At 33.3% G+C, this 144179-nt stretch overlaps 14 protein-coding genes, 1 long non-coding RNA gene and 1 other non-coding gene across 18 annotated transcripts in view; 8 read left to right on the top strand and 8 right to left on the bottom strand.

The window, feature by feature from the left end:
• The window catches only part of LOC140887088 (uncharacterized), a 4790-nt gene extending 1431 nt beyond the window's left edge, over positions 1-3359 (top strand). For both annotated transcript variants that reach the window (XM_073294117.1, XM_073294118.1), the window contains 5 exons: positions 1-212; positions 928-1112; positions 1216-1386; positions 2158-2610; positions 2731-3359. The exon at positions 1-212 is cut by the window's left edge. In XM_073294117.1, the coding sequence (XP_073150218.1) occupies positions 1-212; positions 928-1112; positions 1216-1386; positions 2158-2610; positions 2731-3183 (1474 nt within the window). In that variant the 3' untranslated portion in view covers positions 3184-3359. The remainder of the gene's footprint in view (positions 213-927; positions 1113-1215; positions 1387-2157; positions 2611-2730) is intronic.
• A 1046-nt stretch (positions 3360-4405) lies between these two features.
• Positions 4406-5848, top strand: LOC140892910 (stress enhanced protein 2, chloroplastic). The gene is made up of 2 exons (XM_073301955.1): positions 4406-4748; positions 5248-5848. Exons 1-2 carry the CDS (start codon positions 4449-4451, stop codon positions 5515-5517), a joined length of 570 nt encoding a protein of 189 aa, XP_073158056.1. The 5' UTR covers positions 4406-4448; the 3' UTR covers positions 5518-5848.
• A 692-nt stretch (positions 5849-6540) lies between these two features.
• Positions 6541-14638, top strand: LOC140887089 (4-alpha-glucanotransferase, chloroplastic/amyloplastic). 2 transcript variants are annotated; one of them, XM_073294120.1, is made up of 17 exons: positions 6541-6915; positions 7591-7641; positions 7752-7840; positions 7930-7990; positions 9151-9229; positions 10454-10590; positions 10683-10841; positions 10928-11004; positions 11803-11942; positions 12022-12053; positions 12136-12210; positions 12664-12736; positions 12836-12924; positions 13183-13227; positions 13341-13493; positions 13955-14080; positions 14375-14638. In XM_073294120.1, the coding sequence occupies exons 1-16, from the start codon at positions 6592-6594 to the stop codon at positions 14057-14059; spliced, it is 1689 nt and encodes a 562-aa protein (XP_073150221.1). In that variant the 5' UTR covers positions 6541-6591; the 3' UTR covers positions 14060-14080; positions 14375-14638. The 2 variants fall into 2 exon arrangements, with proteins under 2 accessions (XP_073150221.1, XP_073150220.1); XM_073294119.1 differs by having other exon boundaries at positions 13955-14076; positions 14375-14637.
• Positions 14639-17168: 2530 nt separating this feature from the next.
• Positions 17169-17480, bottom strand: LOC140890227 (monothiol glutaredoxin-S6-like). The gene has a single exon (XM_073297986.1). The coding sequence runs from the start codon at positions 17478-17480 to the stop codon at positions 17169-17171; it is 312 nt and encodes a 103-aa protein (XP_073154087.1).
• Positions 17481-20460: 2980 nt separating this feature from the next.
• Positions 20461-20772, bottom strand: LOC140890226 (monothiol glutaredoxin-S1-like). Its single transcript, XM_073297985.1, has one exon. The coding sequence runs from the start codon at positions 20770-20772 to the stop codon at positions 20461-20463; it is 312 nt and encodes a 103-aa protein (XP_073154086.1).
• A 9839-nt stretch (positions 20773-30611) lies between these two features.
• On the bottom strand, positions 30612-30923 carry LOC140890225 (monothiol glutaredoxin-S1-like). Its single transcript, XM_073297984.1, has one exon. It carries the CDS (start codon positions 30921-30923, stop codon positions 30612-30614), a length of 312 nt encoding a protein of 103 aa, XP_073154085.1.
• A 4644-nt stretch (positions 30924-35567) lies between these two features.
• Positions 35568-38718, bottom strand: LOC140890520 (uncharacterized). Its single transcript, XM_073298368.1, has 3 exons — positions 38418-38718; positions 36694-36918; positions 35568-35867 (listed from the first exon to the last, which is right to left on the bottom strand). Exons 1-3 carry the CDS (start codon positions 38433-38435, stop codon positions 35820-35822), a joined length of 291 nt encoding a protein of 96 aa, XP_073154469.1. The 5' UTR covers positions 38436-38718; the 3' UTR covers positions 35568-35819.
• Positions 38719-39259: 541 nt separating this feature from the next.
• LOC140891584 (probable 20S rRNA accumulation protein 4) lies at positions 39260-42734 on the bottom strand. Its single transcript, XM_073300159.1, is given in 10 exon segments — positions 39260-39573; positions 39773-39925; positions 40216-40293; positions 40295-40424; positions 40729-40963; positions 41135-41445; positions 41537-41628; positions 41711-41794; positions 41882-41983; positions 42612-42734. Coding segments are annotated over 8 exon segments (1104 nt in total). The 5' UTR covers positions 41975-41983; positions 42612-42734; the 3' UTR covers positions 39260-39573; positions 39773-39844.
• A 3466-nt stretch (positions 42735-46200) lies between these two features.
• On the top strand, positions 46201-48401 carry LOC140893295 (uncharacterized). The gene is made up of 4 exons (XR_012153089.1): positions 46201-46494; positions 46952-47025; positions 47159-47223; positions 48192-48401. It is a non-coding gene; the product is annotated as an uncharacterized lncRNA (long non-coding RNA).
• A 14698-nt stretch (positions 48402-63099) lies between these two features.
• Positions 63100-64626, bottom strand: LOC140893264 (alkane hydroxylase MAH1-like). Its single transcript, XM_073302330.1, has one exon. The coding sequence runs from the start codon at positions 64624-64626 to the stop codon at positions 63100-63102; it is 1527 nt and encodes a 508-aa protein (XP_073158431.1).
• A 12415-nt stretch (positions 64627-77041) lies between these two features.
• Positions 77042-79197, top strand: LOC140891267 (ras-related protein Rab7-like). Its single transcript, XM_073299680.1, has 8 exons — positions 77042-77128; positions 77254-77280; positions 77425-77524; positions 77657-77803; positions 78058-78141; positions 78235-78380; positions 78675-78707; positions 79134-79197. The coding sequence occupies exons 1-8, from the start codon at positions 77076-77078 to the stop codon at positions 79195-79197; spliced, it is 654 nt and encodes a 217-aa protein (XP_073155781.1). The 5' UTR covers positions 77042-77075.
• Positions 79198-79753: 556 nt separating this feature from the next.
• TRNAG-GCC (transfer RNA glycine (anticodon GCC)) lies at positions 79754-79824 on the top strand. Its single transcript has one exon. It is a non-coding gene; the product is annotated as a tRNA-Gly (tRNA).
• Positions 79825-81563: 1739 nt separating this feature from the next.
• On the top strand, positions 81564-88245 carry LOC140886592 (S-adenosylmethionine carrier 1, chloroplastic/mitochondrial). The gene is made up of 13 exons (XM_073293253.1): positions 81564-81682; positions 81823-81887; positions 82536-82643; positions 82988-83070; positions 83531-83607; positions 84054-84144; positions 85605-85658; positions 85776-85871; positions 86949-87038; positions 87296-87347; positions 87466-87527; positions 87679-87759; positions 87883-88245. The coding sequence occupies exons 2-13, from the start codon at positions 81833-81835 to the stop codon at positions 88015-88017; spliced, it is 984 nt and encodes a 327-aa protein (XP_073149354.1). The 5' UTR covers positions 81564-81682; positions 81823-81832; the 3' UTR covers positions 88018-88245.
• Positions 88246-88558: 313 nt separating this feature from the next.
• On the bottom strand, positions 88559-109783 carry LOC140890469 (uncharacterized). The gene is made up of 26 exons (XM_073298265.1): positions 109563-109783; positions 108895-109081; positions 106703-108811; positions 105734-105809; positions 105417-105539; positions 102708-102963; positions 102126-102629; positions 101864-102049; positions 101460-101750; positions 99162-99809; positions 98620-99013; positions 98373-98515; positions 98005-98175; positions 97531-97728; positions 95877-96431; positions 95714-95773; positions 95265-95587; positions 94616-95039; positions 93456-93923; positions 92895-93011; positions 92430-92551; positions 91599-92322; positions 90992-91246; positions 90633-90815; positions 89954-90295; positions 88559-89814 (listed from the first exon to the last, which is right to left on the bottom strand). The coding sequence occupies exons 2-26, from the start codon at positions 109073-109075 to the stop codon at positions 89068-89070; spliced, it is 9600 nt and encodes a 3199-aa protein (XP_073154366.1). The 5' UTR covers positions 109076-109081; positions 109563-109783; the 3' UTR covers positions 88559-89067.
• Positions 109784-128467: 18684 nt separating this feature from the next.
• Positions 128468-130962, top strand: LOC140892997 (probable WRKY transcription factor 24). The gene is made up of 3 exons (XM_073302063.1): positions 128468-128847; positions 129101-129328; positions 130656-130962. Exons 1-3 carry the CDS (start codon positions 128549-128551, stop codon positions 130831-130833), a joined length of 705 nt encoding a protein of 234 aa, XP_073158164.1. The 5' UTR covers positions 128468-128548; the 3' UTR covers positions 130834-130962.
• A 451-nt stretch (positions 130963-131413) lies between these two features.
• On the bottom strand, positions 131414-135109 carry LOC140891277 (4-hydroxy-tetrahydrodipicolinate reductase 2, chloroplastic-like). The gene is made up of 8 exons (XM_073299691.1): positions 134663-135109; positions 134342-134579; positions 133856-133989; positions 133705-133779; positions 133197-133298; positions 132414-132523; positions 132182-132269; positions 131414-131753 (listed from the first exon to the last, which is right to left on the bottom strand). Exons 1-8 carry the CDS (start codon positions 134879-134881, stop codon positions 131685-131687), a joined length of 1035 nt encoding a protein of 344 aa, XP_073155792.1. The 5' UTR covers positions 134882-135109; the 3' UTR covers positions 131414-131684.
• Positions 135110-144179: the final 9070 nt, after the last annotated feature.

Below are 144179 nucleotides of genomic sequence, written 5' to 3'. Positions count from 1 at the left end.
ATTTGCTAAGTTGTACGAGAGCCACCGAGATGTTGCTAATGCCCGGGTGATTTTTGACAAGGCAGTACAGGTCAATTTTAAGGCTGTGGACCACCTGGCCAGTATTTGGTGTGAATGGGCAGAGATGGAGCTCAGGCACAAAAATTTTAAGGGTGCACTAGATTTGATGCGTCGAGCTACTGCAGAGCCATCAGTTGAGGTCAAGAGAAGAGGTAATATCTCCCAGCTGTCTGCGATTTTCTGTTTTGCTTGTTTACTTTTTAGTAATAGGGATAATTATCTCTGTTATTTTGATTTGGGGTATATTTATTTCTTAAAAGTGGTTGTTAGATTATGCTATATAGTTGTGAAGTTACATATATCTATCATATTTTTTCAAACTTCCGAGGGCAGCTGCATTGTGTTCTTTCAGTTAGTTGTACTCAGTGATATTTCTTCTAGGATACGAGGAAATTACCTTGTCATAACTACTTGTTGCAAAAGTTGAGAGAATAATTACAATGTACAAGTACCACACTTATGAACTTCAATTTTTTTTTTATAAGAAGAGATAAACTGATAAAGGATTGTGAAACTGATGAAGCTGGTGAAATGTGCGATTATGTAAAGAATGCAAGGCGGCATATCTAACTGTAAGGGAGCACCGAGTATCGGGTTGCACTTTGTAATACCTAGACTAAGAACTCAAAAAGCCTCTACTAGGTATCCAATTGGATTATCAATCTGTTTTTTTTATTTTTGGGGTCAAAAGGATAACTTATTTCTCTGTTGTAAATTATATTTTTATTAACAAATTTCAATTCTTACCAGCATAAATTAAATAGCAAAATATACAGGATGTTTTTTTTTTTTGCATTAGCACTCCCATCTATGTTGGCCTCTTGTTCTATCAATGCAACTTGAATATTTGTTCTCTCGTTTATGCAGTGGCTGCTGATGGCAACAAACCAGTGCAAATTATGCTTCACAAGTCTCTTAAGCTTTGGACGTTCTATGTGGATTTGGAGGAAAGCTTGGGCAGTCTGGAGTCAACTCGTGCAGTTTACGAAAGAATATTGGATTTGAGAATAGCCACACCCCAAATTATTATAAACTATTCAATGCTCCTAGAAGTAAGTTAGGGATTCTGTTGTGGTATTGCTTCCTTTCTTCACTACCTTCCCCTTCAAATTATGGTTTGTCTGACGATTTTATTTTCACGTGAGCTTTTCCCAGGATAACAAATACTTTGAAGATGCTTTTAAGGTTTATGAGAGAGGTGTGAAGATTTTCAAATATCCCCATGTGAAAGATATCTGGGTCACTTACCTTTCAAAGTTTGTCAAGAGATATGGGAAATCAAAGCTGGAACGAGCACGAGAGTTATTTGAGCATGCTGTTGAAATGGTATGTCCATTTAATTATTTTCTTCAATCATGATAATTTTATGTGTACTGGTGAGTGGTGTTTTGCATTTCTTTTAACAGAACTTTTTATAATCAGTGAAAATGTGAGCCAGAGGATTCAGGGTGAAGTTTCGTGGGTATTTGGCATTCTTTTATTTTTATTGAAATTTGTATTAGAACCTTGTTACCATAGACATAGTGACCATCACAATTCAGATATCCGGCCGCTGGATTGGACATTTCAGTGTAAAACTGACACAAATTTAAACTTTAAAGTAGAAGTCTTTCAAAATTCCTGGGAGTGTAAATGTATTTTGTAACTTTGCTGGAGATTAGTCTAAGCTAAAACTTATCAGGGGAGTTTTGCAGATTTGATTTTGTTTTATTTTATAAAGAACTGATGTATCATGAAAAGATCTATTTGAACGATCTGGAATTCAGTCATATGCTGCTTGCAGCGTCTTTCTACTAGATAGATGTTAATAATTCATGAAATTTTGAGGGTGCTGGAGCAACATTTATTGATGATTTTGCTGGTGGTTATATTTTATTGATGTCCTTGCGCTTGCAAATTACTGTATCTAGCCGTGTTGAATCATTTCCCTAATTAAATCATTGATATATGGTTGTTGTGTCTATTTATTACTTTGCAGGAAACTTTTAATCGTAAATGAACCTTACTACTTGTTTTCCTTTACTAGTGCCATAGCCTATAGTGCTTGGCATATTTCTGTATAAAATTATACATGCTAAGTATGTTCCACATAACCAGGCACCTGCTGAAGCAGTGAAACCTCTGTATCTTCAATATGCAAAGTTAGAAGAAGATTTTGGTCTGGCTAAAAGAGCAATGAGAGTATACAGTCAGGCAACAAAAGCTGTCCCTGCTAATGAGAAAATGGGCATGTATGAAATATACATAGCCCGTGCCGCTGAAATATTTGGCGTACCAAAAACGAGAGAGATTTATGAGCAAGCAATCGAATCTGGCCTCCCTGACAAAGATGTCAAGGTCATGTGTTTGAAGTATGCGGAGCTTGAGAGAAGCCTCGGAGAAATTGACCGCAGTCGTGCATTATATAAACACGCATCACAGTTTGCTGACCCTAGATCAGACCCTGACTTCTGGAATAAGTGGCATGAGTTTGAAGTGCAGCATGGTAATGAAGATACTTTCCGGGAGATGCTCCGAGTTAAAAGAAGTGTTTCTGCAAGCTATAGCCAGGTAAGAATTTTGCCAACATGGCTATTATATTTTTCAATTTTTTTGTTTTTGTTTTTTGTTTCTCTGCACCTCGGGACTTTTTTCGAGCGGAATCCCTAATTCTTCTAGTTCCCATTCCAGACACACTTTATCCTTCCAGAGTATTTGATGCAAAAGGATCAGATGCAGACCCTTGATGAGGCAAAGGACGTACTAAAGAAAGCTGGTGTCGATGATGACGAAATGGCCGCCCTCGAAAGGCAGTTAGTCCCTACTCTCAATGACGCCAAAGTTAAAGATAGTGGTAGACGAGTAGGCTTTGTCAGCGGGGGGATGCAAAATGAAGGCGAGTCTGTATCAAACAGGGAGGATATAGAACTTCCAGAAGGAAGTGATTCTGAAGATGATGATGATAAGGTTGAGATAGCGCAGAAAGATGTTCCAACAGCTGTATTCGGAGATCTGGTGCGGAAAAGAGAAGAACTGGATAAAGACGGGGAAGCAACTGATGCAACTATTTCTGAAAGCAAAGATGATGATAATACCCATCTTGGTGCCTTGGAGAGAATAAAGAGGATGAGGCGAGGCGCATAGATACATGTTCGGTCTTTATATTTGTCATGTTTAATTCAGGTGAGTTCGATCACTAAATTTCAACCACACTTGTCGATGAGTTTATGTTTGTAATGTTTGATTCAGGTGATTACTGTATTTAAACCATAAAAATGTGGGTCAATTAAAATATATCAAGGCGGCACAAGGAACTTTAATTACCATAAGAAAAATGTTGATTGAACCAAATGGTGCAATTAAATTAAATTTTATCATGGTTATATTTTAAAATTAACCAAATTTTTATTAATTAAAATGAAAATTGTAGTCATCGACGAGACATCATTACTTGAATTGATTAAAATCAAGCAATATAAAGTTATTGATCAAGTCACTAGAAACACACATATATGTTTGTCTTAACCTTCTTGTTCAAAGCAATGCATTCTAGAATATATGTATTAAAAACTAAGAAATTATTCAAAAAAGAAAAAAGAAAAAAGAAAAAAGAAAAAAGAAGTTATTAACCTATTCCAATAATAACAAGAGACATGATAGAATTGCAAAAATATCAATTATCACCAATCATAATAACAAAAATAAATAATTAAATAAATAACCTTGTCCTTAACACAAACAAATATCAATAAAACTGAAAAATGAAAAATGGAGAACTCAAAGTTGAAGAATAATATATTGACTAATATCTAGTACAATAGCAAAACAATTAAAATAGGTAGCTAGGAACAACAAAAAACAACCGTTGACAAAACGTAATTATAGAATGAATGTATAATAATCTAATAAAAATAATTGATATAAATCAAAGCCAACCAACTACCACAGACGTCCATTCAACCACAACATTCTCCAGCTACCCAAAGCCATTTACAACTCTCGATTGAAACGTTTACTAATTGCGCAGGCTCCACGCCCCTCAAGTTCAACCCAATGAAATAAATAGGTGAAATCAATCAATATAGTATAAAAATTAACATACTAATCATAAAAATAATTCGTCTCACAAAATTAACTTTTAAACAACATTTATATCCAAACTTTGTGAATTCGAGATGAAAGGTGTATATTTTGTGATTGATGAATCATACATATTTATTTATTTAGTGTAATTAGTGTAATATATATATTTTTGGGCCGAAAAGACATTAAACTTTTCGTAGACGTGGACCCTTCAGTGTCCACCAAACAAGAGCACAGTCAACAAGTAGCTAGAATATTCATTTGCACTGCCATATTACAAGAATCTAGCAACTTCCCGGGGAAAAACCCAGAATACTTGGAATCCCATGGCCCTGTCTACGCGAACGGCTTTGTTCCAGCTGAGGGCGGAGAAGCCGGCGGCGGAGATTCATTATAAGGCGAAGGTGGTGGAGGCGCCGCCGCAGTTTTCGGAGAATTATGGGAAGATCGTGCTTCAGCCCAGGCTGTGCACGCTGAGGTCTTTCGCGGGCGAACGTGGTGGGGTGATGAAGCAGGCCAAGAATCCAAACGTCGACGTTTCGAGGTTCTTCGTAACATTGTCGGATTACATCGACAGCTCCAAGAAGAGCCAGGACTTTGAAATCATCTCTGGTCGTCTCGCCATGGTAACAAAATGTTATAACTTTTTTGCTTGTACGAGATCCATTTCATAAAATTAATCATTGACTCGCTCAGTTCATTTTATTTTGTCGGTAAATTCACTTTGTGACACGTTATAGTATTTTTTGAGATAAAAAATAATATATTGACCCGAATACAAGATCCGTGATACAAAATTAATCGGTCTTTGTTGTTTGAGTTGAGTGCTGAAGTTGCTTTTGGATCGACACGAATGAAATCTTGAAATATCCAATCAAGTATTTTAAAATTTATTTACTTGGAACTATTTGGATGTTTTCAAAATGGGGGTTTAAAATTTGTTTCAGTAAACTTCAAATCATTAGTGTTATAAAGTTAGTGTTTGCAATCTATTGATAAGTGATTATAGATTTTTTTTAAACAAATAAAAATTCATAATGATTGCAAACAATGCCAAAGTGATCTTGCTAGATAGTGGTGATTATAAGAATTAAGAGCCAGTTAATAATTTGTGTATGTTTGCAGATTGTGTTTGCCGCGACACTTAGCATAGAAGTGGTGACTGGGAATTCGGTATTTCGGAAGCTGGATGTGCAAGGGATCTCGGAAGCTGCCTGCGTTTGCTTGGCGGCTGTGACGGGTGCCGCACTATTTGCTTGGTTTTCGAGTGCTCGAAACAGAGTCGGCCCGATCTTTACATCGAGCTGCAACACCTTCATCGACTCACTCATTGATCAGATCATAGATGGGCTCTTCTATGAATCTGATATCCATGATGGGTGCGATGATATTTAATCGACGGGGAAAATTATACAAACGACGACGAGTGGACGTCGCCTTTGAGCTATCAATCTCCGTTGGTCTGTCTCGAATGCGGTCGTTGAGGTCGTTGAGGCATGAATGGTTAAGATGAAATATCTGTAAATAGGTATACCGTGTGAAGTGAATGAATATAAGATGTGTATTAGTGAAAGAAGATGAAATGTAAGGCTGCTGGCATTAGAAATTGTTGGCTATATGAAAAACCATGAAGGGGTTATTATAGATTTCATCATACAACGAGACATTAGAAGCTAGTATTTTGAAAGTGATCTCATATTCAAATTATATATATAAATTATAATTATGAGATATTAGTATTTGGTCATGGCATCCGTGGGGTTATCCTCTGTTTTGATGTTTTTTCAGTTTCACTTCTCTTTGGATATTATAATTTATATGGATCTTTCACAAAGTAAGATTTGACGCATTCATTTTATTGCATTCAATATAAAAACAAATGTGTGTGTCACATTGAATGCTAAAATAGTTGCTAGAGAATTGAAATAGAAGAAAGGTAATGTAAAAGGATTTTAGTGTAAACAAATGCTAAGAATCATATAAACAAATGTTTGGAAAATATAATAATACTTGTGTGTATATCTATATCTTTACTATTTATTAAATTTAAGTACTATATAAAAACCGTGGTGTTTTGGATTATTATTTATTTTCCCAAAATTGTCCACTAACCTACCTGCTTTTTGCTAGCATATATATAATTATCTAATATGATCCTTAAAGAAAAATATTATCCATAAGCTTATCTATAAATAAAAAAAAACTTAATGTGAGAGAATTTTAGTGCAAGAACCCCCCATAAACAAATGCTTAGAAAAGTTTACTTTTTTGCCTATATATATATATATACATATAATTATATCTATATTGATCCTTTCGAAAAAAAAATTATCTATAACTTTTTTTATTTATTATTATATTTGTTCAAGCCATAAAATTATGTAGTAATATGTTTCCACACATCCACACTGTAGACTGCCGTCTCTCTGTTTCCAAATTGGGTGCAGTCGTATCATATTCCATATTTCCATGGCTTTTCCCATTCCTTCCTCTCTGTCAGTCGTCCCTCCTTCTCTATCCGCCTCTTCGAGGCCTTCCGCACCTTCCCGTAACGCGAAGCTATCGTCGCAACTTCACTTTCAGAACGGCGGCGCATTAACCGTCTCTGTCGGCGAGGATTTGCCGCTCGACTACGACACCTGGCTTCCCAAACAAGACCCCAAGAGTCGGAGGAGGGCGGGGGTCCTCCTTCATCCCACGTCTTTTCCCGGACCTTATGGCATTGGCGATCTCGGGCCCCAGGCCTTCCGCTTCCTCGACTGGCTTCACGACGCTGGCTGTTCACTTTGGCAGGTCATTGAAATCACTGATTCTCTTCGTAGGTTTTTTGGAAGGTTTTGTTTAGCTTATTGTTCTAAAAGCTCCTCCAAATGGGATATTTTTGTGGCGAAGCCAACCCTTACAGCAAAGCTCGTAACTTGACCGTGAATGGGTGCTTTTGGGTTCCTCGAGTGAAACACGTGCTATGAATACTCAATTGTGGATTATGTATTTGCCATTTTACTGACTAATATTTGTTTCATTTTCATTCAATGTTCTGTAAAACACCATTTTGGATGTTACCAAAGGCCAAGATTTCTTCATTCATCCATGTGCTAATACAATATGCCGTAGTATGCATTGATTAGATAAGGTGTGCCTCTCATGCGAGTAGGTTCTGTGGCTTCCATCGACCTTAGTGCGCCTTTTTATCATTATGCTTCTCGTTATATTCTTGTGTTTTACTTGTTTTTATGTTATGACTTTCGAGTGCAATGTCCATAGCAACTTGCTTACGACTACTAGTTATGTGATATCAAAGTCATTAAACTATTAGAGCAATATCACAAGTTGTCCTGACTGAAGAGCTTTGCTTATTCCTTTTCCTTCTTTGGTGTCTCTGCACGCAATTGTGCATGCTTGATGAAACATATAAAATTAATGTTATTTCTTGTAGGCAAATTTTCTAAATGGTTTGTCGTTTTACAGGTGCTACCTCTTGTTCCACCAGATGAAGTGGGATCCCCTTACTCTGGACAGGTGATATTATTCTTTTTCATTTTGTTTTCTTGACGATTAAAGTGCATTTCAACATTTTACACCATCAATCTGCATAATCTGAAATATTATTTGATGGCCTTCGATTTCAGGATGCTAATTGCTGCAACACCCTTTTGATTTCCCTTGAGGAACTTGTAGATGATGGTTTACTTGAAAAAGAAGAGCTTCCAAAACCTTTGTGAGATTACCTGTGTTTGCTTGCATTAGGCTGCATGAGGTCATATTTTTTGTTACATTCCTTGTAATTTCTGTGGCTCATATGTGCAGAGACATGGATCATGTGAATTTCTCAGCCATTGGTAGCATTAAGAAACCGTTGTTGGCTAAGGTAAAATATGAACTGGTCCTTGCAGTTATTGATATGAACAAGTTCTTAAAATCAGTCCTCTACGTGCCTATTCACCTGAATCCATTTCGGTTTACTCTAGAAACATGGGAAAGGTTAAATTTTGGGCCTGCAATTTGCATTTTTAACACTTTTTGTCCTGATAACAATGCATTTGCATCTCTAGTTCTGTAACTTGCATTTCTTTTTTATTTTTAATCTTGTTACGGTGAATTTTTATTTAGTAGTTCTGTAACTTGCATCATTTTCACTTTTAGTCCTATTCTCACCCGAGTTCAATCGTGTTTGTCGGTCAAAAAAATGACCAAAAATGAATAAAACAAACAAGTTGAGGACAAAAAATTAAAAAAAAGTTATACTAAGTTACCAGATTAAAAATGAAAATTCATCATAACAGGACAAAAAAAAAACATGCAAGATACAAGACTAAAATTGCAATTCATTAATAGGACTAAGGATAGAAAAAAAAACGCAAATTATAGGAACAAAAGTGTGATTTTCCCATGAATGTGCAACTGAAAAGTTTGACCATCATATGGCTTTCTAGTAAAGAATTGTGAAGATAAATTAAATACGTATCCTATTTCAATGGTCTCAGATAAAACATATCATGAGATCTTTAGGCTTATAGTAGCTTGTAACTATTCATATGAAACAAGATTCTATGACTTAGACAATCCTAGCAGATTTTTGTTTCTTTGATAAGATAGAAGAGATATTATTTATTACATGTTAAGTAATATGATTTTTTGAGCTATGGGATAATCTGATATGTCAATGAAGCATTTGTTTCATGTGATTGAGAGAGAAATAGTTTGACTTTTACTGGAATTGATAATTTAACCGCTTAATACATGTGGTTTGATAGTACATCCTACCATGACCAAGAGATGAATATTCATCCTATAACGATATTTGATACTGGACCCCAAGATTAAAGATGCAGTTTTTATCAAAGCACTTGGTAGTCCAGGAGTCCTCGGTCATTTTAATGAAGAATCCATGCCCTTCAACATGATATTGCGGTGAATAAAGACATTGAATCTTATGTCTGTGAACTTGTTAAAATACAATGATATGTTTTGGTAATTGAAGATTGATCCATTCTTGTTAGTAATTCCTGGTTTGAATTGCTGATTTAGGCAGCAAAGAGGCTTATTTATAGCAAAGGGGAGTTGCGGAATCAACTCGAGGAGTTCCGTAAAGATCCAAATTTTGCAGGTGATAGACAGAATTCCTTTTATCTAGTTTCTGCTACTATAATATAAACACAATGTTTCCTCTAGTTTCAGTTACTATAATCATGATGTTTAAAATAAGCACTCATTCTGAATGAAGTTAAAAGTCATTTTTCAAATGGGTATCTATCCAATGCTGCTGCTGCTGCTGCTTTCGATTTAGTTGTTTATACAACTCCAAGAACAGGTTGAGTAAAAAATGTCATTATTAGTGATAATTCAGTGTTGCTCTACTGTGGAAGTACTCTTATGGGTGTTCTCACCGTAGGAAACACAGTTGTGGCCTGCTTTGTCATATATAGACATATGAATTGATACAATGGACTTGGAGCATTCATGTAAAATGCCCTTAGAGATTATTCTAGGAATCTTGTCACGATATTGTGTATGCTGTTATCTGTCCCTGCCCTTGGGGGGGGGGGGGGGGGGTGAGTCAGTTTAATGTCTTTTGTGAGAAAAAAAACATTATTCTCAAAAAAATTTCCAAATTTGGAAAAATAATTTAATTGAAGAACGGTGATAGTGATCTTGACCCCTCTATTAATGTTTTGAGTGATACCTGGATACAAGCCTTGGAAATGACGATTTGTATTCCATAAGTATATAATGTAAACAATGTTCTAAATGGCGGGTGCCTAGGCAGGAGGCGGCCATCGACCGCACCACCTTTGCCTCAGGCGGTAACAGATGAACAGGGGCGGGGGAGGCAATCATAGTCGACAAAATTTTAAAAACCCTAATTGTAATATTCTCGTACACTTTTTATTACAAAACATAATAGCTGCACCGACCCAGTCGCCCGACGCCACCACCTTCAACCTTGAACCGCCCACCACCGCCACCGTCATCTGTATTAATTATTTTGTTAGTTAAATTTACGTATTTATTTGCCCTTTGTATAAATTGTATACTATTATATGAAGTTTATTTATGCTTAAATATCATTTAATTACATATATTATATAAATAATTATGACTACTTGTAATTGCAATGCATGATTATATATAATTATGTATAAAAAATAGTAAAAAGTATTCAATCGCCTAGACACTACCTAGGCGGCCAAGGCAGTAGGCGGTCACTAACCGCCCTGCCGCCGCCATTTACAACGCTGAAAATAAAACATTATATTCTTTTTCACGATGTTTGCGTCCTTTTTCCATAATCAGTGCCTATCAAGTTCTATTAAGTGTCATAATCATGCAGGTTGGCTGGAAGATGCAGCTTACTTTGCTGCCATTGACAATTCTTTGAATGCATCTAGTTGGTATTATTGGCCCGCATCATTGAAAAATCGCCATCTTGCTGCTCTGGAAGAAATTTATCAAAGGGAAAAGGAATTTGTAAAATCTTTCCGACACCTTTTGAACTTCTTGTTCTCTGCCCTGCTTTAATTATGGAAGACCTGACTTGAAAATCTCCTTCAATTGCACAGATAGATATATTCATTGCTCAGCAATATCTGTTTCAAAGGCAATGGCAAAAAATTCGTGACTATGCTCGGATGAAGGGAATCAGCATAATGGGAGATATGGCTATATATGTTGGTTACCATAGTGCAGATGTGTGGGCTAATAAGAAACAATTTTTGCTGGTTAGCTGTTGTTTATTACCTCTTTGATTTCTTTTCTATGCCCCTAAGATCATTTTTACTTAACCTTCCACTTTCATACCCTCCAGGACAGTGGTGGCTTCCCTCTTCTAGTTAGTGGTGTTCCCCCCGATGCCTTTAGTATAACTGGTCAACTTTGGAACAGGTAAAAACATTTCTATTGATTTGAATTATTTTTGCATCTAATACTTCGTTCTCAATTACCAGTGAGAGTTTTCTGCACCACAATGCTTTAGAGCCAGATAAATTTCAACTTGCTGATAAGGCGGAAATAGCAAATATCCTAAGAAAGAAGAGAAATAGCTAGATGCATATGAAGAGATTTTCACGCTATAGTTTTTGTGATATAATATCTCGAGCATGCCATTTCCCCTGATTCTTGTTATTTGAGAAATTATTTTGAGTTTATGCTTTCAAGCACTTTTCTCTCATCTGCCATTGTTTTATTTCAAACTATTTTTATCTAGCAAATTCTCAGCAGATTGTGTTGAACTTTTTTTCTTGCTGATTTTGTGCTTCAATACAGTCGACTTTATAATTGGAACAAAATAACATATTTGTATAGAGTGGCCCTGATAATGATTTCTCATCTGCATCACTAAACATGGTAAGACCTGGATGCTGCATGACAGTTCACTATCACGGTTCATCTTTAACCATGAAGTTGTGTTGATATTGTTTGCTTTAGTTCTATACAAAACCTCCTTTGTACGCGTCTGTTCAAAATCTGACTCATGCTGGGTCTTGAAAGATTTGCATGGTCCCCCTTTACCATGCATGCAAAGAACATTAAGAATGATTGATATATGTGGTTTATTTTTTTTATTTCTATCATGTGCTTTGATGTGACAGATGATTTTGGTTGATGGTAAAACCTTGTATTTGACTTCATCTTGTTGCTCACCTTTTCTATTTCTGACTGAGCCCTTCTCTTGTAAAAAAGCCCTCTGTATGATTGGAAGGCCATGGAAAAAGATGGATTTACATGGTGGATGCGACGTATAAAACGTGCACAGAATTTATTTGATGAATTCCGGATTGATCATTTCAGAGGCTTTGCTGGCTTTTGGGCCGTTCCTTCTGGTGAGACAACCTCAATTAAAAAAGATTACGCGAGACAACTGTTATAAGGAGCAATGATGTTTTATCCTTTTAACTATAGAGGCAAAAGTTGCGACGGTGGGACGTTGGAAGGTCAGACTACTCTTTTATCACTTTGAAAGTTTTACGATCAATATATATAAAAAATTCTCTAATGATCTCTTTGCGACAGTAGGTGGGACCTGGAAAGTCTTTGTTCGATGCCATTTTTGGAGCTGTTGGAGACATTAATATCATAGCAGAAGACTTGGTATGCTATTTCAAATAATGTTTCTATTCTTGTTATTTTTCTTACAAAACGTGGTGGATGTTTTTTATTTTTCATGCTTTGGTGTGAACTAAATCCTTGGAAATTTGAAGCAGTGCCCCATCCCCCAAATTAGATCTTAGTTGTCTGATTTTTTCAGGCATAATCTCTCTGAATTTTTCACTCTTTTTTCCATTTTTACTCCTTTCCATATTCACCTTTTAAGGTGCTGAGCTGTACATCACTCCTAAAGAGAAATGCGAGATAGTAAAACGTACACGTTTGCTTAGATCCTTCTGTGGCTTTACTTTTACTTGGTCCTATGTGTTCATTGGTGGCCTTAGCACAAAATCCTGGCAGATACCTATTGGTCCTTTTCCTTCATCTCAGTTTCTTGCATTCCGTTAAATCAGTTTATTTCAGCTAAAAGTTCATTTTATTTATACTATATGACAGGGTGTAATCACTGAAGATGTAGTGCAGCTTAGGAAATATATTGGAGCACCTGGAATGGCCGTCCTTCAGTTTGGTAGTTTGTTTCTCTGTTTTATCTTCTGTTATATTTATTACCATTTTGAATGATTTCTTCCATTGACTGATTAACGTTCCTTTTGGTTCTCATATCCAGGATTTGGAAGTGATTCTGAAAATCCACATTTACCTCATAATCATGAAAATAACCAAGTGGTTTACACTGGCACTCATGATAATGACACGGTATGAGCACCGAGTTGTTCACCAACTTCTCATGATTTACCTGGATAAATATTTTTTGTTCTCGGTGGGAAGTATTATGGCACAGCATCATTATATGATGTCTAGTCCTAATTTTGATTTCCATGGTATCATATGCCTGCTTTAGTTCCCACATGAAGGAACTTTTGAGTTTCTCTACTTTTCTGGCGCCTTGTGGATTATTTCTTGAAGAAACCATTAAATTAACACTTTTGAAAATTTTGATTTGTATGTGTTCAGATCCGAGGGTGGTGGGATGTCTTGCCCCAAGAAGAGAAATCTAATGTGAGTGCGACTTCTTTCTCTCTCAAATGAAAGCTCATGCATGTGGCCAGACAAAAGTTAAATGTTGTTCAACTTGAATTATTGTATTTTTATACAATATATATCTGTTTCAGGTGATAAAATATCTTGGTAATATTGGTGAAGAGGATGTTTCATGGGGGATAATTCAAGCTGCACTTTCTTCGGTTGCTCAAACTGCAATAATACCCATGCAAGATATACTGGGGTTGGGAAGTTCAGCTAGAATGAACATCCCAGCGACCGTGGTAATTGATTTTGCACCCAAATGCATCATCACCTCTGTGCCTATGCACCCCTTTGTCACTTCACATAAGTTTGAAAACTATTACATGAACTTTAATTATCTTATATCCTATTTGTGATTATATTATGGATGCAAACTATTACATCTAATATGTGAGTGCATGTGTTCTTGAAAGGATCCAATTTTTGTTTACGGATAGGATTCATGTAATATTGCTAGTCAGCTGGCTATTTATCGCCTTGATACTTGGCGCAATAGCTCACTGTCCTCGATGTCTTGGTATATTTCACGATCTTCAAGACCACATAGTCATATATTAGTTCAGGTTCCTATTTGTTTGATTCAGAAAAATCAATTTCTTTCTTGTGCTTATGTTTTGTAAACGGGCAACTGAAACCAATTTACCATTTGATAGTGAAAATCATTCTTGAAAAAAATTGGATTATAATTTACCATTTGCAGCAAGGAAACTGGAGCTGGAGACTACCAAAGTCCAAGAGCTTCGATAGGTTGACAGCGGAAGCAAAGAGACTACGAGATATGCTCATCATGTATGGGCGGGCGTAGCATCCAACTCCTGACCTGTAAGTGAATTCTTATTTTGCGTTCCAACTGATCTTTTGCACAGTTATGTTACTCATCTCCAATTCTATGCATTTGTATAAAATATTTGCCCATCATGTCATTTTACATATTTGCACCATTAGACCCCATAAACGAAACATGATATGAATCTCTATTTGGAATAAAAAAAATTTGTTTGACGACAATCATATGATTTGAAATCCTATTTTGTGGCCAACCATGAGCTGAATGGTGGTAGGGGTGGAAGCGAACAACAGAGAAACTGATTGCACCTCTTGTCTTGCATTGTTTTTCCAGGTTCTGGATTATATTATCATGGCAGAAAATATATAAAACAAACAAGGGATAAGTTGGTTCTTTTGTCTCGACATCGTGGACAGGAATAATGGATATCAAATAGTATGGAATGATACAATAATTAATTTCCCAATTTTCCTCCCAAGTCCCAAAGCTTCGACTCAATATTTGCGGAGAAAAATCGAACGCCTTTCTCGTTTTGATTAAATTAGTTTATTGCTTTATTTCCCTTAATTTTATTCGTCTAACTTCTGAATCGATTGAGAAGTTTGTGACTCCGTTTGGACATATATTAATAAAATGTTTTTATAAAATAAAAAAAATGTAAAAAAATAATTTAACAATTATTCTATAAAACGTTTTGAAAATGAAAAAATAATACGTATGATTTCTCTCATTGTCATTGTACATTTAATTCTAAAAAACAATAAAAACCACATCTCACTGAAACAATAACAGAAATCTACAATGTTAAGATTGAAAAATGAAGCATAACCCTATGATTTTTTCTATCGTAACGGGATGAAACTCTAAATCAAATCATTCCATCCAAATACAAAACAAAATATTCATTTTCGAGAAGAGTTTGGATAGAGATATTTGATGCGAGTGATGGTTGATAAAGGAATCTTTAATTTGATCGTGTATAATAACCCATGTGTGTGGGTTGCGAAAATTATGCTTTGTTGCTTTGGTCATTTGATGATGGTGGCAAATTTATGTCATTAGTATGTCGCAAGTTGTGTTGGAATATATATGCACATGCTAGAATAAGATGGTGATTTACATGATTTTCACGTTTTACATGTATGGCGTTAACATGAAAGTTTGAAAATCATTGTCTCGAGCATAATTTTATGTCAAAGATGAATGTACGGGAAAGCGTTCATGGGTCCATATAAAAAGGCCTCAAAATAAAATTAAAATCCAGTTTTTATTTACTTATATCATCTTCGATGGGGCATGTAAAAAAATCTTCGATGGATACCTTCGGAAGTTTAAACGAAGAGCGTAAATAAAATTATTATGGTCAAGTTTCTAAACAACACGAAGCACACGTCGAAGTGTAATTAGAGTCAAGTTTCAAATTTTTTAAGTTTTAGCGAGACTAATACGAGTTTAAGCGTAAAATATTATTCATAATTTAAACTATAAATTATTTAAAACAAATTGACGGAGTAATTAATGTACAAAAATAATAAATTTAACTGTAGTTATAAAATGACAAAATATTATAAAAGTTTGTGGCAGTAGATGAAAGAAGCAGAGTATATTTGGAATACTTATATTTTATTATTCATTGCAATATTCTATAATTAATACTTTATATATAGAGTTGAAAAACATAACAGAAACCAAATTTTCCTAATATCAATTCAAAATAATTCAAAAACTAATTCCTAAAGACTTGGTCAATTAACCAATTGTTCTGCAAATCTTTAATAACATTACTAGTCATTTTATTAACCGTAGTGCTTTTATTTTTTGTCAGATTCTAATTTAATTTATTCTATCATTTATTTCATCTCATGTGTCATCAAATACAAACTCAATTTAATTAGACTAATTAAAAACGTTAGCATTAATATCCATCTGTATATTCTGCATACTCATCATCTCTCTACTTAATTATCTACAGTATAATTTTATATTTTCGATATTGCTAGCATCACTTACTAATTAAATCGTTAATTTGTGTTTTTTATTTGTTTTATTAATCAATTTTGGTTTTAATTAAAAAGTCGCACTTAAACATATTTAATAACACTTAATATTATTAACATTTACGATTGATTTTTTTTTTTTACCAAAGCGAAGTGTTTTGAAGAAGCTTCAAGTTTATGTTTTGGAGAAGCTTCAAGTTTATGCGAGACTTATTCAGGTATTTTAGAACACAGATATAACATATTGAGCTCTAACGCCATTATTTTCATCGATTACATCACGGATTTTTTTTTTCTTATAATTCAAATTTTAGCATTAAGTTTGTGAGTAGTTTTCATGTTTCGATTTTTTAAAAGAAATTGTGTTTAAATAGCAATGAATACTATATGATAATTTTTTAAAAAAAGAAATTACGTTTAAGTAGCAATGAATACTATATGATAATTATGAATATGGACTTAACTGATCAACCTTAAAAACCAACAAAACTATTTCCTTGACTTTTGCCATTGTGACCTTTATTGGTCACCCACAATATATATAACACATTTTTCCCAAGCATACTATTTTTTTTTTTTTTTTTTTTTTACGTAACCCAAGCATACTATTTTACCAACACAAGATATATACATCTAAAACGCTTTTGAAATTATAATGTTTAATGTAAGGCATATGTAGAATTATTTGATTTACTTGTTGACGGTCGGCGTACAAAAACTATACTAATAACTTCGATTTTTTCCCCTTTTTTGTCAAAATAAGCCATCACTGTTAATGGCTCCTACGACAAAATAAACTCTATTTTATGAATTGTAATAAGAAAATTCATTAATTTGTATGATGATTTTCATTGAGAACACGAGGATCGAAACTTATAACTCAATTAACTATCTGATAATATATATAGATCACATTGGAAAAAAGATGTTTCAAAAAACCCTTACACCAGTACAACAAGAAAGGCCTCCACATATATATATATAATTAAATCCAGTTTTTTTCTTTTTTTTTCTTTTTTTTTTTTGGGGGTTACAACCTCAATATTAAACTCAAGTAGGTTCAAAAAGACATGGGAAAAAAAATAGAACTCAACCATGTAATATATGCTTTGTTAGCTTAATTAATTAAATTAGATCCATATGGCATTGGCTCTGATTAACAACGGCTTGAGCTTGCCCTGAATATTGAGGCTCATGATTTCATTAGAACCACCCACAAACTCTCGGCCAATGAACACAGCCGGCACGCTCGGATTACACCCCAGTGCTGTTGTTAACACCTTCTCAATTTGCTTCCCGTTCGGAAGCTTATCGACCTCGTATATCGTCGGATTCGCCCCGAAACTACTTATCAACGTTTTGATCGAATGAGACATGCAGCAGCCGCTTTTGGTGAATATCACCACTGAATTTGCAGCCCCCAACATCATCAGCACGTCCATTGCAACCGGCTTCGAGTTTGGCGAAAACTTTGAAGTTAATCACTATGAGAAAGAATGGAGGTATATATGTAAGAGATGTTATGGGAATTTTGAAGCTGAGATTTGAGAAAGAAACGTTTGAAAGATGGTATATTTATATCAGCAAAAAGTAAGGTTGCTTTGCATGTAAATGATCTAGAATATTGTGATTGTGGGAATAATATGTCATTAGTTAATTACTATATATGTATATGACAAGTTGGATTGGAATTAACGAATGAATAAGACCTTTGTGATACATATATTCCGGAATAATTTTTTTTTGGCTTGAGAATGTTGAATATCAATGTGACTAATTAAAATTTTAAGACTATTGTAAAAAAAAAAAAAACTATTTTGACAATGTTTTAAAAAAGGAAAATATGTTTTTATTTTAATCTGTGCTTGCTTTATTTGCTATTTAGTCTTCAGCTAGCGTTTAAAAGACACCAAATTCGATTATTGAGAGGGAAAAAATTTAAACTATATGTATGCGAAAAAATGATCATTTATTCCGACAAGTGTCAAATGAAATTAGAGAATATATGAAACTACCACATGTATGTCCGTGCGTACTATTAAAAAAAAATATATATATATATAGGCATATTCTCCATCACTGGTAGACTGGTATAGTAACATAAAAAAGTTACAAAAGTCTCCACAGAAATCACACGTGAAAGTTGAAATATAAACTGTGAAGGCACTAGGTTTTTTTTTTTTTTTTTTAAATAATTATTTTTGAAGTGATTCTCTTGACTATTCCATCCTTACGTCTTACTTATTTATACTACATTTTCTTTTTCATCCGTCTAAAATATATAGTTTAGTTTTCATATTTAATATTATATCTCATATTCTTTTATCAATTTACCTCTATCAAATTAATATAATTAAGTATTTATACAATTATTTTATTATATTAAAATCTTTATTAAATAAGGGTAAAATGAGAAATTATTTTATAAAATTTACTTTCTCAAACACTTTCTTAATATGTATGAAACCACACACTTATCTATTAACATGAGATGGATCGGAAGGAGTACCTAGTAAATGCTTGTTTGTGCAAAATGGACAAACTCTTTTGGGTAGATGCGTGCTGAGCTAATAAATTTAGGGAAAAAATAATAATATTCTTAGAAAATTGCATGGGAATTTTGAGTTTTAATTTCTTTAATTAAAAAAAAACATAGAGAGGGTGCATGGGCTAGCTGCCTAGCTTATTAGTCATCCTGATCTCCAGAGAATTTATATATATATATATATATATATATATATATATATATATATATATATATATATATATATATATATATATATATATATAATTGACGTCTCTTGCAGTCAATTGCACGTGATTATGTTAAAGCATGTGTGGGGTATGAAATCCACCAATTTTTGTTGGAATTTGTTTCCTTGTACAATATATGTTGCGATTAGATTGTAGCATATTTGATTTATCAAAACATATAATATCGGGTATTTAATTAGAAAAATTTTATTTAAAAAGGCGATGGTCTAAAATAGTTAATTGATAATACTTGTGGAAAATCCATCATAGTTCGTTGAAATAATGCATTCAGGTTGTGATTCGATATAAGGTCTTGATTTAGATGAATGATGAAACAAAAGAACGCGTGGATCTAAAATGACAACACACATCTAGGGTCTTTTTTTAATTTCATTTGTATTTACGTAAATTAGGTAGTTTTGCAATCACTAAAAATAGGTTATTAATGTTGATTTTTTATTTACAAATAAATGAGTGGATTTGAAATTCTGCTAATCAAATTCATTTGAAATCTAGGACTTTGACGAATTTTAATATGTTATATATGACTAACACTCTTGTGAGACGATCTCATCCGTGAGACGGATTAATCCTACTCATATTTATAATAATAAGTAATACTTTTGTCATAAAATGTAATATTTTTTAATTGATAGCACATATAAGAGACCTGCCTTAAAACAATAACTCTTGAGACCATCTCATAGTTTTTATCGTTATATATATACTTTTTTTTTAGAAATATATATATATACTTTGGTATTATAAGAAAACAATGTTTTACGGCATGATCGGCATGTTTTTAGAAGCCAAGTAGTTAATTAATATATATGTGTGTCTCAAATTTTATAATGTATATATTATATATTAGTGAAAGATTGACTTCTCAAATTAAATATTTTTCAAATGGTTACAATTTCATATTAAGTGATGCTCTATATATATATATATATATATATCGTTGGTCACCAAATTAGGAGAATAAATTTTACTGATATTTAAAATCTCTCTTACTTTTTGAACGAAGGATTTTTATTTTGGATGCATGTTAATTGGGATTAATTTGTATCGTGATTAATACTATTAATTTCTTGACTTGTATATTGAGTCTCTCTGTGTTAATAATGGTAGTACAGATAAACAAAAAAACTAAAGAAATGAAATTAGATGAAAAAAGCCTCAACTTATATATAATCAACCTATTTAACATGCGGGTACACCATCAACATTTAAAGTAATTCCAATACTAAAATGTGCCATATATATTTATTAGCGAAAATAAGTTTTTTAGTCCAGTAACTTTACTCCCTTTGGGTTTTGGTCCATTAACGTTTTCGATGTGGGTTTTGGTACACTAACTTTGTATTTTCAATGTTTTTTGATCCAACTTCATACGTGCCAGCTTTTTATTGGTACACGTCATTATTTTGGACCAATCAAAAGTTGACACGTATGCAGTTGGACCAAAAAACACTGAAAATGCAAAGTTAGTGTACCAAAACCCACATTGGAAAAGTTAATGGACCAAAACCAAAACATGAACAAGTTAATGGATCAAAAAACTTATTTTTCCTATTTATTATATATGCAAAATTAAAAACCATGGGATAAATTAATTAGAACTCAAACCATGCATGCATTTTTTAAATCTATTTTAGCTTAAATTAATTAGATCCATATGGCATTGGCCTGGATGAGCAATGTCTTGAGCTTGCCCTGAATATTGAGGCTCATGATCTCTTTAGAACCACCCACGAACTCACCGCCAATGAACACCGCGGGCACGCTCGGATTGCACCCCAATGCTGTTGTTATCGCCTTCTCGATTTGCTTCCCATTCGGAAGCTTATCGATCTCGTACGTCGTAGGGTTCGCCCCGAAACTGCGTATCAACGTGTTGATTGAATGAGACATGCAGCAACTGGTTTTGGTGAATATCACCACTGAGTTCGCTGCCCCCAACATCATCAGCACGTCCATTGTAATCGGCTCGAAATTTGTCGAAAACACGAGGCGAATGATATATATTTATATATATATAAAGAGATGTACGTTATGGGGAAAAATTTTGAAGCTCGATGGGCCTTGAGAATGAAGCGTTTTCAAGATGGTGTATTTATATTGTAACGATCGAGGATGTTTTTTTTGCATGTACGGTCATGAGATCGAATGGATGATGTAAATATTAAAATATGCTTTGATCATCATAGGATGATTGTGGGAATGATACGTCAGCTAGCTATTGCTATATTATTGCTAGTTGGCTTGAAATTCAATAAATCACCCCTTATGATATATTCCGGAATATATATATATATATATATATATATATATATTTATCTTCAATACCAATGTGACTAATTAAATTTTGTAGAATAAATACTTTATTTTTATCAATATATGGTCCTCCAAAAGTTCCTCATATCCCATTATTATAAATGACTGTATCGGTCTGACCCAACCTATCAAATTACATATAAAATTGATTAAGTATGTTGAGTTAATTAGACCATATATCCTGCCACTTAAAATAGATAAATAAGTTGAGTTGTGTTGGTGTTTTTTCAAACAAAAAAAAAAACGTGTTGCTAGCCAGTTGAAACAACTCTACTCATATAAATTGTACATCTAGTATTTTTCTTATTTGAGACTCTTCCATTATACTTACGCATGCCAAGGAGGAATGAAAATTTGTGGTGAGAGTAAAGTAAAAAAAGTTTCTTTTTTTGAGAAATGATGGTGATATATATATATATATATGAACAAAATTTACTATTATTTATTTGTTATTTAATAATATAATGGATTTTACTTTACTGTTTTTTTTTCCTCAATGATGATAATTGATACCATACAGTTTTTATCAATTACGTGTCACATGCATTTGGATCTTGAATATTTTTAAGCTGACTCGAGATATATTGCTATGTCCCAATGATATTTGAAACGATTATTTTAGAAGATATCAAGTGACGGTAAAATTTCATACCCTAGCTAATTCCGGATCTGTCGATACTATCTTTTTTGACAACGTCTTAAATGAGATTTACTCAATTTTTACACGCGACATCTTTGCGTAAACATCTCCCCCTGCCAAAAAAAAAAAAAAGAGTCGTTATATCTAGCATATATGGACGATATATAAGCATAAACAGAATCCCTAATTTCTCTCCCACAAAAGGACAATTCTTTTTATTTTACTCTTATTGATCCAATTTTTACTTATTTTACTCAGTTTATAATTAGCCCATAAAAAAGTAAAAAAATTCAAAACCAAAATAAGAACACGAACAATTTTAACGTGTTTTGGTCTAACCAATGGACCATACTCAACATCAAATAAATTCATTAAGAAAACCAGTATTACAACCAACAATGGACTTCTACAATTAACAAAGATTTCCTCTTTGTTCTCGTTTTCAATTCGTTCTCCAAAAGCCCTTCAATGCACGAACAATTCTTTCCCAAGTACTCACATTATATTCCTGTATCGAGAAATATTGAATAAAAGAACTTTATGATCCATATACCAAAAATACACTCTCTTTCTAAAACTCATATTTTTCATTCAAACAATGTCTAAATGAATGTAATGCATAACAACAATATTATGTTCACTCTAAAATATTTGACATTAAAAGCGATTTGGTGTCCTTTGACCACACATGGTCACATCCGACAATCTTCTGAAAAACTAATTTATATAATCGTACATTTTTCTGGTTAATATCCAAATCATGCATCCAATGATTCGTATTTTTGCATATAAACATAATTAATGATTTATTGTTGACGTGACAAATCATGGAACATTAGCGCATGAATGAGAGAGCTCAATCTCAATCAAAATCGAACCGAATCCCGAAATTGTTTCAAAATAAATCACAAAATTTTGTTCAAAAGAGAGAAAAAAAAGATTATAATTTATTCTGACAAGTGAAATGAAATTCGAGAATATGAAACTACCAACTTACCGTACATGATGAAAGCAAGTAAGCAACTGTTCAAAAAACTTAAGCATATTCTCCATACATCCAAAGTAATGACCGAAAGCTAATTAAAATATAATAATAACAATTCTTAGATAATCTCTCTACAGAAATGACTCGTGAAAATTGTAAGACATACACTAGTTTTTTAACATATTCTCCATAAATCACGAGATTCTCTTATCTACGTATTTTATGCTTACGGGGCCCGAACAATATCATGGATTCCACTTGCAAGATAGTTGTCATCAATTCCGCACAAAGGCCCTAGCGGGGTACTACGTTAATCTATAATATTTATACTATATATATACGATGTCATAATACATGGGAAAATTTTTTCTTTTAACTATTTGAGATCATGGTATAATTTTTTTATATTATAAAATTATTTAATATTTATTTAATTTTAAAAAATGATAAAAATATATTTTATAAATTTAGAGTTTATCTTTCAACAACAAAAATGATCATTAACAGTTGAAAGACAACGCTTTTTTTAAAAAGCGTTGTAAAAGAAATAAGTTTTGAATTCCTCTTTATTTATATATACATATATATATATATATGTTATATATATACATATATAGTTTTGAATTTTTAAATGATCATCCTATTACAACGTATAATTTTAATCTCAAATGTAATCAATCAACTAAACATAATAGTATTTTTTTCATAATAACTCTATATACTATTAAATTATTTTAATAATCACTCTCTAATCTATTTTTAAACAATCTCATCCTTCAAAATAAACTTAACTTAGCCTAAGTCACTAGGATAAAATTATTATTATTATTTAAATGATCTATGGGGGAGGTATATATAACAAGGTACGGCCCAACGAACACATGTCCAATGGACTTAACTAGATAAATGGCTTTAGTTAGTGTTTGTGTAGGATAAATTAAGAAGTGTTTCCTAAAAATTCTCTCGTACACGATCTAAATCAAGTTAAGGCGATCGAGTACTCGTTCGGTCAAGGCCATGAGGAAGCTCGGAGCTCGCAATCGTGTCATGCATATATACAAAAAAGGTGAGCTCCGATAGGGACGGTGTTATAAGGGTGTACTTCGAATTCTGAAAACGTGTACAACAACAGCAGTAACGGCAACAACAACTAGTCGAGGCGAGAGAATCTCTCTATCCACAAGACGAAATTGTCCGTTAACAGTGCTCAACGTTGGCGGCAATCGTCTCTAAGATACAACGACTAACGATCGTGATATAGCAGCACTACAAATATCACGAACTTCAGCGAACGAAAATAAGTTTTTCAACTTTTCTTTGAGAAAGTGAGGGAGAGATATTTCAGAAATCAGAAATCTGATGTATACGTTATCAGATGTTTCTGTATCTATTTTTTGTGTTATAATTATCGTATATATAGGCTTATACACAGAAAAAGCCCAGAAAGAGACGCAACTTTTCAGACTGTAGAAGGCGTGCTCGGTCGGTTATTTTTGATCAATCGAGCGCCCCTCTTCTGACATACCTACTGTCTCGCTCAAACTATGGTGCGCTCGATCGGTTAAATTTAGCGGACCGAGCGCCCAACTTTTATGAAACATTTTGTCTCGGCAGAGGAGGGCCGCGCTTGGTCGGTTGTTTTTAACCGATCGATCGCACTCACAAAAATAATAAAATATTATTCTTGAACCAAATTTTATCCAAAAAGGATAATCGGATCAGAAGACCTCGCCTCGCCGAGCCGGCCTGCCACGCGCGCGTGTGTTAGTTGCATCAATTAGCGTCTTGCCTCTTTACAAAACATCGGTGCCCTAAGGACCCAATCCCATAGTCCAAAAATGGACTATATAATTTGAACAATACATTGGAAATCTTCCAATGTGGGATATTGTTTCCCTCCAAATTATTCACCACAATTCAAATTTTTGGGACAAGCAATTCAAACTTTTGAGACAAGCTTTCAAGCTCATTTCTCATTTCTTACAAACTTTTGGTACAAGGTTTTCAAGTCCATTTATTCATTCAATAATTTTCAACAATCCCCCACATGAATGAATTTCACGTACATTATCATTCTCACTAGAAAGTCTTTATGAGATATTGTTACATCAGGATAGGTAGCTTGTGGCTTTGAACCTACCTTAGTAAAATACTATCGGATTTACTAGTTGCATAGTGACGCGATGTCTTGAACTAATCAACCGTTTATGTAAACCAAGACAATAGTACTTACATAACAATACTTTTACTTATTTTGTTCTCACGTTGTGTCCATTTCGGCCCTGGACCGTATCTTAGATTCATAAGTGTTGCAATCAAAGCGGCCAATACTTTGCACTTATATAGGTGATCTCCTATCAAGAGTATCATGCGTTACTCCACCTCATAGGTATAGGAATCATTAAAAGAAAACTTAACCTCACCACATTTTGCAGGTCATTTATACTTGGATATTACAGGAATGAGTGAGTAATTATTCCAAGTACTCAAACTAACATTTATAACTTAGTTGTCCCATTGAACCAAGGTCTTGGGATCTTCAATTTTCAAGGTTGGGTTACCGCTATAAATATTTTAATTTGTGGATTTTAAACCCATTCCTCCAAGTAGTTTGTACATTTGATCTCTATTTATACTTTTTGTAAGCGGATCCACAAGATTTTCCTTTGACTTCACATAGTCAACCGAAATAACCCCATTCGAGATCAATTGTCTTATGGTATTATGTCTCCGACGAATATGTCGAGATTTACCATTGTACATACTACTTTGTGCTCTTCCTATTGCTGACTGACTGTCACAATGAATCGTAATGGAAGACACCGGTTTATTCCAACATGGAATATCTTCTAGAAAGTTACGAAGCCATTCGGCTTCTTCTCCAGCTTTATCTAGAGCAATGAACTTGGACACCATAGTCGACCGAGCTATACAAGTTTGTTTAGAGGATCTCCATGACACCGCTCCTCCACCGATTGTGAACACATATCCACTCGTAGACTTGGAGTCTTTCGTGTCAGAAATCCAATTTGCATCACAATATCCTTCTAGGACTGCAGGATATTTTGTATACACTATTCCATAACTCGAAGTGTATTTCAAATATCCAAGCACTCTCATTAATGCTTTCCAATGATCCTCACTTGGATTACTTTTGAACCGACTCAGTTTGTTTACAGTATATGCAAGATCAGGACGTGTACAGTTAGTTAAGTACATTAAACTTCCTATCACCCTTGCATATTCCACTTGTGAAACAGGTTCTCCTCTATTTTTGGCTAAATGTGTACCCAATTCCATAGGTGTTCTAGCCGGAGGACGATTTGTGGCATTAAATCGTTCAAGAAACTTTTCTACATAATGAGTTTGGGATAACATAATTCCAGCAGGAAGTCTAGAGACTTTAATCCCTAGAATTATATCACACAATCCCAAATCCTTCATATCAAAATGTTGTCTCAACATTTTCTTGGTTTTCACAATCAATTCATGGTTACTACCCATGATTAACATGTCATCGACATAAAGGCAAACAATTACATATGCATTTGTAGTACCTTTAATATAGACACATTTGTCACATTAATTTATTGTGAAACCATTTGACAACATTGCAGTGTCAAACTTTTGATGCCACTGTTTAGGTGCTTGTTTGAGTCCATACAACGACTTGACAAGTTTACACACATTTCTTTCTTTTCCGGGTACAATAAACCCTTCTGGTTGTTTTATATATATTTTTTCATCCAACTCTCCATTCAAAAACGCTATTTTAACATCCATTTGATGTATCTCAAGATCATGCAAAGCTGCAATAGCTATGAGAACACGAATGGATGTTATTCTAAAAACCGAGGAGTAGGTATCGAAGAAATCATATCCCTCCTTTTGTCTAAAACCTTGAACCACGAGTCGAGCTTTATATTTATCTATAGATCCATCTTCTTTGTATTTCCTTTTAAGAATCCACTTGGATCCTAAAGATTTACATCCCGGAGGGAGATCAACCAACTCCCACGTATGATTATGCATGGTGGAATCTATTTCATTTTGTATGGCTTCCTTCCAAAAAGGAGCCTCATGATTTGATAAAGCCTCTTGAAGAGTTCTTGGTTCATTATCTAACATGTATGTTAGAAAATCAGGACCAAACGATTTTTCAACTCTTACACGCTTGCTACGTCGTGGTTCCTCGTTGTTTTGTGGAGTTTCAGTTGTGTTTTCATGAGTTCGCTTGTTCGAACTACTTTCTTTCCTTTCTTTACATGGAAATATATTTTTAAAGAATACAGCATTCCTTGACTCCATAATTGTGCCTTCATGTACATCAGGAATCGTTGACTTATGTACTAAAAATCGATATGCATTACTATTGTATGCATAACCAATAAATATACAGTCAACCGTTTTAGGCCCAATTTTTATTTGTTTTGGCTTAGGTACTTCTACTTTTAGCCAAACACCCCCACACTTTGAGGTATTGGTAAGAATGTTTACGACCTTTCCACTGTTTATATGGTGTTTCATCTTTTTCTTTGATTGGAATCCGGTTTAGAATGTGAGTTGCTGAGAGAATCGCTTCACCCCACATATTTTGAGGTAAGCCAGAATTTATTAACAACACATTCATCATTTCCTTTAATGTTCGATTTTTGCGTTCTGCAACGCCATTGGATTGAGGTGAGTAAAGGGCTGTCGTTTGATGAATGATGCCCGAAGTTGAGCAAAATTCTTCAAAAGGAGCTACATACACTCCACCTCGATCACTTCGAATCATTTTAATCTTTGAACTTCGTTGATTTTCAATCTCAGTCTTATATTTCTTGAAAGCTTCAATTGCTTCATCTTTGCTTTTCAATAAATATACGTAACAAAATCTGGTGCAATCATCAATGAATGTTATAAAGTACTTATTTCCACCTCGTGTTTGTGCCATTTTTAAATCACATACATCAGTATGTATTAATTCAAGTGGTGTAGTACTTCTCGTGACATTATGAAATGGAGCTTTAACCATTTTTGCTTCAACACAAATCTCACACTTGTTTTGTGAATTTCTTTTAAACGTATGTATTAAATTTAAATTTGCAAGTCGTTGCAACGTATTGAAGTTAACATGTCCTAATCGTTCATGCCATAATTCATAACTTTCAGTCAAGTAAGCAGAACTAATAACTTTATTCTTCGCCTCAAGGCGGAAAACATTCATTACATTCAGTTTAAAGAGACCACTATCTTGGTACCATTTGCCAACAAATACACCAGATTTAGTTAATACAAATTTATCAGATTCAAATACCATTCTAAATCCAGCCTTGCTCAAAAGAGAACCCGAAACTAAGTTCTTTCGAATGTCTGGCACATGCAGCACATTCTTGAGCGTCACTCTTTGTCCGAGGTCATCTTCAACACCACGTTTTCTACTCCCACAACTTCAGATGTTGCGGAGTTTCCCATGAACAACTTTCGATCTCCAACGGTGGCATAGGTGGAATACATATCTTTATCGGCACAAATGTGACTCGTAGAGCCGGTATCAATCCACCATCCTCTCGGATCATCCACCATGTTGGTCTCACAAATAACGGCACTTAAATCAATATCAGAAATTGCTAAAGGTACATACCTTTGTTCAACCAAGTTTGATTGATTTCATTTTTGATTTGTGTTGTTTTTCTTTGGAATTCGGCAATCCCTTGCCATGTGATTTGGTTTGCCACAGTTGTAGCAACTTCCTTGGAATTTCTTCGCCTTCCCTTTTTGTTTCCCATCATGGGGGCGCTTCCTTTTTTGACTCGTACTAGACTCCGCCAGATTTGCTTTGACCTCGGTTTCCATTTTTTTATGTGACTTGGCCTCGGTATTTCTGTTGTCCTCCTCAATGCGAAGTCGCACTATAAGATCTTCAAGTTTCAACTCCTTACGTTTGTGCTTAAGGTAATTTTTGAAGTCTTTTCACATTGGAGGCAACTTCTCAATGATAGACGCGACTTGGAATGGTTCATTGATTTCCATCCTTTCGGCCAATAAGTCATGCAAGATGATTTGTATCTCTTGCACTTGACTCATTACAGTTTTTGAGTTTATCATCTTGAAGTCCAGAAATTTGCCAACCACGAACTTATTTATACCTGCGTCTTCCGTTTTTTATTTCTTCTCCAAGGAATCCCAGAGTTCCTTGGCCGTCTTGACAGAGGAGTAGACACTATAGAGAGTGTCATCAAGGTCATTCAGAATATAGTTTCTGCACAGAAAATCGTTGTGGTTCCATGCATCAACTGTGGTCCTCCTTTGGGTGTCAGAATCGCCATCAATGACGACACGGGGATCCTCCTTCAAGAATCTAGACAAATTGAGTGTTGTCAGATAGAACAGCATTTTCTGCTGCCAACGTTTGAAGTCGGCACCAGAAAACTTAGGTGGCTTTTCTCCATGTGCGGGGGCGGAAGCGAGCGGAGTGAATGAAACAGTAGACATCTTCAGAATCCGATAAATACAAAAATTTCGTCTTGCGATTGTTATTAGGGTGTACTTCAAATTCTGAAAACGTGTACAACAACAGCAGCAACGACAACAACAACTAGTCGAGGCGAGAGAATCTCTCTATCCGCAAGACGAAATTGCCCGTTAACAGTGCTCAACGTTGGCGGTAATCGTCTCTAAGATACAACGACTAACGATCGTGATATAGCAGCACTACAAATATCACGAATTTCAGCGAACGAAAATAAGTTTTTCAACTTTTCTTTGAGAAAGTGAGGGAGAGATATTTCAGAAATCAAAAATTTGATGTATACGTTATCAGATATTTCTGTATCTATTTTTTGTGTTATAATTATCGTATATATAGGCTTATGTACGAAACAACACGTTTTAAGGCGTAAGGATGCAACTCATGACAGAAAAAGCCCAGAAAGAGACGCAGCTTTTCAGACTGTAGAAGGCGCGCTCGGTCGGTTTTTTTTGACCGATCGAGTGCCCCTCTTTTGACATACCTACTGTCTCACTCAAACTATGGTGCGCTCGGTCGGTTAAATTTAGCGGACCGAGCGCTCAACTTTTATGAAACATTCTGTCTCGGCAGAGGAGGGCCGCGCTCGGTCGGTTGTTTTTAACCGATCGATCGCACTCACAAAAATAATAAAATATTATTCTTGAACCAAATTTTATCCAAAAAGGATAATCGGATCAGAAGACCTCGCCTCGCCGAGCCGGCCGTGCGCGTGTGTTAGTTGCATCAATTAGCGTCTTGCCCCTTTACAAAACATCGGTGCCCTAAGGGCCCAATCCCATAGTTCAAAGTTGGACTATATAATGTGAACAATACATTGGAAATCTTCCAATGTGGGATATTGTTTCCCTCCAAATTATTCACCACAATTCAAATTTTTGGGACAAGCAATTCAAACTTTTGAGACAAGCTTTCAAGCTCATTTTTCATTTCTTACAAACTTTTGATACAAGGTTTTCAAGCCCATTTATTCATTCAATAATTTTCCCAGGGTCGGTTACATAGCCATGCAAGATCTGTGACTGCTACGATAGACAAAATGACATTGTTATTTATGTTAGCCTTTATATAGATCTTTAATTTTACTGTTTTGTAAGTGTCAAAAAACCAAACCAAAATTCAAAATTAAAAGTACTAGATGTTCAAACACATATGGTAGTAGTACAAAATGGAAAAATTAAAGCCTCAATTCATAATTACGTACCCTATATCTCGGGTACGTAAACCTCAACATTCAAACTTACAATAGTAAATGTGCTATAATTAGCATCATATATATTATATATGTTATATATGCCAAAAACCAATAGAACTCAACCGTGCATGCATGTAATTTTTAAGCTTTGTTAGATCCATATGGCATTGGCCTTGATGAGTAACGGCTTGAGCTTGCCCTGAATATTAAGGCTCATGATTTCATTAGAACCACCCACAAACTCCTTGCCGATGAACACCGCCGGCACGCTCGGATTGCACCCCAATGCAGTCGTCAACGCCTTCTCGATCTGCTTCCCATTCGGAAGCCTATCGATCTCGTAAATTGTAGGGTTCGCGCCGAAACTGCGTATCAGCTTGTTGATGGAGTAAGACATGCAGCAACTGGTTTTGGTGAAGATCACCACCGAATTCGCGGACCCTAACATCATCAACACGTCCATTTGTACGTAATTAGTATTAATTATGAGAGATTAATTTGAAGCTGGGGCTAATTGAGAAAGCAACGTTTCCAAGATGGTGTATTTATATGAGCAACAAAGTGTAATGGCGCAAGATATGCTCTCATGAGCATAAGATCGATGATTGTGGGAATGATATGTCAATTAATTAATTAGTACATGGCAAGTTGCGTCGGAATTCAACGAATATGACCTTTGAAGTACATATATTCCGGAATATTTTTATGGCTTGAGAATGTTGAAATACAAATGTGACTAAATTTTCTAGAACGGAAACCTTTTTTTGATTAATTATTTTATTTATTATCATTGCTTTTTAACTTTAATAATAATAGCTAGTAATAAGTTATATTTCTGGAATTGCTAAGAAATGAAAATTATTTCCCGATGGTAAAAGCGAGCTAATTAAATGGGTCGTCATAGTAATTACCTCTCAAAATTACACAAATTTTTTATGCTCGTAATTTTCCAAAAAGATTATATTTTTTCCATGAATTTGATTTTTTTTTTTGTTCGCCATAAAATAGATTATTTTGAGGTGTCTATTTGACATTTTGGTGGATGAAAACTTCATCAATATGTCCATAGTAATTTATAACTTATAAGTATGCCTCAGAAAAAGCAGTGCATATATATTATTATTTTTTTAACCAATCTATATATTATTTTATATAGTAGTTTTCATGCCTTAATAAATTAGTATATTTATAAATAATTGAAATCGGGAACATTCTCCATACTTTTGAAGTAAATGGAACTTAAAAGGTTTACGGTCTCTCTACGTACAGAAAGAGCACATGAAAGTTGTGACTTGTGATATATATACCGTGAAATATCGTTACTTTTTAACCTGATGTAATTAATTGATTCCCTACCTGCTTTATGCATATATAACATCATAGATTCCCTTGCTTAATTAAGATTTTATTAAACACAAAAACTCATATGAAATCTTCTAATATCCAACTCAATTCATGAGAAAATATTATTTTTTGTGTAAATATATTACTTTTCATTACAAATATCGATCGATTATATTAATTGAAAGATGGATTGAGCTGATTAGCTAAAAAACCGAATCATGTGTATCAGTCACTGAGTTAGCAACTGAAAATCCATAATTCCGTTGCTAAATTCTAATATATCCGGTTGCTAAATTTTTACAGCCACGAAAACAAGAACGTTCTTTTTCGTTTTCTGACCCTAATTCATCTCTGTATGTAATGGCGGAGCCAAGATCTGAAATACACTCGGGCTAGAATTTTTAACGAGAAATAAAAAATAATGTATAAGAATTAAAACGCTGAATAAGATACTTGTTCATTGTAGTCTTAAAAATTTTTTCATTAATAAAATCTTATATAATTTTTTATGGAATCGTATTTAATTAAGATTTAAATTTTTTTGACTAATATCACAATTCAAATTTGTTTTCAATATGACATCATATCAGCAATATATGATCAGCGCGATGCATAATGTAATATAAATAGAAACTTGAACCGAACAAACCATTAAACTTTTTTATGAAATCAAAAATTGTAATTATAAAAAAATTCTTTTACTGCAATGCAGTCAATTTTAAAATAAAGCAATATCACAAAGCATAAAAAAATTACTCAGCAAAAAGAAATCTACATTATAGAAGTGAAAATATTATTTAAAAAACGAAAATTGACATAGATGAAAGTTAAATTTAATCAAATCTAATCAAGATGACAAAGACGAAAAATCCCAATTTTGATACATATGGGTTATTTAATATTTTTTAAGTGGGCTACATGTGGACTATTTAATTTTTTAAATTTGTCTATCCAGGCTAATATAACATTGGTCCAAAAATAATAAAAAAATATTTCAAAAAATATATATAATACATTAAAAAAAAATTTGAAAATGGGCCACCCGGGCTTTAAGCATGGCTCCGCCCTTGCCTGTATGAAGTTGTAAAATCATTCGGTCACTAAATCAGGTTAAATATTGTTTCTCATTCTATATATATATATGTATTGGAACGATCCATCTCATAATATATAGACTTGTCCATTTTGATTTGATCAATGGTTCCACACAAACGTTTCCCAAAAAATTTGTTATTTTTTTTCTAATTTTTTTTAAATAATTTATATTTACATTTATTTTGCAATATTCAATTATATACAAAATAAAAAAAAAACCAATTGAATCCCTGATTTCTTAGGAATTTTTATGGTACGGTTAACGATTGGATACGTGATCTAAGAGAGATATTGTTCCACCTAGAAGAAGGCATCTTTGATATATCATATATGAAATCTCATATCTCAATCGGGTATCATAAGATTTTAAGAAATAAATATTATCCCTAATTAAAATCATGCATGCACTTTTTTACATCATCAATTCCAGTGGGCGGTTTTAGTAAAATACTAAAATCTTGTGAGTAACTAATTAATTAATGAAGGGCTCATTTTTGGACTTCGATCATTGATTTAAGTGGTAAAATTTGGATAATATTGGTCATGTAACTTATGTTTTTTAGTTATATTTCGTTAGAGTATGATTAACACGTTGCTGGAAAAAACTGAAGTAACACCTAAAGATGATGACGTGTTCGACAAAAGTACTGTTCCAATGACATGAACAAACTCTAAAAGGACTTATTAGACCAAAGGTCCATGACTCAATTTTGACTTCTTAGAAGACCAAAATCCAAAATAAGTAACTTAAAGGACTAATTAGAAATTTTCATTAAAAAAAAAAGTAGAGCGTCAAGATATTGTGTTTGGACAGCGTTCTTGTTTTATTTTGAAGCTAGTGACAAATACATTTTTAAAAAATACCTTCCGAAGTTTACATCTAACAATTTTAAACAGTTGCAAAAATTTATTGATAATTATTTTTTGCGTAATTTGTGTATCCAATGGCAGTAAATAATTGGGTGAATAAAGTCTGGCCAAGTTTGATTTCGATATGTTCAACTCTTAATATACTTTTCCTAGCTAGTGCAAAATCGAGTCTTGGCATCCTAATATATATGTAGAGTTTTCTATGTTTTTTTAAACTGCAAATTGCGAACACCAACATGTGGAAAGAACAAAAGACAAAGCAAAAAGGAAGACATAAAAGATTCTCGTACATATCATCTCTCAACCGTAAAATTTGACCCCAATACGTACACACACGCTCAAAAAGATATTATCTCAGATCAACCACTTTCGGTTTTCCTAAAATAAGCCTTTATTTTTCGCTCATTTTTCCAAGTAATGTCCCGAAATTATATGAGGTTGAGAAACACTTAAAATAAGCTCTTGCAAACACAACTTAAGTAAGAAATGTATTGAGATATTGATTTAAGGGAAAATTGTTTTTTTGTCATTTATGTTTGTCATTTTGCGATTTTAGTCCTTTATATTTTCAGATTTCAGTTTTAGTCCGCTATCTTTATTTTTTTGGCAATTTTAGTCTTTTTTCCGACGTGGCGGTGACGTGACACCAATTCAGTGCTGATGTGGAGCTGACGTGTACAGTGCCACGTAGCATTTTTGAATAAAAAGGACCGAAATTGCTAAAAATCTAAACATGCAGGACTAAAACTGAAATGTAAAAACATAGAGGACCAAAATCGCAAAGTGGCAAATATACATGACTAAATTTGCAATTTTTCCTTGATTTAATTTGTTGCATATACAATTTTAGACTTCTATCTATTGTTTGTGTGTACAATGTGTATTGAAGTGCTACCGCTAATTATGAACATATGTATGTACGCATGAATTTTCATGTATATTAGTAAGTTATTACTTATGATTAAAAAAACATTTAGTTATTTTTTAAATTTAGTAAAATAGGCTTTTAAAATAATTTTTATTGAATTAAAAAAATGATAATTTTCTCCATCTATTAAAATGATCAAGTTAGTTACTTAAGATGCTGATATATTATCATATAGTATAGAAATATAGATATATTGTCTTTGTAACATATATATATATATATATATGTATATATATATGTGTGTGTGTGCGCATTTGCGTGTGCGTGCAATGTGGAGTCGTGGAGGGTGAGGGGCAGTACGACAACCTACGTAGTACGTACAATTATTTCAATTTCATATACTATATATATATATATATATATATATATATATATATATATATATATATATATGTGTGTGTGTGTGTGTGTGCGCATTTGCGTGTGCGTGCAATGTGGAGTCGTGGAGGGTGAGGGGACAGTACGACAACCTACGTAGTACGTACAATTATTTCAATTTCATATACTATAGATATATAGTTTGCCTCTTATATATAATATTTAGGCTCCATTCTTTGCATATGCATATGTTTATATGCTCAAGGTGAAATAGAACGTGAACAAAAATCTAGGTGCCTCTGGCCAGTCGAGTCAACCAATCATCTCATTCTCATTTGATTTTAAAATCTATTTAATTTATTTTTTTTTTATCTTCATTCCACCGGATCAAGGATAACCTTAGAAGATAGATGTATGTAAAACTCTAAATTTAAGCACTTTTGTTAAATCATGATCCATTAAGAAATTATAATAACTTATTTTCTATAATTTATTGAGATTATAACAATGTAACGCGATAATCGTGACAATCCAAGAGTTGGGTGTAGTACATATATCAACGACGCTGATGCGAATAAATCATCACAAATAAATAAACATGAATTCATATGTCACGAGTTCATCGAAAAACAAATAAATTTTACAAGATCAAGTCAAACAAAATAAATTTCTAGCATTAATATGCTCACTTTCACTTCCGAAATTCTGCAAGAACTAGCAGAGGCCGTTAGAAGAGGTACGCCAGGAACGATGCTTAGTCGTTTGTAGAACTCGAAAGATTGCACCAAATTGCTTAAACCAAGTTTAGGCCTTTGTACAACAGTTGAAGCAACTGAAGAAACTCCTCCTTGCCTGTGAAAGAGAGAGCATGGTTACACTTACACACACATTGCAAGATGGAAATGTCAACTTCAAAACTTGTTTTTTCAGTACATGAAACTCAAGGGGGTAATACTCTGAATGACAGATCCAGAAATTTTAGTTTTGTGGGCGAGGCGATGGAGAGGGGAATATGGTCATCCCGACTGGTCAAACCACATACATCGGGTAAGAAAAAAACCAACGTAAGTTGCATTTATTTCCACAGTTAAAGTCCTTATGAATTCATTGCCTTGGTGCAAACCATTTCACCAGTAGGGTTCTTCTGCTGAAAGATAATAACTTTATAGGAGCAAATCATTGCTTTCTTAACTGATGATAAGCATATTTCCATTCTCTGGAACTATTTCCAATATTTTGGAGCCGTAGTACTTAAAAAATGATGATAAACTCCCATTTTTTCTGTTATGACCAGTAAGTCAAAGATCAATAACGGCAAGTGTCAGAAAATCTCAGAACAAATATATATAGAGAAGTATATTATAAGTTAATTAACCTGGTTTACAAGAATATAATGGTTACCAAACCTACCAGCATGAGTTCAGGCCAACAAACAAGAAGGGGAGGAGAATGCTTTATTACAACCTTATTGGTCCCCCCCCAGTCCCCACTCCACCCAATTTTCCACCATTTAATTTAAAGTAGCAAGAAACTTGTGTAATGGCGTGTATGAATTCATTACTCATCCAGATCTTTAAGGTGATAACTAAAAACAACTCATATCTAAACTCAACGTGACAAGTAAAAGCAGGTGATAAAAATAAATAGTTGTAAAGGTACACGTGATCGAAGAGCGTACTGTTGGAGAGTGACTGCTATGATAATCTTGATTATGTTGGGCGCTGTTCGAATTTTTAGTGGTCGAAGAGACAAGTTCTTCCTCGTTTCCAAGACTAGCTCTTGATGGCTCCCTCTTATTCTGCTTCCTCATTTCTCTTATTTTCGTGAAATCCATTGAGTAGTCGGGCAACTCTCCCTTGTGGTCCCAGTCCCCAAATTGTGGCACAGAGAGCCATGGTGCATTCTTCACACAACAAAGAAATTAGCATATACATGATTGAACTTAAGTAATGAACTCTTCTCCTTTGTTGATACTTACTGATATTGTCATCATTTAAACGAATAATCTATTTCAATTACAAATACATAATAGATATCACAGCTTCAAATCAAGTTTGAGGTACCAGCTCTTACATAAATTAAATCATAAATCTATTGTTGGGCAAATTATATGTCTGTCTATCAAAAGCCACAGCTAACTAATGGTGTAACTTAACCTTTTTAACTATACATCAACTCGAACAGAAATAGCTAATTAATGGTGTGACATAACCTTGTACATTATACCGCAACCCAATCACCAAATTTTATCATTTTGTCATGGTTGCAGAACCAACGGGAGGGGGTCCCCACTTTCGAGTTTGCAGTACATGTGTTTTGTTTATGCATAATGATCATAGGCTTCTGTAGTAATTCTAATTCGAATTAGAAAACCCCATATATATGCACCATTTCTAACTCAGCCACAAGTTGTTGCAGAGAGAGTCACATAGAACATAACACCATTTAATTGCCCCGACTTGAAACTAAGGAGAATCGAACATGTGTCGTATATGAATTGTAGGAGAAGTGCTAGAGTGCAACTCAAATATTTCAAACCTAACGAATGAACCATTTTCCAAATCTTTATTTCGCATTGACAGACACATGCAAATCAATAATTTGCTTACCCAAATATGAAAAAGAAGAACAGTTAAATTTGGAATACAGCTGTTGAAAATGATTGCTCGAGGACTAATTCTTGTTTGAAAATTATGCCATTCAAGCCCCAAAACATGACCGACTAATGACTATTATCATATACTGTCGCCATCGGTTAACTGACTTTTGCAAATCCAATGTATGTATGTGCAGAAGTGGAAGCTCAAGAGACGAGCATTTCAAACAAATTAACTCGTATTCAATAACACATTAAAACTAAAACTTCAAAAATTAAATACTTTGAAGTTGAGACCTCTCAGCCTATAACTACGGGTAAATTAATATTTTCTCTCTTTTTCCCCTCGTATATTTGTTCCAAAACCATGGACAAAGGAATTCAATATTTTGACCATAATTCAACAGCCTTGCATCATAGATTCAAAAATAGTAATAACAAAACGACAATCCCAAAACGAAAACTTAACAAAATCAAGGACCAAATTTATACAGCACATCTCCAAGCAAACATTAAACAGACATGTACATTAAAACTCCAAATTCAAAAAATTTTTACATCTAAGCTATTGATTGTCACTCCAAAACCACAGCTAAATTATTTAAAAACCCGCCATGATTATGCATATCTAGAACTGGAAAAATACTCCTAATATGCTGTGATCATACAAAATTTGATCTTGGATTTAATTTACAATAAAAGCTCAAATATACATCAAGTGATCAAGAAAAAGCTCCAAAACCATAGAATACACCAAAGAAACATAAATTTTCTGAAACGAAATACTCAGCTGGAGAATTCTTTACCTCTTTGCGATCTTCCATAGCTTAACAGCAAACTCCTGGGCTTTCTTGAAAGTAGAGATGCCCTTTTTATTAAAGAGAAAGTGACTTCACAGAAAAGAACTTTTTTAAAAAAGTATAAAAAATATTTTTTGCAACTTCAATGATAAATTTTCACAGCGAGAAAAGAGAAAAAGAAGGAAAATATTTAAACTTAGAAGTTGTCTAATAACGGCAGATTTTTGTGGGCAAAAACTCTCTACTTGTAGATCACAGAGGCTGATGGTTATCAACTTTTCTTGTTTTTGTTTCTTGCGTTTGTCGTCCTATCTTTTTTTTTTTTTTTGGGAAAAGATTTGTTCCCATTTTTATTTTATTATATTATATATATTATATTTATGAGTCAAAACTTTATTTTAGTCTGTCAAAAAAAAAACTTTATTTTAGATTTTAAATATGAAGTCGCCAATGAAATTTTCCACACGTAACAACGGTGTAGCCTACGTGGGCAAAGCTAATAGATCCAAATTTTTAAAAATTATATATTTTAGCTATACGTGTCATTTTATTGTAAAAATTTGAAACTAATAACCCAATTAAAAAAAATTTATATTGCGTCTACTGAAAACATTAGTACCATGGTCGCACGAAAGTAATCTTAATCCACCGGTATTTACTTTACAAAAATAAAAAAAATTTGTTAAACCCAAAGGCTCATAAATAATTGAATATGGCATGATTTTTAATTCTTAATTCCAGTGAAGATGAATAATATATGATTCTATGGTTTACTAAATGAAAAAAAAAATTAGAAAACTCCAAATACCTCCTTCCTTCCCTTTCCTTACATCATAGTTAATCAACCAAATTAAACATATTATTATTTATCCATAATCATTATACATATATATCCAATTATTTTAATAATCACACTATAAATTATCTCTACACAATCGTATCACCCATTGATTATTTTTTCTACTAGACAATGACTATGAGAAAGGGATGATACAATTAGCAAATATATGAAACTTAATTAGTTCGATAATCGATTCATGTAGTATCATCATTTTTTCCCGAACCATGCGAATCGTCTTCACATGGTTGTATCTTTCATTGGAATGAAATCCAGCTGCAGTTTGTGAACCAGCAGCGACTTTAGCTTCGAGATGATGCCATCCTACAAATAATACAGTCAAACAGACGACTTAATATATCTTAATACAACAATCAATCATTTATAGAATCATGAAAGAGAATTGAAGATTTTTCCATTGATTGAAGGGAGAATCGGTCTTCTATGCATATCTGTCACATCTTGGGACCTACCAAAGCATTATTCTGTACTAAAATTTCAAGTCTTCTGGAAGAAAAATTACCTTCAGGAAATTATAAGCACACTAGACTTCCAATTGGTTGGCATTACATGGTCAGCCATCATGTATACAGTGCTACTCGTATTGAACAACTACTTCCTCTTCGGCTATGGTCCAATCCTCACAACCACCAGAGTATGAAGAGATCGAGCAGCTCTAAAATAGTAAAGAGATGCATGTGTTATAAACTTTAACAGTGAGTCAGTGACCATGCAGCAGCAGTAGACTAAAAGTTGTGAAAGAGCAGAATCTCTTTGTCTTGCAGTAAATAACAGTAAGGTGCAATGGAGTAGAAGGGAGGTGTATTCATGTAGCATAATTTTCAAGCCAAAATATATAGGTAATACATGCTTAATTCTAGCATGTAAATAGCCACCTCTTATATGTTGTGTCCAAATATCACAGCTTCGGAAATATTTCTGGCATAAAACAAAAAGGGCACTTGCCTTGGAACATGTAAAGACTAACAAAGTCATCCAATCGAATTTTTCCAATGATGTTCTTCTTCCTGGATCATTCAGTTGCTTCCTGCAAGAAGTATATCAATGGGGGCATCAGCTGCATTTCATAGTGTCTTAATTCACCACAGAATCTGCAGATCCCAGGATCGACAGCCCCTCCAGAAGCCAACAAGGGCTTCCCCCCATATGAATACCTGGGTGTGGGTGCACAAACGCATTTATATAAATATGTATAGAAATAAAATCACAACCACGAAGCCTAAGATAGCACTGTGAAAAAGAACCACCAGATACTTCAAACAATCATTCAATGACACAACATATAACAACGTAACGACAGAGTGATATTAAGAAACTACATAATTTGATCACAACGAAAAATCTTAACTCAATATCCAAAGAAAAATTTCAGGGCTGAAAGACACACAATCATATATAAACGCCATAAAATGAAAAAGAAGAAAAAGAAGGGTATACAATGAGTTTAAAAGACATTACCTGAAGCACTGCTCTCAGTATTCATCCACTCGTTTCTTAAACTTAAGGTAAGTCCTATCAGCATGCAAGGCTCTATCATATTCATAATTCTCTTCTTCATACGTTACATCATTTGAGTGATCTTCAGAGTTATCTTCATACACTTTGATGGATGGTAAAGGATACTTCGAATTTTCAGAAGCAACTATTTTCAAAAATTTCTCTTCCTGGGTGTATATATAAAAACAAGGCACAACTGCAATTGAATAAACATAAACATGAACTTCTAGTCAGTAAAAATTTGTGATCATCACATTTTATACACATCGGCGTCAAAAACTAAAACAATAAAATGATGGCGTCATTCACTAAACCTGGGTATCTTCACTTACAGTGTCTCACATATTCACTAAAATGCAAATGTTACCTAGTATTTTAGAATCAATGGCTTGCTGATCTGTGGGTAGAGACTTTCTACTGGATTCATTATCGTTACTCTGCCTTTTGCTGGTAGAAGCAACATGTGCAGCTTCAAAGAGTGCCCTGCCCAACTCCTCCAGATCTATGCCATCATCGATTTCATCACCATGCTCTTCTCTAGGCTGGAGTGACCATAAATCATCATGCCAATTAGTTTCTGAAATAGAAAGAGATGATACTGTTGTTTGGTCCACGTCATCTCAAGAAGGTAATGAATCCTCTAAGCTAGAAATCTTCTGAACTTGAAGTGCACGCCACCTTCACCAGTAAATGTGAATGAAACGGTAGTAAATTTACCCAAAGACAAATTAAGTGCAGAATTCATAAAATGGTTCAAAAAAGAACTTACAGATCGCTGTCACATTGTGGAACCATACAACCAAAAATATAGATTATTCGCTCTTCTACATTTAAATCTTTACTAGAAATTGGAGCATAAACCTGGAAGCATGTGAAAAAAGTGAGGTGAAATTATTTTCTCACATGATTGTTGAGGATGATAAAGATAAGCTGAGAATTAGACCTGCAAAATAAGACTAAGATTTCTTCCACATGTATTGCATTGAAGCAAAGTTTGTACTACAGTAATTATCAGAAAAGGCCAATCCTGTTACACGAAAAAGAGAAACCTATAATTTGAGGTAACAAAAATATTCCAAAACCAATTACTATCAGATGAAATGAAATTGCATACAGGAAGTCCTCCAATTTTCGTAGAGTAATGATCAGCCGGTTCATAATTACTATCAGCCCAAGGACCTGGCAAGCCTAAAGTGACTCCAACCATCTTTGCTTTCTTGTAAAAGAAAAAATTAACTCATGTGGTAAATAACAAAAGGAAAAATTTGCGAGCAATGGTAGTAACTAGTAAATTTGTATGAAGAAGATGGAAGCTACCATAGATAAGAGAAAGGAAAATTGCTCCAAATAATGTTAAAATATATTCCAAACTAAACATGCAAGATTCACATTTAAGCAATTATCCCAGCCTTTTCCATGCTCAAACCATTCAAAAATTCGTTAATTCTAAAATCTCCATATTTGGGGCTCTAATACCCAAATCAAGTACACCATAACTGAGTCGATACATAGATTGCAAAAAAAAAATTAATTTTAAACTCTTGATTATCCAAAAATAAAACCATGTTCAACATGAGTAAGAATTCATCTGACAGAAAGAATGATATTGCACATGCTATTTTCTTGATCTATCATGCTCAAGATAAAATATCAACATTAACTTTTATCTTCATTAATGAAAAATTACGTGTTATTACAGTCCCATTAACATAAAATTAGGGGAAAAAATATCAAAAAAAAAAGACACTGCAAAATAAAGAATTAAAGGCCAGAGAAAATTAATCTCTCTTCAGGAACAATATGCATAAAAATGGGTTACTAACTCTTCGGTGTCGATTTCTCACCTTCTGTTAGTTAGTAGTCGCAGCTACAGACAGATAAAAGAGAAGGATTCAAAGCCGGACGAAAGATTCCGCCGACAACATTCGACTTGCCGTTGGTTCTCAAACAAGATTAGAGGAGGCGATATGTGAAAAGAAATTGCACTAGGCTTTTAAGTGGGTCACAGATTTTTGTTACGACCAGTGGGCCACAAAAAAAGCCCAATATAAGCATAAAAAAAAACTAAAGCCCAATCCAACGATTATAAAAAAAATTACATGTAACAAATAATTAATCTTTTATTTTTAAAGATTGTAAATATTATTTAAATATATTTAGATAGAATATTAGCGTAAGTTGTACTTGGATGGAAGTCGAAACCATTCTATCGCTTTTCATAGTTTTAATTAAGACTTAATATTCAAGTTGTATTTGGGACTAGGGGTGGAATAGGGCCGGGATCCGTCCCGTAACCTTCCTATCCAATTTTCATATCGAAAAAGATTGGGATTGAATATTCGGGATACCGAATGTTCGTGATCCCTTCGGGTAAGGAGAAAAAATCCCGAAGTTTTTTTTTCATTTTCAAAATTTCGTACAAAAAACCAAAAAAATGTGATTATTTTATTTTTAAAAAATACTATTTAAAATTTTATATTTTTAAATAAAAATAAATATTCAACTTAAAACATATAATATTAAAATAATTCGGACAATGTTTCAAAGTTTTGTAAAAAAAAGAGCATCATAATATGCATCGAATAATTATTAATAAAAAGTTCGGATATAAATTACTAGATAAATTTTGTTAAATAGATTGTCAAATTACATCTCTTATATAATTATATAAATATGAATTAATTAAATTTTTTTTAAAAATACACAAAATATATGATTTCGTTATTCTACTATTTGATTTTTTCAACAATAAATTATGTCGATTAAATCGACAATTAATTATTTTATGGGTAGAAACACAATAATATTTATTTTAATCTATTAATAAAATTATTAATACAATATATTATACTATTATTTTGGGACGGGTCGGGAATCCCGTCGAGATAAGGTTTTATTCTCGATCTCTTTTCCGATATTAATCGAGACGGAAAAAATCCCAAAAATTCGGGTAAGGAAAATGTCGGGTATGGATTTTTTCGGGACGGAAATGAGATGAGATTCGGGAAAGGTCGAGATTTCGGGAATTTTTACCACCCCTAACAACGACCATCATACAACAAAAATAAATTATAATTAAGATTTCTTTAATGCAATATATATATATATTTAATCGGATATTCGGGTCGGGATTGGGTATGATGTTACTACATCCCCAAATCCGGAATCCCCATACTCAATTACAATTAATTTAATGGGTCCAAAAAATGCTTCCATATCTTCCTCCATTCGGATCGGCTATCGGATTCTCCAATGGGTACAGAGGAAATTGTCATCCTTAAAATTTCAATTGATGACCGCCATGCGTTGTTGATTTTTGGGTGCCTCAAGATCCAAGGAGATGACCAATAGGATGATTTTGTCATTGTCAAGAATAGTTACGGGCTTAACTTTGGTTTCTTTGGTGTGATGTCGTTCGTTTCGTTATGAAAATTTTTTGAATCATTTTGGACACATATTGGTAATACTTTGAATCACTGTAACTTTAACTTGGTGAAATTTGTGGTACAATCACAAATGAAGATGAAGTGAAACCTTGTTCCTCTTGGATTGCAAGTTATGTTCGATCTAAAAAACGTTCAACATATCAGTTGCATCACTTTCCATTCATGTGCATATTGCTCAACCATCGAGACCGTCGAGAAAATTTTTAGAATAGATGATATTCACATCAACAATTCAAAAGTCGGGAAAATAAGTTTTTTGGTTTATTAACTTGTCCATGTTTTTGTATTGGTCCATTAACTTTTCCGATGTGGTTTTTGGTACACTAACTTTTAGTGATTTTTGGTCCAACTACATACGTGTCAATTTTTTATTAGTCTAAAATAATGATGTGGACCAATCAAAAGCTGAAATGTATGCAATTGGACCAAAAATAACTGAAAATGAAAAGTTAGTGTACCAAAACCCACATCGAAAAATTTAATGGACCAAAATCCAAAAGAGATAAAGTTACTGGACCAAGAAAAGTATTTTCCCTTCAAAAGTCTATTGTTTTGATGTTTGGATCTCTACGACCATGTGTATAGGGATGCTTGCACTAGTAGAATTTCTGCATATTACTTCGCTATTTTTTACTTCGTCGATTATTATTGCCGAAGTAATACATAGTTTTTTACTGCGATTTTAAAATCAACGAAGTAAAATGTACATTAGACTTCATCAATTAAAAAAACGGGATTCACTTAAATTTTTAAGTGAGTTTTTACTTCATCAAATTAAATTTGATGAAGTAAAAAGATAAAAATAAAATTTTTAATTTCTATTTGATGAAGTAATAGGTTATCCGTTTACAATTCTCTATTTTTATTTTTCACCTTGTTTCGTCTCGCCCTTAATTTCTCTCGATCTGAGATCGATCCATTTAGGGCTTCCCCATTCTCTCCCCTACAGATCGATGTCCGTCGACTGCCATCACTTTCGCCTGCTCTAGGGATTCCCCATTCTCACCATTAATCTATGTAAGAATCTTTATTTTCCCATTCTTGCCATTACCGATTTGGAGATGGCCAAGTTCAACGAAGTGCAAAAGCGTCGCCGCTCTGCCGTTGCCCTGTGGAAGAGAAAGCCTCAACTTTTTCCCCCAATTTTTTGTTATTTTCCCTCTTATCCAATTTCAATATATGTTCTTTGATGCAGTTGTGGAAATCCCATTTTGTACCAAATCAGTTGAAGAATAAATTTTGATGCTTCATGAGAAAGTCGACTGATTAAAGAAGTGTGGTTTGTTGTATAAGAATAGTTAATCTTGTTGGGTTTCATTTCTCGGAGTTTTGAATAAGGTTTGGTTGGATTTTGTCATTTTCCTGCAATTTCATTTTATTTAAGTGACTTGGTATTCTTGATTAATTACTTCTTGATAGTGAAAGAATTGGAACTTTAGGTGTCATGTGTGTTGTCTCGTACATTTCAATTTTGAAATAGTAGTCCAATATAAATTTGCAAAATCTGATCCCGAAGGTCCTTAGTGCACTTTTACTTGTTTTTATCTTTGTAGTGCACCTCGTTTCTTGAATTTCACGGTCTGAGTTGGCTTTGGAACTAAGACACATCAAATATATTGATTTGTTATCTCCACTTGCCATTACTGAAGAGATTATGGAATATATGACTCCTTCAGTTGTAGTTGCACTTAATTAGTTTAAGTAATCCTGTGTGTGAAAATTTGGAGATCTCAAACAAAATATAAATCAAACGAATTTCTTTTCAAAGCAGATTTTCCTTCATTTTATCTTTCGGTATTAGATTGTATTATTTTTGTTTCAATCTTAGAAAGTAGCTTAAATAATTTCTTTTTTTGAGAACTTACTCTGCCACATCGTGTTATTCTGAATTTCACCTGCATATTTGATTCACTTGGCCTCACTTATTTCCTTGTCACTTTGGGTGTGTTTCGAACCTTGTTTTTTAGTTTGTTTAGAACCTGTTTCGGCGAGTTTTCTGAAGAAATTCATCTGATTTCCAGTTCAACTTACTTTAAATTTGACTTGGGACATATTTCTTAGTATGAATTTCCAGCTTTGTTTTCGATCTTGTATAGGTTGCCCAAGTATGAGATTTTATTCTTTCGGTATTAATTTGATTTCATCACATTAGTCGCACTTCACGTGTAGGTTTTATTTTTTTTGGTCGATTTTTTGGGTGTTTAATTTTCATATGGTTTTTGTTATATTATATGTTGCAGCTTGCAAGGCTAGGGGATCCAATATTAGAGTTCAATTAAAGGTACTTTACATGTTAATTTTATTACGTGTTTGATGTCTTTACTTGACTGTCTCGTGTTTTTCATTGGTTGTTCATTTGTTTTATTTCACATAATTCGAATACTACTCATTGAGGAAAGCAGGGGATTTATTGACATTTTTTATCTGTCAACATTTTGCTTATAAATTCCCTCTTGTTTGATTTAATTTGTTCAGAAAATGATGCTACACTCAGGCTCATAGAAAATGAACTATAAAGTTTGATTCTTTACTTAACATGTCCATGTGCACTGATTAATACTATAAATATCTAGGTCTTATGGGAATTTTCACATTTTTTATGCTTCATACTGCCCAAACATCTCATTAGAAGTAATATATTTTTTTAATTTTTTTTATATATGTTATGTTTTTTAATATATTTGTTTTCTAACGTCATGATTCTTCTTGGAATTCTGTAAGACTGACAATGTTAACAGTTCTTAAGTTTCATAGATGTGAAGGTGTAACATCATATTCAGTGGATGCTATATCTGATTGCCATATGCTAGAGGTTTGACTTAAAACTTGTCTTGCACATTTCATCATTTGTTATTCATGTTTTTTGAGTAAATTAATCATATATTAGCATGTATTTCGATAAGATTTATATATCCGTTTTAGGTTCTTGAACTTGATAACTGTAGTTATTGACATCGGTATCTTTGGATCTTCAGCGGTTGCAAACCATAAGGCTCGTACATTGTCACAAGTATGCCCTCTTGCACTCTGAATATGAATATACTTTCTTCCGAAAATTAAAATTTACTTGCCTTCGTGCAAACTTGTTGATTTAAATTTGGGTTCTTCCTATATATTTGTTTTTTCCCATCACGATCGTAAATTCTCCTGAGCTTATCTTATGTTTTTCTCCAGTGGTTAAAAAATCATGTATAGTTGGTATGAATAATTTCATATTGAATTGAATATGATGGTGTGTTTGTTTTGGAGGAGTCCCAGATGGTTTATGTTGCAGAATTTAATTTGAAGCGGGCCCTTTGTATCTTGTTTTCTTAATCAGTTACAGTAAAAATACTCTTCCTGCTGTCAACCCTCTATTTATTTCACTACAAAGTATATATTAATTTCATGTCAACCTTTTTGTCCGCACAAGGCTTGCGAGGCTATTGTTGGAATAGATTTAGTGTTAGAATGTATTCAACAAAAAATAAAGGATCAAGTAAAGTGTTTTTTTTTTTTTTTGGAATAGCTTTTCTATTTAAATCCATGTTTATATGTAGAATTGATTTATTCGAACTACATGGTAAACTTTATGCTATAAATTTTGTTAAATGAAGTTTGTTGTGCCCGTTAAATTTGAGATATTAATTGTGCCTGCTTTGGAGTGCCCACAATTCTATAAATTCTGTAAATGCTGGAAATTTTGTAGATTTTTCTGTAACATGAAGTTTGTGTGCCTGCTTTGGAGTACCCAAAATTTGAGATATTAATTTCAAACTACATGAAAAACACTATGCTGGAAATTCTGTATTTGGCACATTTGATTATATATTATGGTCTTATGTGTGGGGCTTGAAACATACAAAATAATAATTACATTTACTTTTACAAAACGTAAAAGCATTTGTATTTTTTTTAGCAAAGTTGTGTCGTATGCAATATGGTGTTATGTCTTTTGAACTTGACATTGTTTTTTTTTTTTTGAATTTCAGTTTACAGGATCCATCAATAACCAATATTAAAGCCAAGGTCAATTTTGATGAAGTTAGAAGTGAATAGAGGGAAATCGTCTACTCCTATGTAGGTGCCTAAATTGGTCGTGCACATTGGGATAAATCTTTGTTTTGTCTTTGTGGATTATTGAATATATTTGTTAAGACACTTTTAGTTTTGTGAAAATACTTGTGGATACATGCATTTTCGGGTTAGTCGTGGATTTTGGATGCATAATTGTGGATTGGTAAATATACGGATGTTCTTAATTTTTGGATGGATAATTTATGAATCTAATTAGTGAATTTTAATTTTAGAAATTAGAAATATATATATATATATATATATATATATATATTTATTGTGGTACTACTTCATTCGTCAATGTAAATATCGAAGTCATATATATTCTATTACTTCGTCACTTAACGAAACCGCTGAAGTAAAATTTATGCTTTTACTTCATTACAATACATAACATGTGAAGTTAAATAAAACAATTACTTCATCATTCAATGTAAATGCCGAAGTCATTTATATTTTATTACTTCGGCAAATAACAAAATCGCTGAAGTAAAAGACATTATTTTACTTCAGAAATGGTCCAATCTTGAACCGGTTTTGGTTTTGGAATCAACCAAAGAGTTCGGTAATTTCCTATCTAAGACTTCGGTTATTAACGAAGTAAAAAAGTACCCTATTACTTCACGTGACACTACTTCGGTAATTAAGTTCCTACGACTTCGGTTATTAACCGAATTCTTACGCGATTTTTCTACTAGTGTTGGATAGAGACGAGACTGAAATGATAAGGACAAATTTCATGGATAATTAAAGAAATAAGGTATCAACTGTCATGTCATTCATCATCCATTACGGGTTGAACGCAATATCATTGTGCACGAATCTGCGCCCGAGAAATCTACATGCAATATTTTATAGACAGGTAACATATAAATGTAATTCAGTTATATATAGTCATTAGTTAAAATCAATTATTTTTGTTTATATGGGAGAAATATAGGATTAACGCATATCGAGATGCCACATCTTCTGAAGTGATTGAGTAAGTGTTGGCCCGTAGTCACCATTTTTATTCCTTATGACATCATAAACTATTTAGATGATGTAAATTGTTTACATGCATTATATTTTTTTATTAATGTTTAATAATAATAATAAAAATCACATTTAACTTCATTAATCATGTTTAGCCTCTTTATAATCACCCGATTGAGGATGAAATAGCCATTAAAGATTCAAATTAAGGATGACAATGGGTCAATTCAGGTATGATTATTTATCGAATTTTTATAAAAAATAATAATAATGATATGAAATATTAAAAAAAATTAGCAAACTAAACATAATATAAAAAAATAACAAAATATTTTATATAATTTATCCCAACACCATTATTTTACAAAATAATGTTATATTAATAATTTTCTATATTTCATCTTACGGGCAACGACCATCATTCAACAAAAATACATTATAATTAAGATTTCTTTAATATAAATATGTACATATATATATATATACATATATTTAATCGTGTGTTCGGGTCGGAGATAGGTAGGATGTTACTACATCCTCCTCCATCCCCAAATCCGAAATCCCCATGCCCAATTATCCATTTATTTAATGGGGGTCCAAAAAGGTCTTCACACCCTCCTCATTCGGGTCGGGGTATCGGATTCTCCAACGGGTACAGAGCAAATTGTAATCCCTAAAATTTCTATTGATGTCCGCCATGCGTTGTTGATTATTGGATGTCTCAAGATCCAAAGATGATCAATATGATGATTTTGTCATTGTTAAGAATAGTTACAGACTTAACTTTGATTTCTTTGGTGTGTAGTCGTTCGTTTCGATTATGAAAATATTTTTGAATCATTTTGGACACATATTGGTAATACTTTGAATTACTGTAACTTTGACTTGGTGAAATTTGTGGTACAATCACAATTGAAGATGAAGTAAAACATGTTGCCCTTGGAATGCAAGTTATGTTCGATCTAAAAAACATTCAACATATTAGGTGCATTACTTTCCATTCATTTGCATACTGTTCAACCAACAAGGCCATCGAGATAATTTTTAGAATTAATTATATTCACATCAACAATTCGAAAGTTTATTGTTTTGATGTATTTGATCTCTACGACCATTTGTATATGACATGCTTGGATAGAGATTAGATTGAAATGATAAGGACAAATTTCATGGATAATTCAAGAACTGAGGTATCAACCGTCATGTCATTCATCATCCATTACAGGTTGAACGCGATATCATTGTGCATTAATCTGTGCCCAAGAAATCTAAATTAAATATTTGGTAAACATGTAAGATATAAATGCAATTAAGTTATATATAGTCATTAGCTAAAATCAATTATTTTGTTTATAAGGGAGAAATTATATGATTAACTCATATTGAGAAGTCACACCTTCTAACGTGATTGAGTATGTCAAGTATTGGTCTGTTGTCGTCATTTTTATTCCTTATAACATCATAAGATATTTAACTAGATGAGGTAAATTGTTTACATGCATTAGATTTTGATTAATGTTTAATAATAATAATAATAATAATAATAATAATAATAATAATAATAATAATAATAATAATAATAATAATAATAATCACATTTAACTTGATTAATCATTTTCAAATTCTTTATAATGACCCGATTGAGGATAAAATAACCATTATAGATTCAATTTAAGGATGACAATTGGTCAGGTTCAAGTAGGATTTCATACATCCGTCCTGATCTGCATTTATTATATTTACCCTCATACTCATCTCTATCCACGTCGGGTATTAAGCTTTCATCCTCATATCCATCGGAGGATGGATCTCTTAGTTTACCCTACCCTAATATCCTATTACCACATACAATTTCATTTTTTTCAAATTTGATTGTTTAGATAAAACTATGAGTATTACCAAATTTTTATAAGAACAATAAGAAAAAGATGTAATATTAAAAAAAATAGCAAACTAAACATAAAATAAAAAATAAAAAAAATTATATATAATTTATCCCAACACCATTATTTTACAAAATAACGTTATACTAATAATTTTATCTGTTCTATCCAACGACCATCATTCAACAAAAATAAATTATAATTAAATTTTTTTTATTATAAATATATATATATATATATATATATAATCGGGTATTCGGGTCGAAAATGGATAGGATGTTACTACATCTCCTCCATACTCAAATCCAAAATCCTTATAATCAATTACCCATTTATTTAATGGGGTTCAAAAAATGTCTTCATACTCTCATCCATTCGGGTATCGGATTCTCCATCGGATACGGAGGAAATTGTCATCCTTAATATTTCAATTGATTACCGTCACGCGTTGTTGATTGTTGGATGCCTCAAGATCCATGGAGATGACCAATTGGATGATTTTGTCATTGTCAAGTATAATTACGGGCTTAAGTTTGGTTTCTTTGGTGTGCTGTCGTTCGTTTTGATTCTGAAAATCATTTTGAATCATTTTGGACACATATTGGTAATACTTTGAATCACATGTTCTATTTAATTATATGTCACCAATTATTCTTGAGGATGAATGTTACTCAATCTCTTCTCAATTATGAATATGGATCAGATTCAATGCCTATTTGAACTCAACAACCATATCAGTCGCCACAATCGAAACGTGCGACTAAGAAGAGATTGAGTAACATTCATGCTGCTAGTTGACTATAATAATGACATCTTCAATAGGGATAACAATGATTCGGATTTGGATAGAGTATCATACCTCCGTCCCCATCCTCATTTATTATATCCACCATCATACCCATACTTATCCCCATCGCCATCCCCATCCCCATACCCGTCGGGTATTCAATTTTCATACTCATCCTCATACCTATCGGATAATGGATATCCGCATCCTACCCAAATATGATATTATCACGTACAATTGCATTTCTTTCAAATATGATTATTTTGATAAAACTATGATTATTCACCAAATTTTTCTAAGAACAATAAGAAAAATATGAAAGATAAAAAAATTAACAAACTAAACATAATATATATATATATATATATATAATTTATCCCAATAGTATTATTCTTAAAAATATCGTTGCTTTATACTAATTATTTTTTATGTTCCATCCAACTACCATCATTCAAAAAATTAAATTAGAATTAATATATCTTTAATATAATAAATAAATGAATAAATAACTTCAAAAAAATTTTCTTCGGATCCATCTATGAACTCTTTTATTTTCACGTCCAAGATCTTTCTGAAATCTGCATACATGATGTTTGAAGGCTTCTTGTGGGAAATAAAATCATTCATCGCAAGATTCATCTTCAGGCCGAGTCTGTCCTGAAGGTCCGCCTCCTCCAGAACGGATGTCCAAGCATCGAAAAACAAAGGAATGTAAGGATACATTTTTTTAGTTGTAGCATGCACCAGGTTTTTGGCGAAAATGGCACTATTATGACTCTTCTTTGTAGCAATCACTTTAACCAACAATGGATCTGATATGGAAAAGCATTCTTCGAGTGCATCTTTCCGAACATCTTCTTCATCACCGAGATCGGACGTAGCCGCCATGATTGGACGTTGCAGCTTTGATTTGTCACCGTGTGTGAAGGGAGAACATGTCGTGCGGAGGAAAGAAATTGTGAGAAGATGGGGATGGAGAGAGGGGCTGGGGGAGGCATGGTGGAGTGAAACAGAGAGAGAGAGAATCATCATTGCTTCGTTTTTCCTTGACCTGAGGTGTGGATTGTAAATGAAAATGTTGAAACATCGTTAACCATTTATATAGAAATAATATTATTTATATTCAATTAATTGGTTTCGCCTGCATGCGACAAGTCTAATCAACCATTATTTTGAAAATATAAGATTGTGAATTCATAATTATAGATACACATATATTTAATTTTAAAATGATTTTTTAGATAATTAATAATTATTTCATTATTCATAATTTTTTTTCAAACATTAATGTAGGAACTTAATAGTTAAAAAAACAAAAAAAAAACAAGAAGAGTATAGTGGAGATCAATATATATGTAATTGTCATAAATAAAACAGGATATTAATTAGTTTATCAAATCCCAACCCATTATTTGTGAAGTGTTTATAATGATGCTATTTTCGTGCCTAAAAAAATATGATGCAATTCCAAAAAATTAAAAATAAAAATAAATAAAAAATAAATCATGTACTTAAAGTTGCATGCATGGTATACATACAAGGATGACATTAACATGGATATACATCATACAAATTAATTAAATAGGACACGTGGCTCATACATATAACACATGATTAAATAGGACACGTGATTCAAAGTATTTAAAAATCGGTGTCTATACAATTTATGAATTTAAAGTCTTACGTGACCGAAAATGGATTCGGTTCACCAATTTCAATGGTTAACTGATGTCACTTGTCACGTTCATGGTATTCATACCTCTGTCCTCATCCTCATTTATTATTATCTACACTCATACTCATCTCTATCCACGTCGGATATTCAACTTTCATCTGCATCCTCATATCCATCGGAGGATGGATCTCTTATCCTACCCTACCCAAATACTCTATTACAACATACAATTGCATTTTTTTAATTTGATTTTTTAGATAAAACTATTATTTTTACCAAATTTTTTAAAAACAATAAGAAAAAGTTGAAATATTAAAAAACAATTAGCAAACTAAACATAATATAAAAAAAATAAATATTATATATAATTTATCCCAACACCATTATTCTAGAAAATAATGTTATACTAATAATTTTATATATTTCATCCTACGGGCAACGACCATCATTCAACAAAAATAAATTATAATTAAAATTTACTTAATATATATATATATATATATATATATATATATATATATATATATATTTAATCGTGTTTTCGGGCCGGGAGTGGGTAGGATGTTCCTACATCCTCCTTCATCCCCAAATCCAAAATTCTCAATCTCAATTATCAATTTATTTAATGGGGTCCAAAAAATATCTCCATACCCTCCTCCATTCGGGTTAGGTATCTGATTCTCCAATGGGTATGGATGAAATTATAATTTCTAAAATTTATATTGATGACCGCAATGCGTTGTTGATTGTTTAATGTCTCAAGATCCAAGGAGATGATCAATATGATGATTTTGTCATTGTCAAGAATAGTTACAAGCTTAAATATGGTTTTTTTGGTGTGCTGTCGTCCGTTTCGATTTTGAAAATATTTTTGAATCATTTTGAATACATATTAGTAGGGGTGGCAAAAATTCCCAAAATCCCGACCCTTCCCGAATCCCATTCCATTCCCGTCCCGAAAAAATCCCAACCCGAAATTTTCCCGACCCGAACTTTCGGGATTTTTTCCATCCCGATTAATATCGGGAGCGGGATCGGGAATAAAACTTTATCCCGACGGGATTCCCGACCCGTCCCGAAATAATATAACAATATATTTTATTAATATTATTAATATAATAAGCTAAATATTATTAGCTTTCAACTAATATAACACTTAATTGTGAACTTAATTCACATAATTTTTATTGTTTGGACCATCAAATTATAAAATCACGAAATGCCATTTTATTTTTGTGTAAGTTTTTAAAAAATTAAATTAATAATTTAATTAATTCAAATTTATAATTATCTAATTAGACCAAAAATGTAGAACAAGACTCAAAAGATTAATTTGACAATCTATTTACCAAAATTTATTTAGTAATTGTATCCGAACATTTTATTAATAATTATCCGATACATTTTTTCTCTTAACAAAACTTTGAAACATTATCCAAAATATTTTAATAGTATATGTTTTAAGTTGAATTTTTATTTTTATTTATAAATATAAGTTTCTAAATAGTATATTTAATGAAATTATCACAATTTTTTTTTTATTTTTTGAACGAAATCTTGAATATGAAAAAAAATTCAGGATTTTCTCTCCCTACCCGATGGGATCCCGAACATTCGGGATCCCGAATAGTCGGGTCCCGAAATGTGTCGGATACGGGATCTGGAAGAAAAAAAGTTTCCCGATTCTTTTCGGGACGGGAGTTGGGTAGGGGGTTTACGGGACGGGTTCCGACCCTATTCCACCCCTACATATTGGTAATACTTTGAATCATTGTAACTTTGACTTTGTGAAATTTGTGTACAATCACAAATGAAGATGAAGTGAAACATGTTGCTCCTTGGAATGCAAGTTATGTTCGATCTAAAAAACATTCAACATATTAGGCGCATCACTTTTCATTCATGTGCATACTGTTCAACCATTGAGGTCATTGACATAATTTTTAAAATGAATTAAATAAACAATTCGAAAGTCTATTGTTTTGATGTATTTGATCTCTACGACCATTTGTATATGACATATTTGGATAAAGACGAGATTGAAATGATAAGTACAAATTTCATGGGTAATTCAAGAACCGAGGTTTCAACTGTCATGTCATTCATCATCCATTACGGGTTGAACGCGATATCATTGTGCACAAATATGCGCTCGAGAAATCTACATGAAATATTTGATAAACATGTAACATATAAATGCAATTAATTTATATATAGTCATTTGTTAAAATCAATTATTTTTGTTTACAGGGGAGAAATTATAAGATTAACTAATATCGAGAATTCATATCTTTTGGCGTGATTGAGTATGTGAAGTATATATTGGCCCGTTGTCGCCAATTTTATTCATTATGACATCATAAGATAGTTAATTAGATGAGGTAAATTATTTACATGCATTAGATTTTGATTAATGTTTAATAATAATAATAATAATAATAATAATAATAATAATAATAATAATAATCACATTTAACCTGATTAATCATTTTTAGACTCTTTATAATGGCCCGATTGAGAATGAAATAGCCAATAAAAATTCAATTTAAGGATGACAATGAGTTTGGTTCAAGTAGGATTTCATATCTCCGTACCCATTCGTATTTATTATATCTACCCCCATATTCATTTCTATCCACGTCGGGTATTCAACTTTAATCCTCATCCCCATATTCATCGGAGGATGGATCCCTTAGACCCTACCCAAATACCTTATTATCACATACAATTGCATTTTTTTCAAATTTGATTGTTTAGATAAAACTATGATTATTTACCAAAATTTTATAAAAAACAATAAAAAAAGATGAATTAGTAAAAAAAAATATCAAACTAAACATAATATAAGTAATTAAAAATATTATATATAATTTATTCCAACACCATTATATTACAAAATAACGTTATACTAATAATTTTCTCTTTTCCATCCAACGACCATCATTCAACAAAAATAAATTAAAATTAAATTTTTTTAATATAAATAAATATATATATATAATCGGATATTCGGGTCGAGTATGGGTAAGATGTTACTACATCTCCTCCATCCCCAAATCCGAAATCCCCATACTCAATTACTCATTTATTTAATGATGTCCAAAAAATATCTTCATACTCTCCTCCATTCGGGTATCGGATTCTCCATCAGGTACGGAGGAAATTTTCATCACTAAAATTTCAATTGATAACCGTAATGCGTTGTTGATTGTTGGATGCCTCAAGATTCATGGAGATAAACAACTTGATGATTTTGTTATTGTCAAGAATAGTTACAGGATTAACTTTGGTTTCTTTAGTGTGTTGTCGTTCGTTTCGATTTTGAAAATCCTTTTGAATCATTTTGGACACATATATATTGGCAATATTTTGAATTACTGTAACTTTGACTTGATGAAATTTGTGTTACAATCACAAATTAAGATGAAGTGAAATCTGTTGCCCCTTGTAATGCAAGTTATGTTTGATTTCAAAAACGTTCAACATATCAGGTGCATAAATTTCCATTCATGTTGCATATTATTCAATCATAGAGGCCGTCGAGATAATTTTTAGAATAGATGATATTCATATCAACAATTCGAATGTCTATTGTTTTGATTTATTTGATCTCTACGACCATTTTCATATGACATGCTTGGATAGAGACGAGGCTGAAATGATAAGGACACATTTCATGGCTAATTCAAGAACTAAGGTATCAATTGTCATGTCATTGATCATCCATTACAGCTTGAACTTGATATCATTGTGCACGAATCTGCGCTCGAGAAATCTAAATGAAATATTTGATAAACATGTACCATATAAATTCAATTCAGTTATATATAGTCATTAGTTAAAATCGATTATTTTTGTTTATAGGAGAGAAATTATAGGATTAACTCATATCGAAAAGAGAAGTCACACCTTCTGAAGTGATTGAGTATGTGAAGTATTGGCCAGGTTTCGGCATTTTTATTTCTTATGACTTTATAAACTATTTAGATGAGGTAAATTTTTTACATGCATTAGATTTTGATTAATGTTTAATAATAATAATACAAATCACATTTAACTTTATTAATCATGTTTATCCTCTTTATAATGGCCCGATTGAGGATGAAATAGTCATTAATGATTCAATTTAAGGATGAAAATGAGTCAAGTTCCGGTAGGATTTCATACATCCGTCCTCATCCACATTTATTATATCTACCCCATATCCATCCCTATCCACGTCGGGTTAATTTTTAATTCTCATCTCCATCCCCATATCTATGGGATGATGAATCTCTTACCCTACCCTATCCAAATATCATATTATCATATACAAATGTATTTTTTTTCAAATTTGATTGTTTAGATTAGATAAAACTATGATTATTTTCCAAATTTTTATAAGAATAATAAGAAAATGATGTAATATTAAAAAAAATACCAAACTAAACATAATATAAGAAATAAAAAAAATATTATATATAATTTATCTCAACACCGTTATTCTACAAAATAAAGTTATACTGATAATATTTTATGTTCCATCCACGACTATCATTTAACAAAAATAAATTATAATTAAGATTTCTTTAATATATATATATATATATATATATATATATATATAATCGGGTATTCGGGTCGGGGATGAGTTGGATGCTACATTATCCTCAATCTCCAAATCCGAAATCCTACCCAATTATCCATTTATTTAATGGGGTCCAAAAAAATGCCTCCATACCCTCCTACATTCGGGTCGGTTATCGAATTCTCCATGAGATACGGAGGAAATTGTTATCCCTAAAATTTAAATTGATGACTATCATGCATTGTTGACTGTTGGATGCCTCAAAATCCAAGGAGATGACCAATATGATGATTTTTTCATTGTCAAGAATAGTTACAGGCTTAACTTTGGTTTCTTTGATGTGCTGTCTTTCGTTTCGATTGTGAAAATCTTTTTGAATCATTTTGGACACATATTGGTAATATTTTGAATCACTGTAACTTTGACTTGGTGAAATTTGTGGTACAATCACAAATGAAGATGAAGTGAAACTCGTTGCCCCTTGGAATGCAAATTATGTTTGATCTATAAAACGTCCCACATATCAAGTGCATCACTTTCCATTCATGTAAAATCACTATATATTTTTATCACATTTGACTGAAATCACAAATGAAGATGAAGTGAAACATGTTGCCTCTTGGAATACAAGTTATGTTCGATCTAAAAAACGTTCAACATATCGGGTGCATCACTTTTCATTCATGTGCATACTGTTAAAAAATCGAGGTCGTCAAGATAATTTTTAGAATGGATAATCTTCACATCAATAGTTCAAAAGTCTATTGTTTTGATGTATTTGATCTCTATGATCATGTGTATAGGGATGCTTTGATAGAGACAAGACTGAAATGATAAGGACAAATTTCATGGGTAATTAAATAAATAAGGTATCAACTGTCATCTTATTCATCATCCATTACGGGTTGAACACAATATCATTGTGCACGAATCTGCGCCCGAGAAATCTACATGCAATATTTTATAGACAAGTAACATATAAATGCAATTCAGTTATATATAGTCATTAGTTAAAATCAATTATTTTTTGTTTATAGGGGAGAAATTATAGGGTTAACTCATATGGAGAAGTCACACCTTCTGAACGGATTGAGTATGTGAAGTATTGACCCGTTTTCGCCATTTTTTATTACTTATGACATCTTAATCTATTTAGATGAGGTAAATTGTTTACATCTATTAGATTTGATTAATGTTTAATAATAATAACAAAAATCACATTTTACTTGATTAATCATGTTTAGCCTCTTTATAACGGCCCGATTAAGGATGAAATAGCCATAAAAGATTCAATTTAAGGATGACAATGAGTCAGATTCAGGTAGGATTTCATACCTCCGTCTCCATCCGCATTTATTATATCTTACCCCATACTCATCTCTATATCCGTCGGGTATTCAACTTTCATCCTCATCCTCATATCTATCGAAGGATGGATCTCTTACTCTACCCTACCCAAATACCCTATTATCATATACAATTGCATTTTTTTTTCAAATCTGATTGTTTAGATAAAACTATTATTATTTACCATTTTTTTATAAAAACAATAAGAAAAAGATGAAATATTAAAAAAAATCAAACTAAACATAAAATAAGAAATAAAAAAATTATATATAATTTATTCGAACACCATTATTCTACAAAATAATATTATACCAATAATTTTCTATGTTCCATCAAATGACCATCATTCAACAAAAATAAATTGTAATTAAGATTTTTTAATATAAATATAAATATATATATATATATATAATTTGGTATTTGGGTTGGGGATGAGTATGATGTTACTACATCCTCCTCCATCCCCAAATCTGAAATCTCCATACTCAATATTTATCCATTTTTTTAATGGGGTCCAAAAAATGTCTCAATACCCTCCTCCATTCGGGTCGGATATTGGATTCTCTAATGTGTACGAAGGAAATTGACATCCCTAAAATTTCAATTGATTAACGTCATGCGTTGTTGATTGTTGGATGCCTCAAGATCCAAGGAGATGAGCAATATGATGATTTTTTCATTGTCAAGAATAGTTACGAGCTTAACTTTGGTTTGTTGTCGTTCGTTTCGATTGTGAAAATATTTTTGAATCATTTTGTACACATATTGTTAATATGTTGAATCACTGTAACTTTGACTTGGTAAAATTTGTGGTACAATCACAAATGAATATGAAGTGAAACCTTGTTCCCATTGGGATGCAAGTTATGTTCGATCTAAAAAACGTTTAACATATCAGGTGGAACACTTTCCATTCATGTGCATACTGTTCAACCATCGTCGAGATAATTTTTAGAATGAATAATATTCTCATCAACAATTCGAAAGTCTATTGTTTTGATGTATTTGATATCTACGACCATTTGTATATGGCATGCTTGAATAGAGAAGAGACTTAAATGATAAGGACAAATTTCATGGATAATTCAATAACTGAGGTATCAACTGTCATGTCATTCATCATCCATTACGGGTTGAACGTGATATCATTGTCACGAATCTGCGCCCGAGAAATCTACATGAAATATTTGATAAACAGGTAACATATAAATGCAATTAAGTTTTATATAGTCATCATGTTTAGAATCTTTATAACGGCCTGATTGAAGATGAAATAGCTATTAAAGATTCAATTTAAGGATGACAATGAGTTAGGTTCGGATAGGATTTCATACCTCCGTCCTCATCCACATTTATTATATCTACCCCATACTCATCCCTATCCACGTCGGGTATTTAACTTTAATCCCCACACTCATATTCATCGGAGGATGGATTTCTTATCCTACCCTATACAAAAATACCCGATTACCACATACAATTGCATTTTTTCAAATTTGATTGTTGAGATAAAACTTTGATTATTTACCAAATTTTTATAAAAACAATAAGAAAAAAATGAAATATTAAAAAAAATTAACAAACTAAAACTAATATAAAAAATAAAAAAATATTATATATAATTTATCCCAACACCATTATTCTACAAAATAATATTATACTAATAATTTTTTATGTTTATCCAACGAGTTGGGACAGTTAAAGTTTAATTTCTTATATAATTTAATTAATACTATATATAAACGCGTGCATTCACCTGGATATGATATATCTATATATTAAGATTGTTGAATTTCGCTCCATTTTGAATTATTGGACTAAGTAATTGTATTGTTTTTGGACTTTTGGTGCACCCAGCCCACGATGGCCAAGAGGAGCTAGGACCTTTGCATGGGTGTGAATTAAAAGGTTAAACTATGTGATTTTAAATATTTAAAAACTTGGGTTTATGTTATTATGTACCATATTAGAATTTATAAAAACGTACGATGCTAAGAAAAATATAGCTCATTTCTATTCGAATATTATTATTATTATTTATTTGAGGAATGCTAATATTCGTTCTGCTAGGCACCAGTTTGTGTCACATTCCTAATAAATATTAATTTCGGAAAATAACAATAGGAAAATAACGTAACATTTTTCTCCACTAATTTTCTTGTTAAATTTTGATTTGTACTCAAATAACTAGTTAAAATTTGATTTTTAGTGCATTAAATTTTATTTTCGAGTATTTTGGTTCAACTGTCAATGTGATATTGGACAAATAGATAATTTCCGTTATCAAATTAGCAATTCTTATTGACACATCATCATTTTCGACAACTCGTTGATATTTTTTTTGTGTTATGTCATTCGAGCAAAACATGACTAAAACAAAAGAAATAAATAAATAAATAACTTGATCCTACTTCTGAAATAACTTTTCCGAAATTATATAAGGTTGAGCTTGGATTGAAGTATTTCAAATCCATGGATTTCAAATGCAATTTTGTTGTTTAGAAAAGAAATACCATAAACATCAAATCCACTTCTTTTATGTTTGTATGATTATTCATGATAGTTATGATGGATTTTAAATTCATCCAATAAAGTGATGATTTGGAATCCATTTTACTTCATCTAAGTAGTGTGTAAATAATTAAGTTATGAATTTAAAATTTCTCTATGTTTCATTGTTAACATTAAAATAATAATCGAAATCTATGGATTTGAAATACTTCTATCCAAGCACAACCTAAGACACAAAATGTTGCTAGTAGTTTTTGTCAATTTATAACAATAATAGCTTGCAAATAAATTAAAATGATCTATAGTTCAAATATCTCACATGTTTATAAGAAGAATTTGGTTTCGGCACAATCTGAATTTAGTTCGATATCACATGCACATGCATGTATGCATGTTAGAAGAATTTGGTTTTGGCACAATGTCTGTAGCTCTAATATGCTCCGAACCCAAGCCCACATAAACCTGATTATGCATAGATTCAGCTACCAACTATTGCATATCGATTCTCCTCATATAAAAACGGAAAATTGATATTTTTTCCAATTGTACAATTTCGGATTTTGGTATATTTTGGTACATTAATTCTTTATTTTTGAATATTTTAGTCTAAATAATAACATACGACAATCAACAATTTCTAATGTTAATTTTTTATGTCATCAACTCGTTGACAAAAATAGCATATATATATATATATATAAATTTTCAGTTGCCCAACCATTCCTGCTCACTTCGTCCCCGACTGAGTTTTAGTTGTTTTTTTTTTAAATTTTCGTATCACTAAAACACAGTACCGGGTTTTAGTTGTTGGGAACGAGTTGGACAGCATTGGTTAGACAACTAAAAATTTATATATATATATATATATATATATATATATATATATATATATATATAAGGTTCCTACTATATTTTCCTTTCTTGAAACACGAGAAAACAAACTTACCAAGAGAAGAAATATATAACATGCAAGAAACAAGAACCGACAACGTTAATTTTATGATTCCATATTTTGATCTGTGCCCTTAGGCATATATAACAAGCACTGAATTTCCATAATGATAACTCGATCTCTCTCTCAAGTACTAGCTAGACCATCTTTTGCAAACCCTAACCTTGAATCCATCCCTCATGTATAGAATGATGGAGCAATTAGGCGACACGTCGTGGCCCTCCGCCACCCGAACCTCGTAGTTATGTATCACGGTGGCAGCCACAGCCTTCATTTGAGTGAAAGCGACCTCCTTCCCTAAACAAGTCCTGGGACCTGCATTGAAAGCCAAGAACTTGTAAGACGGCTCGTGCTTGATCGTTCCACGCTCTGTAATCCATCTCTCGGGCTTGAATTCGAGGCAATCTTTGCCCCAAATGGATTCCATCCTCCCCATTGCGTACAAAGAGAACATGATTTTCATCTTTGGATGCACATAATGGCCACTTGGAAGGATATCTTTCTGTAGAGGCTCCTTGTGTTGGAAAGGGACCGGTGGATATAGCCTTAGGGCTTCACATAATGCTCCATGCATGTAAACCAATTTGTTTATTTCTTCAACCTTGAAAACTCGCCATTTTTCGCCTTCTTCCTGGGGCGAAACCGACCCTAGTTCATCCCTAATTCTATCTTCCACTTTTGGATGTGTTGAAACAAGCCACATGAACCAAGTTAGAGCCGAGCTCGTGGTGTCACGCCCCGCGATCATTAGATTCAATATGGTATCCCTCAAGAACTTGGCATCACATTTGAAGTCTTGGTTTCGAGTTTCTAATTCGACTCCATTCATATAAAATGTCAATAAATCAGCGTCGTTGCTCTCGCCATCCTCCGAATGCGCTCCTTTTCTCATGATTTCTTCCTGTTTCATGGCTATATACTTGCCTATGACGCTGTCCAAGACGCTCCGAGCTCGAATCATTTTCCGCTCCGATCCAACGCGGAGCCATCTCTGCAGCTTCCATAACCATTCAGGCAAAACATGGCGAAGAAAAATCGCTTCTTCGGCGTCGTCCATTGCTTTAGAAAACGGGACATGTGGCAAATCCAAAGACAAGCACCCTGGATCGTATCCTGTTACCAAAGCACAAGTAGTGTCGAAAGTAAATCTCTGGAACAAATCTTGCAAATCCACCACTTTATTTTCCCCACACACCATCTCAAGAACTGGAATCAGGCCTGTTTCCAACTTCTCTCGGCTTACCTTCACCAAATATTTATAGAACCTCTGGTGACTGATCAGGGCTCTAGCGATTTTCCGCTGATACTTCCAAGAATCTGAGTCGGAATTGAAAATCCCTTCTCCCAAAACATCAAACATCTCTTTGAATTTCGGGCCTTTGGGGAAATTCTGAAAGCTTGCGCTCATGATGTAGTGCACATTGGCTGGATCCACAGTTCCAAGCATCTCCATGCTCGCAAACCAGGGCCCTTTGAAACGAAAAGTCCCTCGCCTGGATCTTCCAAGAATCTCAGTGCAAATCTCGTGGATGCGCCCGACGTTGAGGAGAAGCGACGGTAACATTCCGAACAGCGGCCAATTCCAGCTCAAAGTTTTGCGATTCCGCCATGCCCACAAAACAAGAAACCACAGAAAAGCCAAGAGAATTTCCAGATGCATTATTTCGGCTCTTTCTAGGAATGTAATATTATGTTGTAGCCAGCTTCATGCAAAGCAGAGGGTATCGAGTATCATGTATATATTAATATTTCTTAGAGGGGTACTGGACCCGCCAACGGTTTTATAAAATAATATCACATTAATTACGTGATATATTACAACATGCAACTATATATATATATATAATGTACATGTAATTCAATGTGTACATGTAGTATTTTGAAAAATACATAACATATATATAATGTACATGTAATTCAATGTGTACATGTAGTATTTTGAAAAATACATAACATATATATAATGTACATGTAATTCAATGTGTACATGTAGCATTTTGAAAAATGCATAACATAAATTTTCCATATATAGAAGTATAGTTCGTGTACAAGACAAGCAAAAACAGATGTATATATATCTTGTCGCTGACAAATAATTTATTGCAATTTATTATTCCTTTACAAGAATAATTTTATATTATTTTTCTTTTCTATATAATTTATGAATTTTCTTTCAAAATATTAAACTTGTGAATTTTGATTCGATATTATCCTATGCCAAGTTCATTATCATAAATATTATCATAAATGAATCGATATATTCATCTTAAACTTGTAGTCTGAAAATCGCCAAGTTTTTTTTTTTAAAGCTGAGGGGTCAAGCTGCATGTGACCTCCCATCCCCCATGCATGCAAGTGTGTTTCCGATCCGCACGTACGTTTATAAATGGAAATGGACATGATTTGACAATTAAGTACGAAGAGAATATTGATGAAGATTATTCAAATGTTGGGTTTCATTACAGAATTAAGTACTCTATATGATTAATTTGTAATCAAATCGGCATCGAAATTCGACGATGGATTCGATAAGCATCCCCATCGGCAACCACCACCAAACTAGCTGTTAGCTGGTCATTTTTGGCCTTGTAATATTCATAATGGATTTTTGGTGGTAGGTGATCACTAGCTAGTGAGATAATTCCGACTTGCATTAAAATTTGTATGTATTAAAATTTGTATGTATTCGTACACGTAACCTTCCCTCCATTAACGTTTGCTTATTTTAGCAAGAGAGATGAAGCTGTTGCCGACGATTATGCTCATGCACGTACGTAGTTTGCTTTTACTCTATATATTATAAAGCATTTGACAAGAAAAGCTTGTGTTTTCTGGTTACGATCGCTGAAAAATATTTTACTCATTATAATTTATCTGATTAACATAATTTGTAGCTAAAACTATTGCGTTAATCTGAATATTTATTCAGCACGAATAGATGAATAATAGCTGTAAATTACAAAGTATAAAATAGCAAAACACAAAACAAAACAAAACAAAGGGGTCGGGTTTTTCTCGATAATAAGTTGAAGTTGGATGCGTCATCTAGTTGGGAATTGTTGCAAAAGTCTGATGACTCTCATGAATAATTGCATCATCTTTTCGTCTCTATCCACCAAAGAAATCGAACTAATTCTTCCATCCTTTTAACTAATGTATTTAACAAAAGCTACCTCAAATTTTTATTTTCTAGGGAGTGCTTTGGAAAGGGAAAAAAATCACCTGTTAACAAATTGGTGTAACATTGTCCGTTTGAGAATAGAACTTTAAAGTTAATACAAGCTAAAATTTGAGTGTTTGGAGAATAATTGTTTTCAAACTTGATTTTTAGTTAAATGAAAATCATACATTTAAAACTACATAAAATTGATTTCTTTTAATTATTTAAATTTAAATTAAATTTTGATACTCACACCATCAAAAATGTATTTATATTATGAATACTGTATTAAAATTAATTTTTTATAACATGAATGCTTGAAAAATATATAAGATTAATAAAAATAAAATATTAAAAATGAAAATATATATAGTTTTGATATATTGATCATCCACCATAGACATTTATATAAGCATGGATTTAGATGATGTCTACATCTAATAGGTGGTAGTCACCTAGCTGCAGAAAAAATTTGGAACTTAGCCGGACGAGTTGCTACCATTTTGGACGAGTACTATAGTGCAGAAGCAATTTGGTGTGATTTTTATTTCAGATTTGTGTAACATTTTCTTCTACAATTCAAGCTAAGTGTCATTTATAAGGATGAAATCTAGATATTAACTCTTCATTTCAGTTGCTTACGGACAGCTTTGCTAGCTAGCTGTCAGCTTGACTACACATGCACCTGTTTTATATATTTTCAAAATTTTTTGAGTTGAACTGTTTAGATATGATTATGATTTCTTGAACATTTTTCACTTGATTTTGGTTACGATGTCAACTTTAATTATTTCTTTAAATTTCCAAAGCTTATGTTGAAGTTTCTTACTTATTCTCAAAAATCGTGGTAAGGTTCCTTAAAAAGAAATGGTGGTGAGGTCTTTCAAAGGTACTCCAATTTATGGTCAACTTAATTAATTAGTACGACAAAACCATATTAATAAGTACTAATTAATCGTCATAACACATGCACGATCAATAAACCCTAAAAATTTAACAACATTCAGTGACAAGTCAATATCATCAAGTTGAGTGGTACAACATTCTAAAAAGGCAGTTAGGAAAATGCTACATGTACAAGGAGACGTATACGTTGGGTTACACATGACATTTAAAATAAAATGATTATTCCTCAACTTGATTTGAAAAAAAAAATCTTTCAAAAATTACATGTAGGATAATCATGTAATTTTAAGTGTCATGTGTAACCCAACGTGTAAGACTCATGTATATGTAGCTAGCATTACTCATTTTCGAATATTTCATAGATTAATGCAGATTAAGGCAATTAATTCATAGCTAATTTTTTCATGGAGTACCTTGAATGCATGCAGAAACACGTTTCTGGCACGTTTTTTTGCTTCTATTTCAACTTTTATTGAAAAATAAAAAACAAATATATGATTTCAACATTATCTTATGCATTTTTTAATATATAAATCATGAGGCTTATTTAAGCAATTTTTTTGCTACAATTTCTATATCCAAACTTATCATAAAATCTAAGGTATTACTAGGAAAAGTGTAGATTGTACATAGAAAAGTGAGGGCGGCTGAACTCATGATGCATGGTTGTGTGCTCCATGGTAGGTTGTTATCACATAATTTGGGTCATCCTTTTCCCTTTCTACCCTTTTCTTCACACTGCAGCTCTCAATTGAACATTTGAAATAGTTCCTGCATTTATATATATAAATTATTAATTATTACGTACACAAATTTATTTTTCAGTCCTCCACATATAAAAGCATTTTCACTTTATTTTCAATTTTTCTGAAAAGTATATATAGATCGATTTACCAATATATATAGTGGGAGAGTCATATAAATATGTTACATTTCCGTCAGATATATACCAATCAAAATACAATTTACACAAAATTGCAATTTTTTTTGTATCTTCTATGCCTCTTTACAATTTGTCATCTATGTCGTTAAAAATTGGATCTTGATCTTGTATTTTTCTTTTCAAAATTTTGGCAACTTTATGTGATTTTTCATCGAGAATATTGATATGACACTATATACATGAACATTGGCATCAGGTGAACAGCACCACCAAATTAAAAATAAAAAAACTGTAAATATAAAAAAAAATAAATACAAATATAACGAAATAAAAATGACGACGCAGTATCACAACTAAAATTTTAATAAAATATTTAAAAAACCAAAATCACAATTCCCCTACCATCTAATAACTTTTAATCAAACAAAATTATATGCTTGGGTTGTGAGGTGAGGCTTGTAAAGTTGCGTATGTAATTAAGCTTTCTTTATTATGGTATTGAAAATAGTCAAGGGATGCTATCATTACTAAAAACAATAGAAAGTCGTCGAGTCAAGCATAGGGTCATTCATTCATTAACACTACCCGCTTGTGTTAGGAATTTAGGATTCCATATATAGCCAGTTGACGACTTTTCAATAAATAAATATTCTTGAGTTTTAAATTAAAAATCAAATACAAGAATTTATTATTCTTATATATGAGCTAAAATATTTAACTTTTTCATGTTTGTGCGATTAAATATTCAAATAACTTTTGATATCACTAATTGTATGTGATTTATCAAGCATCTAGAAGAATTAATAATTAACATGTATTATAGTAAACAGGGAAAGAGTCTATGCTAGCACATGAGCACTGTCTATATGCTGCATCCAACGGTTCTTTTTATTTGTATTTCAGATGTTCATATGAACATCTGAAATGCAAAAAAAAAAAAACAAAAGGACCGTTGGATCCCCACATGGGCAGTGCCCATGTGGTAGCATAGACTAGGGGTGAGTTTTTGGTATACCGTAACAAAAATATATATCGGTATGAAAAAAATTCACACCGGTACCAATACCAAAATTCTGAAATTTAGGTATGGAAAAAATCCATATGAAAATCGTATAGATATCGGAAAAAAATTTGTTAAACCGAAAAAATGTCTATATATCAAAAAAAATCGGTACGGTATACCGAAATTTCGATATTTCTGTTTGGTATCCCAGCCCTAGCTGGGCTAGTATAGACTCTCCCGTAAACGGGGGCAAGGGCGGAGGTATGTAGGGGCAAAGGTGGGCTCTTGCCCAGCAGAAATTTTTGGCTCAAGTGTTTTGTAATTAAAGCTCAATACTAAAGAATTCTAATTATTTACAATTTTTGTCAAATAAATCAACTTAATTCCTTGATTTTTTTTTTATATAAATGAAAGGTGCTCAACTCTCTGACCCAACAATTCTTTCTTCCCAATCTTCTTGTATTTATTTCGATTTAACCACTATTTGTTGCTTGTGTTTTTAATATACAAAAATAAAATTTTTTGTCTCACTATATTTTGTGATATAAATTTTAAGTGAAGTTGTCGAACGAAGAGCCAATATTTGAATTGTGATTGTTTTGAATAAATTATGTATTGTATTTCATATCCAAAATAAATTTATCATCTTTTATTTTTACTATTTATTTAAATTATAAATTTAAAATTTATAAGTATTAAAATGGATTTGGATTTATTTACCTGACAAAAATATAATATAAGATGTCATAACCTCAAATCTTATATGCATGAAAAAATCTTTATATTTTACTAAAATCATGTTATTTAGTATTTTTATATTTATTGACCATATTCAAATGTAATGTGTTGCATTTTATTTATTTTTTTTGCATTTATACATATGTTATGAAAAACAAATTGCCCACCAGATTAAAATTTTCTAGCTACGCCCCTGAACGGGGGTGGGGAGCATGATATCCTTATAGGAAATGATTATATTAATTATATACAATACACAAGATGCAATTAATCATTATCAACACTTTAAGACTTAGTAAAGCAAATTAATTAAAGAGAATAAACTAAAACAAGCTAGAGCTTAAAAATATTTAATTTAATACCTCGGATTAGGGTTGTTCTTGATAAGCTTTTTCCCATATTTTCTCCAGTGGTACCCATCATCCATAATTTCAATATTTGATTTGGTTCTAAATATGAACGTAAACTCGCCACGTGCTTTGTCTATTTTCTTCATTTTTCTTCTGCACTTTCTAGGGAAAAAGAAAAGAAAGAAAGAAAGAAAGAAAGAAAGAAAATAACTTAATGATATTCGAGCATACACAAATATAATATAATACTAAATATAAAAAATTAGAAAGAACAAAAAATATATATTGGGATAAGATGCTAGGCAGAACTTGCATGTTACAAGACAATGGAATCGTGTGTAAAGATCCATCGAGCTGATCGTGAACATTTTCGTTTTCGGATTCAATGCTATTCTGAAAGAAAAAATTTCCCTGCGAGCCTCCCTCGGGTACGAGATACTCGGAAATGTCGAAATCCATCGAGTCGTGGATGATTTGATCAGTATTGAATGTGACTTGATGATCATTATAAGGGTAAGGATCTGGGTATTTTGGACATCCAAAACTAGCATTTGTTGAGGAATTGAAGTGGAGCATGTCCGTATAGAGTAATTTGTGGAACATGATCGATCCCCACGACTACTTTAGCCTTTTATAAATATATAAATAAATAATTTTTTTCCTTTTTATATTTTGTTCTCATATTGAAGTTTCCTACACCCCTTCCGGAGGTGCACCGAGAAACTACTATATTTAATTAAATAGACGGTGTGTGGCCACATCAAATTTGAAGACCACGTGCACTATATATGTATCAAGAATATCTAGTTTTTTTCCCAAAAACTTATTATTTTTTGGTTTTATTTCATTAACTTTTCAAAGTTTTTTTTTGGCACACTAAGTTTTAATTTTTAACTATTTTGGTCCAACTATTGACGTGACACCGAAAAATGCTGGTGTGACATCGAAAAATTATGAAAAGTTGTCAGGTCATCAATTGGACCAAAATCACCGAAAATTAAAAATTATTGTACCAAAACCAAACTTTGAAAAGTTAATGGATCAAAACAAAAATTAAACAAGTTAATGTACAAAAGAAAAACATTTTCCCGATATATAAAACTTTGGCTCAGATGGCATGTTGTATCTCAATATACTACGGCAGTATTTGAAAGAGCTTTTTTGAAGCACTTTTCAGTTTTTCTTTAACAAAATTTTGAAATTTTACAAAATTTTGTTATTGAAAAGTTGAAAAGTGCTTCTTATAAATTCTCCCAAATACTATCGAAGACGTTTCGAATTGAATTGAGACTTGCACGACCCTCATTTGTAATATTAAAAAAAATGTTATTTAGATTGAACCTCTTCAAGTCGACTTATCTTACATGGAACTCTAATTTAAATCAGATGATAATTTATACTGCTCCATTCAGAATTTTCAGTGTATTTTTATTTAACTATATTTTACAATTAAAATTAGCCGTATATTCAAATTATAATTCTTATACGAATGCGTATATATCCTTAATTTTCTCCCCCTACATTACACAATATAACAGTATGCCTGGCAGAGTAGTATCATCTAAATTATATATTCACGAAGGCCTCGTTTGGTTTCAAAAGCCAGGCCAAAAAAACACTTTTTTAAGTGTTTTTTATTTAATAAAGTGTTTCGTTGACCAGAAAAGTGCTTAAATAAGCACTTTTTTAAGTTAAAATTAGAGCTTTTTCAAAAGCCAAAAATTATAGCTTAAAAAGTGTTTTTTTAAAAAAAATATCTACCAAATCCAAACGGGGCCGAAGTCTGCACTTTTAATTAAATACCGCGTTTAAACTTTAAAACATAGCATAAAACTTCTCACTACTTAACAAAAAATTGCCCATTTGTGATCGCAAATTTTAAACTTAAACGTGGTTTTTCGTATAGCGATACTTGTGATCTAGGGTTTATCGTTTTAATTCCATGGCTAATATAAGGATTTTTAAAGTGTAGTTAAATATAAGGATTTTTAAAGTGTAGTTAAACTCATGCACGTTTCTTTTTAAGTGTCTCTTTTGATTTTTATGTTTTGAAGCGGACAAAATTATCGTATTCCGAAAGCAAACATCAAATTGTGAACGCAATTAATTAAATCATTATATTTTTATATTAGACTTTAAGTAAGTCGTCGCGCGCGATTAATTTCTTTCTTGGATCGATAAAAATTAGCTTTGGGCGTCTGAAGATTATTACACTCATCTCAATCATTAATTATGAAAAGCGAAAATTTCATAAAAATTCAGATCCCACAATTTAGTTCTACTTTCGGTCAAACATTTGGGAATATATATAAATGTTTTGTAAGACAAATTTTTTATCTATCAAATGAAAAAATATTATTTTTTATGTCAAAATATTATTTTTTATTCTATATATGTGGGTCACAACGATCCGTTGCATGGATTAACATTCTTGAAACCATCTAACAAGAGATCTACACAATTCAAATATAGATAACTTAATGACATTAAAATCTAATCATTTGTATAGATTGTTTAAATAAAATATAAGATGAAACAAAAAAGTGTAATCAATTCGTACATTATCCTTCACATGCACCAAACGTTACATATCAATATAAATTACCTAGATTTTTATTCGATTTCTATGTATATGGAAAGGTTGTTTGGCAAATGATTTATTTATTTCAATTTTGATGGTGGAATGGACTTTTCGGGCCCGACCATTTGACATAAATAAAGTTAACTCATCAGAGTCTTCGTCCAAATGTTTCAAACGTACGTGTTCCCTTAAGGAAACTTCCCCAATGAAACTATTGGACCTAAAAATGTTTTTGACTTTTCCTCGTTTTAAGTCATCCGACGTTCCTAACAAAGAATTGCAAATTTCATTTTCAATAAAATTATATTATAAATTTTAAGTATTTAATGTGAAATATTAAAAATATTTGACGAAGAATATTGATGAAAATTTTAATTAAAGAAATTTGAAGAGTCGAATTTTTTTTTAAAAAAAAAAACTAAGTACGGTTTTTATTTTGAAAAATGAAAAACTAAATTCTAGGCTTTGAATAAATAAAATTCCTGGTTTGATTATAGCTCAAAAAATTTTGAATAAAAAACAAGAATGAAAATGCAATATTTAATTAAAGGGGTTATAAGGTGACAGCTATCAATGGGTCTCAATTTTACGTTAAATAATATTTGAAATTTTGTAAAAAAAAAAAAAGAAAAAAAAAAGTCAATGGTCAATAATATTAAATTGTAATATCTAGCTAAGCTGGGATCAAATCAATCTGGATCTAGCTAGCTTGATTTTGTCAGCTACCATTAATATTGAGTCATCGACACTAATAAATGGAAATTGAATTGATGATTAAAATGATTTTTTCCCCGAAAGTAGTGCAAAATTAACTTTAAGACAATTTTTTTTAAAAAAAAATCTTGTATTTTTTAAATTAATTATCATCCGTATATATATCAAGACAAATAACATAATTCAATGGTGTTTCACAGAGCTTATAAGATCTTAAAAACAACTTATAATTTGTTTCAAAACTTATAAGATCTTTAAATTAGTTTGACAGTTTTTTTAAATGGTTTATAAACTGTTAAAATAAGTTGTTTATCAGCTTATAAGTTATTTGACCAAACCCGCTATGCCGAAGTGAATATATATATATATATATATATATATATATATATATAGTTTTTTTATGTCGCTCACCTATCATGTCCACCTAATGTGCCCAACATGAGGTGGTATTCAATCATTGGACGTGATGAATTGTGAATCCAATGTATATCCAATAGTTGAGTGTCACATCACATTAGGTGGACATGATAGGCGGGCAGCATAACAAAACTTATATATATATATATATATATATATATATATATATAGAGTTTCTTTCAAGTGCCCACTATCATACCCACCAATGATGTGTCACTATTCTATTGGATGTGATAAAGATGTGATAAATTGTAGGTCCAATAGAATAGTGTCACATCATTGGTGGGCATGATAGGTGTGCACTTGAAAGAAACTCTATATATATATATATATAATTATTTTTTTATACTAAATAATTAATATTTTATCCATAATTTGATTTTATAATATTTTCGAATTGAAATAAATTTATTTTATTATGATATGTTTAGTATGAAAATACAACATTATATTTTTTTTGTTAATAATTATTTATTAAATATAATTTTATAAATTTTAACTTGTGAGAATATTATTATTTTTTAAATATTATCAATATAAATCTGAAATTAAATTTAATGATTTTTGTTAATTTATCAACTTTTAATTTTTTTATTTAATAAATTTAAAATTATATAATTTTTGATGAGTCCAGCAGGTCTGACCTGTATCCGGACCGGCCGAGCTCACGAGACTGGGCAAGTCAAAAGGGAGGTGGGGCGGGTTTAGCGTGGCTCATTGCCATCCTTACTCGGAAATAAGGGTGTGCATTCAGGCCGAACTGCTCGAATCGAAATCGAAACTCCAAACCAAAAATCGAATCAAATTAAATGGTTTGGTTCGATTTTTAACCGAAATTATTTCGATTTTTCGGTTAAAAAAAACTAAATATTTTTAGTTATTATGTTAATGAAAATTTTTTCAAGAAAAATTAACAATTGATTCAATCAAATATTTGTTATTTATTGTGTCAAAAAATATATTTGAAAATAATTAAAGTAAGAACAAATTGCTAATTTTTCAAATTCTAATAATAATAATTTATGATCATTTATAAAGAAAAATGTAATATATAATGCAAATATGTGTACATATAATATAATACAATAACTTCATTAATTTTTAAATTTTTTTATTTGAAAAATCAATATTCTTTAAATTTATATACATTTTTCAAGTTGAATTCACAGTTCGAGTCATGCATGTTTGACTAATTGGATGAGTAATTAAACCAACTATGCCTTTTTTTACGAACGAATGATGGTTTTTGCTCTTTCAGTTTTCCCACGCAATTAATTTTCTGAGCATACACTGATCCAAATATTAATTGATTAATAAAGAAATTCAAATACAAAAAAAAAAAAAAGATTTCTCGGTTCGGTTAAGTTAACTTCAGGGAAAAACTGAACCGAACCGAAAATTCAAAATTCCAAAAACACGAAAACCGAATCGATAATTCGGTTCGGTTTTCGGTTCAAATCAAGTTTTTAATTTTAGTTCAGTTCGGGCAGTTATTCGAACCGTGAATACCCCAGTTCGAAAACATGTTCTCATTTTTAATTTCACTTTAAAAAATAATAACAAAAAAAATACCTTCGCCACCACGGATATATTAATGTTTGGGAACTGGTATATGGCTAGAAATACAATTGAATAATTGATTTGTTATAGCCCAAATTAATACATCTCAGTGCATTCGGGCCTGATTTTTAATTACTTAATAAAGTTCATTATTTATTGGGATTGTTAAATAAGTCGTGCCCGACCACGATCAGAAGTCAAAAGCAACGACAAAAATCCTACTAGACTAGTGAACCTATAAATGTGTCTCATCTTCTCATTTAAATGACAAATTCTCGTTTGGCTATTCAAGCTCTTTAATTTATTTTGGACAGCCTTGATCTGAGCGTTAAAGGGTTTTTATCTTCATCGGAAATTTGTTAATGCCTACATCGATATTAATTCATGATGCAAGTAAAATTATTATTATAAATCAGTATGCATTTTATGTTTGAAAAAATCAAATAAGAATATAACTGTATTTTGGGCTTCCATTGAGCTCAATGTGACGTTTCTAAATTTTTAGTTTAGTTTTTACAAATTTTGACCTTTATATTATTATTATTATTATTATTATTATTATTATTATTATTATTATTATAATAATAATAATATTTTGATGTTGGTCCAATTTATTTCTTACCCATTTTTGGCGATAGTAGCTATTTTTTTATTAGAAACTAGTTATTGACGCACACGCATTGTGTGTGTATAATAAATAAAAAAATTAACATTAATCTATTTATTTAATACTTATAAAGATGATGAGACATAATGTTGTAGTGGTTTTCTTTTTTCTTTCAAAAATTTTCAAATATAGAAGTTTTACAAACAGTGCACAATGAATTCTCAATTGAAAAAATTTGTAGAAGAGAAGGGCAAATTGGAAAATAAATTTTGGAGTGTCCAAGCCATAGCAAAAACAATTTTTCTAATACCCTCAACTATTATAAAATAGTAAATAATAAATAAATAGTAAAGATATTGATGCGCCATCATTCACGTGACCACTATATTAGCATATCAAAGCGTCGAAAAAAGGACCAAAATTATAGAAAAAATACCAAAATATTGAACAAAAACTGAAATTTGATAATATATAAAACCAAGATCACAAATAGACAAACATATATTGCAATTATCCCTTTTATAATTATGATGGTATGCTATTATATATTACTGTAATTTTGAAGAAAGAAAGATCGTATTCTCTGAAATCTATATATATTTATTTGATCACAAAAAATTTAATTTTGATAAATCACTCCCCTATCTTAATATACTTTTGATAAGCCCATGAAACTTTTTACAGGTACAAAATAGCTAGAATTTTCTAAATTAATCTTGACTGTGTGTTGAGCTATTGATTCTTAGCACGAGTCTTTACCTTGAATCTTTACTTTCCAGCCTTTTCAACAAGCCCTCGAGAACTTGTCACGATAAAGGTATATAATTATTATCTTTCTCTCATTCAATGTAATAAGAAAAAAACAATCATAGATCCATCAATATTATATTTATTATTTTATTTTAACAAGATAAAATAACAAATTAATAATTTGATACCTCTATATTTATAATCTCCAACATTACCAGCTGATACGAATTACGTGTTCCCTTATTAACTTAGAAATGGGATGCACGATTCCTCAACAAATGATCAAATAGGAATTTTGTCTTCTCATTAAAATAGAAAAAAAGAAGAAGAATATCATATATACATAATGATAATCAAATAGAAAAATATAGTGAAAGAACACAAATATATATACTCAAACTTTTCTTTCCTTTGGTATATTTTCTGCTGGAAGAAACAATATGACCACGCCAAAAAGAAGGCTGCTCAAGATCATTCTCCTTGGTGACAGTGGGTAAGGTTTTTAAACTTCACTTTATTTTTCAATATTAATAATATATATTTTTTCTGTGTTTTTCTTTTTTAAAAGAGTAATATATTATATATAGATTTTTTCATGATATATAATTTTAATTTCAGGGTGGGAAAGACATCTCTGATGAATCAGTATCCTTGATCATAATCATATATATATATAGCTTGCCAATCCATCGAAAATCGACGTGGACTTAATTAGATTACTTGATTTTCAAAGATGGCTCCGAATATTTTTGTTTTTTTTGGTTGTCTTTTAACCATTATGTGCATCAGATATGTATCGAAAAAGTTCAGTCCATACTACAAAGCAACAATTGGTGCTGATTTCGTCACCAAAGAGCTGACTATCAATGAAAAGTTTGTCACGTTGCAAGTACGTAAACAAACCTCGAATTCGATCGCTGTAAATGTGTGTGTGTGTATATATATATATATAATAAGATTTTGAAATTTGATTTATAATAAGATCAGTACTAATGAGGTTAATTTAGTACATCCGAAACAGATATGGGACACGGCGGGACAAGAGCGTTTCAATAGCTTGGGTGTTTCATTCTACAGAGGAGCAGATTGCTGTATACTTGTGTACGATGTTAATGTGCTCAAGACATTTGAGACACTTCAAAATTGGTACCAAGAATTTCTCAAACAGGTAACCGCTACTATTAATGTCTTCAATCTAATACTTTCTATGTATCGATTATGTCCATAGATACATATATACGTAGCCGTTTTATTATTTTATACACGAGATAATGAGTCATTATCTGCCATGTGCATTTTTATACAAGATGTTCATATGAATGCGATGTGACATAGATCAAACCCCGGATAAATAATAATGCATGCGTGTATATAGTTTTTAATTGTGTGTTATAAACGTAAGCTTGGAAAATATTCATGCAGATTAATGGTCCAGCAACCCCTGAGACATTCCCCTTCGTGCTAATCGGGAACAAAGTTGACATAGACGGTGGAAACAGCCGTGTTGTAAGTGTGGATTTCTGAGTCAAATTAAAACTTGTATTTATATGCTCCCAGCTGGTAGTACTGCATGTGTATGAATATAAATATATACCACAGGTCTCTGAGAAAACAGCTAGAGAATGGTGCATTTCCAAAGGGAACATACCATATTTCGAGACTTCGGCCAAGGAAGATTACAACGTAGATGCTGCGTTCACAAGTGTAGCCAATGCTGCTCTTGCTAATGATCCACTTATGAATATGTAAGTCAACAAGAATTCACGTAAAAAAGTAAATTTTTTATTTAAAAACTTTCCACGTTTTGTTCCACTATCCCCATTATCCCAACCAATATCACATTATCCTAACATTTAAACAAAAATTATAATTAATTTATTCAAGTTTATAAAATAATATTTAATTTCAAATAATATATATTTTATGCACATGCAACGAATGTACTACGTGTATTAGTATATATAATATATATCCATATTAATTACAGCTTGTTTGATCTTATCATCGATATTTTTTTGCTCTGAATTTTTTCGTCTCAGATGGGAACTTGACGAAGAGATCCCATCCCATTGGTGAGTATATATATAAGCAATTGAATGTTCATTTTTAATTTCACTAATTTTTTTTAAAAAAATTATAGGTTCATGCAGTAAGGGATTATTTTTTATGATCAGGATTAGAGGTTTCTCCTATATATATGAAATTCAATTAATGTTCAATTTGACCAATTAAGTTAAATTTCAAAAATCAACTTTGCACCACCACAACACCACCAAAGTTCAAACATATTTTTTGTTCATCACATTAAGTACCACCTCATTGGTGAGCACGAAAATTGCCACAATGAGTGTTTAGCATATCAAATATAATAAATATATATATATATGCATAAATTAATTTTATCTCACGTGTAATTAATTATCCTAGGATAAGATTTCATTTATATAAATATTATAAGCTACAAATGATCCTTTTTATATATATATATATTTTTGTAGTGATTTGCAGCGAATCCCAGAATCAGTTTCTGGAACAGAGCAAAGAGGAGGATGTGCGTGTTGATTATACATCAAATACTATTGGATGTGTTATTTACATTAGTAAATAATGCATAAGCGTTGTGTGCGTGTGTACAATAATAATCATAACATGAGTTCATATGGGATGTTCATCAAAATATTTATATATTTCATACTGAAATGAATTGTACGATATAAAAACATAATTAAAAAAATAACTAATTAAAAGAAAAAAAACATGAGGAAAATTATTCAACATGTGAAAAAAATATGAAAAAAGGATAAAATGAGAAAGAAAAGTTGGTGTACTCAAACAAACGGTTTTTCTAACCCTATCAATATATATATATATTATAATATAGTAGAGATACCTAATTCTTATATGTACTCGTCATTTTTTTCATGGTTTTTGTTTAACAAAATCAATAATATTGGATTTCCCCAATTTTCTTTTCTTCGATATATTGTATCGAATGAATTTTTTTTTTTTCAAATACAAGTTTATAACTTAGAACATATTGATTACGAGTGTTAGATGTGATCAAATATGAGTTAAGCTCAAAATATACTATTAAATTATATTTCATTTCCTCAAGAGAGCACCAGTGGTCTAGTGGTAGAATAGTACCCTGCCACGGTACAGACCCGGGTTCGATTCCCGGCTGGTGCATTCTCATTTTTTTTTCTTTTCTTTTTTTTTTTCCTCCAAAAGAAGTCCCCCTTTATTTCTTGCCACGATCAAAATGTGTGAAGCATCCAAAACAGTCTATGCTCGACCCTTCTTTAAAATTTATATATGGAGACAAATAATAAATCCAACATACCATAACATTTATTTTTACAAAGTACACAAAAAAAGTAAAATATATACAATATATTTTTTAATCAAATTATTTTAGTCATACTGTATTTCAGTCAAAATCTTATTTCACTCAAATATAATTTAATATGTGCATTAGTTTATTTATGTAAATTAAATTAATTTTTTGAGCAAATTTCAATTATTACTAATGCATATTGCATACCCATAATTTGATCGATATTAGTTGGGGTGTTCAAATTTCGGATAAAATCGAAAAAACTGTAAATTTAAATCGAAAAAATCAAACACCGAACCGAATCGAAAATCGAAATTTAAAATTCGGATATAAAATTTAAAACCGAAATTTATTTGGTTCGGTTTCGGATTCTATATCTCAAAACCGAATCGACCGAAAAAACAAAATTTTATTAAATTAATAATTTTATTTATATATATATATTTATATTATATATTTTATAAGATGATATCTAGTGAATAAATAATTATTTTTAATAATTTTTAGTTTATTGTTGTTTATTTAAGTCATATAGACTTTGAATTTAAAAGTTTTACAAAAAAAATCATTTAAAAGATAATTAACATATTATATTTTAAAATATATTTATAATATTAATTACATAATTATATCAAAACTCAAATAACCGATCGAAATAATCGAACCGAAAAAAAACGATTCGGATATCGAATTATACATTTATTGATTAACTTCCCTGGATATTAGAATGAAATTATTGTTCAAAAAATATAAATCACACTCCTCCCCGCGCCCCTGAAAATTAGTGACAAGTACCTAATTCTTTGAACAACTTAGCCATGTAAAGCGAATGCATAACCCTTTTCGTTAGTTTTTAATTTTAAATTGTGTTGAAATGAAAAATAACTAAAACTTATTGATGGTAGAATTTATTTTTTGGCATGCTGCAATATAAAATTCAAAAGAATTCTGGACCAAAATGATAGAAATATAAATTATGACAGCGAATGAATTATAATGTTTTTTTTGTTTTACACAATTACTGCTAAGTGCTAACTGCTAATTATAATATGGGAAATGTTACATGTACATATTAATTTACATATTGGGTTACACACTACACATAAAATTACAAAATTATCCTTCCACTTGATTTGAAAAAAATCTTTTCAAAATACATTAAGGTTGCGCTTGGATTGAAGGATTTGAAATCAATGGATTTCGATTATAATTTTAGTGTTAACAATAAAACATAGAAAAATCTCAAATTCATAGCTTAATTATTTACACATTACTTAGATGGAGTAAAAAGGATTTTAAATCACCACTTTATTGGATGAACTTGAAATCCATCACAACTATCATGAATTACTATATAAACATAAAAAAAGTGGATTTGATATTTGTGGTGCTACTTCTCTAAACAACAAAAATGCATTTGAAATCCATTGATTTGAAATACTTCAATCCAAGCGGAGCCTAAAGATATTTATATAATTTTAAGTGCAACGTCTAACCCAACGTGTAACTCACCATGTACACGTGACATCAACCAATATGATATTTGGTAAACCCACGAAAGTTCGATTCTATAATTAATTTAGCTTTAAATAAAACCTAACGCTGTAACGCAGGGGCCTTTAAATACAGAACGCCGTATCTCTATGCATTTGGATAACTGGAATCTACAGGTTCTCATACCTCTCCTACGAGCTCTACGCTCCTTGCTAGGTACTCCATTTCGCTCTATTTTTCTGTATGTTATTGTGTATATATGCGCGTGTGCAGCGTACATTTGTGGGAGTTGTGCTTTTGGTGGGTTTAAATTCATGAATTTATTTCTTCCTTTTTAATTGTAACAATGTTAAAAGGTTGGTGTTGATGGGGCCGTTTACATTAGCTGTTGATGCGAAGAGCTCTTCTGGATTTTCGTCTGGTAAGTTGAATAATTTAATCTGCTTGAATGGAAATTTGTATCTTGAAATTTTGTAACTTTTCAGTTGCATAAGATGCTACAGAACTTGTTTTGATTTGGCTGTAAGTTACAGGAATCTGTTGCGACTTGCGACGATTCAATATCCTGGCTCAGAAATCCACTTATGATTTTTCCAGTAGTTAAGCTAATGTAAAATTCCCTGTATTTTACACAAGGAAAGAAATTTGTTTTTTTTTTGAATTTATAAGGAGATACCTTTTTAATTGCATTTCCCACGTATGTTTGAATGCAGGTTTTCAACAGCCGATGGTAAAAAAGGATAAGTTTACATTTTCATGTAGAGCAAAATCAATTTTTACTTTGAAAACGTTCCACATGTGGATGGTTGTAATGAAAAAAACAAAAGTAGCAGTAGAAGTATCGTTTTCAATGATAAGACGCCACAATGATTCTTAATGACATTGCTTTTGTTTTCCCGTGATAACCATATGAGGAAAAATGGTTGCTTAGTGTTTGTAATTATATTTGTAATTCAAACTAAGTGTTATTGAAAGGTGCGTAAAAAAATAAATTTAAACGTCAATATTTATTGCCTTTTTTATTTGGGATTTTATAGGATTTTGTTGACAATTTGATCCGGTTTTGCAGATGCATCCAATAAGAAAATGAAAAATCTTCAGTTGCAATCGGAAAGGTTTTTTGCCTCTGTCAGCGTGAGAGAAGAAAAGCCATTCGATTTTTTACGGACATTATTTGGTATTAGTCAAATGAATTCCTCCATTTTTAATATATCTTTTACCTGAAGTTGTATGCCAAGTCTAACTTGTGGACAACAAATAGATTGGCGACAACTAAAAGCATTTTCTATTTTAACACCTTTGATATTTTGTGTATGCTTCCATTTTTAATCTGTCCTCGAGATATTTTGACATAAGGAATCTGGATTTAGAGGCAGTTTATGGCATATTGAATGGGAAATTCCTAAATTCATAGATGTAGTGAAATAGATAATGTATTCTCATGCTTGGATTCCCATGTGAATCTCCATCGACATTGTACATTAATTAGCTGCATTAATATTTATGAAATGACTCTTGTAGATGGTATAATAGCTGGTGGCACAGCTGGTGTTGTAGTGGAAACAGCTTTATATCCTATTGATACGATAAAGACACGACTGCAGGTCAGTTTCTTTTGTTATTCTTTCAGAGCATAAGGTCCAAATGGTTTGAATGCTAGATTATTAGTTTGCTCAGTGTTCGTAGCTACTCATGATTCTCATGGTTATAACCTTCTATTTTAATGAACTATATTGTCCAGTCTATCACTTGTTCCAAAACTGCTCAGATGTGTATTTTGTGTTTCACTCGAGAAGGAAAAGAAAGGGAAAGAGAAAGTTAGTGAGGTCGATGGTGCACTTGCATGGAAGTTCAAGTTTAATTTCTTGCACGAATATTGCTTTTGATGCATGTAATTGCTTATAAACGGATAAATGTTAATAAAATTTTAGAATCATCCTTCGGTTCTTCCCTTCCTCATAAAATAAGAAAAAATGGATGTCTTTTATTAATTATCAAAGCACTGTCTGCTGACTAATTTCGCTGACATTATATGTTTTTCTTAGCATTTAATTTACTTTGTAGGCAGCACATGGAGGGGGGAAAATAGTTCTTAAAGGATTATATTCTGGACTGGCTGGAAATCTTGCTGGGGTCTTACCGTGAGTGCATATTCAAATCCATCTGTTGCGCATTTCCTGAACTTCGAATTGTTAATCTACTCCAGGAAACAATGTCAAGCATATATCACATTATTTAATATGTTTTCCACAAAAACTTTCTTTATCATCCAACTGCACACCTGTTTCACTCCCTTGGGATTTGCCAAAAAGAGAAGTTATTTTGGCTTGCTTCTGCTATAAAATTGCTTAGTAGTTTAACCGTTTTTGGATTTGTTGTAAATCAATCAGCTTGGTCTTCGGTAGTCCGTAGCGGACTCCACAGGTTCAACACTGTCAAGTTCCACCAATTACTTGAGACAAACAATTTACATTCAATCCGTCTGTCTCTATGTCAAAGAAGATCGTTTTTAGAACAGACGTTTAAATTATAACTATTCGGTTTAGAAATAATGAGTGAGTTGATTGATAAATTTTTTTAATGACAGGGCATCTGCTATTTTTCTTGGTGTCTATGAACCTGCCAAGCAAAAACTTCTAAGAAGCCTTCCAGAAAATCTTAGTGCCGTAGCTCATCTGGTTAGATGATTTCTACTCACCATATTATCGACTTATAACTTTATAATCTGATTAGGTTTTAGCTGGTGTTTTATTTGTTGAAAGCCATAAAATTATTGCCAAATCCCCTCGGTATGAACAGCAGAAGGAAATGCATTACAGAATAGACATGGAGCTAGAGTTTTAGACATTACCTTGGGCTTCTCATCTGTCACCCTTTATTACTTGCTCAATTACCCAGGTTCTGGGGTGCTTTGGACTTGCCTTTGCCTTTTTCCCTGTGCATTGGAGTCTCTTTTGGCAAATAACTCCTTGCAAACGCAGTTCGTAGTTAAGTCACGTTAAGAGCTGTTAAGTGTCTAGTATCCCTATTTTTTTTCTAACTTACAATTTCGTGTTATGTATCATTAGGCCTGAAGAATTGTTTGCTTGTGACTTGTGAGAGCCGTAGAAGATATATATATGAGTTAGAATTTGACTGTAGCCAAATTTGACATTGAGTTATGTATGACTTCCTGTCCCCTGGGTATAATGAGCTGATAAATTTAATACACAAATGGTGTATTTGGTTGGTTTTGTCAGACCATAATGATTCCTCTTTATCAATTGTCGACTGACATATTCTGCACCTTCACAGAATCACTATTACTTGATACTATGATGCATTTTCTTGTGACAAATCAATGAAATCATCTTACCTCATCTCACTTGTGAGCTGAGATGCTTTATTACCTATGTACGGTTTTATGTATTATGTTAGTAGTTAGTACTGTGAATCCTCCCTAAAGGCTAAAATTAATTCTTAAAATTGGTCCAACTCCATGAATATGGAGATAATTGCTTCAATTCAATGGATGTTGAAATTCATTATGGATGAGGCACATGGTTTAGACGAGCTTGTTACTAGGCCATCAAACTTACAAAATGGATAGACTCCACATGGAAATTCATGTCGATGTGTCAGAAGGACAAAGACACAAGCAAAACCTGAAACCCCTTAAATGGAGCAGTATCCCAGCCCTCGTGACCATCAATGTATCCTGGTTCTGCACCCTTCCTATAAGTCACACACAAACATGGGATTGGGTAGTGGAGGTGGAGGTCGATGAGAGTCTTGATTTACGATTGGGTTAAAGATGTCTGAGGTTTTAGTCATGATTTGGGTGTGATTGTAGAAGACAGGTGGGGTGTGATTCTGATGCTGCTAGGAAAATGGAGAATTCGAAATAAAAACTTTAAAAAAATTGTCACTGAAAAATGAAGAAAATGACCTATTAGTCAGTTCATATTATAACTTAAATGTAATCTCATGTTGAATAATCATCTTATAATCCACCATTTACCCGATCATATCTTATGCTTAATTACTCAACCAAATGACCAATCAAACACTTCATTATCCAACAAAGCCTACCAAATGCGACACAAAAATTTATTACTGTTTTCTTGTTCCTTCATATGGGTATCTGATTTATAAGTAGACTGCAGGTGCCCTTGGAGGCCTTGCTGCTTCCTTTGTTCGTGTTCCTACGGAGGTAAATATATTTCACCCTCTTTGCTTTAATTTGTTCCCTTGTTGTGAATCGGCCTGTTTGTTTTACTACTTAATGGCTTTAATTTTTCTGTACTATTCATTATTCTTGATATATTAGGTAGTTAAGCAAAGGATGCAAACTGGGCAATTTGGTTCTGCCCCTGAAGCCGTGAGGCTCATTGTCTCCAGAGAAGGCTTTAAAGGTCTTTTTGTGGTATACCATCTTTCCTTAGTGTCATTTGTTTAAAACTGATTTGTTCCGTTTTTGTCAGAGAATTACTTAAAGAATTGTGAAAATACCCTTAATTTTTAAAAAATCGTACGCATAAATTATTATTATTAAAACTCGTTCAAACCTTTGTACCATTAACCAGCAACCCATGTTTGAAGAGTGACAAGAAATTTTTTTCTTCATTATTACTTTAATTCATCTTTGTTGGTACTCCGACGAAAGTCTTCATCAATCAATCGAATAGAAGATGAATATTTGAATGATAGTTTATTTAAAAGAGTTATATTTGAATGATAATTTAATTAAAAGGGTTATATTTTGTATCATGTCAAATATAGTTAGTACTAATTACTTTCAGAAAATTTCAAGTCGTAAGAAACGTTAGTTAGATCTGGAATTATAAAATATTATTTATATTTCGTTATTATATTTTACTTTTTGTTATCGATGATTATATATATATATAGAACTTTTCAGCTGCCCAACAATATTTTCCCACCTCTTCCCCGATCACTAAAACCCGGTACCGGGTTTTAGTTGTTTTTATTTTTTATTTTTCGCATAACTAAAACACGGTACCGGGTTTTAGTGGTCGGGGACGAGTTGAGCATATATAGAGAAATTTTCAGCTGCCCAACCAATGATGCCCAACTCGTCCCTGACCACTAAAACCCAGTACCGTGTTTTAGTTATGCGAAAAATTAAAAAAAAACAACTAAAACCCGGTCGGGGACGAGGTGGGAAAATATTGTTGGGCAACTGAAAAGTCCTCTATAATTATATATATGTGTGTATATATATGTACATATACATGTGTGTTCTCCTTTGGATTTTTGCCCCCCTCGATAAAATTACTAAATCCGCTCCTGTTTTCTTACCACCTGTCCTTCTCGACTGTGTTACTGTTGACATTATGATTTTTGAATGCTTTCTGTGGAAGGAAATTAATTATTTGTTGTCATCAACCATAAAAATTTGTTGAAAACAATGTTGTTGATCTTTTCAATGACTACAACACAGCACCATAAAACAATCTTTTAACAACTTTTTATTTTTCAGGGATATGGATCATTTTTGTTGAGAGATTTGCCATTTGATGCGATTCAATTCTGCATCTATGAACAACTTCGAATAGGTTATAAATTGGCTGTAAGTTCCCTTTTGTAAGCATTGCATGATGGTCATTGTTTAAATGACCTGATGAATGTCAATGGTGAATAAATGTATTGGATAGAATAGATGATGTTTTTGAACTGGATAATTATGTTCACGTCCTGTGGGAAACTTTACCAGTCCATGTTTTATTGTTCTTCCCAACATTACTCTATTAGTATTCTTGCTTTATTAATTAATGCTAAGATGATTAGGATGATAATAGGATCATCATCATCATTTTTTCTTACCAGGCAAAGAGAGATCTGAATGATCCTGAAAATGCTATAGTTGGTGCTTTTGCAGGTAAGTAATTTGATTTTATAATGCATCCAATGATCTTTCACGCTTATGTTTCTCCGTGTGAAATGAAGTGGAGTTTACTCAATTCATTTAAATCTACATTTGATTTCCGTTGTCTCAGGTGCTCTGACGGGAGCCATAACAACTCCTCTTGATGTTATCAAGACTAGGTTGATGGTTCAGGTATAATCGAACCCTCTTCTTCCGCTCACACATGTTTTTGCATGTAATGTGCAGTGAAGAGTGATAATATATACATATATATACATACATCAAACGTATGCATGTTTTCAGCATTTTGGCTGGTGAACTTAAATGTCATGTTTCCGTACAGGGATCAACAAACCAATATAAAGGCATTGTTGACTGTGTCCAAACAATTGTAAAAGAAGAAGGCGCACCCGCTCTACTCAAGGTATATATTCAATCCCCCATCGGTCTTATTTATAACTCCAAAAACATTACTGAATTCAGGCCTTCAATCATTAAGACAAATGTTTATGCAAAGAAAGCTGTGTAAAAATTGGTTTCATCACAGGGAATTGGGCCGAGAGTACTGTGGATAGGCATAGGAGGTTCTATATTCTTCGGTGTTCTCGAGAGCACGAAGCGATTTCTTGCAGAGAGGCATCCCAAGAATCAGCAAAATTCGAAATTCGAAGCAGAATTATAAGATTCTGGGTTAAATTGGACTAGTTAAATGCATACGAGCGCCAAACTTGTTGGATGAAAAAGTCGAGAAGTTGAGCCATCAATAATATTTTCTTAAATGCTTATTTATTTGAAGTTTCTGGAAACATATGTAACCTTAGAACTGGGATTATGACTGCAATTATGCATTCTTTTGGCTAAACTTTAAATGCATTCAAAAGCATTGAAATTCTAAAGAAAATAAACTAAATGGTCATGAAGTGGCTGCATTGAGCAGTGAGCAAAGAATTAGTTCTTGGAAATTAGTTTTTGTGCACGCCAGTAAACTACAATAATCAAAATGGAAGAGATGATTAAGAAATTCTGAAAGCGGAATGGTTGTGCCCGGCGGCATAACCAAACCAACCAACCAGAGTTTGAACTCTGTTCGATCCAAACTTGAGTTCAAATAATTTTATACACAAGCTTTGATATTTTTATTTACATAATGAGAAAATACACGTTCGAATGTTTAAAACCAAACTCGAATTCGACCTTAATATGAACCAAATTCAAGCCAAAAATATTGAAATTTTGAATTTCGAATCAAACTTGATTTAAAATTTTCTCCATATTCATGAACTAGAATATACTTTACATATGGTAATGACTGACCAAGACGAGTTTCACCAAGTTTACACAAACCACATGAGCTCCATAAGCATACAACAGGATGAAACCAAATACCCGGCATCAGTATTATATTCCGCACATTTGTACAGTATTTACATGTTTTACAAAACCTTTTTCCCCCCTAATAGTAATACAGGACAAAATTTCAATCGTACAGTCGAAACTGGTATCAGTTTGGAAGATTTTAATAAAAGAATAAAACTATCCCTAAAATCCCACCCCAATTCTCAAAACAAGAATTCGCTCAGCAGAATGACTCCATGCATTTTTTTCACAGCTCCGGGCTTTAAAAATACTCGAAACTAGAATAGATTTACCTAATATTGACATGATGTATTTTGGCAATGGTGAAATTGTTCGAAATGCACACATCCGTTGACTCATCCTGGCGCTAGGGTTATTACATCAAAGGAAGGTATGCACCCCCGTGCCCCTTTCTTAGAATAAGGGGTCCAGCATTATCAGGTACTTTATCCAATTCCCTGTTGCATGCCTCGATAACATCACCAAAACCCGTGGCTGTAGTGGCCAAATGCAGTTTTAACCTGATATCTCTGGTCCTTCTTAGCAAACATCTAAATGATTTCGCTAGATACTTCCGATCAGCTGGCAACACTCCTCCAGTCAACCAAACTGAGAATTGGGATTGGTCTCCCCTGGCTTGCATCTCAGAACGATAAAATCTTGCAAGTTCAATAAGCATTGATGGTTGGAGAGGTAAAACAGCTACAAATTCAGCCACAAACTGCTCGGTAAGCTCAGGGTCAAGCATTTGTTCCCACAGCACCAGAGCCCATTCACTAGGCTGGTTAAGACCATAGGCTTCAGCAACAATTAGGGCCTCCTGAAATCTGAACTGCTCGACTAATATTCGCCTCGCATTAGTTTCAGAAAGATCGAGCCATTTTGTATCTGGCATTCTAATCTGTAGGGATACAAGTGACGCCTGGGCACAAGCTTTGAGGGTTTTGTTTCCGGCATCAATAGAGGAGTGAACTTCAGCAGCCTTGATGAAATAACACATGGATTCAAGGAGGTCCTCATTTTGGTCCTTGTCATTACGGAGAAACCATTGTTGAGAAGATTGCTTGGCTCGTAACTCCAGAAGACTTGCAGTTTCATGCTTCATGTCAAAGTGATTATAGACCTGCACAGGAGAACAGGATTCAATTATGAGAGAATATAAAAAGAACCTACGGTTCACTTCTCCAGGGAGATTAAACAATTAATATTTTCTGCTGGGGAGCCAAGGGGGATTGGAACTGGGAAATTTCAAGTGTTCAAACCATGGCAAATGCATCAAGATCGCTCGGGTTAATTTGCTTAAGGGATATCAGAACAGCCATTCGAAATCCTCTAACTGCTTCAGCAGTAGCACTACTTGCATCTGCAGCTGCTGAGTACTTTTGAAGGAGGAGATCCAGTTGGCCATTTTCAATCAGAATTCCGAGTATAAAATTGAGTGCATGAAAATTTCCAACTCCTGTAATCAAGCGAGCTAGGCATGAGAAATCACCCTCCCATACATAAGCTTCTACCCTGGTTGCTGCTAGAGCCACAAGAACATCTACTCCATCAAGGCATGTTGACGCCTTGTAAAAGTGGTGGGCGAGGATAAGAAGCTCAACCTATCAAAATTGGGAAATAAACAACTAAGCCATTTAAAAAACAAGATCGCCACCGGGGGAAGTTAGTTAAATATGGGTTCAATGTCAGATTTGCTGCAATATGTCAACCAAGTGAGAGAGGTGAATAAAAACCTAGTCAACTAGCATATATAAGCTGAGATGGGGATGTCTTAGATGAATAAAACCAGAACGTTAATAAACAATATGAAATTAAAATTACCGCTAACCAACAACATGAAATTAAAATATCAGGAAATAATTTAATAATTCATATTGATGACAATTTAAGCAAAGATCCTATGGCTGCACCCATCCACATCAAGTAGAACCATGTTACCTCGCATGCATGTGGTATCTCTTGCCCGGTGATAACTAATCTCATTAACGCATGACCAATTTCTGAATCACTGGGGCAAAGCTCAGCCCATTTCAAGAAGTCTGACAACCTCCATAGAAGTGGAGCAGGACCTTCCTCCTTCTGAGACTCCATATACCCTCCACGATGTGCTGCCAACAGACCCTGAAAAATATTGAACAAAAGCAAAAACTCATAAAAAAATCTCAAGAACTTTAGAAACCAAACTATGGTTACGGTGAACTGCTCGCTATGACCAAGAAGGAAAGCACGACTCAACCAAAATTGTTTGCTGCACAACTGAGAGGTCACACACACTCGAGCATCAGACTCATAGTCACCTTTAGAAAGGATTCTGCAAGAATTTGTGCTATACTAGCAGCTGCGATGGAGTGACTCCTCACTAAAAGACTGGCTTCGTCAAAAGAATCTTGTGCCTTGAGAGAAAGCAATTGAAGCAGTTCAATTGGTTGTTTATCAAATGCCTCTGAAAATAAGAGCCCCAGCACATTTGCAGTCTTCACGACAGATATTATCCTCTTACATAAACCTTGTCCACTGCCTTCCATTAAAATTGCAGTTAAGCTCTCCAAGGCCTAAAACATACAACAAAGCAATCCACAGTTGAATTATCAATCTGGAGGTCTACGGGCACGAGTAAATCAGGATTCGTTCTAAGAAAGTAATTATCAAAAGCAGACAGAAGCAATCAGCCATACTGTGTACAAGTTCATACATTCTAAGATCAAGGAATCATGATAGAAAATACAGCAGACAGAATCGACGAAAAAGGAGTCAATTGAATGATATAATTATGGAATTAATTTGATTAAAGTTCTAATAGAAATAGACTGTCATATAAACATTAGACAACTTGCTAGCTCACATGATGTTGAATTTAACCACAAAAATCCGTAAGTGCAAAGAATTACAGAAACAAAGTGGTACCTTCAGTGGCTCAATCACACGATGACTAGTCTGTAGATTGTATGACTGTATGATATCACGTGTTTCATCATCTAACGTGGGTATGGATACTTTGTTTCCAGGGGTTGAAAGAGCAGCAAGCTTCAAAGCAGCATCTACAAGTGAGAACTCAGCTGGTGCCTTGTCTGGAGACAATTTATTTTGCAGTTGTTTGGCAGCAGTTGTTTGCCCGAAATCTAGCAATGAAAGAACTGCCCTTTCTAGCTCAGCAGGTCCAACTCTTTCCTCCCACCTTGATATTGATGAATCTATCTTAAAGTTTTCGTCATCCAACTGTAAGTCATATCTGAGGTTCAGTGCAATAGATTCAGAGTCAAACTTTCTGTCCACTGCATCAAATAAGGGCTTTCTTGATGATCCAGAGCCTTTTGGTCTTCTTTTTGTTTTTGCGTTCCCTTCAGTCATGTTTGAAAAGCTAGAGTCCATAGTTTGAGGAATTCTAATATGTGGCTGACTATTTTCCCGATCATTCTCCAAAGTTCTGTTTCTCGCAGTTATATGATTGTCCATTTTTGTAATAATGCTTGCAGTACGATCTATCAAGTTAGAACCCTTGCCTGATCTAGCCTCACAAGTGGTGTAGGTTACTGCAGAGTCGCCCTCAGTCTTCACCTGAGCTTCCGATTCCACAGCCAAGAGCCAAACTCGGGTCTCAATTTCACGCAGAAGATGCATTGGATAAAACCTAATAAACATTATTCATTCTGAGAGCTTGATCATATGCTGAATTCAAGGTTTTTTTTTTGAATTCCAAGTTTGTGTAACAACAATCTTGTAAAAATTAAATCTTACGGATGTGAGAAAGTTATCATTCCACTCAGCCACTGTAGAGATAGCAGCAGTAATTCATGAAGTTCTTTTGCCGGAATATCTTTTTCCGCTGACTCAGCATGTTTAAGGAAGAACAGTCCAGCCTGAAAAACATAAAGCAACTCGGCTAATGTCATAGTTGTTACAACCACAGATTGGGGAGATGGATGCACTCAGTCCATAACTCTGCCTCACCACCACCCCACAAAAACCTCTATCATCTTCCCAACCCAAACCCCACCCCCACCCCACCCCCCCAACACTCCCAACCCACCAAGAAAAAACACATGAAGCAAAAAAAAAAACAAAAAAAAAACAAAAAAAACAAAAAAAGATAGCTGAAAGTGCTAAAGCCTGTAAAAGCATAAAACACAGAATGAAAGATACAAGAAAATACATTTATGATGCCCCCTGTTACCTAATCTCTTTCTTAGGGAAAAGTTTTACCTGCATTGCTGGAAAGGAATATCTAATAAAAAGAGTCTGGCAGTGGCTCCACAAAGCAACCCTCTCCTCTGGGACATCCCAAAGATATTCTTTCCACTCTGAAACCATGGCTTCAGCCTAGACATGAACAGAAGCACATCATTACAAACAACAGAATCCAGAAGGGAAGCACAAATTATTTGACAAAAATCGCGACATAACTACAAGGCTGCAATGTACAGTGTCTACACAAGACAATTTGGTCCAACATTTAAACAATCTTGGACAAAATGCATTGTCTTAAGCAGAATCGATTACGCTGAGCACTTTAGTGATGGTAAAGTACTCATTATCGGTCCTTGTGGGGAAGACTAAATACAAAAGGTTCGAGGGACGCCAAAAACAGTTGAGATGATAACTGATAAGCACTTGCATATACTCAAGTTTCTACATTGACTGCACCACATACTTTCATGGTGGCATAAATAAAAAGACAACACCTATAAATATGAAAGAGATGACAAACTTTTGAAGATATTTTGGCAAATACTTGTGGAAGATAGAAGACTGGAGATAATTTACCTGCATCTCAGTAACATGATTGACAGCAGATTTCCAACGTGATTCACCACTTGCCTCCAACTGTTTGGCCCAGCTGCGTGCCTGTTCCCAATATCCATTCTTTTCTAAAGCTGCTAAAAGTGAAGCATCGTCTAGTGTTTCATTTCCTAATAATGGAAAATCATCACTTCGCAGAGAAGGTTCAGCCATATTGATTTTCCAGCATAGTCGTCCATAGCGTGTTGCAGCAGATCCACCATCACTAAAGTCTGTAACGGAAAGGAGCTGTAGCAAGCATCTCTTTTCATATGGAGATGAACATCTTGAAAGTATTGCATCAGCAGCTTTGGCAGCAGTAGAACTTATCCATGAAATTCCAACTGTCCCTTCTCTTTCGCGATGATGTATATGAGGAGATTCTTCCTTAATTCTCGTAGAAAAGGATCCAAGATGTGCTGAAGCTTCCGCGACGCGCATTTGCGAGAAGGCCTAGAAAGAGAAAGGAATCTAGTTAATTGAGAAAAAAATCTATCAGTGATGTCAACAAGCTAAGATGATACAAGGGACAAGCAAACTTTGCTCCATCAGCACAAATGAGGAAAAAATAAATTGGAAAAATTAAATCACTCGAAGAAAATAACTTCAGCAGAAAAATAAACACACTCAAGGGTTTGTGTATTTTTATCTTTGATATCTTTCTCAGCCAGGCATACGAAATTAAGCCTATCATCCTCTCCTCAATTCACGTGACATATCAATACTTAACCTTCAACAGTACAGACAAACACTTGAAAATAATGACCAACTGAAGACCCAAAAAAAACAAGAAAAGAAAACTGTTTCAAATAACTTATACTCCATCCTGGTTGTGGAAAGAATTGGGATGCCTGGCGGCTGGCATGACTCAATTTCAAGTAGGATTCATTGTTTGATAACATCACAGGCGAAGGAAGACAATGCATCAACCATTGACAGTCATAATGGGAAGGGTGAAACTAATACTGGTTACAATTGAGAAATTCTCAGTGAGTATGGAGTAGAAGATAATGATCAGGTAGTTAAAGCAAATTTAAACTTATCTTTGAAAAAAGCAAATTGACAACAATTATGCGCAACACTGTTTCATCCTATCGACCAAATTGTTCATTAATTGTAACGCACCATAAAGAATAGTAAATAACCTGAAGGGCACGAATAAAAGGTAACAGAGAACATGACGGAAGAAAGATTTCAAAAGCTTGAAGCAACGGAAGAAACAGATGCTGTTCACAGAGCACGGCGACCATCCTGGACAAGGATATGGCCACACCATCAGGGTCAATTGAAAAATTGGTATCTTCATCTGTCAGTTTATCTGTTTCTGCTTCACCAACAATACTTTGATCGTTTATCATATCAAAACCTTCAGCAATCGTAGATGCATCCAAAGTCAAAGAACTCATTGGAATGGGTTCCACAAGACGCCTGCGTTTTGCGTTTCTTCGATTATAATGAAAGGTTATGGTTCTAGAATTAGCCGGGAGGGAATTTGTAGTTTCCACCGCAGCTCTAACATTTTTTGCGATTTTGGAGGCAATGTCATTCACTTTGATAGCTGAAGTCTCCCTGATAAGATGGAAACTTCCATTTTACTCTTCCTCTGATTCCCCCCAAAAAACAAAATACGGAAAAGAAAGAAAACAAAATGTTTGGCATAGAACTATAATTTTTTAGAGGGAAAATCACAAAAAAAAAATGTAATTGCCATACAAAGGCTGGTTTTGCAAAATGCTTGAAAAGAAAATGTTGTTCTCATTGATATGCTGATGATTAAGGAAAGGTAATCACAACCTTGCTGCAGTTATTTCCAGCCAGACTATTAGGCATGACAATGGAGAAACATCAGGAAAACAAGATGCAATCATAGCCAAAATTGACCAGCTAAGGTTCTTTGCTTTCAGGAGAAGGGCATCCCCAGGTTTTTCCTGTTTTTCACACTCTGCAATAATTCCAAATAATTCAACAGGTATGTACAGGTTTTCATCAGGTAAGAAAGTATCACTCCTTCCTGCGGAATCCAGTTTTGATGAAGTAAGTTTTTTCCTAGACTGCATGCTCTTCAATACTGTTAACAGGTGAATCTTTAATCGGGGGTCACTGAACTCCTTCGACGCCTGAGGCGAGGCAGACAGCACAAATATGAAATGGCATTCAGTGTTATCAATTAAAAACAAAGAAATAAGTACTCCACTGCCGGATAAATTTTATATGACTCATTTTGGAAAGAGTTTGAAGCTTACCACTTGGATTACTGCTTCAAAGGGATATTTTCCAACTTGAGCTTCTGACAAAAACCCAACCTAATTCGGCGAGTGGGGACAAACACAATATCCTCTTAGACTTTAAAAATCTGTACTCATGCATTAAAAAAAAAAAGAGAGAACAAAAAGGACAAAAGCGTACCCAATCATTATCTCTTGCTAATTCGGCAAGGTATTTGGTGCTCAATGGAATATTATGAATCCGACAAAATACAGTAACCAATTTCCAGTGTTGGCTTGAGGCCTTCTGCTGAGACCTTAAATCAGCTCCATCTCCATTTCCACTGGACAACCAAGACCCACAGGTCATACCCGTGGTTGCCAACAGAAGACTTGCTCTTTCTAAATGCTGCAGAACAAGCAGGAGAGCTCGTGATGGTTGATTGCAAGTGCTATAGTTTGTCTCACCTTTCTGGGTCATGTTACTAGAAGACTCACGTAGATAATCATCAGCTAACGCACGCGCAAGAGTTTCCGTTAAATCAATCTCAAGAGACGCTGGATAAAAAACAGAAACCTTTGGTGATAATTGTTTATATTGATTGTTTTCAGCAGACTTGTAGAAAGAAGATATTCTTCTCAAAGCAGCAACGTCTATTCGCATAACATCAGCAGATAAACCACAGAGCTCCAAAAGAAAAGCGCAGGATGCCACCAATACAGTGTCATCAAAATGCGCAATGGCAAGAGGTATCACCTAACATCAGAAAGGAAAGATACTAAGGATGGGATGAAATCATAACCTGTTAATATCTTCACAATAGTTTCCAAACTAGTGAAGCTTCATTTAGACCACAAAACTTATAATAACAACGTAATTTATCTACAAAAAAGTTCGAACATTTCGCAAATATAAAAATAAAGAGACATGCTCAAATATCACAACATTAAAGATTTCAAACAATGTAGCACAATCCACCAATTGGTCTTGATAAATTCATAATTTGTACTTAAGGGTCTAATGTACTGGGCGAAAGGATTTTTAGTCCTTTGTGGGCATCTTTTACACTTCAATCCAATATCAACATTTGGTTTTTTATTCTCATTAAGTCACCTCTATATTTTTCCAAGGTTTTCGTGTTTAATGAAGTTTAAGCGATACTCAATTCATTCATCCCACATTGCAAACAATGGTTTCCACAGGTTTCAACATTCTAGTCCATATATGGCATTCCAACATCTCAAGGAAAAAGTGTTGGTAATTCCCAGGTGTGAGGAGTTTTATTCCACTTTGAAAATAATACATCATCCTATTTGGATTGGGTCTCATGTAGGGTTTGAGAATGTCTCAATCTCAGATTGATTAAGAGATCGGGTTTTTGTCTATTGTTGATATGATTAGAGTCATGCTTACACCTTTGTCGTGAGCGGATCACTTTCCCACTTATTGTAATTAATAGCCTTCACGTATCTAATATAATATCGTTTCTCATCAAAAAAAGAAAAAGAAAAGAAAAAAAAGAAAGAAAATACATCATCACCAGTCCGTCCCTAGCTTCATGCAAATACAGAAGTACAAAACGGTTGCCAAAAAATCAGAAGTCACTATGCACAGCAATATATATAGGCACAGCAAAGGAAAACGAAGCATGGAGATGATCAGCAATCAAAGAAGTGCACAACTTTTCTATAAGATAGGCAGATTACTTTCACACTGCTGCAGAAACTAATCAAGGTGTCACACTCTACCACACTAGCAAAGAAAGAACTACTGGAAGCAATACACATTTTGATTTTCTAGATGCCATTCATCTGAACCATTTTCTATCTATATGATTCAAAGACTACATTCTTACAGATGAGAGCATAGACTCCTCGCTCTTAGTTAAAGGTGCAAGCAAGATTTGCACATCAGATTGGACATTACGCTGCTCATGCTTTCCTTCCTCCTTACTGTCAGATTTCAACTTGTAGACCCTTGCAGAGAGAACATGATTCAAAGCGGCCAATGCATGCCCACGATGCAAATGGTGTTCAAGTCCAACTCCAGTTCCCTGAAGTCATCGCAGAAAAATAGAATATCATACAACAACGGGAGGAGCTCCATGGAGCGAGGGAGGGGAGTCACGAAGTTGGGTGAGTTTCTGAAATAGGTTCATAGCTTCCTAATTGCTGCTTTCTTCTGGAAAGAGGGAGCAATCCTCGAAATTAAGATATTATCAAAGGTAATTTGCAATTTTTTTTTCCGAGAGTCAACTTGGAGAATTTGAGCAACTAAAATGCTCTTTACATGCATACGTAAAGATTTTAAGGGCTGAACAGATCAAAACCTCCACAGAAGAAGCATAGAGTTCCTCCTCGATATGTTTTTGGACAGCAGCTTCCCAAGACATTGCACTAATCTGAGCATGACCACTGGAATTTACAACATAGTAGATGTCTCTCAGCATAGAAAGTTCTCCATTCTCGGAGTCAGCAAGTGTGTGCCAGCCAATTGGCCCCTGTTCAGACAGAAGGAACATTTGGGTGATAGAGATCGATAGAAATGCATTTAGAATGTTTTTTCAATAATACTAACATCACAAACAAATACTTTAACTAATTCTATAACAAAACACTGTAAAAATATTAGATGTCGATACATTGAAATCAATTCTTAACAAGAAGTGCATAAATTCAAGCCCATATTCGAAGTAACCTGCACAAATAACTGAATCAATCTCCGAACAGACTTTGGGAACCAACATGGGATCATCTGTAGAAACGAAGTATCTCGTACAGAAGAGGAGAAAACACCTTCCCGCCATTTCAAGTACTCAAACAAATCAGAATACCCTGATACTGTACTCAATAAAAAATATTAAAGTTGATGAGAGAAATAAGATACGAAGAAGATTCAATTTTATACATGGATAACAGATGGGGCAGCAGGTATAACAACTCACCTTGTGTCCCAATAGGCAAATTGCCGCAGCTGGGTTCTTGTCCAAAACAGGCTGCCACGATTTTGATCCACAATGTAGGGAAACGTTGCAGGGCTGGTCTAAGGTTTTCCAAGGTGCATTGAGCTGAGCTATAACGCCTGTTAACACTGCCACTACTAAGGCATTCTTGAAGAGGAATAGGAGCGAACATCAATGTGGCTATAGCTGCCATTTCCCCAGCTCCTTCTGCTATGTCATCAACCGCATGTATGATGTCATCAACCTCCAGAATGCTAATTTTACTCCCAGGAACTAAATTGCGCAAAGCAACTGCACGGGCATTAGAAAATGACCCATCATATTCTTTCCCCTTAACCCTCAGCAAAAGCAACCACTTCGCCCACTCATTATCACCCTGAAGAAACATGTGGTATGAATAACCTAAAAATTTTCTGAAATTTTATAAGCATCATATTACCGTAATCAAAAGTCTTAAAATAAATAAAGATTGAATTGTAAAAACATGTAAAGAAATTTTTTTTGAAAATATCATATTGACTTACAGCTGCATCCTGTAAAGGTGCAAGAGATTCATGATCTACTGCGAGGTTGTGATGGTCAAGGTAAATGTCCAGAAAATTCAGCAAGTTATACTGTGCACAGAAGCGTATCACAACTTTATGTAACGCTAGAACTGTATCTGGATTAACCGATACATCACCAATAACTAGCAGATTATCCGATGAGCAATCAATGGGGCCTTCCAGCAATAACTTGTCATGCACCTTCAACAAAAAACCTGAAAGTGCCAGCAAAGGCACAATGTCTTCAGTACCATGCCAATAGTCATTTAAAAATATATTTTTTTTTGCGAGTTGCAGTTCCATAAGCATTCTCAAACTCTCTGAGCACATGGTACTTTCAGAAAACCTGAAAACTTGGATGCTTGGAACATCCATACACACAACATCTAGCTCTTCAACCACTTCAGTAAAATTATGATATCCAGGAACACTCCCTCTATACTCAATGTCTGAAGCTGAATGTATACCATCCAACCTAATGCTAAGTCTTCCACTGCAGAGTGCATATGAGGGAATTACTTCTAGTAGCTTAGAAACTTCGGACCAGTCATTGTGGCATGCATGGTATTCAAGTTGTGATTCCCACAATACATTCACACCCATTAGAAGAGGTTGGTCCAGCAATACCTGCACAAGAAGAAAAAAGAAAACCTAATTTAAAGTTTTCCCCAAAAAAATTACCTCGATTTTATAAAAGGAGAAATGTCCAACAATGACTTCGTACAATAGTTTGGCAGCTAGTAAAATATAATATCAACGAGATTTGCGTTCTTAAATAGTCTACAAACAGCCGACCAATAAATAAAATAATTCACATCATGATTCGAATCCATCTTTCTTGGAAAATAAGAGATACGTGATAAGAACAAAATATATGATACTATTTGGACGGCGTATGAGGCCAAGGCACTTTTCATAAGAGAAAAGGAAATACAGGTGAGTTGCAAATTATTAAGCCCGCGCATAATGGTCGAAACTACCTAAAGTGGTCTCAATTAGTTGGCATTTTTCTTAAGGGAAAAGGAAAATTGAGCCATTTTCTCAAGGACTGATACACTTGAATCTCACGATCTTCGAGAATCAAGAGTAGCCCATGGTCTATCTAAGCTATTTCCGTCACAATAAAACTAGATTCTGAAACAGAATATCACAGATTTTTGACACAATGAAGAATAATATTGTTATGAAGGCAAGTAACTACAAGATTATTATAAACATACCTAATTGTTTCATCCGTCCTATTGGTAAATGAGGTGTTTTGGTGGTTATTTTTCATTTGTATGGGGTGGCTTGAAGCAGAAAGTCACCATTTCACAGTATTATTATCTTTAACATTCCACTTTCCTCTCCTGAAATGTATCTACATAATTATTCAATTGTGGCTTCAGATTATTTCCACACACCCCAACAAGCTCCTTTTAGGACCCTACAAACTATTCTAATATGCAGTGTTGTAAATGGCAGTAGGTGGTGGTGGAGCGGTCAGATGTTTATACTTAAATAAGCTTCATACAAAAAATACAATTTTTACAAGTTGCAAATAAATATATAAATGCAACTAACAAGATAATTAATAAAATTCATTGTCACATTAATACTAGAAGAGCAATATCATATTATCATTACTTTTACCAAAAGCCTAAGTTTAAAATTCAAAGTTTCAATACAACATGTCAACAAGAATTTATCAGAAATATATAAGACTATAAGAGCGAGCTAACCTAGTGGGCTGGCGGTGGCGGGTGGTTCAAGCAGGGTTGTGGGTGTTTGGGGTGTTTGGGCTGGTGAGGCTATTTTGTTTTAAAAGAGAAAGTGTATAAGTGTGTTAATAATTAGGGTTTCTTTAAATTTTGTTGACTTAGAGCGTACGACTCGTTCCCTTTGCCCGCCCACCTCGCCTGCCTAGTCCGCCCCTGCTCATGTTCTACCGCCACAGAACCGCCTAAGGCAAAGGCGGTGAGCTTGACGGAAGCAGCCCACCTTGGCCGTCATTTAGAACACTGTTAATATGATACATAATCTTCACAAGTTGTCAATGAACAGAAGGTTGCTTTTAAATTATGGAATATAATGAGCATCTTGCCATCTGTCACAGGGTTGATAAAAACATGGTAGCGTACACAAACAAATAGATGCCGATAATTATGTAAACAGTAAACATTAGCTAGAGAGACTCTTTAATATTAGGAGACTGTGTGGTACTTAATCCCAACCTTTGAGGAGATGTGAACAGTGATATTAACAACATGAATCAGGAAATGGTCACATCTGACTTACTCGATCAGTAACTCTTTGATCCCAGGCATCTGACCATGCTACAGCGCCAGACCAATAAGCACCATGATTACTTTCACCATCAACTTCTGAACTGATGGACTGATCATGAACACTAGTCCATGAACCCAAAACAACGCCATCAATCTCACCACACGAAATGATAAGGTTGTGAAAGAGCGGATGCAATAGGTGCAGATTTATCTCCCCTGGCGCAACTTCATCAGCTGCTTTATTGAGCTCTTTCCGTCGCCTAGTCAGTGTCCCAAAGAAGCTACTGCAAGGATATACCCTCTTTTGAAAAAAAATAAACAAAAAAAAAATGTTGTATTAGCTAAAAGTAACTTCAAATCGATATTAACCTACCAATCTTCAAATATTAAATAATTAGTAACCATCTCACATACCTCAATAAGTGATACCAACTCCAATATTTTCAATTCTTGCGATCCAAGGTATTCATATCTTTCCATCTCTTCAGCAACTCGAACCCGAAGAGATCTTCTAACAGTGCCAAAAAGGAGCTGTTTGAGGGTAGTCTCGACATCCTCCCCAAGTTTTTGCAATGTTGTTATTGCAAGCCCTATCTCATCCTATACATAGAAAGTTATGAATAACTCAGAAAAAGAATTAGTGATACTTTTTATCAGAGAACCAGAATTAGCAAACCTGTAAAAATAAATCGTATGCAATCGCTCTTCCAACAACACGGATATCATTAAAGTTATCACGAGATACTGTGCCAGGTACAGAATCAGTCAAATGACGAAGATGCAATCTGAGCACAGCCAATGGCAGGCGGCCTGAAAGTAAAGCATCTTTGACGACAGTTTTAAGGTCTAAATTATCAATCTCCCAACGAGCAATCATATCTCTAGGATTTTCCAACTGAAAATTTCTTTTGCCGAGAGTACTTCCTTGAGTGCTTCCTTCAGAATTTACGACTGCACCATCAGTGTTTTGAAAATCTGAAGCAGTATCTGCAGCAACCTTCCCCACAGGCATTAGAGCAAGATTGTCAGCTTTGCTCGAGTCAGTTTCCGAAGCAGAAAGTGCAGTTTCATATTGGGCCGATTTATCCAATGACAATGAATCTGCTGGCACAGCTGGAATTTTGACCTCATCCTCAGTCAAGTCTGTATTAACCAAACTTGGCAACCCGACAATATCCGTCTAGAACAATTAAAATATATACATTAACAATCATGAAAATGCTTCTTGGAAAATTAGAAAAATTATCTGGAAACCTACCAATCCTGGACCTGGCCTTTTGAATTTGGAATCTAGTAGCCTCTGCAGATTACGGAGAGCCACCAAAAAATTTGCCATTTCCTTGAGCCTCCTTGTATATTTCTCTTCAACTAGTTCTCTATGCGTTAAGACTAATGAAAGGGAAAGACTTTCATCACCTCTAACATACCTTGGCTTAACAGAGTCTTTATCATGCTGCAATAGACCATATTTACGAATGGCCCTGGTTGCAAAGCTTGTGGCCAAAGCTAGAAGCCTGCATCACAATAATTGGAATCTACCAACTTAAAAATGATTAAGCCATTGAAAAAAATAGACAACAAAAGTTAAGTTAAAAGCATGTGAGTCAGTCGATATTTTGACGAATTGCATCTACAGTAATCTAATGGCTTGAATAAGTAAACGAACATATAATCATCAGCTTGCAGTAAAGAACTTGAAGACAAACTTTACCATCCCCTTCCCCTAGCTGCAATGCATGAAATATATACTAAAAATTAAAACCTATGCCTGACAGATTCGTCCTGACTGCATCTAGCACACATCAAAATTTACAAATAATGAAACACAAACTAGGCAAAATAACAAAGAAAAAGTGCTATCTATAAATCAAAGAAAGAGTAAAATGGAAAGTTCTATAGATTCTTTGAACAAATAAAGTTCCACGATGCATTCATTTAACAACTAAATGGTGTGCATTAGTCATTACAAAGATCTACTTTATGAGACATGCAATGTTTATGACCACAACTACCTCTCGTTCTCTTTTAGGTTGTGCTTCACCAGGATATTCCTCCAAACTACCACAGAATTATTTATTTTAGTGTATCCATTTATGCAAGGATAATGATTCATACACCATAACAAATTGCAAATATAGCACTAAGGAAAGCTAAAGATGGTAGCACTACTATACTGTTGGATTCATACTTCAGAAATCTGAAGGTGCTCTAGCTAGGACAATATTACAATTGATTCAAATGATGAAAAGTTTGATGGGCATGAGAATCCAATAAGGCACCTACGGAAGTGTGCAAGAACTTAGCGACATATCAAAAGCCATATGCATATCAAAAGCCATATGCAATAGTAATGTTCTAACTCAAGCTTTTAAAACAATACGACAATGTAAATGCAACATTCTGATTCTTCTCCCACATAAACATCTGGCAATTATTACTAACCAGTAATACTCTTCCAAATAATTGTTTCAACTTGAACCATAGGGATCAAACACATGTTCCTGAATGTTCATCGTTGCACCAAAAACGATACCCGGTAGTAATGGTGCATAGAAGAATGGGAACACCTTGCTATCCAACAGTGCAAGCAAAACAAGGTTTGAAACAAAAAATATACATTTACAAAGAGGTATGATGTTCTTACTCATCAAAAATGATGGTTGTCTGAATAACTGTCATACAAGCCTGCTGTTTGTGTATTTTTTATATGTTTCCGTAAAATATTTTCTACTCAATTAATGGTATGCAATATTTTGGTAAACTTTATCTTCACACACATGCAAGTGCCATGATAAAAACTTTGAGATTGACATAGTCCACAAGAATTTAATTATATATTGGGTGATAACTACAGCATATATTCTTGTGTGTACAGTCTCTAAATATAGGCTTTTGTTCAACAAGCAGTCAAGAAGAAGGATGTCCACCTAGCTTAATCGAGAGCATACTAGAGATTTGTTGTTACAGCATTTCATCCACTTAGATCTATAGACATTCGGATATATGACTAAGTGATTATATAAGACAAATGCATAAAACCCTTATACTTAATTCTTTGAGTGGAACTCAAACAAACTAAATTACAATTGTGACCATCAGTCGTCACAATCGAAGAAAACACCATAACTCTATTCGATGAGAACTTCACTCTAACTGTTTTCTTTTCTGACGATCACAAAGTGCCAAGTTCAGTGGCATTGTGATTTCGAGTTGGAGATTTTGCATTCTATTTGAGGATTCAGTTTTCATATGTGTGGGGATTTCCTATGCGTTTTATCAAGTTAATGACCCTAAAAATTTCAAGCTTTAGCCAAAAAACGATATTTGTTTCCAAAAAAGAGTTTCTCTAGGAACATACAAATGTCTTTCATCGCAGTGGTTTCATTTTGGGGTCTCAATAAGGCAATGTCCTAAGATCCAACCGGGACACATTAGATGAAAGACCATACAACACTGAGCATGTTAGCCTCATTGAAGATTCTTGCAGACACTTCTAAGTTCGTATATAGGGGTTACAACGCGTGGAGATTTTTATCTCAAAATTTGGGAGCTTTCTTCATAAATTTATGCAATTGTGTGTGAATAGCTTTTTAGGTGGTTGTAAATTTTGTATGGTTAATTTACGATGATTGGAATGGTAGAAAATACTGGGATTGGGTAACTATTGTATTTTTTAAAAATAATTTCGAAAAGAACAACTCTCAAGATAGATCATTTACGAAATATTAATTAAAAAAACAAGAGGTTAAAGCTTTTCAATATCCACGTGCAAAAGTCAAGTTCAAAGCCACCAGCCAATCTAATCCAAATACAATCTTTGAGACCGCGAAAACACAAATGGAAACTTAGTAGGAAAAATGTATTATACTTTTCACAAGCCTCCAACAAGGGTCATAAATTGTAAGCAGCCAAATGTTTAGTGTTGTCTAAAAATGATGTCAATGGCTGAAAATCAAATTGGTCATACCTTGATGCTGCAAAAACCTCGTTATCAATGCTTGCTTTAGATGAAATCAGATAAACAGCAGCAAAGAGCAACCTCAAGATACCTTCTTCTGCCAGATTGACGCCCATAAGCATTTCTAAGGATCTGAATGGCCATTGAGGAGCACAAAGTTAGATAATTCGATATGAAATTCTACTTGTCAACAGGTTCTCAAACAAAATGCAAAAACAAAGCATAGAAACCCATTCAGGTTAAACTTTGAGTACTTTTCATATCGACCCGCTCATTTTTTATGGCATAAAATCAAGCAGAGCCGCAGCAAAATTTAGAAATCTTACTTCTCAATTTCTTCGAATTTCAGTAAGTCTAAAGCCAACTGCAAGCGCCGGATCCGAGAAATCTCCAAATCCCATCCTGTAAAATTATGTCATCGGTTAAATTATCTAACCTTCTTTGTGTATTTTCTCTTTCTGAACAAATCCACGCAACTTTAGCAGTTTCAACAGAACCCTTGTATCAAAAGCAAGTACAGGAATAAAAAAATAACAAGACTTCGAATATCAGTGAATCAACTTCCTGTCACAGAGTAATTCCCAAAAAGGCTGTAATCTTTCATTGAGTGAGGGGCAAAAACATGACAAAACCATAAATGCCTTAAAATATTCATCATTGTAATATAACATAACCGTTTCTTATCAGGTGTTTGCTACCTTCATCAAACTAATGTAAATACAGGTCAATTAATAGTAAGCCCAACAAAGTAATATAGAGATATCAGTAAAATATTTGGATAGATTTGTGATCTAAAACACCACAAAGTCATGGTAATTTATACTTATGTACTTCTGACTTACACAAAGTCTCCTGATAGTGAAAATCAAGATAAGTTTTTGAAGATATTAAAAAGCAAAGTGAACCATATATCGACATTCGACATGATATGAAGAACCAATATTGAAAACAAGAAAGCAAAGATTCAAATAAATGGGAGGAAGAAGATGACATTAGGGTTTTAAATTAAACATTCGCAAATCCGTTTCATACTGAACAATATAAGCACAGAAATATATTGACTAGCAGTAAATTTTGGGGTACTTCAGTATGGAAATATTAAATGAGATTAAATGCGAATTTTCTGTGATTTCACAGTTTTAGATTAAAAATTAGAAATTCTAATAAGGATGAAAGATTTGAGAGAAAATTCCATAGAAAAATATATTACTATTAGGGATGTAAAACATTTATAGATCAACAACCCTCTGTTGAGGACAGAGGGGCCAAATTATTGGTTCTATACAGCTTCTCACCATTTTCGAGGCATAACTGTTCAGCGACTTCAGGCCCTTCGTATAAAAGAACTCTATCCAAGACCTCCAATTTCCAAGGTGACCAGAGTTTTGTAATTCTAGTAATTCCAAAAAGATCACCAGCTCCATCGTCTAAGTTACTAGTGCACTTGGATAGCCTATAACCAAATGCTTCAATGGGGAAGAAATTTGAAGGAACTGAAATTGAAGGAAGAACAACTGAAAGGCCTTCTTTCGTCACTAGATATAAAAATCCATTAAAATTGCAGCCCACAGATTCATCAGAAGAGGCCTCCCAACCTGGCTTATTATAGTTTATTTCATCATTCACAATGAAGTCTGAATGTAGATTAGAATGCACAACTTGACCCCATTTTTTCCCACGATTATTTCTCTTAATTAGATGAGTAATTCCAAAAGGAGAACAACAAATAACACCATTTTCATTGCGTCCAACTGGGGGTAGAATAACTTTCCTTATGAGGCAAGATGCGGGATTAAAATCCAGAAACTTCTTCCGAATAGGGATATAGGGGCCGTTCTGAATCCTCCGACACATGATATCACTTTCTAAACTTTTCAAAAGAATGTTACTCCGTGAATTACCAAAGTAAGAACTTCTACTTTGACCTGGAAGTGGCTTTTTGTCTTGATGTGCTGAAATGTCATCAAAAGCTCTTTGGAAGCCAATTTCAGCTGCGCCTACTTCCCAACCAATTAGAAGTTCAAGGTTAAAATATTCCTGATGAGGGATGACATTTTCGAGCAAAGAACGATTCACTTGGACAAGGTTATCAATGCATAACATAAAGGTGACACCGTTTTCATCCATTACACCCAGCATTGAGGAATGTGGAAACATCAAGAGCCTCCTAAACTTCCTTTTATCGGAAAAACTATCAATGCAGGGCTCTGAGTCATCATGCCCTTCATTAAGAACAGAACCATTATTTTTTGGCTCCTGGAAACTTGGACAGCAATCAAATCTGCAAATAGTTACAATATCAAGAGATGCTACAAAGACACCATTTGTGGCACCATAAAAAGAGAGCAGGCCAGATTTACTCAGACAGATAAGATATCTAAGAGAAAAATTGAAGTCCACCCACTCACCCAATGGGTGCCTCTCAGAATATTTATCCAGCCTTACTGAGCAAACCCACTCTATTCCCCAGTACACTAGCCTGGCAACGACAATCCAAATACCAATACAATTTTCTTCAACGGAATCAGTATTAAAGGATGGAGGATTAATCATGGATAGGACAAACCCAACTAAATGATTTGAACTGCTAGAGAATATTTTGACACATTTATACAAATCGCTCACACCTCCACCTCTCGAATCAGAAGCACTGCCATCCTCAAGTCTCGGTAAGGAAGAACTTGGATCTGTGTCTGTTTTATCGAGGGCAGTATTCACACCTATCATATTTCCATTCAATTGCTCTGGAGATATGTGACCATCACAAGAAAGGAAATCTAAGATCTGTGATTCCTGATCAAATATCCTAAAGGAAACAACTACATTATCTGGAAATAATGCTCTGTTCGGGAACTTAGTACACACATCACTACCAGATCTTCGTGTTTCAACTCTAGTCAGTAAAGTCCGTAGCCAAGTCTTTTGAGCAACACTTGCTGATGGTATATCCCCTCCATTGTCTGTATAAACACCATTTGTTCTTGTTTTAGGAGCATCAAAATATAGTTTGGACTGTTCTGGAACCTTCAAACAGGGAGACAAGGCTGTTGGCGGTCCCCACTCAACCCACGTCCCTTTCTCAGTATCATCTCCTTGTGCAGGTTTCACTACTTTACTAGATTTATAAATTTGAGGAAAAGCATGCACAACCACCCCGCGATTTCCGCATACAAAAAGTAGCTCTTGAAAGGGAGCTTCTTCATGCTGATCAAACATACTCACACAAAGGCCCCAGGCCACAGAATCTACATCATATATATATGAATGATCAGTAGATCTTGAAAAGGTATCTCTTGGAGAACAACAATCATCTGAATCGGAACAGCTAGGAACATTAAATTCAGGTGGACTGTGAGAAGTTTCATCAGAAATGATTTCAGGATCCTTGTCATTCACATATTGATCTGCATGAAAAATTACATAAATAAATGAACACATAATTTGGTGACACGTGAGATGACCGGAAAGGGAATGCTTAGAAGGTCACCTTTAACCAAGGGAATCAACAATGCTTCAAAATTGTCTGAATGCAACAATAACGACTTCCGTGAAGGAGAAATAAAACCTTCTCTAAAACTTGAAGGATTATACGGAAATTCATTGGAATCCCATTTTCGTAACTGCAGTATTGCAGGGCCATCTCTGTCCTGAGGACAGTCGATGCCCATAGACCCCTGCAGGATAAAGCCCTCCAAGAATTCAAATCATCATCAATAAATAAAAAGCTAAAAATCAAAACCGTTGAAGATAAAGATAATAATATTGTTCATAGAAAACTTCCAAGACGTTAGGATTGTAGAACGGAATCCATTAATCAACTGCTGAAGGAGCTCATGCCTTGAGACAGGAGAATCAGAAAACTAACCCGCATAAAACCAATTATTATTCAAATATAAGTACACAAATATCTCCAGTACAATCCCAGATAAAGAGATAAAACCCTTCGTTGCATCGCTAATTTCACTCCTTTCACGTTACAACCGAATCCCAAAAAAATTAAAAGAAGGAATCAAATAAACCCAGAGGCCAGAACTAACTGATGATAACTTGTACCATTTTTCCAACTTCCTAATTCAGCTCAATCAACCATGGCGCACAAATGAAATGAACGACAGAGAAATAAAACAGGACAATCAACTAAGTTAGGGGTTGAACCTGGGAAGCCACGACGTTGAAGTGATCGATTCAATCGGTTATCTGCATATATAATCTAATCAAACTGCGTTTCGATTGTCAGTTTCAACATATCTGCGATTCGAATTACTGAGAATTGGAAAACGAGAGAATGATGCATTGAATTTATTTCATTCATTTATTTTTTATAAATTTAATTAATTTAAATTTAAATTCGTTGATATTCTAGATAACGCCTAAAACTTTCCATTGTTTCTGATTGGGGCTCAATTCTCAAACAACAAATAAATTCCCCAGGTAGATTTCTATCTATATATATATATATATATATATATATATATATAGATACTATCACACCTTGCTTATAATAAAATATTTTTAGTTTGGTGATTAATGTTTTAGTTTGGTTGGGGTCAATGGTATTTCGTGCGACTGCTCCATGGTCTTTTTAGCTTTTTGCAATAATGAACGTTCCAGTGAACTAACATTTGATTTTGGTGGACAAGCTATGGTTCACTGCATTGTTAACATCAATTGAGTGTCAGTGTTTTCTTTAGCTAGCTAGCTGTTGGACTTATTTGTGGAACAAATATATATGTATCCTTGATAGATTGTGTTTTCAATTTTGTAATGTTTTAATTTAATCAGCTATTGCAATGACGATCTTTGATCAGTACCCGCATATGTTATTGTTACCCTTGTGAACCAGCAAATATGTATCCTCGATCTTGAATTTTAATCTGATTTATTTTATTTTTTTGCATTTCTGTAATGGACTGGGCCTCTGCTCTGCCATCTCTCAGGCTCTGCTCTGGCCCAGCCACACTCATGGCCTTCTCTCCACCTGGAAAGGAGAGTTTCATACCCTCCCCAAGACTCGAACATGCACCACCAGGCTTTAAGTGCATATTCTTTCGGAGTCTTGGTACCATTGCCTACTTAAAGTCTGGTGGTGCATGTTCGAGTCTTGGGGAGGGCATGAAACTCTCCTTTCCAGGTGGAGAGAAGGCCATGAGTGTGGCTGGGCCAGAGCAGAGCCTGAGAGATGGCAGAGCAGAGGCCCGGTCCATTACATAAAAGCGCCCTTTTATGTAATGGACCGGGCCTCTGCTCTGCCATCTCTCAGGCTCTGCTCTGGCCCAGCCACACTCATGGCCTTCTCTCCACCTGGAAAGGAGAGTTTCATGCTCTCCCCAAGACTCGAACATGCACCACCAGGCTTTAAGTGCATATTCTTTCGGAGTCTTGGTACCATTGAGGAGAGGCCCAGAGCCTGAGAGATGGCAGAGTAGAGGCCCAGTCCATTACATAGTTATAATCACATTCAAAATAGTAGTCCACTTTTACTAAATCTCAAAATTAATATTTAGTTCATAATCTCATCAAGTCGGTAATTCATAAATTCATCAATTCATCAATTCACTATTGAATTTCAGCTCACAACTTAAACATATCTAGTGCATCGAATATACTGATTTCGGAATATTTCTGTAATCAAGCATCATATATCAAACCGAAATCACAAATCTTAATTCGAGATTCTATATCATATCATCATATTCATATGCACATCATGTTCTTGTTGATCTAATTTTATCGTTTCTTCTATTCATCAATTCTATTTCAGTTCTCCTTTGATCAGACTATTCATACTTCTCCTCAATACTCGAGTTCTGATCAAGAACCAATTCTTCTTCATTTTCACGGAATACATGCTTCCAATCAACTCAGATATTCAGGTAAACATGTACTTCGTAAAGCATAAAACATACTAATTGGTTAAATCACAAAATCAAGTGATTCAATCATCTGAAACTATCCTTTTATGTAATGGACTGGGCCTCTGCTCTGCCATCTCTCAGGCTCTGCTCTGGCCCAGCCACACTCATGGCCTTCTCTCCACCTGGAAAGGAGAGTTTCATGCCCTCCCCAAGTGGAAAAAAGGCCATGAGTGTGGCTGGGCCAGAGCAGAGCCTGAGAGATGGCAGAGCAGAGGCCCAGTCCATTACAATTTCAGTATTCAGGATCCATCAAGAACCAATATTTTGGCCAAGCTCAATTTGACGAAATTAGAAGTGAATGGAGTGAATTCGTCTACTCCTATGTATGTTCCTAAATTGGTCATGCACGTTGGGAAAAATTTGTGTTTTGTTTCCACATATTATTGGATATACTTGTTATAACACTTTTACTTTTGAAGAAATACTCGTGGATGCATAATTGTTGATTGATGGATGTACTTGTGGATTTACGAATGTTTGTAGTTTTTGGATGGATAATTTATCAATCTATTGAGTACATTTTACATTTCAGAACTATATATATATATATATATATATATATATATATATATAAATTTTGATTTAATGATACATATATTTTTACTTCATCAAACCAATGTAAAAGCTGAAGCCATATGTACTTTATTACTTCAGTTAATGAAATTGCTGAAGTAAAGGGCATGCTTCTACTTCGCCAAGTTACATAGCATTTGAAGTTAAATAGAGCATTTACTGCATCACTCAATGTAAATATCGAAGTCATATATTTTCTATTACTTCGTCGCTTAATGAAACTGCGGAAGTAAATGAAAGAGTGGGTGCCCGGTGAGCCAACTTGTGGCTAAGGGCTTTGATGACTCTTTGTATAAACAATCTTTTGTTTAATATAATTTACACTTTTATAATGGCAATGACTTTATCTTTCTTCATATTGTTATATTGTGATATACTATTGTTGTTTTGATAAAGACCTTGAATATACTATAGTGTATGTAAGATGTGGTAGTACATGGGGATGTCTATCATGAAACACATCTTATAGTCACTGTATATTCTAAATGGTTCCTAGTCGATTGAGCCGTCCGTTAATAAGGATAAGGATCGCTCGAGATTGAGACTAGCATTTGCGATGCCGAGTACCACGTTTCATTGGTATGGAACATAGAGATGTTCAAAGCATGCAAATGGATATTCATACGATGAATGATCGAACTACCCTATCCGGACTTTCCAAGTGGTTATCACTTATCGAGTGGATAAAGTCCGCGGTTTTGGTTGTACACCATTAGTCCTTACTACTTGAAACATCATTGAGACTCTATATGCTATTACTGTACTTTGACTCGTTTACCGACTCTATTGGGGTCATCAGGTGTCGGGATTGGGTACAGTTACAACACATATAAGAGTCGATGTTTTGTTGTCAAGGATTCACCACATACTTGCGAGTGTGGATATCCTATGCAATCTGAGGAGATATTAGTGTGACGAATATCTGGCCAGAGTACATGATGTGTTTTAAGAAATGGTTTCTTAGTAGCACATGCGATGTCACTATTTGATCTTCAAGATGTATTGCATAGTTATCGAATCTCGAACGACTCTCGATTTACCAATGGTTGTTGATTCGATCGTGATATTTGGATGAAGGGACCGTACTGTACGCTAACCAAAATCTATTGGTTCTTGCAGGCACTATCAGTGATACCTAGGGAATCATGGGCGATGTTGCTAGGCGCTCTTACCATGATTCGATGGGCAAGTCGGAAATTGTTGTTCCGAGTCACAAGGAGTTGTGAGCCCACGGCTAGCTGTATCCCTGAACCATTGAGGGTCACACAAAGTAATGGATTTTTAATTCCCGTTGAGATAGTTAAATTTAAAGAGTTAAATTTAATGAACAAAGAAGTGGGACTTCTTATTTAAGAGTAGAGGAGTAAGATTTCCTAAAATGACATAGGGATGGACATTTTTGGAAATCACTGAATTCGGATTCAGAAAATTTATCTTGACTCTAAAAGATGCAGAAATGGTTTCTGTGAACATTGGTGAAATTGGTTTATCAATCTGAGTCACGATGAATTTTATATTAATTTTTGAACATGCGGGCTTTGCTTGTCAGGCTTGAACTTATGACTAATGGGCCCTAAGCTGTTAGCAGCCCACATTATAAATAAGTTATTGCAGTACAGAAATTACACAACAGAGGTCACAAAATATTTTTCGAAAACCCTGGTTTTTCTTAACAGTGGCCGCCGCCCCCCTCCCTCTCTGTCGGAAAAATCCAGCCTGTGAATTTTGAATTTGCAGTCTCGTTTAACGGATCAAATTCGTTAATTCTCTTCGTAGAAACTTCTGATAGATTTTCTAGTGCAATCTATCAGAGGGATTAAATCTCTGTTCGTGGACCTGATTGAAGAACAGTTCGTCCATCAGTTCCTGAGATATACAACAAGAGCAGAGTAATCTGTTGGTGTCCATAATCTCGATTCGAGATTGGAGGTAAAAATTTAATTGTGATTTAATTTTTACACACACAATTTAATCGTAAAGTTTTGATACCCATGATATGAAATTGTTCCATATAAAATTTTTAAACTTCCGCTGCACCGGGTATCAATTCTGATTGATCTGATCACCGTTCTCTAACAGTGGTATCAGAGCCAGGTTGCTCAGATCAAGCGATTAAATTAATCGATTGTACAAAAATTTTTTAAGCCTCGGTTTTTGAAACAAAATAAATTTTTTAAAATAAAAAAAAAAAATTTCGGGCAAAACACGGGCAGCGATTGGATCGCTGCCCGGGGGGCCGCGATGGTCGCTGCCCTAGGGGCAGCGACGGGCTGCCCGGCCAGAGCCCCTTTGGGGCGCGGGCAGCCCAGGAGCGTCCCGGGCGGCCCGGGAAAAATTTAATTTTTAATTTTAAATTAAAATTTTAATATGTTAAAATTCTATTTTTGGTCCGATCGAAAATTGTTTTTGATTGGTCCACGAGGCGTCGGATCGAATTGTTCGAGTCCGAAAATTTTAAAATTGATTTTTGGATAAATTTGAATTTTTGGAAAATTTATAGATTTTATCCGTTAAATCAGATTTTATGAAATTAATTATTTTTGGTACAATTGATGATAAGATATGATCTTATGGAAATATTGAGTAAAATATGATTTTATGTATAAAATTGGATTTTATATGTAAAATATGATTTTATTTGATAAAAAGATAAAATATGATTTTGTATGTAAAATAAGATTTTATATATGGAATATGATTTTATCCTTTTAATTTAAATTGTCATTGCATGTTATCCAATAAATTAATTTTGAATTAAATATTATTGGATAAGGATGATCGATTGCCATGACCAATTTTATAGGTGTATGTTAGGAATTTACATTTGTTTTTATTGTTGTTGGATTTATTAATGGGCCTGGTTTATGGCCCGATATGAATTGTCATATGTAATAAAAGTGAGTCTGGTTTATGGCCCGTTCCCACCCCTTAAAATGTATCACCTACTTGTCATGGTTATTTATTGTAAATACATTAGACTTAGTGGGAGATGAAGATTTGAAGACGGAGGTGGGCCCAGCAGACAATAAAGACTGAAGAAATGTAAATTGGAAGCTCAATGTAATAGGATTGCATTGCATACCTGCATATTACCTAGGATTGGACTTAGACTCGTGATTGGCAACCACGGGTCGATTAGAAATGGAATCGATCATCCTATATAATATATGATATTATAGTTGTATGCATGTTTTAGACAAAATTGTATGAATCCCGCAAGCATACAAATTTTTAAAATGATGAGACAAATTTTCAAAATTAAAATCCCTCATTTTAAATATGATTTAAAATTGATATCAAGATAAATAAAGGAAATTTAAATATTGTTTAAATGTTCCTACCTTCCATCAACGATCAATGTATGAGATGCTACCCGCGGATACGGTCCGGCTCATATTATTGGGGGGGCCCGTTCGTCGGAAAGCTGTACATTGGATCAACACATGTTGTAAGTTGGGTGGAACTCCCATGGGATCGGCTCATATTATTGGGGGATCCACATGGCGACCGTCCATCACAACTTAATATTGACGGGTCATCTTGACATGTCACAATAAACGGCGTCATATTATTGGGCCCTTATTGGACATGAGGTAAAAACGTGGAGGTTGCTTTGGAAGCAATTGGGCTCTACCTTTTGAAAATTATGGTTGGCTGATATTGATCGGGACCATAGTTTGTCAATTGGACTCCATGTTCCCACTAAGGAAAACAGTTTCCCGTTTTCACTAGAGGGTAGTGAAATCGTTAAAATAGTGGGAGTGAGATTCATAAAAATAAATTTCGCCTATTTTATGTCTTAGTAAATTAATTAAACAATCACTGATAATTGTCTGTTTCTTTTCAGTATTTCATTAAGATGAATTCGCGCAATCCACTATTCTCTATCCTCGAACAAAATAAACTGACTGGCGCAAACTATACGGAATGGTTCCGTAAGTTGAAGATTGTCTTGACCTCGGAGAAGATGCTCTACGTGTTAGAAAAATCTCCTCCGAAGGAAGCACCAGCTGATGTAAGTTCGGAAGAGTTGGCCAAACTTGATACATGGTGAGACCATGATATCAAGGCCAAATGCTATATGCAAGCCTCGATGTCTGATGAACTCCAGAGGCGATTTGAGGATACCGTGAATGCTGCTGACATTCACGTACAACTCAAGGAACTTTTTGGGGCTCAATCGAGAGCTGAAAGGTTCGCTACTGTAAAAGAGCTAATGACGTGTCGCATGCGTGAAGAGACTTCGGTCTGTGATCATGGGGTACGAGTGATTTGGCTCATACAGAAGTTGGTAACGCTTGATTTGATGTTGGAGCATGAACTCAACGTGGACTTATTACTTCTATCTCTTCCTTCTTCGTTTGACGGATTTGTGGTGAATTTCAATATGAACAAGATAGAGGTCTCCCTTGAAGAGATGGTCAATATGCTTGTAACATATGAATCCACTTTAAAGAAGGATAAACCGGCTTTCTTGGTGGGCTCCTCTTCTTCTGCAAAGAAGGGGCCAAGTACAAAGGGTAAGAAACGTTCTGCCCCACCCAAGAAAACCGAACCCAAGAAGAAGTACAAGACAAAGGCTTCAAACATAGAAAAGTCCAAGGATGTTTGCCATCACTGCAAGAAACCCGGTCATTGGAAACGTAACTGCAAGGAATATCTAGAGCAGTTGCGAACTACGAAGGGTATGTTCTATATTGAAATAAATGTTTCACTTAATACTACTTCTTGGGTATTGGATACCGGATGTGGATCTCACATTTGCAATGATTTGCAGGTGATGACAAGAAGTCGCAAGCTTAGAATGGGTGAGACCCAGCTGAGGCTCGGAAATGGTTCTAGAGTTGAAGCTAAAGCTGTGAGAGATGTTTATTTAATTTTGCAGAACGATTTTAAGTTACTTTTGAGAGATGTTTTATTTGTTCCAGATTTTATTAAAAATATTATTTCTGTTTCTATGCTTGATAGAGATGGTTATTCTTGCAATTTTGTGAATGGAATTTGCAATATTTACAAGAATGAATGTTTGATTAGAAATGGACAACTTGAAAACGATCTATATAACTTAAAATTAAAAGACGTTCCAATAAATTATGTTGATAAACCGGTAACAACAAACAAAAGGAAAATCGATAGTCAAAACCCGGCAAACCTTTGGCATGCTAGGCTAGGTCATATTTCCTCAAGAAGGATGAACAAGCTAGTGGGAGAGGGCATGTTTGATATGTCTGATATTAACTCTCTACCTACTTGTGAGTCCTGCCTGAAAGGAAAAATGACTAAATCTCCTTTTAAGGGGAAACCTGAGCGTAGTCAAAATCTGTTGGATTTGATCCATACAGACGTTTGTGGTCCATTTAGAATTGGTACTCAATATGGCCACACCTACTTCATTACCTTTACTGATGATTATTCAAGGTATGAGTATTTATATTTAATGAAATATAAGTCTGAAGCATTTGAAAAGTTCAAAGAATTCAAGGCTGAAGTAGAAAACAAGCTAGGTAAAAGTATTAAAGCACTTCGATCGGATCGAGGTGGAGAATACTTAAGTACCGAGTTTTTGGACTATCTGAAAGAGAATGAGATTCTTTCTCAGTGGACTCCTCCTATGACACCTCAGCTAAATGGTGTATCGGAGCGTCGTAATCGAACTTTGTTGGACATGGTTCGATCCATGATGAGCTTCACTGAGCTTTCACCTTCGTTTTGGGGCTACGCGCTTGAAACGGCGGTGTTGTTGTTGAACAACGTCCACACCAAAGCAGTGGACAAAACACCATACGAGTTATGGAATGGCAAAGCTCCTAAGTATTCGTACTTGAGGATTTGGGGATGTCCAGCTTACGTGAAGCAGACAGTGGGAGATAAGTTGGATAGTCGATCCACCTTATGTTATTTTGTAGGGTATCCGAAGAATTCAATCGGATATTATTTCTATCATCCTGCTGAAACAAAGGTGTTTGTTTCAAGGAATGCCACCTTCTTGGAGAAGGAGTTCTTATTGGATAAGAAAGGCGAGATGATGGAACTCGAAGAAATTCGAGAAGAACCCGAAATACAAAATAATGATCCTACACCTTAGGAACCATTGATGCACACGCCTATACCTAGAAGATCCGAGAGGACTTCTAGACCTCCTATTCGATATGGTCTTCTTCTTGAAGGGGATCAAGATGAACCCGATGTTGGATGTGATCCAAGAAACTTCAAAGAAGCAATTTCTGATGCGGATTCAAATTTATGGCTTGAAGCTATGCAGTCGGAAATAGATTCGATGCATACAAACCAAGTTTGGTTTTTAGTAGATCCTCCCGATGGAATTGTTCCAATAGGGTGTAAATGGATCTACAAGAGAAAGCTTGGGCCTGATGGTAAGGTATTGACCTACAAGGCACGATTGGTGGCGAAAGGTTATACTCAAAGACAAGGAGTTGACTATGATGAAACCTTTTCACCAGTTGCAATGTTCAAGTCCATAAGAATCCTTATTGCCATAGCTGCTTGGTATGACTATGAGATATGGCAAATGGATGTGAAGACTGCATTTCTTAATGGAAACATTAAGGAAGAGATCTATATGACGCAACCTGAGGGATACACATCCATGGGAAGCGAGCATAAGGTATGCAAGCTTCAGAGATCAATCTATGGTCTCAAACAAGCATCAAGAAGTTGGAACCAAAAATTTGATGAAATAATAAAGGATTTTGGTTTCATCAAGAACCCGGAGGAACCATGCGTGTACAAGAAAGTAGTTAAGGATGCTGTGACATTCTTAGTACTTTATGCTGATGACATCCTACTCATTGGGAATGATGTAGGGATGTTGCAGTCAACAAAGATATGGTTATCAGGTAGATTCTCGATGAAGGATTTGGGTGAGGCATCCTATATTCTAGGGATACAGATCTATAGAGATAGATCTAAGAGAATGATATGACTCACTCAAGCAACCTACATCGACACCATATTGAAACGGTTTTCAATGGATGGGTCCAAGAGAGGACATCTACCTATGTGTCATGGAGTTTCTCTATCCAGGTCTATGTGTCCCAAGACTGATGAAGAGATAGAAAAAATGACACATGTACCATATGCGTCAGCCATAGGTAGTATCATGTATGAGATGATATCTACCAGACCGGATGTAGCATTTGCTCTGAGTGTCACGAGCAGATATCAAGCTAATCCCGGTCAAATGCATTGGAAAGTCGTGAAGGACATTCTTAAGTACTTACGAAGGACTAAGAATATGTTCATGGTATATGGAGGAAGAGAACTGAAATTGGAAGGCTATACCGACTCTAGCTTCCAAAGTGACGTGGATGACTCGAAGTCAACCTCTGGATTTGTGTTCATGCTCAATGGCGGTGCTGTCTCTTGGAAGAGTTCCAAGCAGGACACCACATCGGATTCCACCACTGAGGCAGAATACATTGCGTCATCAGCTGCTGCTAAAGAGGCCGTTTGGATGAGGAATTTCGTCCAAGAGTTGGGCGTCATTCCTGAAGTTGTTGGTCCAGTCCCGGTGTACTGTGGCAACACGGGTGCCGTTGCTCAGGCAAAGGAACCAAGGTCTCATCAAAGATCCAAACACGTACTGAGGAAATACCACATCATCCGGGAGATTGTGGAAAGAGGAGACATCACTGTCGAGAGAGTGGCCTCTGCAGACAATATCGCTGATCCACTTACTAAGCCCTTGCCAGGACCATTATTTGACAAACATCGCGAAGCAATGGGTCTACGTAGTATGACTAGTTGGCTTTAGGGCAAGTGAGAGATTGAAAGAGTGGGTGCCCGGTGAGCCAACTTGTGGCTAAAGGCTTTGATGACTCTTTGTATAAACAATCTTTTGTTTAATATAATTTACACTTTTATAGTGGCAATGACTTTATCTTTCTTCATATTGTTATATTGTGATATACTATTGTTGTTTTGATAAAGACCTTGAATATACTATAGTGTATGTAAGATGTGGTAGTACATGGGGATGTCTATCATGAAACACATCTTATAGTCACTGTATATTCTAAATGGTTCCTAGTCGATTGAGCCGTCCGTTAATAAGGATAAGGATCGCTCGAGATTGAGACTAGCATTTGCGATGCCGAGTACCATGTTTCATTGGTATGGAACATAGAGATTTTCAAAGCATGCAAATGGATATTCATACGATGAATGATCGAACTACCTATCCGGACTTTCCAAGTGGTTATCTTTTATCGAGTGGATAAAGTCCGCGGTTTTGGTTGTACACCATTAGTCCTTACTACTTGAAACATCATTGAGACTCTATATGCTAGTACTGTACTTTGACTCGTTTACCGACTCTATTGGGGTCATCAGGTGTCGGGATTGGGTACAGTTACAACACATATAGGAGTCGATGCTTTGTTGTCAAGGATTCACCACATATTTGCGAGTGTGGATATCCTATGCAATCTGAGGAGATATTAGTGTGACGAATATCTGGCCAGAGTACATGATGTGTTTTAAGAAATGGTTTCTTAGTAGCACATGCGATGTCACTATTTGATCTTCAAGATGTATTGCATAGTTATCGAATCTCGAACGACTCTCGATTTACCAATGGTTGTTGATTCGATCGGGATATTTGGATGAAGGGACCGTACTGTACGCTAACCAAAATCTATTGGTTCTTGCAGACACTATCAGTGATACCTAGGGAATCATGGGGCGATGTTGCTAGGCGCTCTTACCATGATTCGATGGGCAAGTCGGAAATTGTTGTTCCGAGTCACAAGGAGTTGTGAGCCCACGGCTAGCTGTATCCCTGAACCATTGAGGGTCACACAGAGTAATGAATTGTTAATCCCCGTTGAGATAGTTAAATTTAAAGAGTTAAATTTAATGAACAAAGAAGTGGGACTTCTTATTTAAGAGTAGAGGAGTAAGATTTCCTAAAATGACATAGGGATGAGCATTTTTGGAAATCACTGAATTCGGATTCAGAAAATTTATCTTGACTCTAAAAGATGCAGAAATGGTTTCTGTGAACATTGGTGAAATTGGTTTATCAATCTGAGTCACGATGAATTTTATATTAATTTCTGAACATGCGGGCTTTGCTTGTCAGGCTTGAACTTATGACTAATGGGCCCTAAGCTGTTAGCAGCCCACATTATAAATAAGTTATTGCAGTACAGAAATTACACAACAGAGGTCACAAAATATTTTTCAAAAACCCTGGTTTTTCTTAACAGTGGCCGCTGCCCCCCTCCCTCTCTGTCGGGAAAATCCAGCCTGTGAATTTTGAATTTGCAGTCTGGTTTAACGGATCAAATTCGTTAATTCTCTTCGTAGAAACTTCTGATAGATTTTCTAGTGCAATCTATCAGAGAGATTAAATCTCTGTTCGTGGACCTGATTGAAGAACAGTTCGTCCATCAGTTCCTGGGATATACAACAAGAGCAGAGTAATCTGTTGGTGTCCATAATCTCGATTCGAGATTGGAGGTAAAAATTTAATTGTGATTTAATTTTTACACATACAATTTAATCGTAAAGTTTTGATACCCATGATATAGAATTGTTCCATATAAAATTTTTAAACTTCCGCTGCACCGGGTATCAATTCTGATTGATCTGATCACCGTTCTCCAACAGTAAAATACATGCATTTACTTCGTCCCCTAATGAAAATTCCGAAGTAAAAGAACTGCTTTTACTGCCTCAATCATCCTAAATACCGAAATCATATATATTATATTACTTCGTCACTTAATGAAACTGCCGAAGTCAAATACATGCATTTACTTCGCCAGTCAATGTAAATATCGAAGTCATGGATATTATATTACTTCGTCATATAATGAAAATGATGAAGTAAAAGGCATCCTTTTACTTCGGAACCGGTCAAATCATGAACCGGTTTTGACTCCGTGAACCGACCAAAGACTTCGGTAAATTCATGCTTAAGACTTTGGTTTTTAAGCGAAGTAAAATAGTACCCTATTACTTCACGTGCATCTACTTCGGTAGTTATCTATCTACTACTTCAGTTAATAGCCGAAGTAAAAAGCGAAAATTCTACTAGTGGAAAGTACTGCTTCATAAAAATAATCTTAAAAACTATTTAAGGGAGTGTTTGTAATCACTAAAAAAAAGTGATTGTTAGCTTTTGGCTTAAAAAAATATTTTTGTGTGTTTCTTAAATCTAGATTATGTGTTAGCTTATGCTTAACTTAATTGAAATCCAAAAGCTAGTCATATGTATCAAAACTGTCTGAGATTACTTGCGAATGCTCTATGATGATTGGTGATTAATGTTTTAGTTTGGTTGGGGTCAATGGTATTTCGTGCGACTGCTCCATGGTCTCACTCTTGCGAATGCTCTATGATGATTGGTGATTAATGTTTTAGTTTGGTTGGGGTCAATGGTATTTCGTGCGACTGCTCTATGGTCTCTTTAGCTTTTTGCAATAATGGACGTTCCTAGTGAACTAACATTTGATTTTGGTGGACAAGGTATGGTTCACTGCATTGTTAACATCAATTGAGTGTCAGTATTTTCTTTAGCTAGCTAGCTGTTGGACTTATTTGTGGAACAAATATATATGTATCCTTGATAGATTGTGTTTTCAATTTTGTAATGTTTTAATTTAATCAGCTATTGCAATGACGATCTTTGATCAGTACCCGCATATGTTGTTGTTACGTACCCTTGTGAACCAGCAAATATGTATCCTCGATCTTGAATTTTAATCTGATCTATTTTATTTTTTTACATTTTAGTATTCAGGATCCATCAAGAACCAATATTTTGGCCAAGCTCAATTTGACGAAATTAGAAGTGAATGGAGCGAATTCATCTACTCCTATGTAGGTTCCTAAATTGGTCATGCACGTTGGGAAAAATCTGTGTTTTAATTTGTTTTCATGTATTATTGGATATACTTGTTATAACACTTTTACTTTTGAAGAAATACTCGTGGATGCATAATTGTTGATTGATGGATGTACTTGTGGATTTACGGATGTTTGTAGTTTTTGGATGGATAATTTATCAATCTATTGAGTACATTTTACGTTTCAGAACTATATATATATATATATATATATATATATATATAAATTTTGATTTAATGATACATATATTTTTACTTCATCAAACCAATGTAAAAGCTGAAGCCATATGTACTTTATTACTTCAGTTAATGAAATTGCTGAAGTAAAGGGCATGCTTCTACTTCGCCAAGTTACATAGCATTTGAAGTTAAATAGAGCATTTACTGCATCACTCAATGTAAATACCGAAGTCATATATGTTCTATTACTTCGTCGCTTAATGAAACTGCGGAAGTAAAATACATGCATTTACTTCGTCCCCTAATGAAAATTCCGAAGTAAAAGAACTGCTTTTACTGCCTCAGTCATCCTAAATATCGAAATCATATATATTCTATTACTTCGTCACTTAATGAAACTGCCGAAGTCAAATACATGCATTTACTTCGTCAGTCAATGTAAATATCGAAGCCATTGATATTATATTACTTCGTCACATAATGAAAATGATGAAGTAAAAGGCATCCTTTTACTTCGGAACCGGTCAAATCATGAACCGGTTTTGACTCCGTGAACCGACCAAAGACTTCGGTAAATTCATGCCTAAGACTTCGGTTTTTAAGCGAAGTAAAATAGTACCCTATTACTTCACGTGCATCTACTTCGATAGTTATTTATCTACTACTTCAGTTAATAGCCGAAGTAAAAAGCGAAAATTCTACTAGTGGAAAGTTCCCCATGTAATCTGATGGATTTATGAACTGGACTTGGACAAACTTGAGATGGGCTTTACACAAATATTTGGGGGCCACACTTTCATATTATTTAACAGAGATCTGATTTGTTATAGAAAACCTTAAATTTTGTCCACATCGGGATAATAACTAACAAATCAAGGATGAGTGAAGAAGACTAATAGATAGGAAATTTAGATGCAAACAAAGGGTTATAAATTGATATTGTCTCATTGGTTCAAAGTTTTTTTGTAACTTCGATTTTTTGGTGCACATAGTTGCTCAAAGTGCTCTTGTTATGTGATGAATAAAATACTTCTCTGGTTTTCAATAACCTATCTTGCGTATTTTCTCTGTTATCTTTGGTGTTTGTGTTCGTGTTTTTGAATATTTGCAAGTGCAATTGATAACATATAGCACTTGATTAATTACGAGAAAATTTGAATTACAATACAATATCTTTAAATTTATACTCGATAAATAAATAACATCTTAAAATTATTATTTTTCTCAGTCCCGACTTGGGTTAGTTTATTAAATCAATCATTTCGATAAACTAATTAATAAGATAATCAATTTTTGGAAGACCCTTACGTAAATATATGGTCCCGTCAATATCATAAATTAATAATTATCAAAAATTACAAAATATAACTATGACAAGTTAATAAAATGTGCATGATTCCATTGTTCTTTATTTTTCCTCAAATCTAATTGAATGTGATTTTTAACTTAAAATATCATCTCTTCTTTTGTCATTACATTCAACAACTCTGGTGTTGTATTCTCGAACGAAAACAAAAAATTGTAAAAAGTTTGTTTTTTCTATTAAATTTATTTCGCATATCTGGTTCTAAATATATTGTATCATCATCATGAAAACTTCATCATGGACGAGATTTTCATGTGCTAGCTATAATTTCTTCTAAGTTTTGTACTTGTGAACGCATCCATTTTCACATAATTAAATAATATGGACCGATTTTTAATAAATAATTCGAAAACTTCTACTACTATAGCAATTTAATAATTATCATATCTTTAAACTGATAAATTATTAATTTATCAATTAATTAATAAATCTATAAACTAATAAGATTTCATGCACGCGGTTCAAACATTAATTAATTTATAAAAGTTTTACTATAATTCATAACTTCATCATAATTCATTATATTAATGATTATATCTTTAATTTCTGTTTCACTATTGTGACAGATCTTTAAGTTCTATGAATGGTATTAAAATTAAAAATTAATGGTGCACACACACACGCACACGAACACGCGCACACAAACACACACATATTTATATTTATATTACATATTATTGATGAGTCATGTTATAATGTACACTTTGGATTATGTCTATGATCGATGACATTTTTTTTTTCCAAGGATGACAAATAAGGTGACAATAATAAAACAATAAAAAATTATGTAATTGTAATTAAATATATGTTTGTATGTTATCACGTACGTAAAACATCAACCTAGATATATTTTAATGTATACACCCAGAATTTTTCTGTAGTATTTACTTATTAAACGAGTACCCAATCCGAATGGGTGACGGACTTGTTTCCTAGCACATAAAGGCTTCTGTCATTTGATTCATCGTGACAATAAAAACGAGCAATTAAATTCTAGTAAATATGAAGGACAAATTAAGAAAGTACGTACAATAAGCGATATTTGGACCGCAGGAAAATACCAAAAATACAAAATACAAAGTATAAGATAAAAAATGTAAATTCATGATTAACCAAATTACCAAAAGTTACATAATTTTCCTATTAAAAATTTGAAATTTGAAATTAGAAGACAAAAGCCAGGGGCCCTCTGACATGTATATTACTTTGTAAATAAAATAAAAAAAGAAAACCGAAGAAAATTTAGATACTGCAATTAGCATAAGCATGATGGCCAGCTTGGTGATCGAGCAGAGACAAAAAGAAATGATGCATGTTTGCCAATTCAACAGTACTGTTCATGTATGTTGCATCTTTCACTCAACTTTACATTATTATTATTATATATATCTCTACATCGATCGATGATGCAAAAGCTATATATATATTACATCATGCAAACGTTAACCAAATTTCTTTCTATCTACTTTCACTCACATTTTACTTCAAACTTAATTACTAATTACTCTTATTCAATAACTTAAGATTTTTTTTATTTTCCCAACAAATTAAAGACGTACATCGTAAATTATTATAATTATATTTTTTGTTTAGCAAAATATATGTGTGTGTATAGTTGTTAATCAATCCATTGATCAGTTGGGATTTGTTGTGATGTTTCAGGGTGTGGGCTCATATGTTTTCAATTAACTTGAAATTACAAATTTAATTTGTGATCATCATTTAGCAAACTTCGAATGTTTAGGCAGTTATTTCTATCTAGCAAGATATATATATATATATATATATATATATATATATATATAAATATAAATGAGATTTAACATGCAAAAAAGATACATAAAATAATGCATAAGCATATATAAGCAGTGAAATGTTGAATAAAAATGAGAAAAATGAGCCAGCTAGGATTGCTTCATCAATGGCTAGTGTCATGGAATCAAAGGAATGATGACATGCACAAAATGAAGGCCCCCACCAATAATTTTGCAAAAATAAAGTAAACCTAGCTAGCAAGATTAATGTGTGTAATTGAAGAGATCATAACAATATTATTAGGGTGGTTTGGAACTTGGGAAATGGTGGGTACTGGTGGATTAAAAAACAAAAGAGTGGAAAGGCAACAAGCTTTTTTCCCTGCCAAAAGTCAAATAGGCCCTATATATATACATGTATGTATATGTATATATATGTCTGTGGATGGATGGAGAAAGAGAGGATATGCAACCAAGATTTATCATCATTACCATTTGATATCAAATTTTTGTTTTGGTACAAAAAGAAAAAAGAAGCCCTAGGAATTGATCATACAAAAGAAGCCCTATATTCACATGCACCTGCCATTCCCTTTTTGAAAAACAAAAAATGTACCATGAACGTGTATATATACGATGAAATTGCGTATGTACGTGTCAATTTAATTAATGTTTAGTTTCATTTTGGCATTCACGAAACACACGGGTTTTTGAGAGATGTTTTCACGGATTTATATATGTGAAAGAGATCAATTCAATTCATATTTACGATAAAAAGAGATAATTTTGATATAATTAAAAAGTAATACTTTTTTATGGACTGGGTCAGATTATAAAAGATTCATCTCATATGAATTTTTGTGTTGCGAAACTTTGATCTTGGAGAATGTGTATTTCTTTAATTATACAACATAGGTTGAGTTTTACTTTGTTAACGAATTATATGATTCGCCTTTTATTGGGAAAATTATATTTTTGCCACATTAATACGTCCAATTAAAAATAAAATAAAATTTTGTAAATTGAGACTATGAATAAAGTGATAACATGATAAAAAAATCTTATAAGTTACACGATGAAAAATATAATTACATATGATGAAGTGCAAAATTATTATTCCATTTGCAGAAACAAACAAATACATATAAATAAATAATATTTGAAATTTTTTTAGTCCCTACATAACATTCCTTTTGTTTTTTCAATGACACACCATTCTTTATGTTTGTTGACTTTTGGAGGACAGGATATTCCATGCCAGCTTAGCTTCAAATTATCTTAGACGACACCCAGTTTAGTCATTTTAATGAATCAAATTAGCCACTTAATTAATATATATTACATTTTAAAATAGAAATCTTAGGCATGACAAATTCCAGCTTAGGAAATTATAGTATGAAAACCACACATTATCAACTTATAATTTTCATTATTGTTTCTCTTTAATTAGTTTATTATTGTTTTTTTTTCTAGGACATTATTATATAAATGCTATGTTTTAATATGGTTAAAAATTCAATAAATATATTTTATAAATTAATTTTATTAATTGTGTCTACGATTAATTGCATATATAAATTGCAAAAAAAGGACTCTAATGCGCTAAAATTGGTGGGATATATATGATTTAAACCTTTTTAAAAGAGAACTTTATTATTATTATTTTTTTCTGAAAAAAATGAAAGAGAACTGAGAAAGCTAAAGTGTCCGTCCAATATGTTAGTACCCTTGTCAAAACCAGCTCCTGGACTGAATTTCGTGTGTACTTTATATCATTATTTTGCTTCAAATATAAATACTTCCAAGATCAAATTAAAATGTGCAGACAATAGTGGAAGATGAAAATGACATGTCTAGTGTATTCTTGGTATTTAGTCCCTTTCACAACAAATATTCTTTATAATTTATCAATAATATATATTCCTTTCTACCTCATTTTTTCAACATCATGCACACACGCTTACCAACACTACTAAAATTCATGTTATATATGAATGTGCGTCACCTTTATTATATATATATATATATATATATATAAAACTTCTTTGTGAAACGAATTTTCGAACCGACCAAACTAATGAATAAAAATATTATTTTTTTAATGTTAAAACTATTATTATTTAGTGAAGATATGGATCGTGTTGACTTATGTTACGAATATAGATTCATCGCAACTTCTCACAAGAGACTAACTAGTTAATTAGCTATGTATATATGTATGTGTGTGTAAAAATGAAACAAAATACGTACGAAATATATATAATTACACGTACAAACTCATGATCTCTACGCAACAAATTTGACAGAAACCCTAACCTTTACACTTTTAATGAAGTCCACTGGCTTTATATATATATATAAAAAGAGAAGCATATACTTCAATTTAGAGCTAGCCCTTTCTTCAACCCCAAATCCCAAGAAATAATTCACGACACAAAAATTAAACAACAAACCCTCATCTTTCTTTCAGCTAGCAAGCATGCTGAACCAAAGTAGTAGTGTATTCGAGGAACAAGATCATCATGTAATAATCTCATCACAACTCGGAGGGTTTTTCCCCCACACAAACTTTACCTCGACTACTCCATTAGAATTCCCCCTAAATCATCATCATCATCAACAACCCTTCAAAACCCTCACAGCAAATCTCGGCACGCCTCTCCCTTCACTCGAAGCTGCGGATCAGCCTCTACCAAGAAAGCCAAAGGACGATGGATTCACACCTAACTTTGATGGATCACAGTTTCTTTCTTTGCAAAGATCACCGCCAAATTATTGGTAAGCAAAAGAAATATGCACTTTATAATCTAGCTAGGTGATTGTTGTATATATTTAGAATTAAAAGATATTAAATATGTTTCTTAATTTGATTTTTGACAGATTGATGAATATTAAAGCTAGCTAGTACAATAATAACAACAATTGTTATATATATAGTCATGGAGATAATTAAATGTTCTTGAGACCTCACACTTTCATTCATTTATTGATTGATTTTCATGAATTATATATATGTGTGTATTAATTGCAGGGCATGGGGAGAAGTGAGCGATTGCATGAGCATGAAATTAGTCGGAGATGATGATGAGCATCACGTAGGGGTATCACCACTCAAGATGAAGAAGATTTACAAGGGAAGGAGAAAGGTGAGAGAGCCAAGATTTTGCTTCAAAACAATGAGTGATATAGATGTGTTGGATGATGGTTATAAGTGGAGAAAATATGGGCAGAAAGTGGTGAAGAACACCCAACATCCTAGGTACTTTTCATCCTTTAATTCTTGTTCAAGTTCAACTCATTTCATATTTCATTATATATATGCGTTTGGAAATTCGAAAAAACGAAACCCCATATCTGTACTATATATCTTAAGGGTAGCTTGAAATTTTCACGACAGAGATCATCATCGTTATATATGATATGATCATAAAACTTGATCAATTAGCTAGCTTCGATCAAGTTGGAGAGTTTTCTTCTTTGTTGCGCTTATTTTTGAAACTAAAAAAAAAAAATCTACTTTTATTTCTTTTAGCTTATCGTCATGTTTTGTAAATTTTCTTAGTGAATAGAGTGATTTAATGCATCATATCAAGATTACCATTATTATCCTCTCATCACCAATCACATAGTTATTATTATTTTTGTTTACCATTATTAACAATTATTACTAATAATAATATATGGAAAAGCAAAAGCAAACCATAATTGCTCTTTCAAATTTTGTAGCAACTAACGATTGCAATAATTATACTAGCCAGCATTGAAGTACTCCAATGCATATATAATGCCTGATTTAACTCCTACAATTCAGCATATTTTTTTTAAAATAAAAAAATCCTAGTGAATAAAGACGAAATCATTATCATTTCTCCCCTTCATTATTTCTGTATGAAGATCTATGGAGATACCCTTTCATGATTTTGTTTTTGGACGAAATGTAAATTGAACTTTTATTGTTAAAAAAATGATTACCCTTTATGTATATATTAAATTAGCTAGCAATTTCCCCCTTGCTTAATTCTCAAATCCATGCTCCTAATGTTGTTTCAATGTACACTAATTAGTTACTCATGCAATGTACGAACGTGTCCCTGCAGTTAGTGATTAATTAAAAGTTTATTTAATTCATATAATTTATTTAAATTGAAGCTCCATATATATATATATATATATATATATAAAGTTTCTTTCAAGTGCCCACCTATCATGCACACTACCATGTCCACCAATGATGTGACACTATTCTATTGGACCACATCTTTATCACATCCAATAGAATAGTGCCACATCATTGGTGGCCCACACTGCTAGAAAAAGCTACTGTGTTCTTTCTTTTATCATGATTCCAGCCAGCCATTGCCAGTTTGCAACTGCATCATTCTCCCATATTGTCATTTCATTTCATGTTTGTTTCCCTTGCTAGCTGAAGACATAATTTTTACATAATGGCCTACCATGTTATAAGCTAATATTGATTCATCGTGCCCCCGTCCATTCGGAATTTAATCACCATGAATAGGCCAAATAATTTATTGGATTTCAAGTATATATTAATGAATCTGTGGAATAATATCTATGGCATGCAGGAGTTACTATAGATGCACAAAAGATAATTGCCGCGTAAAAAAGCGTGTGGAGCGATTAGCAGACGACCCGAGAATGGTGATAACAACATATGAAGGAAGACACATACATTCTCCATCACATGACAATGATGATGAATCTCAATCTTCAATATCTCAACTTAATCATTTCTTTGCCTAAGTATCGATATATCTAGTCAATACAATATTGATCCTTCAAGCACTTTTACATGCATGTGGATTTCCTTGAAATTAGTTATATAAGAATAAATACATTCCATATATAATATAGAGTATGGATTATATTGCGACGTTGTTTAATTTGTGTGTATCTTCGTTTCTATATATGCATGCCCTTATTTTATTGGGCTTAGCTTGTTGCTGTATACGGCCAGTCTTTTTTTATGATAGTTACATTTCATGTATGAATTTCTTTTTTTTTTTTTTTTTTTTCCCTTTTGATTTGAAACGTCTTGTATGAATTTTTATATGTAAAGATTCGCAAATATTTAAGAATATTAATGCTTTATGATTACCTTAATGATCGTATACGAAATTCACATATAAAATGGAAAGAATGTACAAGCTCCGTTTGAGCAAGTACTTGTAAAATATTTTCATAAAAGTGTTTTTTTTCAAAAATTTATAAAATGTTTAAAATCTTGTTTGCCCAAATTGTGCGACATTCTTGACCCAACTCCCATGGTACATTTTTCCCCCCTTTTTGCAAAAAATAAAAATGAATATCCTGCAAATGCACAAAATATATATGATTAATAGTAGGCATACAATTCCAGAGATTTGAGCACTTTTCACTTGAATAGCATATCGATAAAAAAAAAAAAAAAAAAAAAAAGAGTGGAGGGACGGATATGGAGTCGTCAAATGTGATTACGCATGGATCGTGGTGGCCATGCAGACACAAAGCCCAAACTGGTTCCAAAATAAAGATTAAAGCACAGCTAAAATACAACAAAAGAAGATCCAAAATTTGCTTCAACTAACATAAAAATGGTCGGCAGATCACAGATTTTATCTCATGTTACCCTCCCGCAGAACATCTATCATGTTGAATATCCTCTTGTCTGAATTTGATTTAACCTGTATACATGAAGCACTCTAGATTTGAACATACCACTGGGGAAAAAAACGGCATGCAAAAAAATAAAGCCAGTACGAGAATTTTGCCTCTAAAATTTCATTTCAGTTATTACCATGCACAGCCAACACTGCGAAACAAGCTGCTGAGTGCTAAAGTCAATAAGTGGTTGTGTGCTGATTAAATTAGATATGAACATGTTAAGCGGGTTTAAATGACAGTGATGGGGACGAAAATTCGAGTTCGTTAAGTCATGTTCAATGTTGGTACTGAAGCGCATATAACTTAGTGATGGTGTAGATACACATTGGCAGAACCATGTGGAAGATTGAGTTGCTAAGAATGAAGTAATTGATTTGGGATCACTGATGAACAGATATGATGCAAGTTCATCAAATCGAACACTAGCTAAAGAAATTTCAAGAATTACCTTCTTGGCAAGAAAAAGAATCGCATCCACAGTTCCTTCAGCATAGATAGATCTACCGCAAACATTGTGCTGAAACTCAAAGGAAACACTTTTCCCCACGTATATATTTTTTTCAAAAAGGGGGAAAACGTAAAAACAGCCAATGAGGAGTGTGAATGGAGAATTTGTAATATTTACACTTGAAAGTAGATGAGATCAGATAGAAAATTATGAGACAAGTGAAGATATTTACGTGCCGTCTGGTGATGACAGATGATACTTGTGAAATGCATGACCAGATAAATGCTCTTCTGGAACTCCCACCATCTCGGTTTGTAACTTGGGGTCTCGAATTTGCATCACCTGATAGGACCAGAAAATAAGAATTGTTTACGAAAACATCACTCAACTCTCTATTGAAAGAAGAATGCTGCCAACCCTGGTTTTCCACCTATTAAGATAATGCTAACTAGTTTTTAGATAACCAGTGCAAAAGGATCTTTAGCAACAACCAAATTCTCTGATAAACAACTCCAGGCAAGGAAAGAGGCTGGATCATAAAGGATGGATTGCACACTTCATTCCTCAACTTATACCGTGATATCTTCCTATTGGTTTCAGTTTCTAGTGGGTAAATATAACAATAGATCAATCCTACTACCGGAAAAAGAAAGAGATAGGGATAGAAAAGGTACGTGCATGCCAGCCAGCCAGAAACCTGTGCATTATATCAAATAATTGGATCTTTTAACTTGATAATGGAAAGAGTTGCACAAAGATTTTTTGCACAGATATGTGAGCCTTCATTCTATATATAAATCATACCTCAATACAAACTTCAGCGCGAAAGCAAAAGTTGGTAGATCCGATCCAGAACACAGTGAAGCAACAAAAAGATTAAAATGCAAGAGTTCTCTTTACATGTTGAAATTAAATCTGTGCCAATTAGTATAACTAGGTGCTAATTTGCTCAATGCCTTGACATCCACTTTCATAAAAGAACTCCTATAATAATTATATCTCCACAACTGCTCACCTGATCTAATTCGTAGGAAACTCCAAGTTTCTGAAAGCAAGAGATAACATCCTTGGCAGTTCCAGAGATGTCCAATTTGCTTGCTTGATGGGACTCCGTCACCTTGTATAATGTTTGAATGTATTAGAGAGAATATATGTTTCTTTCAACTTCAAAACAGATTACAAGGTTACAGACAGTAAGACCCTTAAGTTGAGGTAAATATGTAATAACAGGAAATATGGTAAAAGATAGCAACAAGAATTTAATAGCATGACTATTGATAATATGCCAAGTTTTATTTTATTTTATTTTATTTTAATTATTTAAAAAAAATAACTTGAGGGGAACATCATAAAGTTAATTTCAAAACAGAAATAAGCACCCGTGACGCAGTAAAGAGCTCGAGATTAATGATGACAAAATGAAGAACTCGAGATCAATGGTGAGACGATGAAAAGGTTCAGATGGCTTACGCACCAACCCTATGCATACTCTATTCTTATCACTGAGAGTATAGAAAATATACCTCTAATTTATATCCAGAAAATGCTCCAGGAAATTGTTCTGCCATAATTTCCATGGCTGCAAGAAATGCGACCACCTACGAAAGGTCAGGTAAAGAAGTTTAAACACGCATTCCCAGTATACGAGTTCGAAGTCAAATAAGTTCTTAGCACCTGTTTTCCCATTTGAGGTGAAATCACAGCATAAACCTTTGAGTCATCCACAGTCTTGTATAGCAGCTCCCTGTCTCCTCCAGTGGTTCCGACAACAAAGGGTACCCCAACTTTGCAATATAGAGCAGCATTTTCTGTTTACCACATCAAGATGGCACAAAATTATCAGATTTCAGGATAACAGCAAGAGCAGCAAAAACTTCAATTCAAATTTATTGAACACTCTTAGCTTCCTTTTTAAGTCTACAAACCCAATGTTGTAGGAAAAGCCAGTGCTGGTGAAAAAGATGACCAACAAGTTAAGACACTGCTGCAGGAAGCGTTATCCACTGCCAGCCAGGAGGATTGCGTAAAAGTTTGATACACGATGATCCACACTAATTTTATGTAAAACACTAAACTTTTTCAACCCAACCATCTCAAAGTCTAAAGTATAAACATTAAACCAAAGCAAACATTACTGTGAGAAGAAACAAGCATGTTTACCATTAACAGCAGTCGGAACAGTGTAGTCGACGACAATCAAACTCGGGTAATCATCAAATGCAGAAGCCAGAATCTTTTCTCTATCCTTAGGACCATGCACTTCAATCTGTTTTCCACCGGTATCCACAATTTTTCCAGCGTCATCTGCACCTCCTAATGCCACAGGCACAGGATCAAGCCCAGCAGATATAGCTGCCTCAAGAACAGCCCTTCCCATTTTTCCTGTACAACCATTCACCTACAACAAACAATTCGTGGATACATTTACATTGCTAAATGAGAAAAAAAAAAAAAGCATTCTTCAACGCAACAAGGACATACCATGATAGGAATCCCAACATTTTTGGACACAGCTGAATGAGACAATGCCACAGATTGAACTGAGGCACCTGACATCGTCACAAAAAGCTTTCGACTGTGGCTAGACCTGGTTCCCACTGGGCTTTCAAGCCGCGGGAAAGAAGACTGAAGGGGTAGCTTATTGAGCTGCGAAATCGCGGAGGTTATTATATTCAGCGGGGCCTCAGCCAAGAAAGCCATTAACGACGTGGGTTACCCCAAACTTCAGTCTACACCAGAGAAAAGATCGACGGCATACTCTGCAATATCTTCCGACTCATATTCAGCAAATGCGAAGCCTTTCGGCTTGCCAGTTTCCTTGTCACCGGAGATATGCAACTCCACAACAGGGCCAGCTCGAATCAGAATATCGTACAGTGCCCTTTCACTCACTCGATCACTGATTTAAACAGAGGAACAAATTTGTGGAAGAACTGTAGCAATTTTTAATTTTATTTTTTGAAGAAGAAGAGCGATGAGACCCGACGGCGTATTGGGATTGGATTGGATTACGGAGACAATTGGGCCTGTGGTAATGTAAATTACGGGGCCTATTATCTAGGACTTTGGGTTGAGTTTAGTCCAATTATGATGGGTTGGGCTTTTCCAAAAACTAATTTAGCATATGCTTAAAAAAAATAGTTTCAAAAATTACAGATCAGTGTCTTTGTTTGACAGTGATACCCAAATGGTAAAGAAGCTCGGCCCATGATACAACTCAAGCCAATGAGAGCATGGGCTTCACGCAGGTAATTTGAGAGAGCATCTTATCCGGCCCATTAGTTGCAAGCATGGCTCTCTCATCAAACGGGTAGGGATGTAAATGAGACGAACGAACTGTTCGTGTTTCGACTCGTTAAAAGCTCGTTCGAGCTCGTTTAATGAGACTCGTTAAGGCAAACGAACCAAGCTCGAGCTTTACAATATTCGGCTCGTTAGCTCGTGAACATGCTCGTTAACAGGCTCGTTAACAAGCTCGTAAGTCATCTCTTAGACGAAAAATAATAGTATTGATATTTAATTTATAAATTTACACTTTACTTATGAAAAATATTAAAAAATCTATAAAAATTAATTTATTAGAATAAAATTACAAATTTTAATAATAATATTATATTTTTTCAAATATATAACTTAGTTTTTAATTAATTTAATGAATATTTAAATTTATAGTTTAAATATATTAAGTTCGTTTAGGCTCGATAAAAACTCGAATAAGCTCATGAGCCATGAATATATTCGTTAAATAAGCTCGGGCTCGGCTCGTTTATAAATGAACCGAGCTTGAACATTCAAAAACTCGGCTCGACTCGACTCGTTTACATCCCTACATACGGGCCCATGTCATAACACTCTTATATCCGAATTTCGACAAACGGGGAAAATTTAAGCAATAATTTATATGACAATCATATAATTAAGCATATATATATACAACGTGTGTGGACGGTATGTATATATATATATATATTCATGGAAAGATTTTTCCTTTTTTTAAAAAAAAATTATAAGAGCCAAACTAGCTTTACTCGGTCCAAGAAATTTAACCTGTGTTTGTTGTTGGCTTGGGTAAATATAAAAATTGTATTTTCTTAAATAAAATAAAATAGAATTAAAAAAAAAACGTACTACACTGTCACTATTAATTTTTGGTCCCAAGAAATATTTTCTTTGATAAAACGGGGATCCCCCAATATCTGTGAAGTTTTTAAAATATTGCTTACTTATGACCAGTCAACAAAAAAATATATTAGTAAACCCACTACCCCAGACATGCCAGACAAAATCCAACTGTTAATATTTTATTAAAGTTATTAAAATTTAATATATTTGGACTACGGAATTTTTTGTTAAAAAAATTATTAAAATCTTTGATGAGGTGTTAATTGGAAGGAGAAAGACTAATTTGGTTGCGTGTGAGACGATAATATTAAAAAGATAAGGGGAAAAACAAGAGCACGTGAGGCTCTACTAATTTCAAGGGGTTACTTTGATTAATTTATTTGATTTACTCACAAACTTCCAAAATAAACCCCTTGACTGTACCACGTGCTCCCACGTGACTGTCACGTGCGCTACCCCATCGCCCCTTCCCCATTTTTAGACATTTCATTCATGTAGTTCATCTTTTTAAGAAATTCGGGTCGTTTGTTTAGGTTTTGTTTCAAGGTTAATTTGAATTCAATAGTTTTTGTTTTATTGGGTTAATGAGATATTTATTTTAGATTAATTTGCGTCAAATGATGCTTATTCATTCTCTTATGTTCTTATGTAGTTTACATAAATAACAACAGATCTCACATCTATATACATAAATAAATGTGATTGTTGAATATACACGTCGTTTGTTTTAAATGATTGAATAATTAGCGATATATAATATATATATATATGCTAATTTATATGCATGGACAAGTTAAAGATTTATAATTATGAGTTTGTAAAACTCGATTCAAACTTAAAATGAAACAACGATCGATATATGCAATTAATTAATGACTTATCATTTGCACATGATAATTCATTAATATGTTGAACTTAATCCTTATAATTGATAGATATTTACGCAAGTGCACCAAGTGTTGGTAGTTATTTATTTTTCCGGAAAAATTAATATTTTGGTTCTGTATGTTATTCTGTTTTTTGTTTTGGTCTTGTATGTTGTCATGTATTGGAAAAGATATAATAATTTGGATATTTTTTTTGGTTTTGTTCCTGTATGTTGTCATGTTTTGGAAAAGATACAATAACTTGGATATTTTTTTTGGTTTTAGTCCTGTATGTTGTCATGTTTTGAAAAAGGTACAATAACATGGATATTTTTTTTTGTTTTGGTCCTGTATATTGTCATGACTCGAGAGAGATATCATGTTTTGCTTAGTAAACATAATATTTTTCCTACATGACACTTATTGATTATTATGTGGCATAAATTGGATTCCACGTAAGCAGAATTAACTATAAAAAAACAAAAAAAACCTAATATATATATATATATATATATATATATATATAATACGTGAATCATTTATCTCAAAAAGACATTTTCACAAACAAAACCATAATTGAAGCGGCCGAATCCAAATCGTATTATACACCTCTTAAATAATAAAATCCAATGTTAGATTTTTGTTTTAATAAAAGTAACTTCGAGGTAAATGACGGGCAGTGTATTCATATGCAAGCCATGTGATAGAAAATTTAGTCATTTAGATCTCTTTTGTTGAGATAAAGGGGCCGACCTTTTAATTAGATTTTTGTTTGATTTGTTTGAAATTTTGTTTGAGCTAAATGATTCATGTATTTTTCTTTTATATTTTAATTTTTTTATAGTTAATTTTTTTCATATTGAACCCAAATTATACTACATGAAAATTAATAAGTGTCAAGTTGGCGAAATCTTATGTCAACTAAGCAAAACCTCACAGCTCTCGAGAGTTCTGGTAACATAGGATAGAATCCAAAAATATATCAAAGTTATTGTATATTTTCCAAAACATAAAAATATATAGGATCAAAACCAAAATAATATCAAATTATTGTATCTTTTTCCAAAACATGACAACATACGGGACCAAAGCCACAAACATAACCAAGTTATTATATCTTTTCAAAAATATGACAACATACATGATCAAAACAAAAAAACATGCCAACATACAAGACCAAATTGCTAATTTTCCCTATTTTTCCCTATCATATTCATGCTTATTATGTACGCAGCATTATTTATTTGACTTACAATTTGTGTCATTGTCTGCGTGGTGTGAGATTTAAGTCGTGATTCAATGTATTTTGGGGAGTAAAATTTGAATTTTGTGAGAAGTTAAAAATAACATTTAATCTAAAAAAAACATTTTAAGTTATAAAGACATCGCTTCTCTGTGTTTATTACTGAAACATCCAAATATTATTAATAGAGCATTGTTCTAAATTTCATATTTTTTCCTTAAAAAAAATATAGCATTCAAATAAATAAAATACTCATGCATGAAGCATGAAAAAGGGACATAGTTTTGGATCCACACGCAAGAAGTCAAACAGACTAATTGAACTCACTGTCCATAGAATTTTGCCATGAAAAATTTAGTTATATAAAAAATATATTTTATATGTTAATTTATTTAGGGAGAGAGATGATAAGTATTTTTATAAATTACTATATTTAATTATAAGATATTTTTAATTTAAAAAGTACTAAAAATTTTACGAATAAGTTATTGTAATTTTTTATTAAAAAACAATTATTTTGCACCCAAAACTAATGTAAATTAAAGGAGTTTGAAACCAAATTAGGTCGTGGATCGTGTGTAGAATGATGATTATTTTATGTTATATCTGGAGTACTTTTCCCTCCATGATGTGGTCAAATATCAACCATTGGATCATTAAGACATATGTTAAATTTCATAAAAATATATGGATCCCACGTGATCTAATGGTATTGAAATAGGGGAAAAAACATTTTCGGTGTAGCATAGACTAACCTGTAAAATGGTGTGCGGCGGACCCCTGAAATTAGAAGTATGTGAATCCAATTTAATTTCTATCGCCTTATGTGGGTTCGGCTTGCTTGTCGTATTACATTGCTAATGAGTAATGAATATAATATATATGCATATTTATATGCATCGAATTAACGATCGAAATTTAAAATAATACCTTTTTTTTATTTCAAATTATTGAAAAGTAATACATAAATACATTATTCAAAAAAATAATATGTAGAATACATCGGTTATTATAAAGTTAAATTTATATAGCAACAATTGAAGAGCGTAGATGTTATAAAATAATTATATAAATAGGATTTAAAAAGTTGTTACATTTTGGAATTATATGACATTTTATCTTCATAATAATAAAAGAAGATATGAAACTATCAGAATAGAGAATAGTTGTAAAATGTTATTAGAGGATAATTTCAAAAAATATAATATATATTGTATATATAAAAATATCGTAGAAATAAATAAATAGAGTTGTCAAAAAGGTCTTTTCTACTACCTTCCAAAACTAACCATTTGGCGGGACAAGGGAGACTAACATGCTAATTTTTAGTTGTATTTGACGAATAGAAAATACTCGCCGGTGAGGAAAATTGCCAACAAAAGAATCCTATTTAGAAGGACGGACAGAAATCATTTTGATAGTTCTAATAATATGAAAATGAAATGAAAGACAATAAGTTAGGGTTCATGTTCCATTGAATTATTGGAGGTTATATTTAATACATAATAACTTTTGTGTAGACATGTATTTTGGTGTGCAAAAATATTGAGATATCTTAAAAATGGTTAATGAAATATTTTAGTATGGGCATTACATCTCACATGATTCAAGGGGGTATTTAAGTTGGTGGAGCAGATGAACTATTGGCCAGATGTTAGGAGTTCGATTCCCCCTACCAACACCTTCTTGAACTAGCCTGTCATACAGAGTTTGGCCAGTGTGTTTTACTTGACTAGCGTAGTTTGCAGGCTATTGCGTTAGTCCGGAGGTTTATCTAAAACGCACTGAAAGGTAGCGACTGCGAGTTTCCATGTCAAAAAAAAAAAGAAAAAAGAAAAGAAATACCAATTGGTTTAAACTTATTTTAATACTACTAATAGTGTATAATTTTTTAAAATTATGAAGTGTATCACAAAACCAAGCTTTAGATGCTTGACATTGAAACATTACAAGTTCTTACCCAAAAAATCCTTATTTATTTATTTATTTGAAAATTCTGTTTGGCATCCAAACAAAAAAAGTTAGATCATATATTTATATATATAATGTATATGTATATATACATATATATGCATGGTCTCTTTTTCTATAGATAGATATTATGTGGGCCAACAATTTAGTTAATTGCACACATCACATAATGGGTCATCTATGGACGTGGCGCCACCCCATGCGCCGTAATATATTCCAACCCCACCCCCCCCCCCCCCCCCCCCCCCCCCCCCCCCCCGTTTTAGTATAATTGTTTTTATTATAGTTTATACGGACCCACGACAGTTTTTTCGATTGCTTTTTTAGATTTCAATACTCCATAAATGATACATGAAATTATTTTTAGATTTTCTAATGGTACAAATATAATATTATTTACCAATCTTTCATATAACTTACACGCATCGAAAATTAGATGAAAATCTAGATAATGTTGTGAACAATTAAAGGGGGGAAACATTATATCGTTAAATCGGCTGTGAGAAAAATGATATATAAAGAAATACATTAATAATTATTACTAAAAAGATATTATTAATTTAGAAAAGGCTTTCTCGATCGGAAAACAAAAATCAATTTTTCGAAACATAAAAATCGAGGATAATTTAATTATCAGTAGTGCCGACATTAATGAATTTGTTATTCAAGCTAGCTCACATAGAATATAATATAAATTGTACGTCTTGATTGCGAATACAAATATTAGTTAGAAGCCATTGGTTTGTTAGTTGAAGTGGTAGAAATATCGTAATAAGTGGCTCTAATGAATGAACAAAAAGAGAAATAGAAAGGGGAGTGTGTTGGGAGGTAAAAACGAAAGAGAAATCATTTAGAGACATTGATTAAGAAGAAAGGTAAGTTTGTAGACTTGTAGTGTGGCCCCTCAGACAAAAAACATAATGTGAAGTGTGAACTTTAAATACAATATTATATGTATGTATGTACGTATGTATGTGTATAGAACTGAGCGATGAACGCTTATCGTTTTATCAAAAGTTATAGATGATGATAATGTTGTAAATCAAGTATTTAAATCGTATAACAACTCAAATATTATGTTTCGATTAAACTATTCAGCAAAAACGAATTTAACTTTGAAAATATGTATTTCTATCTTCTAAAAAAAATGTATTTCTGATTACAAGTATATACTTATTTGGAAAATCATGACGCTAAGATGGTTCAGGTTTTCATGCAACAATTTTAAAAGATTTATAACAAGAATACTCTATTTATGTAAAAATATTGTATAAAACATAAGATAAATGAATATAAAATTTGTTTATGGAAGTTCAAATATAAATATTTCTATGTCTCCTAGCTATTCTATCTCTTCACGTACGAATCAATATTTCACTAAAAAAATTTGATTTATATAAGCCTGTTGTATAAATCCGATTCGACTGATGTCACAATCTCAATTAGACTTTTAGCAACAACCAATTGGTTTGATGGCAAACCAAAATTGATTTACAATTGATCATCCTGACGACCTATGATCTTATAGATTCAAAACTTATGTATATGTTCCAGAACTAATGATCACTTAATTCATCAGTTTTTTTTTTATACAAAAACAATGAATCCCATATATAAGATATTTTTGTGAAATAAAATAAACTATCATAATGTGATCAAAATTGAAAAATATCAATGTGATTTTGATATATTGATTTTATCAATATAACATATTTAATTTCCATTAGAAAGAGTTCAGCTCAAAGTGGACATCGATCGAATTGAGTTCAACTCAAATGCATCTATATCCAACAAATTGGGCATGAGAAAAATAATTATAATTATTATTATTTAATAATTATCATCATGAAAATAATATTTTAAATGATTTAATTAATAACCATGATATGTGATCATTTATTATTATTATTATTATTATTATTATTATTATTATTATTATTATTATTATTATTATTATTATTATTATTATTATATAAGTGTGAATGATGATTAAATTTTCAATTTGAATATATGGTCACTTTTCCTCTCTTTATATTCACATACTTGTAAAATCCAATGGTGGTTTTTACTAAAGACTTCATGGTAGTGTTAGAATTAGAAAATCTCTGTAACAATATCAATCTATCTATTAATATTTTTTTTCCTATCAAATGGAGTTTGAGTTCAATTCAATTAGAACACTTCTTGGCAAATGGACTGCAACTCAATCCATACGTACACTCATTAACATTTATATATATGTCGACAAACTTAATTTGATCAAATTACCAAACAAATTAAAACCTTAAATAAACATATATCAATGCAAAATATTGTACTGGATGCACATCAATAAGAAAATTAGTACATATATATAGTAGATGTAGAATATGGTAATGTAGAGGGCTGGCTCCATATGAAACTTAGGGATATTATTTCAAGAAAATAACATTATATTAAGAGAAAATTGCAAATTTAGTCCTGCATGTTTATCACTTTGCGATTTCGGTCCTTTATGTTTTCACATTTCAGTTTTAGTCCTGCATGTTTTGATTTTTGGCAATTTTGGTTCTTTTTATTCAAAAAGGTTTACGTGGCATTGTACACATCAGCTCCACATCATCACTGAATTGGTTTCATGTAAGCGTCACGTCGGAAAAAGGACTAAAATTGCCAAAAAAATAAAGATAGCGGACTAAAACTGAAATGTGAAAACATAAAGGACCAAAATCGCAAAATGACAAATATAAAGGACTAAATTTGTAATTTTCCCTTATATTAAACATATAATAAAAAACTTATTTTAAAATAAATAAATAAATAAATAAATAGTATCGTAAACGCGTGGTACCATTTTCGTACGTGAATGAGGACAACCAAACTACACTGATAAAAATGACAGATAACTATAAGCAATAAATAATGTTTCCCACATGATCGATGTGACAAATTCATTAAGAAATTAAAGTAATTAACTAATTAGATTCTTAATTCAAGGCAGAGTACGTTTTCAAGTTCACACGCTCGTGTCTGTTCGACAACTGTTCAAATTAAGCAATAACTCTAAACTAACTATTGAATATTTCATTAATTATAAAGGTTTGGTATGGGATTTGCTTGGTTGTATCAACGCGGATATTAAGATGTTTTTTTAAGGTATATATTGTTTCGAAAATACATTTAAGAATGTATATTTATGAATTTATCAATATATATATGTCATATCTTCGTGTACATTTTTCAAGTAGACCTTTTAGATGAAAATAAATGTTCATCTTTAAATGCATCCAAAAATATTATCTTAAATGTGAATATAGAACCCGAGAAAATTATATTTTTGGAAATTTGAATTGGTAGAGCTCGGGAAGTAGAATTCAGATTTGCATTTACAGGTTAGGAAACTGTACCAAAATAATCTTGCGTGGAATCATATATACATGATTTAAATGGATCAGAAATTAAAACAAGCGACTTATTATAATCGGGTTATTTAAAATGTGATTTCAACTTTAGATTTCGAGTCACAAGGCGTCACGGTTCATCAAATTAACGCAACTAGTTTGTACTATACGATAGTGGACGCAATTTTATAAGTAATAATACTTTTTAAATTCATCTATATTAAAGGTATCTCGATTTTCTATCATTGTTTAGTATGATAATAATATCTAACATCTTTGTTTCATCCAACGTTATGCTCGAATTTTATGACATAGTTATATTATCCAAAATTTTAAATTTAATATCCCTGTAATATTTGTACATCATTCGTCATTAACAAACAAACATGGTTGTATGATTAGAAACGTGTTTATGC

The sequence above is a fragment of the Henckelia pumila genome, chromosome 3, assembly GCF_033568475.1.
Source record: "Henckelia pumila isolate YLH828 chromosome 3, ASM3356847v2, whole genome shotgun sequence".
Taxonomy (NCBI): domain Eukaryota; kingdom Viridiplantae; phylum Streptophyta; class Magnoliopsida; order Lamiales; family Gesneriaceae; genus Henckelia; species Henckelia pumila.
This window is presented reverse-complemented; position numbering and strand designations above follow the sequence as displayed.

What these genes read in the sequence shown, in the direction of transcription:
- LOC140892910 (XM_073301955.1), top strand. Translation starts at nt 4,449, where the DNA reads ATGGCCCTGTCTACGCGAACGGCTTTGTTCCAGCTGAGGGCGGAGAAG. An exon ending in TCTCTGGTCGTCTCGCCATG is followed by an intron (nt 4,749 to 5,247) that starts GTAACAAAATGT and finishes GTATGTTTGCAG; the next exon opens with ATTGTGTTTGCCGCGACACT.
- LOC140887089 (XM_073294120.1), top strand. Translation starts at nt 6,592, where the DNA reads ATGGCTTTTCCCATTCCTTCCTCTCTGTCAGTCGTCCCTCCTTCTCTA. An exon ending in AATGGCCGTCCTTCAGTTTG is followed by an intron (nt 12,737 to 12,835) that starts GTAGTTTGTTTC and finishes TCTCATATCCAG; the next exon opens with GATTTGGAAGTGATTCTGAA. An exon ending in CCCAAGAAGAGAAATCTAAT is followed by an intron (nt 13,228 to 13,340) that starts GTGAGTGCGACT and finishes TATCTGTTTCAG; the next exon opens with GTGATAAAATATCTTGGTAA.
- LOC140890227 (XM_073297986.1), bottom strand. Translation starts at nt 17,480, where the DNA reads ATGGACGTGCTGATGATGTTGGGGGCTGCAAATTCAGTGGTGATATTC.
- LOC140890226 (XM_073297985.1), bottom strand. Translation starts at nt 20,772, where the DNA reads ATGGACGTGCTGATGATGTTGGGGGCAGCGAACTCAGTGGTGATATTC.
- LOC140890225 (XM_073297984.1), bottom strand. Translation starts at nt 30,923, where the DNA reads ATGGACGTGTTGATGATGTTAGGGTCCGCGAATTCGGTGGTGATCTTC.
- LOC140890520 (XM_073298368.1), bottom strand. An exon ending in ATAGCAGTCACTCTCCAACA is followed by an intron (nt 35,868 to 36,693) that starts GTACGCTCTTCG and finishes TCTCTTTCACAG; the next exon opens with GCAAGGAGGAGTTTCTTCAG.
- LOC140893264 (XM_073302330.1), bottom strand. Translation starts at nt 64,626, where the DNA reads ATGCATCTGGAAATTCTCTTGGCTTTTCTGTGGTTTCTTGTTTTGTGG.
- LOC140891267 (XM_073299680.1), top strand. Translation starts at nt 77,076, where the DNA reads ATGACCACGCCAAAAAGAAGGCTGCTCAAGATCATTCTCCTTGGTGAC. An exon ending in AAGACATCTCTGATGAATCA is followed by an intron (nt 77,281 to 77,424) that starts GTATCCTTGATC and finishes TATGTGCATCAG; the next exon opens with ATATGTATCGAAAAAGTTCA. An exon ending in AAAAGTTTGTCACGTTGCAA is followed by an intron (nt 77,525 to 77,656) that starts GTACGTAAACAA and finishes CATCCGAAACAG; the next exon opens with ATATGGGACACGGCGGGACA.
- LOC140886592 (XM_073293253.1), top strand. Translation starts at nt 81,833, where the DNA reads ATGGGGCCGTTTACATTAGCTGTTGATGCGAAGAGCTCTTCTGGATTT. An exon ending in TTAGTGCCGTAGCTCATCTG is followed by an intron (nt 84,145 to 85,604) that starts GTTAGATGATTT and finishes ATTTATAAGTAG; the next exon opens with ACTGCAGGTGCCCTTGGAGG. An exon ending in TTGTTCGTGTTCCTACGGAG is followed by an intron (nt 85,659 to 85,775) that starts GTAAATATATTT and finishes TTGATATATTAG; the next exon opens with GTAGTTAAGCAAAGGATGCA.
- LOC140890469 (XM_073298265.1), bottom strand. Translation starts at nt 109,075, where the DNA reads ATGGGCATCGACTGTCCTCAGGACAGAGATGGCCCTGCAATACTGCAG. An exon ending in TTGAAGCAGTAATCCAAGTG is followed by an intron (nt 95,588 to 95,713) that starts GTAAGCTTCAAA and finishes GCCTCGCCTCAG; the next exon opens with GCGTCGAAGGAGTTCAGTGA. An exon ending in ATCTTGATGCATTTGCCATG is followed by an intron (nt 89,815 to 89,953) that starts GTTTGAACACTT and finishes TCTCCTGTGCAG; the next exon opens with GTCTATAATCACTTTGACAT.
- LOC140892997 (XM_073302063.1), top strand. Translation starts at nt 128,549, where the DNA reads ATGCTGAACCAAAGTAGTAGTGTATTCGAGGAACAAGATCATCATGTA. An exon ending in AGATCACCGCCAAATTATTG is followed by an intron (nt 128,848 to 129,100) that starts GTAAGCAAAAGA and finishes TATTAATTGCAG; the next exon opens with GGCATGGGGAGAAGTGAGCG. An exon ending in AAGAACACCCAACATCCTAG is followed by an intron (nt 129,329 to 130,655) that starts GTACTTTTCATC and finishes TATGGCATGCAG; the next exon opens with GAGTTACTATAGATGCACAA.
- LOC140891277 (XM_073299691.1), bottom strand. Translation starts at nt 134,881, where the DNA reads ATGGCTTTCTTGGCTGAGGCCCCGCTGAATATAATAACCTCCGCGATT. An exon ending in CACCTCAAATGGGAAAACAG is followed by an intron (nt 133,780 to 133,855) that starts GTGCTAAGAACT and finishes GACCTTTCGTAG; the next exon opens with GTGGTCGCATTTCTTGCAGC. An exon ending in CTGTCATCACCAGACGGCAC is followed by an intron (nt 132,270 to 132,413) that starts GTAAATATCTTC and finishes CGTGGGGAAAAG; the next exon opens with TGTTTCCTTTGAGTTTCAGC.